The 144,179-nt window shown below is 43.0% G+C and overlaps 1 protein-coding gene across 4 annotated transcripts; it reads left to right on the forward strand.

Annotated features, from left to right (window-relative positions):
* Positions 1 to 20,768: 20,768 nt before the first annotated feature.
* Positions 20,769 to 120,132, forward strand: WASF3 (WASP family member 3). 4 transcript variants are annotated; one of them, XM_064172206.1, is made up of 12 exons: positions 20,769 to 20,858; positions 24,887 to 24,928; positions 48,153 to 48,245; positions 48,986 to 49,058; positions 85,379 to 85,521; positions 91,902 to 92,036; positions 94,536 to 94,689; positions 96,755 to 96,872; positions 108,259 to 108,434; positions 111,223 to 111,486; positions 114,586 to 114,956; positions 115,581 to 120,132. In XM_064172206.1, the coding sequence occupies exons 5-12, from the start codon at positions 85,389 to 85,391 to the stop codon at positions 115,736 to 115,738; spliced, it is 1,509 nt and encodes a 502-aa protein (XP_064028276.1). In that variant the 5' UTR covers positions 20,769 to 20,858; positions 24,887 to 24,928; positions 48,153 to 48,245; positions 48,986 to 49,058; positions 85,379 to 85,388; the 3' UTR covers positions 115,739 to 120,132. The 4 variants fall into 4 exon arrangements, with proteins under 4 accessions (XP_064028276.1, XP_064028300.1, XP_064028282.1 ...); XM_064172230.1 differs by lacking the exon at positions 108,259 to 108,434 and adding an exon at positions 110,212 to 110,378; XM_064172212.1 differs by lacking the exons at positions 20,769 to 20,858; positions 24,887 to 24,928 and adding an exon at positions 47,982 to 48,053.
* Positions 120,133 to 144,179: the final 24,047 nt, after the last annotated feature.

Raw genomic sequence — 144,179 nt, forward strand, 5'->3', positions numbered from 1 at the left:
GTAATAAAATTTTAAATATTCCTCCTGTAATCTCTTGCTCGAGGGCCTAATGCCACTAAACACAGAAGGCTTTGTAAAGCGCTGTGTGTAATGAAGGATGAGCTACAAGAACGCAACTGAAGGGACAATGCCATTACCACAAACTGCAAACTCCTTCAGAGTGATGTTTGGCAGTGAATTACAGGCTGTCTGCAACTTCCCTTCTGCAGCTGTGAGACGTTTGCTGTCAGAACATGCAACCTGAAATTAGAGGGCAGAGAGAAAGTTGGGGGATGCAGGGAAAATGCATGCACATCATAAGGGCATCCACATATGCTCTGCGCAGGGGACTGCTCTCGTGTCCCCAGCAAATGTCCTCTCTTAATTCAATTTCCTCTTTCATTCACTTCTTCAAAGTGCTAATCTGTCAATGATTTTTTAAAATTTTACATATTCATAATTACCTTTTTTTTTTTTGTTTTAACTTTTCAAAGGCAACCTAAAAATCTCTATACACAGCAGCTAGGTTAGGCATCCTCTTCTCCAGGGGGTACTGTGTCTCTCAAAGTGTTATTCTTCACCGATAGCCTCTTCAGTTTGTCTGTAGGCTGCTTTATCTTTTTTCCTTATTGAACTTTCAAAGGCCTTGAATTCCCACAGGAGCTCCTGATATTGAGTGAGACTTGCAGGTAGCAGCTTTGGAAATTCAGTGGATTATCTCGATGATTCTGGAAGGAAATGCTGGCGTTTCCCTTCCTAAATTCATCCATTTCAGCAGAGATCTGGAATGTCTAAGCAAGTGTTTGAAGTGTTGAATTAACTGGAGAAAAGGCAACTCCAAGTAGAGGGTAGCAGAGGGAGGAGTATCCTGAGGAGTGTAGGGTAGTCTCAGACAGACTGTACTTCCATCTAGATTCTCAAATCCCTTTGAAACTCCAGGTCATTGGCCTCATTTTGTGGCGATGCTGCACCTGCTTTAAATTGCTCTCCTCTGGCAAAATGACCATAAAACCAGCAGAATTAAGAGCAGAGTCTGCCTCTGTGGGCAAGAAACCAGTATAACAAACCCTAAACACGCAACAGCAGGTGGTGCTTTCTTCTGCTCTGCAATGTCGGCTGAAGACTGTCTTGAGAGAGTGCTCCAGCCTCTGCCACAGCGCAGAAACAAAGGTGCTGGGGATGACCTCATGGGTTTGGGGAACTTGTTCTGTTATACACAGAAACACAGTGAGATGCATGTTAAAACACATAGTTCAAGAATGCTGGGAGTTGGGGGGAAATCATCTGCATGCAGTGTAGAGCATTGTGAAAGAGTAATGTTTCTTACAGGAATTAGAAATCCTGTATACCAGGGCAGTTATGTAGGGCCTCAGTGAAGCTGCTGCTCCAGCTGAGTGGGTAGTGGATGCTCTGCAATAGCTGAGCATCTCTTTCCCACTCTTACTCACATTGCTGTGTGAGAACAGTGAGACAAGTAGTGCCTTCAGGTGTCTGGTGTGTATAGCTGTTAGCAGAGAAGGACATCAGAATTTGCTTCAGTTCCAAAAGCACCAGGGGCTTAATGAACCTGTTAAGCTCAAAATCTTGGTACAGGTAAAAAAAGAAACACACCTCATATGTAGAGCTATGAACACAGAACCATAGGATCATAGAATGGTTTGGGTTGGAAGGGACCTCAAGGATCACCCAGTTCCAACCCCCTGCCATAGGCAGGGACACCTCCCACTAGAACAGGTTGGTCAAGGCCTCATCCAACCTGGCCCTGAACACCTCCAGGGAGGGAGCATCCACAGCCTCCCTGGGCAACCTGTTCCAGTGTCTCACCACCCTCACTGTAAAGAGCCCTTTCCTAACATCTAGTTTGAATCTCCCCTCTGCCACTTTAAACCCATTACCCCTTGTCCTGTCATTACAAGAGCTTGTAAATAGTCCCTATCCAGCCTTTCTGTAGGCCCCCTTCAGATACTCCAAGGTTCCCTTGAAGCCTTCTCTTCTCCAGGCTGAAGAGCCTCAACTCTTGTGGCCTGTCCTCACAGCAGAGGTGCTCCAGCCCTCTGATCATCTTCATGGCCCTCCTCTGGACCTGCTCCAACAGTTCCATGTCCTTCTTCTGTTGGGAACTCCAGAACTCCACACTGTACTCCAGGTGGGGTCTGATAAGAGCAGAGTAAAGGAGAAGAATTCCCTCCTTTGCCCTGCTGGTCACACTTCTCTTGATGCAGCCCAGGACACAGTTGCTGTCTGGGCTGCATGTGCACACTGCTGGCTCATGTTATGCTTTTCATCAACCCAGACCCCCAGGTCCTTCTCCTCAGGGCTGCACTCCAGCCATTTGCCACCCAGCCTGTATCTGTGCTTGGGATTGCTGTTAGTATAACTGAAATCTAAGCCATCTAATTAAAGAATTCTTATTAATCCAGATTTAATCATCATAGAAAAAGAAAGGAAAAAAAAAAACCCCAAAGAATACTACTACAGAAAAACTTTCAACAGTAAAACCACAGATACAGTTGTTACATCCAGCCCCAGTGTCTCCTCCTTTTGCCCATGTTTTGCAACCCCTCCCACTGCCCTTCTGGGTGCTTCAGGCTGGGGCATGGTGAGGACACCAGCACCGCATAGTCTCTCACCAGTTTGATGGTTTCTTCCTCCTCCCTGCAGGATCCAGCTGGGATCATTACTGTAAGTTTGCTAATGTGGTTCACACCTTAACCTGACACTCTGCATTGCAACTAAATTTACATTTATGGTACTTAGATTCTTGTGCTTTTGGTCCATCTGTATCCCTGAAACATGCCTTGTCCCAGGTCTTAATTTCTTATTTGACCATTGGTGAGTCTACATCTCTGGGTTCTGCCTTGTCACCCTCTGCTCTTCTTCTCATCAATCCACACCCTGTACACTATGTCCTGAGCCCCAACATTCAAGGTTTCTGCTAAAACACCAAACCTTCCTTCCCCACACCATCTAGTTGTTTCAGGTATGCAGGTTTCATTCCATGTAGAGGAGCTACTTGTCACTACCATCAGTGTAAACATCATGATTATAGAATGCAAAGATATGCAAAAGGAGAACAAACCAAGCATAGTCACCTGGACATAAAAAAACCCACAGATACAGCTAACCAGGCTTAAAATAAAGCTCTAAGAAAATTGAGACAAGTTCAAATGAAAAAAGCTTTATGGACCTCAGTCCTGAGACCTTGCAAGCTCAGCACTGCACATAATGGCCAGTTGCAAGCAGTGGCAACTCTGTAGTTCACAGGGCTACAGCCCTGTCCCTGAAATGTTTAGTCCTCTCTTGAAAGCTTAGTGCTTGTGTCTTGTTCTTGATCCTGAAGAACCTGGGGAACTGGTCTAAGGCACTGTGGCCAGTATCAGGTACAGTGTGGCCAGTAGGATAAGGGAGGTTATTCTTCCCCTGTACTCAGCACTGTTCAGGCCACACCTTGAGTACTGTGTCCAGTTCTGGGCTCCTCAATTCAAGAGTGATGTTGAGGTCCTGGAACATGTCCAGAGAAGGGCAATAAAGCTGGTGAGGGGCCTGGAACACAAACCCTATGAGGAGAGGCTGAGGGAGCTGGGGTTGTTTAGCCTGGAGAAGAGGAGGCTCAGGGGGGACCTCACTGCTGTCTACAACTACCTGAGGGGAGGTTGTAGCCAGGTGGGGTTGGTCTGTTCTCCCAGGCAACCAGCAACAGAACAAGGGGACACAGTCTCAAGTTGTGCCAGGGAAGGTCTAGGCTGGATGTTAGGAGGAAGTTCTTCCCAGAGAGAGTGATTGGCATTGGAATGGGCTGCCCAGGGAGGTGGTGGAGTCACCGTCCCTGGAGGTGTTCAACAAAAGCCTGGATGAGGCACTTAGTGCCATGGTCTAGTTGACTGGCTAGGGCTGGGGGACAGGTTGGACTGGATGATCCTGGAGGTCTCTTCTAACCTGGTTGCTTCTATGACTCTATGATTCTATGGTTCTATGTTAGGAATATATAGATTTGGATTAATAAAATCCAAAGTGGAAAAAATAAGAAGTGGAATAATTAAGTGCTGAAGGATACTGTAGAAAAGACAGAGGAGGTAAAGGCGAAAAAGGGCAGATTTTTAATTAACAGAAGAAGCAGTTATGGAATACACATCAGATAAGTTTGGTATCTTCTCATCCATTGATTTGCATTTCTGAAGCAGCTAGCTCAAAAATTTCTCAATGCTTGGATGTAGGAGTGAGGACAGCAAAACTGGAGATCTCAAAGTGGAAATAAAGGTGTCTCAGAGGTCTAGACGCCAGAAGAACAGCTAATAAAGAAGTAAAAGTATCTAAGACAGGCTTAGAGAGCTCAGGTCAGAATAGCTTTTCTACAACATGCACAGAAATGGCAGCAAAGGAGGTTTGAAAACTTCTGATCCAAATATAGCATTTAAAAATTCATGGGATCTTCAGCACTGTCTGAGGACAGACTTTATGCAGGTGAAAAAAATCCTTCAGGGAAACTCCAGGAATTGGTATTAGAGCTTAGAGAATGATCTTTTATTCAAGTTACTTGTGGAAACCTGTCTCAGGACAACCCAACACTCAGAGGGGCTGGCTGAAACACTAATATTTCCTCTTCTTAGCTGATCATGTAATTCTTGGTGACAGAACAGGCACAAGAGTTGTGCTGGCAAAGCAGAAGTGATGAAAAGCTGTGGGATCGCTCCAGGTTCCAGGAGCTGGCAGTCAGCTGTCTAGTGCCTGAGAACTGGACTTTAACACTTCATGCTGGGAACGCTGGAACATGTTTTGGCAAAGATGGGTAGATGCACCTTGTGCTTCTGCTTACAATGACCTGTGACACAGCTGGGTTGTATTGGCAGGGTGGGAAGGGAAGATCTATTTTGCCTTTTCTGGAGGATGTTGGCAGTGAGAGGGGACTTGGGTAGTAGGGAGGGAGGCACTCAGCTGAAGACAAAAATAAGTATTGAAAAGGAAGGCAATTATGAAGATGAACTGGTAGGACCAATCTGGGTCTGTGTTGTGCTGTCTTGGAAAACTTTCAATGTATTTAAAGCAACTGGCATGAATCTTTCTGCTAGCTATGGAAATGTCTTTTGAGAATCATCTCCCATTTGTACTTCTACAATTCATGCTTTAAATAGGAATATTGTACCCACTGAAATTGCTGGCTTGCTTCACAGCCTGAGAGAATGGAGTTCAGATCAGGCAGTATTAATAGGCTCCTTAGCATTATTCCTGCCCTGTCTGTGTGTCAAACCTGCCTTGAAGAGAAGCATCTTGAGGCAAAAAAGCAAGTTAGTTTGTAAGGCTGTTCCCATCCCTTGCCTTGCCACTGACCAGGTATTCAACGAATCTGAGCTGTCATAGTGGCTCTGATCATGTTAGCTGCTCAGAAGGAGCTGCCCATGGCCAGTAAGTGAATTTTACAGTGATACAGTACAGTTAGATGACTATTGTTCTTGACTGGGAGGAAGCCAACAGGCATGACCATGAGATGTGAGGCATTCTCACTGGGAAAACACTGGTATATATGGTACACTTTACACGGGTTTCAGATCCTCTGAGGTGGGTGGAAGTTCAGTATGTAAATGAGAGCTCCTCTGAATAAAGATAAGTTTCAGCACACAGTTTAGTACTTCTGAACATGGAATTCTAGTCATGGAAGGTTTAATCGTCTCCTTTTCTGTATGCTTAGCACCACTTTGAATTTGGAAAGTTGTATTCAGGGGTCACCACTAAAGCTATCTACATCTTGGAGCTGAGGAACGGAGTCATGTTCCAGCACCCTCTAGGCTAGGACCGCAGCATGAGCACAGGGCTTCCCCATGCTACAGCAGTCTCAGAGTGTTGAGACAACTCCTGAAACAGCTGAAAATACACCAAAGTGGGCCTGAGGCTGCTCTGCTCAACTTCAGTGATCTTTTCAGGTGTTTGGAGTCCTACTCAACAGAGAAAGAGCAGGACAGTATGTTAGACCTCTGGCTCAGTTACAGGAGGTGCTGGTGTTTCTCCATTCACCACAGCAGGATTCTAATCAGACGCACTGAGTTGCCTGCAACTGTGGTATGAACATCCTTCCTGTGCTCCCAGATGTGCTCTTGTGCCAAGCCCATCTTCAACAATCCAGACCTCTATACTCCATTAGCAGTTCTTTTAGCTCTTCAGTCTTGTCTTTCGAACATGATGTATATTTTATACTGCCAACAGAAGTGTGTAATTCAGTGTATATGTTTTGGGAGAGGGGAGTCTATGAGAATGCCAAGCAAATCAGTAAAGGCTTAACACATCATTATTCATTGTTGCAAAGCCATGAGGCATTTAGGCATGCCCTTTAGTAGGGAGGGGAAAAAACCACAACAAAAAAACAGAAGGAAATTGTTATATATGTGTAGTAAAATTTGGTTTGAGAGGAAGAGTTTGCATCTGAATTTCATGAGGTCTATTAAAATGTTGGTCTCCTTTAGACTAATAGGATTATGCCATTCCCAAACTGATTGTTTCCAAGCAACAATGCAGATCCTAGTATGTGTTTGCTTATCTCTTTAGTTTGCTGCTAAACCAGAGAAGCTTCCAAAGATAGCTGCAAAGCTGATGATATCAGGTGTTACACATAATTTCAAGGCATTGTTTTGAAAAGATGGTCCATTTTTCTTCCCTTTGGAATCTGATTTGAAGAATGCATTGAGGCTTATGTAAGGCAAGTGGCACATGATTTTTATTCTTTGCTTTTAATAAAGGAAATGACCTACACTGCCACCTACATGGCAGGCTCCAATATGCCATTTTCCTTTGGACACTTGAGTGTGGTGAGGGGGAATTGCTCTCTCAAAGAGGCAAACCCTAAGTGGTGGCTATGAATAGCAGCGAGGCTTTTCAAACAACCTCAGGCTTGGGTGTCTAAAGGGCCAAATTTTCCCTGCTTTACTGATTGAAAGCTTCCTTCGTGTATTATACAGGATTGCACAGCTATAGGGCCCTGTATACTAAATAATATAGTCAGTTACAACTGACATTGCTATTTTGCATTCAGAACTGTCCAAATTGTGGGGAGATTTGGAAAGGTGCATTAAGAGGAGATTAGAGTATTTTCTCTCTTTCCTGGCTGCTTTTGGATTTGATGACATCACAGGATAAATATGATTTAGGAGTTAATATTTACTATTTCAGCATTCCAAATGGCTGCCTAAAGAGCACTGTTGCTGAATGTCATTAATGTATTTTCGGTAGAGTAAGAAAATTGTGCTTTTATACATAATTTAATATGAAGAAAGGCTTCCATAGAGTTCTCTGATGGCTACATAAAAAATATAGTGCAGCTCTGTGTACATCTGTATTTCCACAGAAGGCAATTGATCACCTCAGAAGAGAAATACATCAGGTAGTTAGTGCTGTAAAACAGCAAAACACAAAGGACTGGAAGTGAAAAATACTATTATTGGTAGAAATTTTAGAAGGAATTTATTGTGACAGAATGTAATTACCCAACTGGATGGAGTGCTGTGATTTATATTTGCGTCCATGTAAACCGCTTTGAAATGATTAATAACCAGCTCAATCCTTTATACTCATAACAACACTTCTGGCACAATAACACTGTAAAGATCTGTCACTCCAGCTATTGTGTCATTGGATATATAAGATCCCCTGCATTAGGCAGGTGTGGAGTCTTGGGGCTGGTGAGCAGGCAGATGAAGCTCCCTTACTATTTACATTTCAGTGTAACCAGAGATCTAATAAGGGCTCAGAGCCCTGGTAGGCTAGACGCTGATCAGTACTTGAAAGACAGCTTTCCATTTCAGAGTTCACAATTTAATTATGTGATGGGAATCAATAGAGAGATAGAGCAGAGAGCGAGGGCTGCAACGTAGGAGTTGTTGCACTTCATATAATAAACACCAGCCAGAGTCTATCATCTGTCTGCATCTCTTACAAGACCACTAGTTGACGGACAATTAAATTATTTTGTGTACGAGCTGAAGACAGATAATTTCTTCTCATTTGTATTTTGACAGCAGCCAAAGATCTACCACAATTGTACTGCTCACAGTTTTACTGCCCAATGAGTTGCGGTCAAGGTAAGTAAAACATAGGATGCCCCTGAAAATATCATGTAGGATGTGATGGCATCCACTTTAGTTTGTCTCCCTGGCTTTTTGAAGGAAGGAGGGCAGTGAGGAAAATGCAGTGAGGCTTGAACCTTTTCTGTTCCCTGGTTGGCTTAATGAGGGTTCACAATGACTAAAGAAAAAAATGAAGTGGGAGAAATGATGCACACAAGTGAGGACAGGGTGGAGAAGAGGAAAGCAGAGACTGATGTAAGAAGAGGGAAGCTGAGATGAAGACTTTTGAGGAGTTTGCCCATGAGCAGAGACAGAGGGTGTTCCAATGCAAATTATCAGTGTAATGGCACACAGTGTCTAACAGTCTTTGGACACTCTTTCTTGTACTTGTTTAAGCCACCCTGACTGCCTTGGCCCTGAGGCTGCTACTTCCTATCCTGAACAACAGGTCTTGACCGTTGTGAGGAAGAAGACACGGTTTCCAACAGGCCACTGAAATAATGACCATTTGTCAGATAAAGAAACAATATGGTAGAAGAATCAGGGGAAATGCTGTAAACTTTAATTATTGTTAGAAATAAAACCAGCAGGGTCAAACACAACTTTCCTGGCACTGGAAAGAGAAATCAGTGCTATTGAAAGAGGCACCTGGATTTACACCAGTGTCAGTAAAAACTGACTCATGTTCGCCTCCTAGGGAAGATCATAGTTTTTAGTAACTAGGTGGTTGGAATGATCCAGAACTGTTTGCATTTTGTACGTGACTTGGGCCAATGTTTCCTTTCGTGTCTGGGCACACATTGCTCTATTTCTCCTCCTTATTTTCTGTTCTTGGCTTGTGCTGAGGTCTCCTCCTTCGTCTCCCACTGCAAAACTGTCAAGCTTCAAGAAACGCAGCATTAAAGAAAACAACAGGAAAGAAAAAAACAGGAGCAAGAAAACTCAGCACGATTCACATTGCCCTTTCCAAAGGGCATGACAAGCTACGGAACACGAAGCGGAGTCATACCTACAAACCGCGTGTGCAGGGTCGCCGCGCCTGCTGTCTGCCCCGGGCGGGCAGCTGCGGGCCGGGGGTGGCCGGCGGAAGGGCAGGGAGTGGCAGCCGCCCGGGGGTCGCCGTGCGGAGCCGCTTCTCCGTCTCCCGCGCCCGCGGTGGCGGCGGGGCGAGGCGTGCCCTGTCCATGGTGCTGAGCAGCGGTGGCTCCGCGCCGCGCCGGGCCCGATCCCCAGCAGCGGCAGCGCCGCTCTGCGGGTGACCTAGGCTGGGTACTGCCGCGTGCAACAGATGTTGGCCAGGCGGGATTGTCCTCTTTTAGCCCCCCTAAGAAGGCAGGGAGATTAATTAAAGCCAGAGTCTTCCCCTAGGTGAACGGCTCTCCACGTGTTCAGAGGGCTCTCCCACTCTTCCTCGCCGTGTCACCATCAGTCGCTTGCACAGGGCAGAGGATTAAGTCAACACTGGAAAGGGCTTCTGAATTGATTTGTTTATCTGTTTACTTTCCATTTTTAGGGTAACTGCAGAAATAATGAGAAACAGCAGGGAACAGGAAACTGATTGAGATTGATTGTTCCATGTATTTGGCTGGTGATGACCTTTGGGGAAAGTGTGCATTTAATTTTTACTGATGTTGTAAAGGCACAGACAAAGTCCTGACCTTTCTGATCCGGGGTGACCACTATGAGCATCCCATGGAGAATTAATTACAACTGCCTGGAGCGGCTCCAAGAAGCATTTATTCGAGTGCTATAAATGTGGTAAAAACGATCAGTATGCCTGGGAGAAGCCATTCCATGTGCCTGCTGTGATATCTAGGAGAAGCACAGACTTGTCGGCTTGCTGTTTTGTTTTGCTGTTCATTAACGAGACTGAAATAGGAGAGACAGCATTAGAACTGCAGGGCAAGCATTTCCCATCATTCTGCTCTCCACACAGATACTTTTGTATTAGATTAAGGCACAACAGATAGAACTAGATGGAACAAAAAAATCAAATGTCTCCCCAAAAGACAGGGCATGGTGGAATTCTCTGACTGTACAAAGAACAGTGCAACAGATTCTCCTAGCTGCCTCCTAGAAATGTAAAGTGGAAGTGAGCAGAAAGCTCCACACGAGAACTCTGTACAAGGAAATACTTAAAATTCAAGGTATACTTTGATGCCATTGTACTTCAGCATCCAGCACGATGCTGGAGGTATTGGTCACATGGGACTTGGCAGTGCTTTCCTTCAGAGATCAATCTAAAAATGGACAGTCTCTTATTTGTACAAAGTATAGGCAGAAGTATTTCATGTAAGATATGATAATTTTGTCAGATACTCTGCCAAAAGGAGTGAAACTGAATAAGGAAGTTTAAATAAAAGCTGTAAAACCATCTAAATTTGCTTTGGAGAAGCATTTAATTGGGAATGATGATGAAAAAGCCAGAAATGTGGATTAACCTGAAATGGAAAGGGCAGCCAAGTTACAGCAGATGGCTTTTTCTTGTTCTTGTAGTGCCTTATAATGAGGAAAATATGCTATGTAATGACAGTTGTTTCTAAATTGACTTTTTTTGGTTGTTGTTGGGGGGAGGGAGGGAGGTGGGAGGTTTCCCATGAGGCGCTGGTTGGAAAAGGACAATCAAAAGACATAGCTGCAGACAGCCTGTATTGAACTGTTTTTGTTCCGGAGTTCCGGAGCTCAGTTTGATGTGTGGTAGGAAAGACAACCATCTCCCACTCCAGCTAAAATCAAACAAGCAAATAGCCTCTATTTCTCCCCTCTGCCTTGCCTCCCTGAGCATCTACCCTGTGTAAGGGCTTATCTCCCATACAGCCTCAGTCTTTTCTGTGGCTTAAAGATTTCTTTATTCTGACAGATTTCTGTTCTGTCTTGCTGTGGTTGCTTGTGTTTCCTTCCTGTGTCAGCTAAGAATTCCTCCTCTAATGCTGTTATCCAAACCACAGATTCTGTTCACATTCACTTAAGATTTCCCCCTCATGCAAACGTTTTTTTTTTTCCCTTCTATTCAAAATGGGGCTGAGGGAAGGGAAGAGAGTGAAGGAAAACAGAAGACAAAGCTCATTCTGTGTGACATGTGCTTGATTTCCCAGCAAGGCTTAATTACCATTGGGAGTTTACATTCCTGTTCCTTTTGACATTCCAAGCACTCGGAGTGCAGTGCTATGCCTCTTGCCTATTCCAGTTTGCATGCACACGGATAAGATTTACTTGAGCACTGGGGCACTTGTATATGAATTGTATATGAGAATGGAAACTGCAGGCATCTTCCCTGAAGACTAGAGGCATCTATGAAGCTTTCAGGCAGACTTAAGACTCTTAGAATGTGCAGTTGGGACTTGTAAACCTTCACATAGCTTAGCCAAAAGATCCTATGGTAAGACAAAGGCAAGGGAGCTTTGCAGTCAGCAGGATTGAACTCATGACTGATATCTGAAGAGACTCATGCTTCATGCTTTGTGGGTACACAAGTGTAATTGGAGACAACAGGAGGCTTAGGATACATAATGTGCAAGAGGGGAACCTAACACGGTGACTGCTCTTCAACTCTGTGTGATGAAATGTGCATTGTGTTTTGAGGAAGAGGATGATTTCTGTTGCTTTTGAACATGAAACACAGCTTCAGCCAAAAAGAATGAAAGCTTGTGTATTTATATACTGAAGCTACACAGTGAAAGGCAATTAAAGAATATGCTTCACAAAAGAAAGCCAATAAATGTAGCACTTCCTGACTTTACTATGTAGAAAGATTGTTGTTTTCAAGATTAAAAGTGTGTCTGTTTATGAAAATGAGAGTTTTCTAGTTTCAATCTCTACATTTTCAACAATCAGCTGGATCTCAGGTTTAGCAAAATTCAGTAACATTCCAGACTACTTGATAAGTCTGTCCTACTAGAAGAAGCAGAAATAAGTTGTGGAAATCACTCTGATAATTAAAGAGTTTAGCTTTATATTTATCTGCTGAAAAATCCCCCAGTGACATATTAATTATGCATAAATCTTTGCCTTGTAAAAAGGTTGGTAGATTTTCAAATAACCATCTCATCACTAGTTTTAGAAGGCTGGCCCTTCAAACTGGCAACATTCCAGTTATGTTAATGCTTTGATGAAGACCAAACTTTTGATCTAATTATTTGTCAAAATTAATTTCTAGCAGCCTTTTTGATCAAGCCAGATTCTGAAGCAGGAGATAACTTTGCTTCTAATCTTATTCTTCTTTCAGTTCTGCCCTATTCAAGGCACCTTCTTTCACCAGAGGGCTGCTCAAAACAGGAAACCTTTGGAGGGCTATGTTGGAAAAATACATGTAGAACAATACAGCAGTTTGAGGGGGTAGGGTGGGTATTAAAGCTGCCTGAAGACTACCAAAGTCTCTTTCTCTCATATCAGGCATCACTACCCAGTCTTTACAGTGATAATGTCATAATCCTGAGAAAGTCCAGAGAAGCCTCCGTGGTATCATCTAACTCATTGCACAGGTCCAGCTGAATATTTTCAGTGAATGCAATATTGCCAGATATGTTATTGAGGGATATGGAAGAAGAATAGGGAAGTGACAGTCTGGAGCAGGAAGGAAGTCTTCCAATCTCTGAATCACAGAAACACAGAATATGTCTGGTTGGAAGAGACCTTCAAGATGATCCAGTCCAACCTTCGACCCAGTACTAAGCCATGTCTGTAAGCAGCAAGTCTGCTTAAACACCCCCAGGGACGATGACTCCACCACTGCCCTGGGCAGACCATTCCAATGTCTGATAACTCTTTCAGTGAAGAAATATTTCCTAGTACACAGCTTGAACCTCATGTGGTGCAGCTCGAAATCATTTCCTCTAGTCCTGTCTCTTGTCATCAAGGAGAAGAGGCTGGTCCCCTCCTCGCTCCAACGTCTCTTCAGGTAAAAAGTCTCTCTGGGGGGAGAGACTCTTCAGATCTCTTCCCCCAGCCTCCTCTTCTCTAGACTAAACAATCCAAACTCCCTTAGATGCTCCTCATAGGCCATGTGCTCCAGGTCCTTTATGAGCCTTGTTGCCCCTGCCTGGACATGGTCCATGCTCCAGCACCTCAAAATTCTTCCGATAGTGAGCAGCCCAGAACCAAACACAATACTTGAGGTGTGGTGTCAGCAATGCTGAGTACAGGTGGATGATCACCCACTGCTCCTGCTGGCCATAGTGTTTCTAATACAAGTCAAGATGCCACTGGCTTTCTTCACCACCTGAGCATGCTGCTGACTCGTTCAGTTGACCAGTAGCCCCAGGTCCCTTTCCAGGTTGCAGCTTTCCAACCACACATCCCCAAGTCTGTATACTACCATGGGGTTGTTGTCACCCAGATGGAGGACCTGGCACTTGGCCTTGTTAAACTTCATCAAATTAGCCTTAGCCCATCACCCTAACCTGTCCAGATCCCACTCTAAAGCTTCCCCCACCCTCTGGCAGATCAACACAGCCACCCAACTTGGTGTCATCTGCAAACTTACTGCAAACTTATTGAAAACTGATATTGACCCTCAGTCATGTGAGCAAATACTCAAATAGAAATTACTTAGTGATGCTCAAAATCTACAGACCTCATGTAAGTGAAAATCCAGCTTTTGTCTTCATGCTGTCCAAATGCCTGCCTTTTGCTGACAATTCAGAAATATCATTTTGCATTGCTTGTGCAAATGTAAGTTTTCTGGTACAAGAGGCAAGCAATCAACTTTGATACAAACATGAATTTTAAGGAAATGTTCAACTTTAACTCCCTTGACAATTTTGGTACAAATAAAAGCGTTTTACGTTGCTATGTGACGTGTCTGAATGACATTCTTTTCAGAATCTGGAGAAGATTGTTTGGAAATCAGTACTCAGAGAATAGTTAACAAAGGTTCACTATTGGCTGAGACTCTGCAGGGATGTATCCTGAGTTTGATAACGCTTTGTATTTACTTCAGTAATGATGAAGTAGGAAGTATGTTTAGCACACCTGCAGATGTCACAAAATCAACAGCTGTCAAAAAACTCAGGATGAACTGCAAAAAGGAGAATGCAAGTTCTGCATTTACTCTGGAAAAAATGAGTGCAAAATCACAGAATGGGAAGCAGCTGACTACACGCAAGTTTTGCTGAAAGAGATGTTGAGGTTACAGTGACTCACCAGTGGGATAGGTATCAACAATGTCATACTATTGCAGTAAAAGCAAACATTTGGCTTTGCTATCCAGAGCTGCCCATCTAGTTCTGTGCAACAAACTTCAGCAAATGTGGAGGTAATCCAAAAGAAAGAAACAATAATGACCAGGGAATTAGATAGCATGTCCTATGAGGCAACAATGAAAGAGCCTCTGGTTTCATTGATTGAGTGACTGACTGGAGGGACGTGAGAATATTTCAAATAATCAACCACTGTCATCTCTTCTCCACGTGAACTGTGATGAGAATGTCAAATGAATGTACTAAAATTACACCATGGAAAAGTTACGTTAGACATTAGTAAAAACTTTAGGACAATAAACACTAGGCAAGAATGTAGGAGAAATGATGAATTCTCTGTTTTAGATTAAATATCTTAAAATAATCAAACATATGTCAGTCCAGAACCATATCTCTCTCATATATCTGGCTTTGGCACAGGAGGGTGGATTAAGAGACCTCTTGATGTCATTTTAGCCTTGTTTTCTGTGTCCCTGTCACTACTTTCCCTATCTAACTTCAGTGTGAACTCTTCTATTTGTAGTTAGTTTATATATATTTTTGAAAGGCAGTCTCAAGAAAAATCTGTTTCACCTCATCCAAACTACATGAGATCCACACATTTAATTTTATTCTGGTGCTCTTCTACTTTTACCTCAATACCTTAATCATTTACATCTCATCTTCTTCCACTCTGGGACACCAGCTGCCAAATCCACTGGGTAAGCCTAGCTTGTCTGTGTCTGGCAGCTAGGGTTAGGAGAGGGGTGTTTCAACTGGGAAATATGTTCATTGGCAAGGTGCTGTAAGGAATGGAGACAGTCTTGCTGGCCTTGTAACAGGATGTAATAGTGGACTTGTCATAGGACTCCTAAAAGAAGGCCTCATATATTGGGTTGGGGAAAACTCAGAAGTATTTTGTGCTCCTTGTTGTGCAACCTTATGGTCTTGAACAAGGTTGGGTTTTGCTCTGAAGTTTTGCACATCCAGGTGTCATTCCAAGTATCTTTAGATTTAAGGCAAATCACAGATCTTCAAATATAAGCCAAAGCCATGTGACAGTCAAATAATATATCTTCATGTTCTGGTTGTATCTGACTGTCCCAAAGGCAAGGATATTAGTGGAATACAACACTGATGCACTCATTCTTTTGTGTGCTTCTATGGATGAGAAGAGAGGTTTCTAAAGGCACATAGAATCGTAGAATCATAGAATGTCAGGGGCTGGAAGGGACCTTGAAAGATGATCTGGTCCAGACCCCCTGCCAGAGAAGAATTACCTACAGCAGATCACACTGGAATGCATCCAGACGGTTCTTGAATATCTCCAGAGAGGGAGACTCCAGTGTCCCTGAGCAGCTGGTTCCAGTGCTCTGTCACATTTACAGGGAAAAAAAAACTTCCTCAGGTTCACATGGAACCTCCTATGCCTCAGCTTCCACCCATCGCCCCTTGTCCTGTCACTGGGCATCACCGAGAAGAGGTTGGCTCCATCCTCTTGGCACTCACCCTTTACATATTTATAATCATTAGTGAGGTCACACCTTAGTCATCTCCTCTCCAAACTAAAAAGCCCCAGCTAGTTACAGGCCTCCTACAGCTAGACTCTGACCCATTGACCACAACTGTCTGACTTCTTTCCTTTAACTAGTTCCCAATCCACCTCACTGCTTGATCACCCAGACCACATAGGGGAGCTAAATGATAAACTCTTGCTGAGAGTCAGTGGGAAGTGGATGATTGCACTCAGTGTGGTTAAACTTTACTTATGATATTACAAGAGGGGCACACAAATCAGACAGATGGAGCAAGGCTACCAATAACTGTTGGACATCAGGCAGAGAGCAATCACACAAGAATCTTTCAATATCCATGCCTGTTTATGGGTCCAGTAGAGTGAGAAAGTAGCTAGGGACTTCCCAGATTTCAGCAGCAAAAATGCTCTTCTGACACTGAGCATTATGTTAGTATTCCTTGCCCTTTTATTTTTATCCAGGAAAGACTATTTTTACCCAGTAAGAGGGTACATCCCCACCCCCCCACATATTCTACCTCCATTATTATTGGTGGTCATAACAAAATGAGGCACAGAAATTTAGGAAGGACTACTGGGTCTGTAAATAGCATAGAGCTTGAGTGAATCCATCCAGGAGAAATAAAAATTATCTCATCCTTACCTGATGGAAAGGTTTTGGTATAGCATGCTTTGAACTATTTCACACAGCCCTGTTTGCAAAAGCTCAGCTATCCTTGTGAGCTAACCTTCTCTTCATTTGGACTGGATACTCACCCTGTGGTTCTTGATTCTAACCTTCATCCCATTAGTCCTGGCTGTGCTTTGCGTTGTACAGCTGTTAAATCAGCAGTCTATTACTAACTCCAGCTTTCTGCATGTATTTTTTAATCTCTCAAGGAACTTAGAATCATGTCTTTCACCTGTTTCTTTTTATAAAGGGAACTAACAGTGCTGAGAAATCATTAAGAGATCACCAGTCCCTGCTTCTTGTGATATGCCACTACACTGCCTTACCAAAACATCAGAGCCAACATAGAAAAGTGGGTGCTTTGCATAGCAAATAGGTTTTATGACTTACAGTTAGTTGGAAGAATTACAACTATTGTTTGGTTGATGCAAGTAGCTGTCTTGAAAACTTAAGCTTCCTTTTGTTCTTGTTTCACTTTTCTCATGATTGACTACACAATGATTCTTTGAAATAGTATTGAATATTTCTTCTGAGGATCTACTTGCATCTTGTTGTCATGCAGTTTGCTAGTCTTTCAGTATGCCAGTGGTCCGGGGATATTAAAAGGAAAATGAAGCACAAAAAAAGGGAAATGGTTAATAGACTCAAGAAAATCACAGAATCACAGAACCTTAGAGGTTGGAAGGGACCTCCAGAGATCATTGTGTCCAACCTCCCTGCCAAGGCAGGATCCTCTAGGGTAGTCCACACATGAATGCATCCAGGTGAGTTTTGAATGTACCCAGAGAAGGAGACTCCACAACCTCTCTGGGCAGCCTGTTCCAGTGCTCTGTTACCCACACTGTAAAGAAGTTTCTCCTCATGTTGAGCTGAAACCTTCTGTGTTCCAGTGGGTAGCATTGCTCCTCATAGAATCATAGAATGAACCAGGTTGGAAGAGACCTCGAAGATCATCCATTCCAACCTATCCCCCAGCCCAGACCAGCAAAAAGAGATTGGCCCCATCCACTTGACACTCACTCCTCAGTTATTTGTATACATTGATCAGATCTCCTTTCAGTCTTCTCTTCTCCAGACTAAACATCCCCAGATCTCTCAATCTCTCTTTGTAGAGGAGATACTCAAGTCCTCCAGTCATCCTCATGACTCTCTGCTGGACTCTTTCCAGCATGTCCCTGTCTCTCCTGAACTGGGGAGCCCAGAACTGGACACAGTATTCCAGGTGTGGTCTCACTGGGGCAGAGTAGAGGGAGGGAAGAATCTCCCTAGAGCTATAAATAAAAATAAATATTAATACTACGGAAATATCAATATTATGGAAAGTGTGAACATGATAAAAAATACATACACAGCCTTATGAAGGTTAAATACTTTTTCACTAATGGAAAATAAACTCCATTAACAAATGTAGTAATTCATAAAGCATCTTATGTTGCTCATTGCCTGTATCTTCTAGGTGTCCTGAATCAATTACCTCAGTCAGACATGGATCCCCTTTCACTGGGGTGCGGCTGTGGCTGGAGGGAATACAATTTACTTTAAAAGCTGATTCAGCAAGAAGCTCTTCAGGGGACTATCAGTGTCCCATTAATAACCAGAGATGCAGTAATGATTATCAGTGGCATTGTAAATCATTTGCACAACACTATTTATTTCAGCATTATTCAGCAATTTTCTGTATCCTGAAAGACAGAAAGATTTCCATATCATCAATTATATTCTTCAGCAAGAAGCAACAAGAAGTATATCAGACCCTTAAAATATTGCTGCTTCTTATGCTGTACCTTGTTTCTGTGAAATTAACTATTAAAAATAAACAAAACTCCAAAAGGAGGTCTTTATGATTTAAGTCAGTGATACTACAAGCAGGTATTAAGAAAATGTCATGCTCACTTCCAGTAACTCATCCCATAACCCTTCCTTTTGACTACCTCTGCAGCCTGATTCTGCCTCTGCCTTTGAGTTAAATTAATAGGAGAAAGATCAATCTTGGACATCCCTTGTTGTGTCAGTCCAAACCTGTATCTGCTTTCTTCAGAGGACTTTTCCTGAAGCACATTTTCACTTAATGATAATAACAGTTTGAACAAAAGCTGATTTCAATTATTCCTTAAAGATAATTTAACTGTCTTTTGTTTTATCTCCTAATGAAAACTCAGTACAGAGTTAAACACAAATTGTTTGGAGATTTACCTTATTTGCACATTCTAATGGAAGGACAAATCAGCAGTAATAAAGCTCTGCTGAGTTCCTTTTTTACAAGATGTAGATACTTTCAAAAGCAGCATGAAAAATGTCATGAAGAGGAGGAAAATGAAAGCTTAGAAGGAACTTAGAAAATAACTACAACAAAATAAATGTTCCTTAATACCTTGCATCACACAGGCTGCTTGTACTGAGGGAGCAGAAAAAAAGCTACTGGTAGTGATATGTCTGTTGGAAATGAGTATTTATCAAACCTGAAGATCCCATTTTCAGCATGAAAAAAAAAATCACTGAAGGAGCGTGAATGCATCTGTGTTTTAACAATGCCAGGTCATTTCCCCTCTGTTTTGTTTTACAGTCTCTGAAAGGCTTCCTCTTTCTTGCTGCATACATGCGTTAGGGAAAATACCTTTTGAATAGAGAAGGATTTTTTTCTCAGAACCTAGAGACTATTTTCCTCTTGCAATCGTTGCCTCGGTGCTCTCTTATGCTGAGCAAAAGGACTACTGCTTCCTTCTTTTAGGGTGATGTGACTTGATGCCTTCTTTTCTGTTTGCTTTGCTAGCTATCCTAAGACTGTCACCACCTGCACTGGAAAGCTGGCTTGCTGCATTTTGCCACGTAACCCTGAGTGATTACAGCAGTGGTTCTCACCTGCTGCTTCTTACCATGACCAATGCCAGTATCTTAAATACAAGCATTTTTTTCTCCAATTAATGGCAATACTGAACATTCTTATTTATTTTTCTTTCTGCAAAAAGGAGGCACTTTTGAGGCCATGTCTCTGCTATAAGGGCAAGTGTGGATAACTGCAGCCAGTGCTACACTCGGGATTGAGTGGAGTAAACTTTGAGTTGCCAACGATGATTGACTCGAGATTGCATTCGATAACCTCTACTTTCAGCTGTGACTATTTATTGAAGTGTCCTGGGCCATTAAAGTTCGTTTGGTGATTGTTCTACTCCCCCTGCCCCCCTCCAAATCTCATTCACATGATAAAGTCCGACTTATCTTTTCCTACGGCTTTGCAGGGAGCAACAAAAGCGCCTGTTATAGGGATAAGCGCAAAGGGTGGAATCTCAAGCAAAGCAGGAAAGGGCACATTGTTCGGGCTGGGTCAGCAGCTGCAGCCCGCACAATGCACACTGCCCAGCACGGCAAAGGCCCCAGCGCCTGCCGGCCCCCCGCCACTGCCGCAGGATCGAGCCCCAGCCACACCGTGGCATTAGAGCCTGTGTCTGTGTAAATAGGAAACTCTCCGGGGCCCAGATGACCAGAAGCTGGATTCGGTAGGAATTGGATCGCAAGAGTAGGCAAACGGCAGAGGTGGTGGCGGATGCTTGTGGCAGTCAGGAACGAGAGCAGAGGCAGCGTGGAGGCCTCTTTGCAGGCTGAAGAGGGGGATGAGGGTGGGTAGGTGACAGCGCAGGCTCCACGAGCACCGCGGGTGAGCCACAAGACATCCCTTGTTGGTGTGAGGGACTGGGCAGGAGTGTCCTGAAGCAGGGGTGCTGAATGGGAAAGGGGCGGTAGGAGACATGTGACAGAGCCATAGCAGCCTGCGGGCTGCCCCTCCATGTGAGGGGAAAGCGCGGACCCAAGCGAACAGGAAACCTTACTCGGCAACCGGCACCTGAGGTCACGCTGCCGAGCTGCCGATTGGGAAGCAAGAGACCGGCCCCGCGTAGGGGCAGCGTGCGGAGCTATGCGGGAAGGGTCCAGTGTGACTCCGGGAGATGAGGCTATTGCTTCTGAGGGGCACACATTATGCTGGAGAGGTACAACCTCGGAGCAGCTGGACTGCAGGAGCTCCAGGGCAGTCTTCAAACCCCGGGTAGCTCAGCAGTCGCACCGAGAAGTGGGAGAGCAGCCTGGGCTGGCGGGGGAGGGGTAAGAACGGACAACCGCGCCGGTCAGCGACACAAAACTCCCCAGCCCCCACACTCGGCCTCTTGCGAACCCCAAGTAGGGGCCGCTGATTGACAGCTCCCCCGTCCTTCTGGCACTTTCATTGGATGCTTTTTACGCCCATCACCAATGTGTGCCGCGAAGCCTTCGCTCCTATTGGTGGTCTTTTCCCCGCCTCTCTTGACACGGCCAAAAGGGAGGTGAGGGGGCGTGGCGTGCGGCCGAAGGGGCGGGGTGGCGGTGGGGGGCGCGGAGGCTTAGCCCGCGAAGGCGGTCGGTGGCGGCTGGAGCGGTCGAGCGGCTGCGGCAGCGCGGGATGGGATGGACCGCGGCGCCAGGTGGGTGCGGGGCCAGGGCTGGGGCCGTGTCTCCCGCCTCCTTTGGCTGCAGCGGAGGGATGGAGGACGGGCGGCGGTGCTCAGGGGTCCGCTTTCCCCCATCCCCCGCCGAGAGGGGCGCTGAGGGGGAGCGGCCGCTTTTTAACGATGTCTCGCCGCCTGCGGGGATAATCCCGCTGTTGCTCTGAGCGAGCCCCTCAACGCCGCCGCTGCTCTTTCCGCACAGCCGAGGTAAGGGCAGTGATGGGTCTCTCGCTGTCCTCCGGCTGAGCTGCCCGTCCTGGGGCCCTCTTGCTTCAGCCGGGGCGAGGAGGGCGGGGGGAAAGCTTTGTCTATAGCCCTCCTGCTGGTCTCGGCCCCTCGCCAGTCCCCAGTCCTACGTTCCCCTTCCTCTTTAAGGTCTCGGGTCGCGGTTGCGGCACGCTCCATGAGGGGTCGGGGCAGTGGTCCTCGGATTTGAGGTTCTCGGGACTGGGCGTCGTGTTCCCGGTAGCCCGGTCGGAGCGGGGAAAACGTGGGGACTGAGCTGCAGGGAACACGGCGCCCAGCCCCGGGAACCCCTTTGCCCACGCACCGGCACCGCAGCGTGACACCGGCAAGTCGCTTCTGATGTGTGGTGATCTTTAAGTACTTAAAAATAATCGTCTTTGGCTTTGACGGGTGCTGGGAGTCTTTGACAGCTCGGGAACTTTTAAACCCCTTTTATGTCTAGACTTTTTTTTTCCTCCTAGATTAATTGTTCCCCCCCCACACTTATTTCTTAAGCGAATTTTGTCGCTGAGAAGCTGAAAGTGAGGACAGCGTGCGAAGACCGGTTTGTTTCAAGTGCTGAATATCTAATTCTAGCTGATAAGCGGTTAAATGCTTTATTTATTCTTTCTCCTTTCGTGTCTGATACAGTTCAGCAGTCGCTGCAGATAGCTAGCAGGAGGAACAGCTGATAGTTTTCGGCTGAACAACAGTCTGTGAAGTGGGGCCAGTACTTGGGTGATGGATTATGGGATGCAGTTGTGAGATTCTTTGATAGAAAATACTTCAAAGCACAGATGATTTAGTTTGTGTATTGTTTGTACAAGAATAGGAAAAAGCTGTCTAGCTGTGCTTCTTTATGCCTCTTTTGTAAACCACAGGGAATGTGGGGAAAGTACTCCTGTTAGAAAAAAATGGGGCCAAATTCTGGAAGCAGCCATGAACTTCAGCTGGGAATAAGGAGAAGGTTGTTTTGCCCTGTGTATCATGTAAGACTGGCCTTTTTTTTTTTCTGAATGAAAATTTTATGTAGAAAGGCGAAGTGTATGAAGTTTATAAAGGACACGCTTGTTTTAACTTTTGCCTGTTACAGCATTTTCTGTAGTAGCTAGTAGTGTGTGTGCTTGAGGAAGTGAACAAAGTAACGGAGTGAGGTTGCAGTTCTTACTCTGCAGGATGCTCTCCCACATTCCAGTGATCAGATACTGAATTGTGTGGCATCTAATACGTGGAGGATGACATGATACAGAATAGTTATGTAGATCAGTACCCAAGCTGGAAACCCATTAAAGTTGTAAGTTACAATACTTGCAAATGCAAAGATTAAACCCTGTGTTTGACCTGTGAAACTGAGTTTTGTTAGGTGCAATGTTCAGTCGCAGCTTACTTTTTGCCTTTAAGTTCTCAACAGACGAAAATATGCTAAGATGGAAGAAGAGTTACATGCCTACACCAAGATAAAGGCACTTAAGGAATTCTTGCTCAGTAAGAATGTGAGTTTCACTAAGTCCTGTTAGAAGAATGTTTTATCTGTAGCTCTTCATTTAAGACCTGGACCAGACCAGACTGTGTTGGCCTTGAGTGACATGGAAGCTTGATTTTATTTCCAGCTGAATCTGGAGGCTGAGTTGTGCAAAGCAAACTTTTCTTATTGCTTACTGGAGGATTAGTTTTCTGTTTGTATTGCTGCTGGTGGTGTGAATCTAGTTATTAGGCAGTGAACATAGAGGTTTTGTTGTACATGAAATAATACACAATCAAGCCAGTTCCCTTTCTTCTCCTTTTCCATGACTATTTTCTTCAAATGAAGAAATAGAAAACATTTTTTGATCAGATACTAAAACAATAGTTTTGATTATTGTATGGTCCTTGCTAATCCTTGCTGTGTGTAGAAGTAATGAAAGATGACTTTGTCAGAAATGGAGTTGCTTGTGCTTTAGAAAGGGACTTTCATAACAGGAATAAGTTATTGAGGCTTCATGTTTGATTTATATGGTACAACACATGTAACATTTCATAGTCAGCAGCATAAAACTGCTTTGCTTTTCAGTATATGCCTTGTCTCTACAACATGCCTCAAAGGATTATGATTTTAGGAGTAGCAGTATAAACATACAGACCAGCTGCTCTTTGATATTACCACTTTAGCTCAGGTTTATTTACTTTATTCTTTACTGGGAAGGTATATGTTGTATATTTCTCTGAAAAAAGTCAACACTCTCTACAGGCAATACTCCTGTATGGAGGAAAGAGGAAGAAAAAACTTCATGTGACAGATGGTAGAAACAATGTTTTCAGGTTTCTTATATACAGTGATTAGCAGGACAGGATATCTGAAAGCCAGGTATTCTGGTGAAGAATTCCAGAAGACCTAATGGTAGCTGAATGTTTAAGTCACTACGTCAGCGTTACCTGCACAGCTTTTGTCCCTTTAGAAGGCTTCCCTTTTTGATTAAGCTTCCAACGTTTACAGTTAAATTTCTGATATAATTTATAATAATTGGAGAGGGAAGGAACCTTGAGAACTGCAGGGAGGACTTCTGATACTAAAAGATACATATGTGCAGTTAAGTCTTTCTTCTTTTAAGTCATCCCATAGCACCATTTTCCAGAGCTCCACTGACTTCTTTCAGTGAGGAATGGACAAGAAATGTTGTGGTTAGTTGCAGTCTGCTCTTTCAGGCCTGTCTTTAAGCTGATGCTTTCTTGACAAGGTTTTGTAACTGAGCTGGTTGTATGTATAATACATAATTTGTTGGGCTTTTTAATTCAGTGACTGTGTAATGATTTCTTCCTGATTTGTATAAGGCTCCAGTTAAATTTTTCAGACTTCTTGTGGTAGTGGCTGTGGCTTCTTTTTATTTTTCCCTTGTGTAAGGATGCTGAGCTACAAGGTGTGCATCAGATGAATTGCATCGCTAGCCTAAGTCACTAGCTAGGCTGTGTGTGTCCAGTGGGTTATGATACTAAGATTTACAGATTAGCTCAGTAGCAGAAAGATACTTATTTACTATGAGGACAGGGAGAAGTTTCTGTTATCAGGATAATTTCTTAGTTCTCAAGTATTAAAGCCATTGAGTATATGAAGATCATTAATGAGATCAGATTACAGACACATCTTTTGGTGTTGTATACAACTGTACACTGCCTTCAGAAGCTTCTTTGTGCAGGGAATGCTGGGACTCACAGACTGTAACTGCTTATTCTCTTAGAAGAACAGATAGAGAAGTAGAAGTCCATATGGAAGACTTGCATACATAATACCTTTAATGGAAGAAATTCAGTTACTCACCTAAGAATTAAATTGAGGCATCTTGAGCCTTAGTTCTGTAGCAGAACTGCTATAGTACTTACATTATCTCCTGAGAACCTGATTTGCTTTTGGAGGTAATAATGCAAATAACCTGAAGTTTCACCAGATTTACTTGTTTAATGTGAAACTATGGGTGTGTGCCTTCACACTTGCTATTATTTGGATTTGACTGTTCAGAAGCCAGCCTGCTGTAAAAGCTGTTCAAGTGTTGCACTGGGGTGTTCTTCAACTGCAAAAGCGCAGTTGTTTTTCACCCCTCTTCTGGAAACGTGGATAGCTGAAATATTTTTAGCAGCTGATAGATGTCACTTTTTTTTTTTTTTAACTCTGTTGAAAGAGGAAACTGAACATAAAAAGAAGTTAAGAATTTGGTGTGTAAAACAGCTAAGATCAAAGTGGAAGTCTTTGTGCTTGTTTAGGCTGTAAACCAGGAGCTTACTGTGTTTAACTTCTCTATTTTTGCCAGGTGAGATAGCTGGAGAAATTTCATTGAAGGCCTGTTAATATGGTAAGCATTTGTTGGGTTTGCTTCTTGTTTTTCTGTGTTTCTTTTAAAACCCAAATCCAAATTTATTTACGTTGGAGGCTTATAGGTGCTTGGAATGTCAATGCATTGTAAATTAGTTTTTCTTTTCACATACTGAACTACTCTGACATTAAACCAACAGTATTTTTTGGGTCTGGAATTGATCACTGCACGTGTTTGGGTTAATTTTTTTGGGAGGACCTCTCAGATTAGTGGAGTACAAGTAACATATCTCTTTTCTAGACATTTGGTAGTCAAGACGATGGGAACAATGTGTGTTTCTATTAAGTGTAAAACATCTTCATTCCAATTCTATTTAATAATTTATATTTGAGTGTTCTTTGTACTCGTGCAACTCAAAGGTATTGTGATGGTTTGGGTGTTACCCGCCCCCCCCCCCCCCCCCCCCCCCCCCCTTTGGAAATCACCCAGACTAGACTCAACCGGCTCTGGAAATTGAATGAAGCTATTTATTTACAGCTTAGCTGATATTTACAAGCAGATACTTACAGTATATACAGAAATATACAAGGTAAAAAGGTAATACAGAAACACAGCTCCCCTCCCAGAAACCTGAGTCCCCAGGAGGGGCCTCCATCTGCCCTTCTGCCTTCCCCCTACCCCTCTCAACCTTACCCCATTCCCAAGGAAGAATGGAGGTTCAGCCAGGGGGTTAGGAAGCAAAGTGAATTCATCAGAGAGGCTAGAGAGAGAGATGCAGCTCGGAGCTCCCCAGCAGGAGTAATGCCTTGCCTATGTTTTGATTCTTGTTCTTGTACATCTCAGCAAGCATATGAGGGAAGTAGACATCACCATTGTTTTCCTTTCACAGCCTGAAATCTAGTCCTTCTCACCAAAACACTCGAGCTTCAAACTAGCACAGGTATGCTTCAACACTGAGTTAATTAGATTTTGTATTTTAAAAATACATAAGTATATAAAAATATGTAACTACTGCATATAAAATATTTTAGAAGAAAAAGTTGAGCATTATTCTGGTTGAAATTGCTTGATATTTGTCTTTGTTTTAAACACAGTCATCAATCTAAACAAAAAACCAATACAAAATAATGGGGAAATATTTTGCTGTGTACTGTCAGAGCGGTTATACTTAATGTGTAGTTTTTCTTCTGAGCATTGATAACTGCAGACCTTGCAGGAGTGTTTTGGTAGGAAGTACTGGAAATAACTGACACAGGCTATTGAATGCTGAGAGAGAGAATTGACTAAGCATTAGTGAACATAATAACTAAAATAAGTGTCTTGGACATGGTTGGCATACAGATATTTTGGAATTAATTGTGTGCTCAGTAAATACTTAGCTTTTCATGGTAGTCTTCAGAATATGGAGCAATCTTTAAAATGCTGGTAAGTGATGTAGATAAAGTATGTATAGAGATCAGTGGTGAACTGAATCTGTTCAGAGTTCATATTTTACAGTCATCATTATTGATATAAATAGAAGTAGTCTATGCTAAGGCAGTTGTAATTTCCATTAAGCTGTCAAACCCAGAATTTTTGGTTAACTTATGCGTATTTTTCTCCAGGACAAGAAAAAAAAAAGATATTTTTCAAATGCTGTACCTGGAATTACATGCATGTTTTCTCTCTAGTTCTGTAAATCAACCCCCTATTTCACTGTTTCTTTGGCACAAGTTTTTGTTGCACATCTCTGTTGTTGAAATTTGCTCATTGTAGAGCCATGTGAATTTTTTTGTGTGTGTGTTAAAAAACTGTTAAGCATTGTATATTTACAGATCAGTATGTGTAGACAAATTCACCCTGAAAACTATTTTTTCATTATTAATTTTGAATAGCAGGCATTTTTGAGCTTTATTGGCTACATTTCTGTCTATGCTGGTGTAAAAGCATAGTTATGTTTGTTAGGCTGTTGTAATTATGCATTGATGTGGGTTTAGGGTGGTTTTTTGTTCCCTGGATATACACTTGCATTAGACTTTATATATATACTGTGGTGATTCTTAACTCTGTCAGCTTTGTGTTTGCTGGTAGAATTTCAGAAGTGGAAAAGAAAGCTCCTTCAGGTAGTTCACAGAATTAACCAGGTTGGAAAAGACCTTCAAGATCATCAAGTCCAACCTATCAGCCAACACCTAATTAATTGGACCATGGCACCAAGTGCCTCATCCAGACTCCTTTTAAACAACTCCAGGGAAGTTGACTCCACTACCTCACCAAGCTTAAATTATAAATAGTGAATGTGCTGTTTAATACATGATCTAAATCAAATTGATAGATAAGCAGTCTTCAACTTTGTAGGAAGTGCTGCTAGCAATTACAATTTTCTTGAGACATTTGAAGTTTTATGCAGAACTCTGTTATTTAGTATTTTTCATTAGGTAGAGAATGCTGAAATACTTTGCTGTCATTCAGCCTTTCCTAATTTTCTTGAGGTATTGTTGAAAATGGCTTCTGTAGTCTTTGTAAGGTAGTGGTGTCCTGTTTTCAGGTGCCTGGCTTGTCTATGAACACAAGTAACTATGTATATTTAAGCTGTTTGCTGACCACTTGACAATCAGAATATTCTTCGTGCTGGAGTTGTGCTAGCAGGGTGCAGTAGGTACTGCATCTTGTTGAGCTGAAGTGCTCTGTTTGAATGGATATGCTCAAAGGCTGCCATAGATATTTTCTTGTTGGGCTACCAGAGTGGAAGCCCTAGCCCTTTATGGATGTGTCTCTTGATACTGACCACTATACTGTCTTACTGTTAATATATTGTGAATTCCTCATTCAACAAACACCTCTGTCTCCTTGTTGGGAATTGTGATAATGTTATATTAGAATGCTTTGAGGTACTATTTCTGGTCCTATTTGTCTATGTTGTTCTTCGTGTCACCTTTTAGGTTGCTGGGTAATTAAGTTGATCTTAGCATTAGTGTTCTGAATTTGTGTGCTTTCTTTGTGACTTACGAAGTCTGTTCAATGTTCTTAATGTATTGGTAGATTATGAAGGCAGAGGTCATTGATGGAGTGAAATATAACAACAGTTTTGAGCTCCATGGTGTAAGAAGGATACCAAAATATAGGAGTGTGTGTAAAGGAGGGCAGCAAAGATGGTGAAAGGACTAGAGGACATGAATTACAAGAGTGGCTGAGGACACTACATTTGGAGAAGAGGGTACTGAAGGGTGACCTCACTGCTGTCTACAACTTCCTTGTGGCAGGCAGCAGAAATGGAGGTGCTGATCGCTTCTCTCTGGTGTATGGTGATGGGCCATGAGGGATTGGCTTAACCTGCATCAGAGGAAGTTTAGGCTGCGTATTGTGCGTAAGTTCTTCACTGAGAGTTCTGACAAAGCACTGGAATAAGCTGGTTGGAGTTGAAGAAGCATTTGGACAGTGCTCTTGATGATATGATTTAACCTTTAGATTGCTGTGTGTAGAGTCAGGAGTTTGACTTGACAACCTTCATGAGGCCCTTTCCAGCTTGGGATATTCTGTGATAGCATGAAAGGTATAGTACAATAGTATTTTAGAGGCCTTAGAAGCCTTGAGTTTCACCAACTGGTTAGAAGACTGTGTGTGCAAAGATACTTCCTTTTATTGATACATTCATAGAAACTAGAAGTATACAAAGCACCTCATCAGTGAAGACTGGAAAACATATTTAAGCTCCTTGATGCCAAGAAAAAAATGTTCATCTGCTGTAGACTTGATTTTTGCCCTAACAGTGCAACAAGCAGCTGTAGGGTCAAGAAGCCTGTTTTATTTTGAGAGCTCAAACATCTTTTAAAGCAGTTCTTCAAGAAGTTCTTCTGCTTCATTAAGTGTGAATGCAGAAATGAATTTGAACTTCTGAATTGGAGGGGCAGCTCTAGTGGAAATGTGACTTTCTAGTTCTCTCTTCTACAGCAGCTAGTGCTTGTTGATGAGTTTTCTATAGAGTGCTGAAATTGTCTGCAAAGCCCGTCAGCACATGTTTATTGTAGAGTTATTTCCTGGGAAAGGATTTTTTCTCCCTAAAGCTTTGCTGCTGCTTTGAATGCTCAAACAGCTGCAGACACAGAGGAAATAATACATCATTTTAGATGGAGCCTGTGTTTTTTGCTTTATGCTGAATTTGGGTACACTCTTCTACACTTTATTGGTTTTTTTTCCAGAGAATATTGAAATTCCTTCTTGACTGCTGGTTCAGGAGGGGCTGAAGTGGGACTGCAGTTAACTCTGAAGTCATATTTAAAGAAGATGTCTTGATATAGTTATACAAGTGGTTTGGTTACTGTTTCAGGCCTGTGTAGGAGAGGGTATTTGCCGGGGTTTGCTAAACAAGCAGATGTGCAAGCCATGTGCTTTCCATCCACCCTTCTTTTTGCAGAAAGAATCAGGAACTAGCATTTCATCATCTTTTCTTTTGGGTTTTTTTTTTTTTTTTTTCTCCTGAGATAGAGGGGATCCTATCTCCTTCAGCTCATCTTGCTCAGTTTTGAAGCTGCCCACTTTTCATATCCTACAGATTTCATACATCCTCACTGTAGGAATTACCTTACATTTATAGCAAGTAAAGAGTGGTAGAACTTGTGCCTGGGGAGTGTGTAATACCTGTATGTTGAAGTGATGAGGTACAAATGCCTTCAAGAGGAGTGTCTGAGAATGCACTCAGGTATAGTCTTCCAGCCTATTTCCAGTGAAATGTAGCTATTTGCCTGTCACCAAACACTGTTCATACTCCTGTAGACTATCTTGAAAATTCAAATATCTCTTGATTTGGGTGTATGATTCTACCTAAACACATAGATTAGGTTAGGAGCAATACCTAGTTATAGCTCAGTCTGGTAATGCTGTAAAGACAGACCTTCATATCTAGCTGCTGAATTTGTGCTGGATTTGCACAGCTAATGACAGGAAAAGCTTCCATGTTGACAGACTAATAAGTGGTTGGGTTTTTAACCCTAAGGGTTTTTATTAGCCTAAAATAGCTGCGTCTGAAATACTAAGTGTAAGATCACTGAGATTCTGAGCTTATTCTTCTACAGTGTACTGTAGAAGGTACCTGCTGTGCAATAGTGTTGTTCTAATTGCCATACTAACAATTCTGAGGGCCCAAGGCTTGCATGGATCTGCAGCTTGCTCACATGTTAGAGATTATATTCTTGGCTGGAGTGTTGTCTGACTATCTGGCTTGATGTTGGAGCAGGTTTAGCAGCCTTCAGGGATTTCTGTGTCTTGCAGGGTGATGGCAAGATTCTGTTCAATGCGATTTATAATGTTATATGCTGATAGACACTGCAAAGCAGCAAGTAAAACTCCATGACTGGGAAAATTTTCAGAACTTCTTTTGTCTTATATACTCCCAAACTGACAAAATATTTTACTTTACTTAATTGGTCCAGGTACCATTTCTGTGAGTTATTAATTAAGGATGAAGTAAAATACTGTAGCAGATCGAACCCTTTGGAAATGCAAAGAAATGTCTTATGCAGTACCTGATCCAATTTGCACATTTCTATTACCTGTTTTGTCTCTTGATCTGAAACTGTTGAGGCAGCAGTGAAATAAGCACGTTTAGTGGGAGGTAATATTTATACTTCTTGTGACAATAGCAGCTGAAACCTGTGATGCGTCTCCTCTCCCTGTCTTATGCTTAAGTATGTGTTAATGTTCTTTGCGTGCTACTTCCTCATTTGAATTTTCTGTTCTGCTTCCTCCTGCTGCAAACTTTCTTCTTCTATGGATTACTTCTGAAGCTGACTTTTTACTTCCCTTTTTAAGTCTTTTATATTGTAGCATTCCCCATAAGAAAGAAATGCTTTTTGGTGAATTTCTGCTTCATGTAATTTCTGGGAAAACCCACAGATGCCTTTTTTTAGAGAGTGAAATGCTTGGAGATGTAAAAAAACTAAACCTCACCAAGCCAACCACAACAAAACCCTTCATCACTGCCACATCTCCAAAGAAAGCTAACCAGGGGGAAGTAAATGGATGATGGGACACATAAACACTTGCCAAGTGTAAGCTCTTCTTCCTTCAACTGAGTGAACTGCCTACTATCAGATTTCTTCAAGCCACAGAATGTTGTTTTTGGCAGGAACATCAGAAGGAGTATTCTGTCTTTTAAACAGTTGTTGTTTGGAAAACAGGCATATGGCTGGCATCATCATGGATTTCTGAAAGAGGAAAAAAATGATTTTTATTTTCAAAACATGTAGCAAAACTGTATTTTCATAAGAATTGAATGTTAAATGCTTTTGGAAGCTTAAATTTAATAGTGGGTCCTTACAATTGTTGTCAAGCTTAAAAGAACCAATGCAACTAGCCCTGAAGCTGTTAACTGCTAATCATAGTTTGACAAGGATTTTTCCTCAGCCAGGTTGCTGGCCTGCAGAGAAGCACACAGGCAACCTGGTATAGTTGTGGTTGGTTTGGTTAGTTTTGGCCTGGGTTTTTTTGTTTGTTTGTTAAAGTTTTTTCCAAGGTAAACTTAAACGCTGAGATTCAGACACAAATAAAGCTTTGTTTTATATTATGGTAACTGTCATGTTAACTGCAAGGATCGTGGCTATGAATCTGTAGTTTGAGTATACTCACTCTTGGTAGAATTACAGCTGTCAATGAAAATGAAGGATTAGAAAATAGCTTCAGGTAGGTTTTGTGAATTGAAGGGATGACAATCTAAACAGTGAACAGCTTTCATTTGTTGGTCAGAGGTAACTTTCTGTATACTTCGTTGCAGAACAATGAATACAACATAGAACAGTTGCAGTTAACTGAAGAAGTTTGTCTAGGCTCTTTCAGTTCCAGAGATTGTCAGAGAATGGAGAAAAACCATCTACTTTAACACAGAGTGGGAAATGTTGGAGACATTTAAATGTAAGGGTAGGAAATATGGATGTGGAATCTACAGGAATAAGCACAGTCATTTAATTGAGGGTTATTGAAAGTTATTACATTCTCTTAAGATGTCCAACCTGATATTTTAGAGCTAAAATATATGGAGGAAAACTTGAAACAAAGTCTTGTCAGAAACAGAAAGCTTGAAGGACAAGTGTTTTGTTAAAAGTGTATTTTTGAGTTTTCTAGGTCCACTTTGAACAAAATATTATAATAACTGTAACTGTAGGAAAGAGAAGACTGTAAAAAATAATGACTTGTTTAATTGTGGGTTAATTTACATGATATTAGTAATGCTCTATAAAATATGTCTTCCATGCTCTCTTGCTCATTTCTGTAGATATAGAATGAAGTGTTGATCTTTCTGGTTCAAAGCATGCAGGTCTTGCTGATTTAAATCACATTGTTGAGTCTTAAGAGTAAAATTGGCCAAAGTGGGAAGTTTGACTATTACATTTTTCTTTAGACTTGAAGCGACTTTTGATGATTCTGAATAGAAAGGTATATGACATAAGGAATGACTGGCCCATCAGGATACAGTAGCTACAGGTACTCTGTCCTCCTCTTCCCTGTCAAAGAGTGTTAGTTGTGATCTACTTTGTGTAAGCAGTTTTATCCAGGAACAGATGATATTTGAAAGGCTTAGGAGAAAGTGAGGTTGTTGTCCTTATCAATAAGTAATCTAAAATGATAGAATGATAGAATCAGTCAGGGTTGGAAGGGACCACAAGGATCATCTAGTTCCAACCCTCCTGCCATAGCCAGAGACACCCTACCCTAGATCAGGCTGGCCACAGCCCCATCCAGCCTGACCTTAAACACCTCCTGAGACAGGGCCTCAACCACCTCCCTGGGCAACCCATTCCAGGCTCTCACCACTCTCATGGTGAACAACTTCCTCCTCACATCCAGCCCGAATCTACCAATCTCCAGCTTTGCTCCATTCCCCCTAGTCTTGTCACTCCCTGATGTGCTGTAAAGTCCTTCCCCAGCTTTTTTGCAGGCTACCTTCAGGTACTGAAAGGCCACAGTAAGGTCTAAGTTACACAAGGAAGTTTAGAAAATCTTTGGAACTTTCACTTTGTCAGCACAGATGAAGAAGGATATGAAAGCCACACACTGTATTTTGGCAAAAGTTATTAACTTAATGATGAACAATGGCAGTAAATACAATATTCTCCAAAACAAATTGCTCTAGCACCATCTCAACTGCTGTGAGTGGCCACTGCAAAGGCCTGGGGAGCAGAGCACAAACAGAGCAGGTAAACCATGGGATTTCTGTGAGTAAGAAACAAGGACACACAATGCTGCTTGTAGTACTAATAAACTCTGAAAAAGAAAAGCTAGGTAGGTTCTTGATGGTCAATAAGAGTCTTTATAAGTCATTCAGCTGATTTAATAGTAGTTTTCACCTACTCTATCGTTTGTTCCATAGCACAGATACACTGCTTCAGAGCTGGTTGTGCTTGGGGATGAAAATATTTACTGTTGATAGCATAATACCACTTCCAACCATTAAATTTGTGTTCTCCTGTTATGCAGAAAGATAGCAAAGAATGTAAGTTGCAGAGGAATGTGAAATCTTAGAAACATGCCTCGTGTGTGTTCTCATTCTTTTGTTTTAGTTCTGGCTAAGCCCTGTTATTTTGCAACTTAATTATTCTGGAGTGCATCAGGTGCAAGATTAAATGGTAAGCTTTTTTCTCATAAGTCTGCTTACTAGTTAATACAAACCTAGAACATAGTAGAGAAGTATTTATCAGCTGTATTTTAACTGTACAAGAACTAGGAAAGTTTGTCTTAGTTTAGGCCTAGTTATTGTATCTGAGTTTACTGGGCTTTAAAGCACTGCCATAAGTCCCCTAGAGGGAAAAGATTGGCTTGTGCTAGAGAGGAGAGGTTTTATATCTGTGGGAGTAAGTATTGTGTGAGTTCCCCTTGCTGGTGCAGTATCACTTTGTATAATAGTCTGGGTTTAATTTTCTCAAGAACAAAGTCCTAACTCTCGAGGCAAGTTCATTTTTATTCAAAGAGGAAGAAGCTGGTAGGGGAAGCAATAGTTCTGCTGATAGTTGAAGTCTCACTGGCCTGTTGTCCAAAATTTTATGTGATGATGTGATACTTTTTGTTACTACCTGTATGATAATTTCTTTTTGGGAACAACAATTAGGGGACTGGAACACCTCTCTTAGGAGGAGAGACTGAAAGTCCTGAGGCTCTTCAGTCTTAGAGAAGACTGAGAGGGGACCTTGTAAGTGCATAGAAATATCTGAAGGGTGGAGGGCATGAGGATGGGGCTGGGCTCTTCCCGGTGGTGGCCAATGATAGGTCAAGAGTCAACAGGTACAAACTATAACAGGTATTTAACTTGAACTTAAGGAAAAACTTCTGTGCTTTCAGGTTGCTGTAGCACTGGAACAGGCTGCCTAGAGAGTTTATTTCTCTGGACACTTTCCAAGTCAACTTGGACACATTCCTGTGCAACCTGATCTAGGTGTATCTGTGTTAGTGTGTGTGCCTGTGGGTAGACTAGATGATCTCCAAAGGTCCCTTCCAGGTTCCAGCATTCTGTGATTGCTAGTTGCTCATTATTTAAAAGCAGAAATTGTGACTGACCTGCAAGGAGGCTGATGGAAGAGAGGGTTTGAGATTAAAATTCCACTTGATTCAGTTATTGTTACTGTGAGTTTGTTTTGGGGAAATGCCCCTCTCCCTGTGACTGCTTATTTGGTCCTGATGGTTGGATTTTCTGTTTGTTTGTTTTCACTTGTTGTGGTAGTCCTGATAGGCCCAAAATAGGCTTAGACATGTCCTGCCTTGCCTAGGCATGTTTTCCTGCTCCACTAGAGAGGCAAGCATGGGAAACGGACAAAAAATCTGGAGCCACTGAGTCTGGCCTGCCCAGGGTCCTGTGGTGTAATGTAGACACACTTAGCTTGTGCCTGCCTAGTGCAAGGCCTGTGCTTTTCCCAAATTAGGGAAAAGTGAGCCTCTGGCTTTGCCTAATATGGTAAGGTTTGGCTAACTGCTATTCTGATTGGCTATTCTTGTGTCCAAAGGGCAACTAATCTCAGCCCACATTGATAAAAGGAGATATGCAGGTGAACAACCTGCTTCTTCTTCCCTGCTTTGCATCCCTGCTCTTTGCCTGCTCTCTCTACTGTGCCCAGCCCTGCTGCTCTTGCGCACTGCCTTATTGCTTGCCTGCTAAACTCCACTGCCACCAGCTACCAGGAGCAGACGCTGGATGTCTGCATGCAATCGGCCTGTGTGGTCAGCATGACATCGTGCTGAGACTGCATGACATCTGCCTTCTAGGCAGGACCTTCAGGTGCAGAATTCCTGGGCATATATACAAATTGTCCAGAAGAAGCCAAGAGACGAGGGCAGAGATTGTCTGCATCTTTTTCCCCATAAGCCAGGAGGATTATCCATAGAGTGTTTCCATGACTGTGTAAGAACCAAAACATTATTAAAATGAGTGGTTGGGGGTGGCAGGAGTTCTGAGCATCAAAAGTAATAACCAATACTAATTTCAGAAAATATCATCTCACATCAACTAATTTCCCCTCCCCAACATCACTTTAACGTGGGATTGTCTTAGTAATAGCTTAAACTTCAAAGTTGCACAATTAACTTCTAAAGTGGTAGTTTCAGTGCAGAACATTTAGTTATTTACATAGTAACCTCGTGGGCTATTCCTAAATGAATAAAAAACCTTTCTCAAGGGTAAGTGAATTAGTTGGGGCAATTAATGAGGCAAGAATTATAAAATTTGTAGTTATTTTTATTTCTGAAAGCCTCACTCACAAACTATATACAAACTAGTTAAATTTGGGTTCTCATTCATTCAGGAAAATATTCACAAGGATGCTTATAGGCAATTTAGAATCAGAATCAACCAGGTTGGAAGAGACCTCCAAGATCATCCAGTCCAACCTATCACCCAGCCCTATCCAGTTAACTAGACCATGGCACTAAGTGCTTCATCCAGTAATTTAGGAGAATCAAAAAATTGAAGAGGATGAGTCACAAAATAGCTCTGTCCCACTTATAGGCAGCCTGAAGCCCTAGAGAAAGTCTGTTCTACTCACGGCAGTGGAGTAGAATTCAGATAGTCCCTGGCTCCTTTGCAGCAGTGTTGGAACTGCTCAGCATGTTCTTACGAATGTTGGCAGTTTGTGGCAGCATTGGGAAGTCAGGATGTGGTGGGAACTGCATGCTTTCTCTTCACCCTTCTCCAAGATGCTCCGCAAGGTCTGCATCAAGGTACCCCTAGGCAATATCCCTTCTGGTAACCCTGAAGCAGTTAAGTTTCTAGGTAGTTTAAGCCAAAAAGATGGTCTGAAGCAGGAGGCAGAGCACATTGTCTGAGCAGAGCAGTGAGGCAGGACGGACCAGAGCAGCACACTGCTTGCAATTTAGCTCCATTTATATTATTTACCCGAGTGTAATGGCTCCTTTGGCCACAGAGATTCACCAGTCAGAATGGCATTTGCAAAACTGACCATGTTAGGTGAAAACAGGGCTTGCTTACCCTGATTTGGGCAAGATACAAGTGCATGAACACCTGTGGGTAACTGTTTATTTTACTGAAGTAATCTGAAGAACAGGATTCATTGATTTTATGAGAATATTTATTTGGAAAAGTCAAATCCTATTTTTTGGGTTGGTGTCAGCTGTCTGGTGTTGAGCCTATAAAGCAGTAGGTAACCTGTATGGGTTCTGTGATTATGGAAATGAGGTCATGTTTTTACTTACCCATGTTAAACAGCAAGAAGTAGAAGTAGTTTTAAGTTTCCCTTTAATGAAAACAAGTCTTAATTAGAATCATTAAAGATCTCATGGCACTAGCAGGCATGGTGACTTTAAGCCACTTCAAACTGTTTTTTTTTTTTTTTTTTTAAAGTGGGCTTTATTTCACATATTTCTGGATTTCTGAGATTTGCTAAGCTCCTCTGCACTGAACAAGTTTGGAGGTCACAGTTCCATGCAAAACTGCTTTCGTTTAACTGGCTTGTAAGGAAAGATGTTAATAACTAAGACTCAAAAGAAATAAACCTGCTTGTCTCATCCAGCCCTTTTAAAAACAGGAGAAAGGAGGGGGGGGAAAAGACCTTGAGACACTGGGATAAATTTGTACAGTGTAGTTAATACTAGAGCATGCTAATCTTTTTCAATAATAGCTCTCCAGATGTAGGTTAAAATGGAGTAACAAAGGAATATGGAAGCTTTACCTTTTGTTTTTCTCTCTCCTCCCCTTCCTTATTTCTTTACATAATAATGTCCTTAATTGAACCTCATAGATCTACTGTAAGGAGTCACAAACCATTTAAATCCATTGAGTTTTAATTTTATAAATGGTGTCTCTTTAATTTAATTAATCTGTGTGATACCTACCTCTGCCTGAAAGCTGTGTAAATGCTTTTTGAGACTTCAAATTGGGGAAAACCAGCACTTCTTTTTTTTTTTTTTAACAAACATCTTCCAGTCTATGTCCTACCTAACCTTTATAAAGGTTTGGTTTCTATAGAGTAATATGTATCTATAGATACACCTGTAAACATGATACACTATTTACACTTTGTAAATAGTGAGACCTGAAGTGCAATACATATGTATATATCTACCTGCTTACATAAGTATGTACATATGGGAGAGAACTCTTTATAAGAATAGAATGAGCGTGTCCAGAGAAGGGCGACGAGGCTGGTGAGAGGCCTTGAGCACAGCCCTACGAGGAGAGGCTGAGGGAGCTGGGATTGTTTAGCCTGGAGAGGAGGAGGCTCAGGGGTGACCTTATTGCTGTCTACAACTACCTGAAGGGTGGTTGTGGCCAGGAGGAGGTTGCTCTCTCCTCTCAGGTGGCCAGCGCCAGAACAAGAGGACATAGCCTCGGGCTGCGTTAGGGGAAATTTAGGCTTGAGGTGAGGAGAAAGTTCTTCACTGAGAGAGTCATTGGACACTGGAATGGGCTGCCCGGGGAGGTGGTGGAGTCGCCATCCCTGGGGCACTTTAAGGCAAGGTTGGACGTGGCACTTGGTGCCATGGTCTAGCCTTGAGCTCTGTGGTAAAGGGTTGGACTTGATGATCTATGAGATCTCTTCCAACCTTGATGATACTGTGACTATTTCAGGTGGAAGACTCCTGCAAGAGCATAACTAGTCCAACTGCCTGACAACTTCAGGACAGTTGGACTAGTTAAAGAATGATGTTAAGCATGTCCAGATATCTCTTATGCTTGGAGTATCAACCACCTTTCTAGGAAAACTCTTTCAATATTTGACCACATTGGTAAAGAAAAACTTTATAATGTCCTGTTTAAATGTTCCCTGGTGCCACTGGATTCCATGGAGAAGAAATTAGCACCTCCCTCCCCACTTCCCTTCCTCTGGAAGCTGTGGACAGCAATGAGGTCATTGCTCAGTCTTTCTTTTTTTTTTCCTCCCCAAACTAGTAAAGCCCGAAGTCCTCAGCCACTCCTTCAAAGACATTCCTTCCAGTCCTTTCACCACCTATGTTGCCCTTCTCTAGATGCATTTAAGGACATTTGTATCCTCCTTAAATTGTAGGACCCAGAACTGTACTCAGGTTGAGGCCGCACCAGTGATGAACACCTCTTTTGACAAAATGGTTATGTTATCTCTGATGCATCCCAGGATGTGGTTTGCCCTCTTGGATGCCAGGGCACACTGACTCATTGAGCCTGCTGTCAACCAACACTCCCAGATCCCTTTCTATAGGGCTGCTCTTCAGCCACTCCTCTCCCAGTTTATACTTGTGCCTGGCATTGCCCCATCCTAAGTGCAGAATCCAGCATTTGGAGTTGTGTTTTATACTATTAGTCATAGATCAGAGCACTGAGTTATTTAGATCCCTCTTCAAGGCTTCCTGTCCCTCAAGAGTCAAAAGCACCCTCCAATTTATCTTCATCAAACTTGCTAGTGGTGCAGTTCATCTCCTGCATCCAGGTCATTGATAAATATATTGAACAGAACTGGCCTGAACTAAGCCCTGAGGAACACCACTGGTGACCAGATGGTGCCAGCCAGATGCTGGCACATTTGCTACAACCTTTTAAGCTCTGCCTTTCAGACAGTTCTTCCCCCAGCACCCCGTGAACCTCCTTACCCCATAGCTGGATAACTTGTCCAGAAGGATGCCATAAGGGACAGTATCAAAAGCCTTACTGAGATCCAATAAAACAATGTCTCTTGCCTTCCCTTCACCCATCAGGCAAGAGGCTTCACTATAGAAAGATGTCAAATTAGATTAAATTTGAGCTATCTTCTGTGAACCTGCATTCGCTCACTGTGCTTGATGGCTGCATTATTCTTTAAATGCCCAGTGTAACTTTCTCCATGGTTTTTCCAGGAACTGAGGTTTGACTAACAGATCTGTAGTTCCCAGGGACTTCCCTCTTACACTTCTTGTGAATTGGAGTAACAGTGGCCTGCCCCCACTCACCAGGGACTTCCCCAGAATCTGCAGAATTTTTGGTAGATTGTCAAAGTGGATATGCCTTTACATCCACTAAACTCTGTCAGAACTTGGGACTCAATCTCATCAGGACCTTTGGCCTGTGAACTTGAACATTTCTATGACCACAAATGGAAAGTCATTGTTCCCACACTTGTGGCCCTCCCACTTTTGATGGGGCAGCCTAAGGTCTGTCAGTGTTATTAAAGACTGAGGTAAAAAATCCTCATTGAGTGTCTCTATCTCTGTTAGTCAGATGACCATCTTCAAGCATTGGTCTAATTTTTTGGTTAGACCTTCTCTTTCTATTTAGATACTTTGAAAAGCCTTTTAATGGATCATAGAGCCCTTTACAAAGGAAACAACCTTCATATCTCAAATGGATTTCTAAGCAAAGGGATGTGGCCTGTGATGAGAACATGATCTCAAAGAAAGTGAGATTCTTCCACGAGCCCGGGTCTGTACCACAAAGCATCATTCTGTCTGCTGGAGTGAAGAATGTGCCTCCTATTCTCCAGACATTGCATGTGAATGCTTTTCTGGTTTTCCACTTCTTTTTCATTTTCAGACCGTAGGGAAATTAGCCATAGAATGATGAGAGTGGTTACTTTTCAGCTAAATCCAGATGTTGAAAGTGTTGCCTCTGGATGGCATGTACTAGGAGCAACATCTGCTTTCTTGATCCAGCCTGTGGCTATCTGCATAATTCTTATTGCACAAAACTGAAGCTGCCTGTCAGCTATGGGAGTGCTAAGATACTACCAAGTGATTTTTGCTGCTGCTTCCTTCCCTGTTGCACTTCTTTATAAACGTGATACTTTTTCTTCTGAAAAATTACATCAGTTCTGTTGCCTTTTTTTTCTTTAAGCATTCTGAAGCCTACTCAATTTCATTTATATGTGTTAGTAGTTTGGTGTCTTGTTGTAGTGGTGTATATGTACATGTGTTGTTTTTTACTAACATTGCTCAATGGTGTTCCATGTTCTATGTTGATTTGTGCTTCCCATAGGCTGCTACTTCTCCCTCTTATGAAACAGTGAGGGAGAAGCTGTATGATCCTCTGCTACTTCTGGAAAAAGTTTGAGCTTAGAAAAAAAGTCTTAAGCTTTATTCAGGACAGAGTTCTGTTCACTATTTGCTTTCAGTGTTCACTGCTGAGATATGTGAGGGTTGGTCAATGCTAGCATGCTTCTTAGTTACTAAAATAGTCTGACAAACCAGTGCTGTTGCTATCTGACTCATAGTTGTGACTGTCTGTCTTTTGTAGATGGCAAAATATCTGAAGATCAAGCTTTAACCCTAGATTCATAGAAACATAGACTGGTTTGAGTTTGAAAGGGCCTGAAAGATCATCTGCTTCCAACTCACCTGCCATGGGCAGTAACACCTCCCACAAGACCAGGTTGCCCAAGGCCTCATCCAGTCTGGCCTCAAACACCTCCAGGGAGGAGGCATCCATGACCTCTCTGAGCAACCTGTTCCACTGTCTTACCACTCTTAATGTAAAGAAAATTTTCCTAATATCTGGTCTAAATCTACCCTCCTCAAGCTTCAATCCATTCCCTCTCATCCTATCACTATGAGTCCTTGTAAAAGTCCCTTCCTGGCTTTATTTTAGGCCATCTTCAGGTAGGCTGGAAGGCTGACCTAAGGTCTCTCCAGAGACTACTTTCCTCCAGGCTGAACAGTCCCAGCGTTTGTTCCCATAAGGAGGTTCTCCTCCCCTCATCTTTCTGGCTATCTTCTGGACCTGCTTCAACAGTTCTGTGTCCCACTTATGCTGGGAGCACTAGAACTGGGTGCAGTACTCCAAGTGCAGAGTAGAGGAGAAGAACCATCTCCTTCATCTTGCTGGTCACACTTCTTTTGATGCATTCCAGGATACATTTGGCTTTGTGGGCTGCAAGCATGCATTGCTGACTTGTGTTGAGTTTTTGGTCAGCTGACACCTCTGACTCTTTCTTTGTGAGACTGCATTTGAGATGGATTATATTTGTGCTTGCAATTGCCCCAACCTAGGTATAGGCCTTTGCCTTGTTGATCTTCACCAAGTTTGCTTGGGCCTGCCTCTCAAGCCTGTTCAAGTCCATCCAGTCTCAGTACTGACCCTTGAAGGATGTCACTTGTCACTGCTCTCCTTTTGGACACTGAGCCAGTGACCACAACTCTGTGTGCAGCCATCCAGACAATTCCTTATCCAACAAGTGGACCATGCCTCAAGTCCGTGCTTTTCCAAGTTGGTGACCAGGGTGTTGGGCAGGGCAGTATCAAATGCTTTACATGAGTCTGCTCTTCCCTGTAACTGCGTTATAGAAAGCCACAGAGTTTGTCAGGCATGATTTGCACTTGATTACCACCAATTGCCTCCTCTTCATTTTCCATATGCCTTAGCAAAGCCTTCAGTAAGATCTGCTCCATGATCTTGCCAGGCACAGACGTGAGACTGACTGGCCTCACATACTTAGCCAAGTAGAGAATAATTGTACCCCACTCCAGTGAGTGAAAAAGAGCAAGGCAGTTACCAGCTATTCTACAACCAGTTGGATATTTTTCCTTTCTTATCTGCCTGTGCTTTTAAAAAAAACCTCCCAAGGTCCTGAAATTTTCTAGAGGGAAGTGGACACACTGGGTACTCTGACCAAGTCAGACCATCAGGTCGGTTCTCAGGAAGATATGGAACAGGAAACTGTCTCTTGAAAGCTTGTCTAAAGGGAGATTGCTCTCTGTAATCCCAAGGACAGCATGTGTCCTATGTCTACATTTCTGGATGTCTGTGGAGGCTGAAGGGTTTGGGCTAGACAAGAGCAATTGAATAAAAATTAAAGATCACTTGGAAAACATGAGCTGCTGTGTCTTCCTTTATAATTCCATCTGCTAGATGCCTAAGTATAAGACTGACATCTGGATCAGTTCTGGTTTAAAGACAAAATTCCTCATTGTCTTGCTCAATCTCTTGAAAGCTGTTTAGGATGAGCCACTCTGAGGCCCTTAAGTGAATGATTGTGTGGCTCTTGTACAGAAAAGATTCCACTCCCTCTGTAGAAATACTTAAAAGCAGGTGGGACCTAACTGCTAATCGATGTGTGGTTCTGCGCTGTGAAGACTCTAGAAAGTGAGTGTTTCCTGGTGTCTGCTGTAGAGTCACAATTGTTTCCAAGGTTCCAGTTTCTTGCTTTTAAGATTCACAGAATCATAGAAAACATGCAGTTGGAAGAGACCTCAAAGGTCATCCAGTGCAACCCTGGAACCAGCCCTGAGAGATCAGCACTAAACCATTTACCCGAGCGATAGGTCCGCACACTGCTTAAATACCTCCAGGGATGGTGACTCTACCAGTGCCTGGGTAGACCATCCCCATGTTTGATAATCCTCTCTGAAGAAATATCTCCTAATATCCAGCCTCCACCTCCCCTGGTGCAGCTTGTGACTATTTCCTCTAGTCCCGTCTCTTGTTGTCAGGAAGCTTCCCCCCCCCACCTTGCTCCAACCTGCCTTTAGGTAGCTGTAGATAGTGATGAGGTCTCCCATCAGCCTTCTCTTCTCTAGACTGATCAACCCCAGCTCGCTCAGATGCTCCTTGTAGGCCATGTTCTCCAGGCCCTTCATGAGCCTTGTTGCACCTGTCTGGACACACTCCAGCACCTCAATATTTTTCCTATAGTGAAGAGCCCAGAACTGAACACAGTGCTTGAGGTGAGGGCTCACTACTGCCGAGTACAGGAGAATGGTCATCTCCCTGCTACTGCTGGCCACAGTGTTCTAATACAAGCTGGGATGCCATTGCCTTTCTTGGCCACCTGAGCACAGTGCTGACTTGTATTTAATCAACTGTCAACCAATACCACCAGATTCTCCTGAGTTGCAGGTTTCCAGCCACACATCCCCACATCTGTAGCTTCCTCTGGGATTGTTGTGACCCAGGTGCAGGACTGGCACCTGGCCTTGTTGAACTTCATACAATTAGCCTTGGCCCACAAGTCTAACCTGTCTAGATCCCACTGTAAAGCTTCCCTACCCTCTAGGAAATCAACACAGCCACTCAGCTTGGTGCCATCTGCAAATGTACTGATTTACTGAAGGTGCACCCCATCTCCTCATCCAGATCACTGATAAAGATATTAAAGAGGACAGGCCCCAGTACTAAATCCTGAGGGACACCACTAGTAATTAGGCACCAGTCAGGCTTAACTCCCATTCAGTAGCACTCTTTGGGCCCAGCTATCCAGCTAGTCTTTATTCAGTGCAGAGTGCACTTGTCCAGGCCTTATGCCATGAGTTTCTGAATGACAGTGCTGTGGCAGACAGTGTCAAAGGCTTTACTGAAGTCCAGGTAGACAATGTCCTTAGAACTTCCCTCATCTGCTAGGTTGGGTGCACGTAGGAAGCTAACAAGGCAAATCACTACTGAAGGTTTAAACCATTTCTGTTTTTTCCTTTGTTGTGCACTGATAAAACAATTCCTTTGCAATCAAACCTCAGTAGTAAGCTTTGGATTTCCATATATAAAATCATGTTTTAAAACCTGTCCCCTTCTACCCCTGAAAGCATACTTTAAAATCCTTTTTTCCCCCCTCTATTTTGATGATGACCTACCATTTGGATACTTCTAATCCTCAATCTGTATAAAAGTTATGTCTTGCAATAAATGCTGTATGTTTATTTTTCCTGTGGATTTCTGAAGTAATCCTCTGGGTGCAATATAGCTGGTTCCTCAAATTGCATATATACCAACCTCCTGATTTCTAGGAGTCCTGTCTAGAAAGTTTTAAAACATCACTTTAAGGAAAATTCAGCTGGATGCATATTTCTATCTAGAAGTCAGTGTTGCACATTCTGCGTCTCAAATCTTACCCTGTTCAGACTCTTCGGTACTTGCTGTAATTTAGCCAGTGAATGAGTCAGATGGGGCACTTGGCAGAGGCATCAGTGGTGGAGCTGGTAACACATAAGAATCTTTTTGTGATGTCTTTCACTGGGATTTCTTTCCTCTTGAGGAGTGGAATAATCCATTCAAAAGTGAGTTACAGTATCACAGTATCATCAAGGTTGGAAGAGACCTCATAGATCATCAAGTCCAACCCTTTACCACAGAGCTCAAGGCTAGACCATGGCACCAAGTGCCACGTCCAATCCTGCCTGACACAGCTCCAGGGACAGCGACTCCACCACCTCCCCGGGCAGCCCATTCCAGTGTCCAATGACTCTCTCAGTGAAGAACTTTCTCCTCACCTCGAGCCTAAATTTCCCCTGGCGTAGCCTGAGGCTGTGTCCTCTTGTTCTGGTGCTGGCCACCTGAGAGAAGAGAGCAACCTCCCCCTGGCCACAACCACCCCTCAGGTAGTTGTAGACAGCAATAAGGTCTCCCCTGAGCCTCCTCTTCTCCAGGCTAAACAATCCCAGCTCCCTCAGCCTCTCCTCGTAGGGCTGTGCTCAAGGCCTCTCACCAGCCTCGTCGCCCTTCTCTGGACATGCTCAAGCATCTCAATGTCCCTCCTAAACTGGGGGAGCCAGAACTGAACACAGTACTCAAGGTATGGTCTAAGCAGTGCAGAGTACAGGGGCAGAATGACCTCCCTGCTCCTGCTGACCACACCATTCCTGATGCAGGCCAGGATGCCATTGGCTCTCTTGGCCACCTGGGCAAACTGCTGGCTCATGTTCAGAGTTGGTATATTCTTAATGGCATGTCATGGAGACAGGGAATTAATGTGGCTGAGTCAGGAATTATAAGAATAGAATGATTTTATTTTCCCAAAAACCTCTCCCCCAGACTGTATACAAAACTAGTTTAGGTTCATTTACAAATTCTAATTTAATCAGGAGTTCCTCAGAGGATGTTATGGAAAAAAATTAGAGATTTAGAAAGTCAGAAAATGGAGAAGGCTAAGCTATAAAAACAGCTTTACCCCAGCATCAATCAGGCTGAGCAGAGAACTAAGGGACTAGCAGGCTTTACTCACAAAGGTGAGATAACTATTCCATGGTGATCCCTTGCTGGATTTCTCTGCGGCTTCAAGCAATATCCAATAGTCTGGATCCATGCAATAGAAGCCTGAGGCAAGTGGCAAAGCTGCCAAACTCAGAAATGTCTTGAGACACAGCTGCCACAAGACAGGGATTCGTGGAAGTGATGCTGCCTCAGCAGTGGCAGGGGAAAGCCAAACTGGTTAGGTCCCCCAGTCCAGAAGACAGTCAGGAAGTTGGCTGCTGATGTTGTCTGAGAGTAGCCAGTTCCAGGTGCCACTGGCAGCACTCTCAAAAGGACCCCAGAACTTGCAAGTTTGTACAGAATGGTGCAAAAATGGGGAGAACCATCTAAAGGCAGAGATGGTGTAAAACCGAGAGCTGTGTAAAAGGTAGGAGCTGTCCAAAAGCAGAGGCATTCCAAAACAGAAACTCTGTCATGGCAGGAACCTTTCCTGTCAGGCACTCTTTCAAGGTGAGAACCACCTCGTGCCTTCTCTCTTGATCTGTTTATGCTTTTCTAGACAAAATGTCCATTTGCCATTTTCTACTGGGCACAAAATCCCGGCTAACCACCAGCCTGACTCCAGTGCGGGCTCCCACATAGGTCAGCAGGCGTGTGGAAAGATGCCTTTTGCTGTTACCCCTTCAAACCTGCAGGGCAGGGCGAGGGAAAGCAGTTTTCACACTGCCTTCTCCTCCCCACTCAAACTCCCTGGGGGCGGGGAGAAGAAAGGAATTAGAAGTACTCTGGAACATGACGGTAGAAAGATAGTGTTGGACTGCTAGTGGTCCTTTCTGTATCTACAGATGCATGCAACATAAAATATTTGTCATCAGGACTGTGTGTCTCACATGTAGAAGAACATGTAGTGAGAGAGTTCAGCATTTCTTCCCAGGCCTATCCAGGATCAATCTTAATATTTTACTTAAAGAAAAAACACAAACAACTAAAAATCAGAAAAAAATGTGATTAAAAGATATAAAACTGCTTGATGTTGGCCTGTGCATTTGCAGCTTTATCTAACCATGTAAGGACTTACACTAACTCTTGGAATATGTCTGCGTAGTTGATCTCATTTCACTGTGAAAACTGCAAGAGAGTCTCATCCTCACTCTTCATGTGATAATTCTTGGCTTCCTTCCCATCTGTGTGTGGGTCATACAAACTGCTGACCTGAGTGGAGAGTTCTTTCATCATGGCATGAACTCAGTGATCTCATTTATGTACTGCAGGACTGTAGTTGTTGTGTTGATATAACTGATGGAAGCGGTGAACTGCAGTGCATGGATGAGAACAATTGGCTAAAGTGGGGAAGTGAAAGCCTCATAAAGTGTCTTTGCTGCTGGGGCTAAGGTAATGTGTAAATATATCCTCAACCAGTCTGAAAGTACCACAGGGTTTTGGTTTTATCTGAAGTTCCAATCCCCGTGTATGAGGCTAATGCTCTATGACATCTCTTCTGTCACATTTTTCAATCTACTTCTGCTGGCTTTTGAAGCACATTTACACATTTATGCACATTTATGCTTGAATAAATCACTGTTGATTGAAATCGCTTAAGTTAATAGGATATTGTCTGACATAATTTTAGTCAAGATTGTGAAGCTGTGTTTGGAAGGCACCTTTTTCCTCAATTAATATGCTTATCCTGGTCATAAGATAAGAAGATGCCTGAATGTGAATGAACTTCATGTACCTGAGCACTTTATAATGTGTGACTTCAGAACACTTTTTTCTGTAAGCACATAAACACTCTAAGTGAGGACCAAGGCCATGACCAACTCATAGATCTTAGTAAGAAGCTATCTAGGGGGCAATATTATGTTTGGAATAGTTGGCCACTGTGCTAGTACTTGAAGGAATTGTTGTGAGGGCACCATGATGTTAAAGCTCTAATATTTTGAGGAAGGTTGAAGGAAAATTAAGGTGATGACAGTGAAAAAGACACGTTGTCTAGGACACTGGTGTCTTACCTTTGAGACAAATAACACAAACCAAGCAATGACTTGATCTTATAGGTGCTTTGACTTTGTTATATATGCCCTTGAAATTTTTGTTGTCTGAAATGTCTAATCCAGTTTCATCAAGGAATGCATAGTAGCAGCCTTTAAAAATATGGCTATAATACTAGTCTCTTACGATCAAATTGATTAGGGACCATCTTTGTGCAGTACCTGCAGAAAGAGCAGCTTTCTCTTAACCACAAAACTCTATTTAGTCAAACACTAGATTTTTGTAAAATGTCCTCCTGCAAGTCAGACTATTCTCTTGGTGCCAGGGTCTGTAATATTTTCATGGAAATAATACTAAACTTTTGCAAGAGCTTCTCATTGCTGCCCGGGGAGGTGGTGGAGGCACCATCCCTGGAGGTGTTCAAGAAAAGACTGGCTGAGGCACTCAGTGCCATGGTCTAGTTGACTGGCTAGGGCTGGGTGCTAGGTTGGACTGGATGATCTTGGAGGTCTCTTCCAACCTGGTTGATTCTATGATTCTTTGATTGCTTTTTTTTTTTTTTTGTGTGTGTGTGTCTGCTTTTGGTTTTAGTGGGTTCTTGTTTAGTAATATAAGATTTACTGTGAAGCATCTCAAAGAGATTCATACCTGGTGTTTTATCATGCTTTACTGTAGGCCATCCCCACAGTCTTTTAAGTGGGTGTCACCTCTGCAGATATTTCCAGTTAAAAATGTGTGGTGATTATGAAGTAACATCAGCTGTTTTCTTACCTTGAAAGAAATTGAAGCTAAACCATGAAGTGACGTTTAGCTCAAAACAGTTAAAATTATGTCTAGATTCTACCTATGTGTGCTTCAGTAAGATTCTTTTAACCAATCTCTGAACCTGATTTTGAATGAGTATCTTTAATTATTCCATTTTTGAAAAGCTGAGTTGAAATTTGTATTTGTTTGCAGGTAAAGCCACTTAAGGATGCCAGCAAGTTACAGAACAGCGTTCTTTTCAAAAGTGTAAACAGAAAGGATGTTTTCTACTCCCTCTTTTGAATGGTAAGTGGCTCAAAGGAGCTTTTACTTCAATGTGTCTGGCCACTTACTTTACAGTTGTGTGAATCTATTACAAATAGTTCTGAAAACTCTGCTGCAAAGTTCTTAAACTGAAGACCAACAATGAAGTTTGGAAATGGTCTAGAAGGTTTTGAGTTAACATTGGGATGGAGGTTTATGTTTTTTATAACATTGAGGATATGCTGTTCTAGGCCCTGAAACAAACTGCTAGCCCAGGACACTGCTACCATTTAAGCACAAATCCTATTGTGTAGAAAACAGAAATAAATGTGTTTTATTCATGGATGTTCATGGTATATTTGATTTAGAAATGTGCTTCTGTTAATTACTTTTACCCTGCATAATCTGTGCTCTGCTGATGCATTGTCTTAGGATTTAAACTAAATCTGCTGAGGTTAAATGTTTGACTGTTTACCTCAAAGTGCAACGGATAATAAAAGATTTGTATTTATTGATATTAAACTAGCTTTGTGGGCAAAAAAATCTCACTGTCCCCCAGTCTGTCTCAGCTGTAACACGCACGCCGCAGACTTGCAGTTGAGAAATATCTGTTGTGTTAGTGGAAGAGTATGAGTACAGCTCTGGTGTGCTTGGTTCACTGTGTCGCATAAATGTGGGCCACGCTGAGTGTTGCTGCAGAGGGACCATTGCCAAAGTGCAGACAATTTTGTTGAATAATGAGCTTTACTTAGATGCTTATTTTTTATTTCTGTTTAATTTAGGGGGCTGTGACTTGTCAGCTTTTGCATTGGGAAAGAAGAAACCATTTGAGCAGGAGAGGAAGCTGAAGAGCAGGTTTGTTGTTCTTCCTTCCAAGGGGATCAGGTTAGAAGAAGCATTTGCTATTTGCAGGAGACACTGCTTTCTTCCTGCACTGCATGCCACAGTGTTGCCTTTGCCAGAAACCGCAGCCAGCCTTTGTTCAAGGTCTCAGAAGAAAGCAAAGTATGCAGCAGTGCTTTAGGGCACTCTCGACTTTGCGTGCATCCTAGAGCTGACTGGCTAGGACCCTGGCTATGATCCTTTGGCACATTTGGTCTCTTCAGATGAAATTCACATATGCTTACATTAATTTTGCTCTCTGATAATATGTTTGATGATATTCAAGATGCTTATCAGCACATTTGTTCTGAAAAAGATTGTACCTTAAGTTAGAAAAGACTCAAAGGAGTTGTGGAAAAAAATATTTGACACTGGAAATGTATGTATATATAACAAACTTTCTTTTGAGGGATGGAGAATTAATTTGTGGTACACAGAGAAAGGTAAAAGTTGTGGCAACAGTCTCTGAATGAGAAGGATGAAAGAAAACCCATTCTTTTCACTTTCTGCCCCTTCTAGAATTCACATTAAATGGTTAGGTAACCTGAGGGCTCTACACTTAAATTGTTTGTGAAAATATGATCACTTTCTATAAATATCAAAGGCAAAGCATGTCAGGGTAAGTAATCTGCAAAAACTTAGGTAAACAAAAGAGATGTATCAAACACTAGAAAAATGCTCCACTAGTAGGTTACTAGATTAACATTGTTTGTTCATCTTAATGTATGTATTTACAGATGTTCTGTTGTCACATAGGCATGCACACACATGAACATGTGCAAAAGTCTCTCAAGCAGCTGATTCATATTTAAAGTCACTTATTATCTGACTTCAGGACCCCTCATCTCTCACTATCTGCGCCCAGATTTATGGTCTCTCCAGCAGCTTGTTTTACAGACCTCCTGCTTTTGAGATTTAAAAAAATCACAGCTGTCATATTTCAACTTCCATTGCTTCTTTTTTATGTTATAAGCTTAACAATTATTACAGCACTCTTCTGTTACGGTTGCATTTTGTGTTGTGTGGAAACATTATTGCTTGCTTTTATTCATGTAGAGATTACCTAGGTTTAGGAATGTTTGACCTAGGTTGTGAAAAACTTCAATAATTATTTTGATGTACTTGCTGTCATTACTCAGTGCAGTATTATCAAGTAATTTCTGCTTGTTTGTGCAGGCTAAGCACAATTTCCATGTAGAGTTTAATTGAAATGTGTCTAGTATTCAACAGTCTGGAGTTTAATGTAGCTGAAGGATATTTAAAGACAGAATGCTGACCATGAAAATGATAAACCTTTGATTTTAAAACAATATAATTTTAGTAAACATAGTGCATTCTGATTTTTGGCTGAATACTGATTATCCATGTATAGCAAACATTGTAATAGGACATACAGTTTGGAAACTCTACCCAGTGATATTTAAAGTAAGCATTGATTCCTATAGAAATGCTGTATTTTAACATTTCTGCTTCACAGTTTAACTTACAAGTCATAATTAAAAATTAACTGGCTTAATTTCCCATTTTGCATGCATTGTAAAGCATTTTCACTTGAATTAATTTGTTTTGTCACTTGGATTATAGTTGTCTTTTCTTGCTTCTCTGTATTTCCTAGTGTGTTTTGCTAATACAAACACTCCTCTAAAATAATCAGGATACTCAAAATTGATGCTTATGAAAGCTGCTGATTCCTTGACATGCTATCCTGTGTTAGGTAGCATGCCTGTGTTTTCTGTACTTCCACCATGATCCTGAAACACTACAATGCAGAAATGTCTTCCACACAGTTGGAGAACATGTAATCAGAAAGGAAATGCCAGGTGCAGGACTTGAGAAAGGACCCTGATCCTAAGCAGCCTTAGATGTCAATTCAGTGCTTTAACTCCTTTAGAATTACTTGTATGTGACAACAATATTACAGATCTGTAGTTAGTTTGGCATATAAAAATACTTGAGTTATATGTTTTGAGGAAAGATGTTATCAGCCAAGATTTTTGGTTGCTGTGTGAATGAGGTTTTTCAAGTCTTTAGAAATACTTCTAGTGTTGAAGACACTTAGATATTTTTAGTCAGAGTCAAACCAAATTGATTTGCAAAGATGTTTTTGCCCTTACTACTTGTGACTCTTCAGCTGCATAACTTGTATCCTTTGTAGCTGGCATATTATAAAATTGTTTAGCAACTTCAATTCTTGATTTAAAACTGTTAAGATTTTTTTTTCCCCCCAAATTTACTTCATAAGGTTCCAGGTTGCATTTTGCTTTTCAGAATAGGAGAGAGTGAGTGCAAAATGGAGGTTGGGTTGCAAAGAGCAGTAGTCTTCTGGACAACAGTGGAAGGTTTTTGGACTGCTCAGTCAGGCAAAAGCTGGTCAGTAACTAGGTGGCAGTGGATGAGGAGAGAAGTTAAACAGTGTTTCCCAAACTATCTGGTACAAAAAAGATCTATGAGAGAGGAGGTAGTATCCCAGAATCTTTGAATTACAAAGATTCTATTGAGCTGAAACTTGTTTTGGTGTCTACTGACTTAAAATGTGACAGAGAAGTCAAATTACATATTCTGATCTTGAAAGGTGATTGTATTTCTGTGATGGTTTGGGTGTTTCCCCTCCCCCCTCCCCCCCCTTTAGAAATCACCCAGACTAGACTCAGCTGGCTCTGGAAATAGGAATGAAGCTATTTTTTTACAGCTAGCACAATATACAAACAGATATTTACAGTATATACAGTTATAGACAGAAATAGACAAGGTAAAAGGTAATACAGAAACACAACCCCCCACCCAGAAACTGGAGTCCCCAGGAGGGGCTCTCAACCACCCTTTCACCTTCCACCTACCCCTCTCAACCTCACCCCAGTCCCAAGGAAGAATGGAGGTTTGCCCAGAGGGTTAGGAAGCAAAGTGAGTTAGCCCAAAATGGAGGGTGAGGTTAGAGAGATGCAGCTCAGCCAGCAAGAGTGGTGCTGAGTGTCTCATCTATGTTTTGACTTATGTTTTTATACATCTCAGTGAGCCTATGAGGGAAGTAGACATCACCATTATTTTGATTCCAAGGCTATGATCTTGTCCTACTCACCAAAACACTCTAGCCTGCTTCAGACTAGCACAATTTCCCATGAGCTTTTCCTGTTTTGTGTCTAGTTTTGATATTAGAAGAGGCTGAATATGTGAGCTTAACTCTTGCCTATCTCGAGTTAAACTACTGAGGATGCACTTAATTACAATTTGGACTTCAGTTCATGGAGTTGAGAAATTCACTGGTTTTAAGTTGCAGGCTGACAAAATGAATTTGTTAATCACAGTATCACCAAGGTTGGAAGAGACCTCACAGATCATCAAGTCCAACCCTTTACCACAGAGCTCAAGGCCAGACCATGGCACCAAGTGCCACGTCCAATCCTGCCTTGAACAGCCCCAGGGACGGCGACTCCACCACCTCCCCGGGCAGCCCATTCCAGTGTCCAATGACTCTCTCAGTGAAGAACTTTCTCCTCACCTCAAGCCTAAATTTCCCCTGATGCAGCCTGAGGCTGTGTCCCCTCTTGTTCTGGCGCTGGCCACCTGAGAGAAGAGAGCAACCTCCTCCTGGCCACAACCACCCCTCAGGTAGTTGTAGACAGCAATAAGGTCACCCCTGAGCCTCCTCTTCTCCAGGCTAAACAATCCCAGCTCCCTCAGCCTCTCCTCGTAGAGCTGTGCTCAAGGCCTCTCACCAGCCTCGTCGCCCTTCTCTGGACACGCTCAAGCATCTCAATGTCCCTCCTAAACTGGGGGGCCCAGAACTGAACACAGTACTCAAGGTGTGGTCTAAGCAGTGCAGAGTACAGGGGCAGAATGACCTCCCTGCTCCTGCTGACCACACCATTCCTGATGCAGGCCAGGATGCCACTGGCTCTCTTGGCCAGCTGGGCACACAGCTGGCTCATGTTCAGGTGGGTATCAATCAGCATAATACATAAGGAGGAATAATTTGATAAAGTTGACGTCTGGACTGTGAGAGCCTTAGTATGTCCATCGTGTTTTCAAGATAGTGATATAAATGCATGCAGAAACATTCTACATTATCAGTTTGAGACCAGGAAAGTCAGTGCTGCTTCAGCACTGCAAATAAATGCAGTCATTTGCCTCTTTGAAATGTTTCTGTGCTTGGCGTTGTAGTAACTTCCCTTCTGAATTATGCAGCTAGTGTGTGAGGATCTGCTTGAGGCTGAGGTTTAAATCTTGGTTGCCTGTGAAATGATTAACTAAATCAGTTTCTAAATTTAATGATGTATTTAAATTACTTCTTGAGCTGTGTAGATTAGTCTCTAGTGGCTTGATTTTTTTTTTCCATGTGTGTGACTCGTAGTCTCTGTAGATTCCATTGACTTTTTAAAGTGTAGCTAAGAGCTACATAAGTATTAATGCATTTGCTACATAATTTGGTGTGGCTTATAAAAGGTCCATGTAATTACAGGTAACTTTAAATCAAAGTATCACTGAGGCTGGATAAAACCTCCAAGATCATGACAGTGTTGAGAATGAGAGTCAGTGCATTTGCAACTACCAGTCACAGTGTATCAGCCTACAAATACTCTGTTGCATGAGTTTTGCTCACTTCAATGTGATTCTTTCAGCCTCAGGCAGGGAACATCTTGGAGCCTCCTGAGGTGGCAGTCGCAGTCCTTTTTTCCTTAGCAGCCAGGTGGTTACAGCCACAGTAGAGAAATCTATTCCTCTTGGAATTGTGAGATCTCATCAGTTCAATGGCTTTTAAGTGACTTAAGATTTTGTAGAACATTTTATCACCAGGATAACAGCAACATCAGTGCTAGCATGGAGGCAAGTTTATAGTAAGTTCACTCCACAATTTTGCATCTTTCTTTGTTTCTGTTATTTACAGAGGAGCAAACATTCTGGATGTGAATGTTCTAGGATAATTTTTTTTTTCCTCCATTATTTTCACCTCAGCTTTTTTAGGGTCCACATCTACTTACTGGTGTTAAAAATGAACATGCATATTGACAGGTTGGACTGGATGATCTTGGAGGTCTCTTCCAACCTGATTGATTCTATGATGATTCTGTGAACATCAGTGGGACAGAAAGACACTAGAAGAAGCACAGAATGTGGAAGGGACTCAAAGAGCTCATTGAGTCCAACCCCTCTGGTTTACTTAATTAGAAGGTGTTAGGTTGGACTCGATGATCTCAGAGGTCTTTTCCAACCTGCTTAATCCTGTGATCGATCAGTAATTTGCATATTTTGGTTCAATCTGCAAACTATTTCAAAGAAAACAGTCTTCAGAGCTAAGTCATTGTAGAATGGTGTGGGGAATTTTTTTTTTTCAGAAGTAGATGTCAAAATTAATTTCAAACTACTTTAAGTTCACAAGAGACTGCAATGATAACCAGGATCTAGATGGTTGCCCTTTCCTCTTTAACTTAAGACATAAAGTTAAAGCATGTCCTATCAGTACTTGTTGCAGTCATACTTACTGTTTTAATTAAAATATTAACTTGTAAAGTCTTCTCTTTTTTATGTGAAGTTTGCCTATTTACAGGATTAAATAGACTGCCCTTAAATTCAATTTGTCTGAGTGAAGCTATGTAGTTTCTATGTATAGCTGCCTCAGTTGTGCATTACTGCAGTGTAGAAATAGGTGTTAATGACTCCTTATACTTTTAAAAATCCCAACAAAACACTAAGAATCTTTGTGGAGAGCTGCCTGATCTGTAGCCTGACAGCATGTAGTTAGCTAGGCACATTTTCCCCATAGCTTAAGGAGAAGCTGCATTTAGAATCATAGAATGATTTAGATTGGAAGGGACCGCAAAGATCATCTGGTTCCAACTCCCTGACATAGGCAGGGACACCTCCCACTAGAACAGGTTGCTCAATGCCTCATCCAGACTAGTCTTGCAGACCTCCAGGGAGGGAGCAGCCACAACCTTCCTGGGCAACCCGCTCCAGTGTCTCACCACCCTCACTGGAAAGAGCCCTGTCCTAACATCTAGCTTAAATTTCCTCTCTTCTCCTTTAAACCCATTTCTCCTCATCATGTCATTACAAGACCTTGTAAATAGTCCTTCCCCAGCCTGCTTGTAGGCCCTCTTCAGATACTGGATATTTAGTCCTTAGGGTTTGTGGAAAGAACCTGTCTGAGGAGCTTTCATATTCACATAAAACACAGTACTTGAAGAAGATTTTTTTCTCAGTGAAGGGTGTGGATTTAGGGATGTCAATGAGGAGTAGATAGGAAAGAGGGAGGAGCAACTACCCATTTCTATTCTTTTAGTTAATGGACTCCTTTTGAGAGTCTTTAGAATCTGACTAGTGAACAGTCCTAATATAAACAAAATAAAAGTTAAGAGCAAGATTTTTTTTTGCCAAGCAGACCTTGTAGACAAACACTGGAACATAAAACTGTGGGAGGGGAAGGGTACTTGGAAACATCAGTTTATGCTTCTCCCCTTAGTTACCAATGCTTCCAAATCTTCTCAAACCAGCTGGCAACTTCTGAAGTAGTAGTGAGACATGACATTGCTGAATGTGAGGTGTGCAAAGCAGAGTGCCATCCAGTAAACCCTCTGTAGTAGAGGAGAGCAGCTGTAGGATGCGTGAAGGACAATGAGCCTTCCTTGCTGCGTTGGCAGCTGAAATAGAGATGCAGAAGTCAGTGGTGCTTGAAGTACAGCAGAAAAGGAAGTCCTGTCAGGAGGGCTCCTTAAAGAAGGAAATGTTTGGACTGTTGCTCTAACATGAGCAGGGCATCATTATTATGAAAAAAACCTCTGTATCAAACTGAGCAGCTTCTTCAAGTATTTGGCTGCTGAATTTTATAGATGTTTCTCTCTGAAATTACAAAATATCAGAGATAAATTCAACATGCAATCAATCTATTGATGTACTATATAATTATATTTATGGTTAAAATAATGGGAAAAAAGTAAATGCTCCATTCTCTATGAATTCTAAGAATTAAAATGTTTTAGATACAGAAGTAAAGAAGAGGTTCCTCTCTTTTTAATAATTGTTTGTTTTTACCAATTTGTCCTTGATTCTATCTTATTGTCTTAGGAATGTGAAAAAAGGACTGCCACAATTTACTAAAAGCTCAAGGTGGTTGCTTTTCTTGAGACGTGATGGTACTTTTCATCATAGAATCAACCAGGTTGGAAGAGGCCTCCAAGATCATCCAGTCTGTGATGGTTTGGGGGTTACCCCGCCTCCCCCCACTTTTGAATTTGCCCCAGCTAACTCAGACGGACCCTGGGAATATAGATGAAGCAATTTATTTACAGCTAGCAGAATTTACAAGCAGCTATTTACAATATATACAGTTATATACAATTATATACAGAAATATACAAAGGATAAACACTATAAAAGCACAACTCCCCTCCCAGAAACCTAAGTCCCCAGGAGGGGCTCTCAAACCACCCCAACACCTCCCCCCGGCCCTCTCAACCTTACCCCAGTTCTCAGGAAGAAGAGAGGTGCAGCCAAGAGGTTAGGGAGCAGGGTTAGTAGGAGCAGGGTTAATGAGATGTGACCGGGTCCAAGGCAAAAGCAAGAGTGAGAAACAAAATGGAGAAAAAGTCTTTCTTCTTCCCAGAGTTCTCAGCGTAACTGTGAGAGAAGTAGACACAATTGTTTTTCATTTCACTGCCTGTTATCTAGTTCTGTTACCAAAACATTCCAGCTTGCTTCAAACTAGCACAATCCACCCCTTGTCTACTTCGCTCAGAGTATCGCTGAGAATTATCCAAACTAATCTAAACCAATATTTACATCTAAAGCAATATATACAAGTTCAGTTCACACTTCAATCAGATGTAGGTGATTCAAAAGCTCAGAACAGGGACTCCCAGATGATGTTGGGTTCGTGCTCACATACTGTAGATTTTTCTCAGTGTTGGGCGCCGATGTTACCTAGAACAGAAAACTCCTAACAGCTTAATTTAAACTCTCTCAGCTAAGGTTAGATTTCTCTGTGGAATACACTGGATTTCACCATTCTCCTGCATTACCCAGTATGTATGACCAGGACCCTCAGCAGAAACCACCCCTCGGACAGGTTTCCCTTCACCCGAAGGAGAAAATACCCAAACAGTTTTCCCTAACAGATTCTTCTCACGTACAACAGGAACTTTATCACCGTCTACTGTTTGGACCAAATCTGATTGTGCAGGTCCTGCTCTGTTTACTGAACCTCTACTATTTACCAACCAGGTAGCTTCTGCTAAATGTTTGTCCCAGTTTTTCAGAGTTCCACCCCCCATGGCTTTGAGGGTGGTTTTCAGCAAACCATTGTAGCGCTCAATCTTCCCTGAAGCTGGTGCATAGTAGGGTATGTGATAGATCCATTCAATACCATGCTCTTTGGCCCAGTTTTTCACAAGATTGTTCTTGAAATGAGTACCATTGTCTGACTCAATTCTCTCTGGAGTTCCATGTCTCCACAAGATCTGTCTCTCCAAACCAACAATAGTGTTACGTGCAGTAGCATGTGGAACTGGATAGGTTTCCAACCATCCAGTACTGGCTTCTACCATCGTTAGCACATACTGCTTGCCAGAACGAGATCGAGGTAAAGTGATGTAGTCAATCTGCCAGGCTTCACCATACTTGTACTTTGACCATCTATCACCATACCATAAGGGCTTGATTCGCTTAGCCTGCTTAATAGCAGCACAAATGTCACAGTCATAGATGACTTGGGTGATAGCGTCCATGGACAAGTCAGTTGACCTATCACGAGCCCATCGGTATGTTCCATCTCTGCCTTGATGTCCAGACGAGTCATGGGCCCACCGAGCTAAGAACAACTCACCTCGGTGTTTCCAATCAAGGTCAATGTCAAGTTCAGAGTTGGTATCAACTTGAGCAATCTTAGCAGCTTGATCTGCCTTCTGATTATGTTGATGTTCCTCAGTGGCTCTGCTCTTAGGCATGTGTGCATCTACGTGCCGCACCTTCACTGGAGTTTTCTCCAGCCGTGCATCAATGTCCTGCCATAGATCAGCACACCAAATAGGCTTTCCTTTCCTCTGCCAACCATGCTTCTTCCAGTCCTTTAGCCAACCCCATAGAGCATTGGCTACCATCCACGAGTCGGTGTAGAGGTAAAGGATAGGCCAATTCTCACGTTCAGCCACATCAAGAGCAAGTTGAACAGCTTTTACCTCAGCGAACTGACTGGATTCTCCTTCTCCATCTTTCGTTTCGGTAACTCTCCTGGTAGGACTCCAAACCGCTGACTTCCATATTCGCTTGTTCCCAACAAGACGACAGGAACCGTCTGTGAACAAAGCATAGTTCTTTTCCTGATCAGAGAGATCACCATAGGGAGGAGCTTCCTCAGCACGAGTTATTTTCTCCTCTGGAGGTTTGGAACAGTCTGTGCCTTCCGGCCAGTTGGTGATCACCTCTACCAGACCAGGTCGGTCAAGATTACCCATTCGTGCTCGTTGGGTTATCAAAGCCATCCATTTAGACCAGGTTGCATCTGTGGCATGATGTGGTGATGAACCTTTGCCTTTGAACATCCAGTTAAGAACTGGCAGTCTAGGAGCTAAAAGCAATTGTGACTCAGTTCCAATCACTTCAGAAGCTGCTTTCACTCCCTCATAGGCTGCTAGAATCTCTTTCTCAGTTGCAGTGTAATTTGTCTCTGAACCTCTGTAACAACGTCCCCAGAAACCAAGAGGACGACCACGTGTCTCATTTGGAGCTCTCTGCCAGAGACTCCAAGTTGGACCATTGTCACTGGCAGCCGTGTACAGAATGTTTTTAATGTCCGGACCAGATCTCACAGGTCCTAAGCCCACTGCATGGACTACTTCTCGTTTGATTTGATCAAAGGCTGCTTGTTGTTCAGGTCCCCACTCGAAATTGTTTCTCTTACGAGTCACATCATGCAGAGGTTTGACAATCTGACTGAAACCAGGAATGTGTAGTCTCCAAAATCCCACCACACCAAGAAAAGAAAGTGTGTCCTTCTTACTGGTGGGAACAGCCATGGTAGAGACTTTGTTGATCACATCCTGAGGAATGTAACGGCGACCATCCTGCCACCGCACTCCCAGAAACTGAATTTCTTTGGCAGGTCCTTTGACCTTGTCTCTCTTAATGGCAAAACCTGCTTGCAACAGAATGTCAATGATTTTGTTACCTTTCTTGAAGACTTCCTCAGCAGTTTGGCCCCACACAATGATGTCGTCGATGTACTGGATGTGCTCTGGAGCTTTACCTTTCTCCAGTGCATTATGGATGACTGAGTGACAGATGGTTGAGCTGTGTTTCCACCCCTGAGGCAAACGATTGAACTGGTACTGGATTCCTCTCCAGGTGAATGCAAACTGAGGCCTGCACTCCTTTGCTATGGGAATAGAGAAGAAAGCATTAGCAATGTCTATGGTTGCATACCATTTAGCCTCCTTCGATTCCAGCTCGTACTGGAGTTCCAGCATGTCTGGCACAGCTGCACTCATGGGTGGCGTCACCTCGTTGAGGGCACGAAAGTCAACTGTCAGTCTCCAGTCGCCCGTAGGTTTGCGCACAGGCCAGATGGGACTGTTGAAAGGTGAATGAGCTTTCTCGATGACAGCCTGACTCTCCAATTGACGAATCAGCTGATGAATGGGCAACAAAGAGTCACGGTTAGTTCTGTACTGCCTATGATGAACAGTTTGAGTTGCAATTGGCACTTCCAGGTCCTCTATGTCATGATGTCCCACAACTGCAGATTCATCAGAAAGTTCAGGTCTAATGGACAATTTCAATTTATCATCCTCAATCTCTACAGATGCTATTCCAAAAGCCCATTTGTGACCCTTAGGATCTTTGAAACAACCTTGTCTCAAAAAGTCAATTCCCAAAATGCAAGGCGCATCAGGACCAGTTACAATAGTATGTTTCTTCCACTCTTTACCAGTTAAACTGATCTCAGCCTGTACCTTAGTTAACTCTTGAGATCCACCAGTGATTCCAAAGATAGAAATGGACTCTGTCCCCTTACAATTAGATGGCAATAAAGTACACTGAGCACCTGTGTCAACTAAAGCCCTGTATTTCCGAACTCTTGAACTGCCAGGCCACCTAATGAATACATTCCAATAGATTCGGTTTTCTCCACTATCCCTTTCCTCCTCCTGGCTGGAGGCAGGGCACCCCTAATGCTGAACATGGCATGTAGGGTGTACACAATGATTGTTGTTGTTGCGAGAGGAATTGCAACTGTTGGAACAATTGCAATTGCTCTCAGGAGCTGAAGAAGTGACAGCTACTTTTCGGGCATTACTGCCTCTGTTTCTGCCACTCTGCAGATCCCTGACTCTCTTTGAAAGAGCTGAAGTAGGTTTACCATCCCATTTGTTCATGTTCTCACCGTATGTGTCACGCAGAAGTATCCACAGTGACGCACGTGATTGCTGCTGTCTGGGTGGAATTTGTTTCCTCCTGGGCTGGAATTGCCTTGCAGGAGGTGGGCGTCTGTTCCTGACTGCAGAAACATGCACCCATTCAGATGATGCAGGAATGGTATCCTTTACCAGATTGGTAATGTTTTTGAGATCCTCCTTCAGTTCTTTCATGGTATCTTTAATCTCTGTGGTCATAGTTTGTATGGCAGAGACTAGGCCAGAATGTGACAAGCTGTCCTCAATCTGCCTGAGCTGATCAGTGAATTCACCAACAGTGAAAGATCTTCCATTATCACTCCTTGCTAGGAACTTACTGGCCAAGATGTTAGCATAGGATGAAGGAGCAAGCTTAATCAGCTTCTTCATGAGACCTGTTCCCAAAGGAATATCGTCAGGCTCATGAGTGCCATGATCTCCATAAAGCACTTCCTTCACAGCAAACTCCTTCAGAAGCTTAATTCCCTGCTCAATGGTGTTCCACTTCTTGGCAGCCCATGGCAAATCATCTCGGGAAGGATATCTCATAGCCACAGCCAACAGAAGGCGCGTCCACAAGCTAACCCTACCAAGAGGACTTGCTAGGTGTTTGTCCACTCCACTCTCCTTAGTGAGTGGTCCCAGCTGCTTGGCAGACTTGTCTCCTACCTGCAGAGCATTAGCACCAATGCCACGGCATCTCACTAGCCAGCTTAGGATTGGCTCACCTGATTCTCTTGTATATTCCTTCCTAACTTCCCTGACCTCTCTGAGTGGATCCTTGGAGCCTTGGATGTCATCTTCCTCCTCCTCTTCCTGTTGTTCTGGTGGTGCCTGGCCTAACACAATCTTCCTCATAGCATTCCTAAACTCATGGGAACCATCCTCTCTCTTGGCAGCTAACCTCACAGCACTCCTCTCACTTGAGTATTGTTGTCTCAGCACATCTACAAGGTCTCGCAGACTAACTGCCTCCTCTTCCTCCTCTTGCTGCTGATCACCAGAGGTCCCATCTCTTACATCCTCCTGCGAACCACTCTTTGTCTTAGCTTTTGCCTTAGCAGGTGCCAGAAGGGCCTGAGCAGCAACAGACTTGGATGTGTCTGCTGGAGGATTTGAATCTTTAGGAGTCTGACTTGGAGGGTTTGAATTATTGGAGGTCTGACTTGGAGCATTTGTATCCTTAGGGGTCTGACCTGGAGCTTGTGAGTTCAAATCTGCCTTGCTTTTAACAGGAGGATTTTTATTCTGGTCTGCTGGCTGGGGGTTTGAATTGGCTGAGCTGGTGTCATTATGATTTGGACTGACTGGGCTAGCGTTACCAGCATTAGCAGTAGCATTAGTGGGATTATTTGCCTGTCCTCCTGGGATGCCTGCCAACCCTGACTTGTTTTCATTTTTACTAGGAACATTCTGATTTTGGGTACCTGCCTGTCCTCCTGAGGCTCCTGCTAAACTCTGCGGCTTGTTTTGGTTATCCTTATCATTGTTTACGTTAGTGGCAGGAACACTGGCCGTGTTCCCAGCACTTGGAGAAGGAGGGGCAGAGGCTGGCAAGGGGGAAGCCGACAACTGTGTTCCCTTGTTTTGCTGTGAAAGAGACTGCTTCTGAGACACAGAATTTTTCCTAGCTCTTACAGAAACTGGTTTTGAATTTTTCACCAATAATGCCAAAATTAATATGAATATTAAAATCATAAGAGCCAGATTACTGCAGACCAAACCCGTCACAATCTCTTTTCTGTAAAAATCCTTGCATGGACTTGGCATTTCAGTTTGGGGCTGGATGACCCTCATGAGAGCAGTAGATAAAGCAGCATTTTGACTGATCGTCACATTATTGACAAAAACTCTTGTAATATCACTAGTAATATTCTCAGTGACACTAAAACCAGCATAACCAAGAATGAAATCACCCCAGCTCCAGAACATGTTTGAAAGCTTAACTTTAGCCTTCTTAAAAACTACATGAAGCAAGAAATAACCAATTTGATCTTTGATCCAGTTGTACACAAAAAACCAGAAAACAGGCCACACAGCAATCCCCACCAAGTACAATAGCTGCTTGATTAGCTTCATCTTAATTCCCAGAGCTAATTTCCACTCACTGAAATATCTAGCCCCACGTTGGGAAAGCCAATTAAAAATGTGATGGTTTGGGGGTTACCCCGCCTCCCCCCACTTTTGAATTTGCCCCAGCTAACTCAGACGGACCCTGGGAATATAGATGAAGCAATTTATTTACAGCTAGCAGAATTTACAAGCAGCTATTTACAATATATACAGTTATATACAATTATATACAGAAATATACAAAGGATAAACACTATAAAAGCACAACTCCCCTCCCAGAAACCTAAGTCCCCAGGAGGGGCTCTCAAACCACCCCAACACCTCCCCCCGGCCCTCTCAACCTTACCCCAGTTCTCAGGAAGAAGAGAGGTGCAGCCAAGAGGTTAGGGAGCAGGGTTAGTAGGAGCAGGGTTAATGAGATGTGACCGGGTCCAAGGCAAAAGCAAGAGTGAGAAACAAAATGGAGAAAAAGTCTTTCTTCTTCCCAGAGTTCTCAGCGTAACTGTGAGAGAAGTAGACACAATTGTTTTTCATTTCACTGCCTGTTATCTAGTTCTGTTACCAAAACATTCCAGCTTGCTTCAAACTAGCACACAGTCCAACCTAGCACCCAGCCCTATCCAGTCATCTAGCCCATGACACTAAATGCCTCATCCAGGCTTGTCTTGAACACCTCCAGGGACGGTGACTCCACCACCTCCCTGGGCAGCCCATTCCAATGCCAATCACTCTCTCTGTCAAGAACTTCCTCCTAACATCCAGCCTATACCTCCACTGGCACAACTTGAGACTGTGTCCCCTTGTTCTGTTGCTGGTTGTCTGGGAGAAGAGACCAACCTCCACCTGGCAACAACCTCCCTTCAGGTAGTTGTAGACAGCAATGAGGTCCCTCCTGAGCCTCCTCCTCTGCAGGCAAAACACCCCCAGCTCCCTCAGCCACATTCCAGCACCTCAACATCTTTCTTGCATTGAGGAGCCCATTATAATGATGACTTGTTCTTGAGAAGCTGATACCAATTTTTTGCTGAGTTTCAATTCATCCTCTTCTTTCAGAGTACTATTTGTTTTAAAATTGTCATTTAGTATTTAATGCTTTTAAAATTGATTTGATTTTTATATCTGTATGGGGATGTGCTGGTCTGTTTCCCCCCCACCCTGCCCCTGTTTCTCCCCCAAACCACAGAAATCAATGTATACCAAATTAGCTTTTACCAAAACCCATATTTTTATGAAGAAGCTGGAAATGGTGCAGGCATGAGCTACTTCTGTGGCTAACAAGGTAAACAGGCTTTGTCATGCATGCATGAAATGTCATGTGCTACAGTCCTTGGAATGTGATGGGAGGACTAAATGTGTAACAAATATGTATTTCTTACACATTTCTTAAAAGAAAATACATATTTTCTTCTATTCCATAGGATTTTTGTTGACTTCCTCAGCGTTTAGTGGGAGGGACTGCTGTGTGATTTTGGGAAACTGGCAGCAGAGGGTTATAGAAAGTTGCAACAGGTCTGAGCTCTTTAGTGTCATAGGTTTGTATTCCTAACAGTAAAATGGACAAGAGCTAGAGGGCATAACTTAGGAGTAGCATCTGAGGATACTCAGTTTTTTCAGCTTGGAAAAGAGGATTTTGAGGGGTGACCTTATTATCGTCAACAAATTCCTCATGATAGGTAGTGGAAAGGAAGGTCCTGATTTCTGGTGTTCAGTGATGAAGCACGAGGGACTGACTTAAAGCTGCATCAGTGTAGGTTTGGATTGGATATTAGGACTGGATATGATCTCTTTACTGAGAGCATGGTCAAGCACTGAAACAAGCTTCCCAGGGAAGTGGCTCCAAGCTAGGGGCTTCAAGAAGCATTTGGACAGCACACTTAGGTATCTTGGTCTAAATTTTAGGTTGCCCTGTGTAGAGTCAGGAGTTGGACTTGATGATCCTCATGGGTCCCTTCCACCTGAATATATTTTATGGTTCTATGACTATATTTGAATCCTCTTTCTATTACAAGATTGATGCAATTTCTTGTAGAAAGAAGTTACTAATCTCCCAGGTCCATTTACTCATTTGTACTTGTCTTGCTATTCATCTACACAACTAAACACTGTGACAGGTCTTTTGAATGCCTCTGTCCTGTTTTGGTATGAAATGGAAGATTAGTTTGAGTTGCTGTTTGGTTTGGGTTTGGTTTTTTGCTTTGTGCAGATTGGGTACTCTCATTGTCACTTGAGTGGTCTCAGCTATAAGGGCAGTAATACCATAAACAGCTTTGACTTTCCTCGGGATTAAGTTTCTGCTCACTTCCAATCTGATTCTAGCCCTGGGAGCAGTTCAGCCGGGAGCAGTTCAGCCAGGAGCAGTTCAGCCAGGAGCAGCAGCTATAATAGCAGAAATGTTGAAATGGAATGGGGAAAGGAATCCATTTAATTAATCATGAAGCGGTTGGCTTACAGCTGTCTTTAAAAGCACAGCTCATAAGTGGAGTGGATCCTAAAGGTGCTGGAATGTGTCCAGAGAAGGGCAACAAAGCTGGTGAGAGGCCTGGAGCATAAACCCTATGAGGAGAGGCTGAGGGAGCTGGGGTTGTTTAGCCTGGAGAAGAGGAGGCTCAGGGGTGATCTTATTACTGTCTACAACTACCTGAAGGGAGGCTGTAGCCAGGTGAGGGTTGGTCTCTTCTCCCAGGCAACCAGCAACAGAACAAGGGGACACAGTCTCAAGTTGCGCCGGAGTAGGTCTAGGCTGGATGTTAGGAGGAAGTTCTTGCCAGAGAGAGTGATTGGCATTGGAATGGGCTGCCCGGGGGGTGGTGGAGGCACTGTCCCTGGAGGTGTTCAAGAAAAGCCTGGATGAGGCACTTAGTGCCATGGTCTAGTTGATTGGATAGGGCTGGGTGCTAGGTTGGACTGGCTGATCTTGGAGGTCTCTTCCAACCTGGTTGATTCTATGATTCTAAGGCAGTAACTGGGTTTTCCTTCTGAGAAGGAAGCATAACTCATCTTGTAGTTGATTTGTTGCTAAGTATTGGTGTGATCTAGGTCCAATTTCTGATCCTTCTATGGGCCTTGTGTGCTGGCCAGCATCATCAAGTAGCTTCGTGCTGCTCAACTGCTGAGAGGCTGATCCATGCCATTCTCAAGTTTGGAGGGTAAATATAATGTCTAAGTGTACAGATACTGTAGTAGCACAGGTGTTATGTAACCCTGCTGTAACAGACTTTCTGATGCTACTTTGCAGTTTCAACCTTGCTAGGTTGGAAAAAACCCAAACCTTCATTGGGTTTTAGTTGGCTGAATTGCAAGGAATTTGGTACGTGGTTGAATGAGGAAGATGAGACCTTTCCCCAAGCGTTGGATGCCTGAGTGCATTCTACAGAAAGAAGGTAGATGAAGCTCTGACTGTTGGTGTAGAGTGTCTTTATTTCCTCCATCCATGAAGCCTTTATTTGTAAATATTGGAGGGAGCTGTAATTTAAAAAAAAAAGTAACAGATTTTAAGCCTTAAGATGAATTTACTTTTTTTTAGCCACCTTGTCCTCATAAAAGGGTAACAAAATAAACCCATTCTCTTTCAGTCTTTATGTAGTGAATTAAAGCATGCTAAGACAACAGGCATTTTGGAGTGCCTTGTGCTGTCAGTTCGTTTTGGATTCAGGACTATATTTAGTATCTCATTTGTGAAGTATAGAAACTCTTTCCAATGAGTCTAAAACCACAAGGTGCTCTCTAGGATTGTACCTGATGGTGTTCAGCATCTAATATGCCATGAGACTGGGTGAGAGGTAGTTTGGAACAAATATCCCTGCTTCCCTACCAAAAACCCTTCAGAGATGAACACAGTATCATTGTCACTGGCTATTTTGCTCTGCAGGTCTCTCTGCTTCCTAATGCAGTCTTTAACCTTAATTACTGGTTTCATAACTTTAGTTTCTTGTTTCCTAATTACTTTTGAAGTCTCTGAACATCCACAGAGGTCCACAAGTGGAAAACCTCTGACATAGTGCTACTCTTTCTTGTGGACTCCCAAGTATTTTTTAAGTTCTGCTTTTCTTACAGTGTGTAAAACTATAACACCATTTCCCCCCTATCTGACCTACACTCGACATTGACTAGAAGAGAATTATAGAGAAAGCTGTAAATCAGTATGCTCCTTCCAAATTTTCAGTGTTGTGTTCCAAAATGTCACACTCCTAAGCTGTGTTTACATTTTCAAGGCATAAGACATATGTCATGAAGAAAGACAGACTTGTATTTACAGAAAGTTCCACAAAGAATATTTATATGAACTGTTTTGAAATGCTGGAAGGAAGCAGACTTAAAAAACAGTAAGTATGATCATTGCTAGCCTCTGCATCCCCAGTAATTGTAGCTAGGATTTGATTATTTCAGCATAAGTTTCTTAAGCTTCTGTTTAGTGATGTGATTATATGTGCAAGAATGTCTTCTTCACCCCCCACCCCCCTCTTCCACTTAAAGCTGGTTTCTGGAGCACTTCAACTCTTCCAGCTCCATGGAGATGTGTTGATACAATGCCAGATTTCACGGGACACAACTTTGCAGTGTTCAGGTCTTGAAAAGGGACTCTTAGAGAAGGCTAACTGCTGTATTCAGTCTGAGACTCACTATGGTTTTATAGTAGATTATTTGTCTCATAATGGGAGTTACTGTATGGGTAACAAGGAAATCTCTTTAATGCTGCAAATAAGGTTTTGTAAGCCAACATTACTGTATCAAAACATGGTACTTTCACTAATGCCCGATGTTGATTTTAGGCTGTATTTAATAACCCTGCCCTTCCTCAAATAAACAAACCACAAAAAACTCCCAAACGCTTCACCCCAAAAAAACCCCAAACAACCTCCCCCCGCCAAAAAACCCACAAAAAAACCCCTCCAAACCAAAACAAAAAAGCAATAGAGACAAGGTTTACACACTGAATTATGAGGAGATTATTAATGGTGGGAAGAACTTTGATTTGTAATATTACTAAAGGGGAGGATCTGTCACAAAAGAGCTGGAAACACAAAGGCAAACTGTTTTGAGTCTGGGGAGATGTAGCTGCTTTCAGTCTTGATGTGCTTCATATATTAATAAGATATTAGATACAGCCAGTGCAGTCAGATTTTTATCTTTATTACAGTTTTATTTCTTTTGGTGTTCTGTTCCCAGTGAATGGTATAAATAGGTTTGTCCATATAACTTAATTGAAGAAAAAAAAATCAGTATTAATAAGGCCAGGAAAAGGAGTGTAATCCATCTTGGATGTTTGTTGGACACTCTGGTATTTCCTTGTGATTCAGGAGCTCCTATTCCTCTGATAACTGGATGTCTGCTGTGCCATGTGTAACTATTAGTACTTTGTGAACTGGAAAATTATGAATTGCTAATTTCTTGTGCATCAGACATGAGTCGTTTCTGTGATTAACTTGATGTTAGCCCATGTGGAAGAGAGAGAAGATTACCTAGTAGAGAGAAATTGGACCATTAGTGCTCAAGTTACCATCCACAGGCAGATAACGGGTAGGAAAGGTATAAAAAGCATCTTCACCCTTGGAAAACCTCTAATCAGAGCTCAGTGCTCCTTGGGCACTGGAGCGAAATAACCACAAGACAAGAAGCTGCAGAATATTTGGCTGCATTAATGCTGAGCCTTAAAAGCTTGTACTTTGTTTATTTATTTCTTTGGGGGATTTTTTTTTTTTGTGTGTGTGGAGGGCAGTGAGTCATTTTTTTTAATGTTTTGGTGTTTTTTGCTGCTTTCTTGTCTGTTGCACTCTATCACTCAAAGTATCTATCTTGTTTTATGCAGCAGTCCTTGATTGCCTGGCACTTTGAGGTAGCACTGTAGTACAGTAGCCACCAGAAGATGGACTTCATGGGAACAGATGGCATACTTGGCTCAGGATGAAGATAGTTGGGAATCTTTATGTTAATTCACTTAGAGTCAGCTGTTGGGTCCAAACACAAAATATTTTGTTCAGTTTTTCTTTCAAATGCATCCAAAATAAATCTGTTTTTTTTCCTCCCACATAGACCAGCTGCCATTTCTAGGTTGCAATGTTGATAGTGTCATAATCGTGAGGATTAGGAAAATCTTAAGTTTCATGCTGAAATTTCACAGCATGGATGGGAAGCCCCACCTTAGGAAATGTTAGGGATTTTGATTTTATTTGTTTTAATTGAAATCTTCGTGGGCTGTATTCACATTTGTTTAAACATGCCAGGAAATTTCTCCTGCTCTCTCCAAGCGCTTTGGTGGTTCAGGTGAGCATTGAAGTTGCTCAACTGTGAGTTATTTTAAGGATTGTGATAAGCTGTGATAGCCTGATTTAAAACATCATTGCAGTTGTTTCCTGTTGGGAATGTCTGCCTCATTTAGTGGTAACTAGGAGTGGAGGCAGCACCTTAGGAGTCAAGACAAGCATGGATTAATGTGGGATTGTAATGGTACAGAATGTTTTTCTTTTGCTGCTTGTCCTATGTAATTGCTCTCTTCCACCATCACATTGTATTTGTAATAACTGTGTCTATATATGTGAGTGTGTGTATCATTTTTTGGGAGATTTTTAGTATGGAAAAGAACTATAACCAAATATAACACCTCCCTATGACATTTTGGATCTTGAATTAACTGAGCTATAAGAAAACTTAACACTTACCTGTGCCATTTTAGGTCAATTGCTGTGGGGAAAGGAGTTGAAGAACAATTGTAATCCTTTTTTTTTTTTTCCCTGAAAAATGCTATGCTAAAAGGATTTTAATGGTAAACACAAAGTAAGGGAAATAAGGAGCACTGTATTGCATAAAATGGATAATATTTGACATGAAGTAGACCCTTCGTTCCTTTTGTCATTTCCCCTCCAATTGAGGGTTAATTTGAGTTTTCAGAAACAAATTACTGAATTTGCTTCTAGTTTAGCTTGAGGTCATTTGAGGATCTGAGCAGCATGTTCTCAGTGCAGGCAGGCTCCTGAGGCCTTACTGGATGGGTGGCCCTTGTCACATGGGCTGTGACCCAGACAGTTATTTCGAGCACTTTAAACCCACTAAGGCTCTGTTAAATGGGATCAATGTAAGTCAGCAAGACCTAGCAGCAACTTAACATTTTCTTTAAACAACCAAGACATTTGCTTCTGATAATGCTTGTTTGTGAAGGAGAAGGCTGGGACCAATGTGCTCTGAATGGTCTCCAGGAGCTATTTATAGTTATGCATTGTGCACCTAAATGTTAAGAAGAGGTTTCTTTATGTTTGCAGACTTTGGTACTGGGACAACTTGTAACAGAGTATTAAAATTGTCTGAAGTAGCATTGCATTCTTGTATGGTAATGATGCTGCATTACAGAATTATTCTCTTTCTGTTATGCAGGTAGAAATTTCCATAGGTCAAACTAAGGTATTAGAAAGATTTATATTAGATATCAAAAGCCAGTTTAAAGCACACACTGTTTTAAGTTACATAAGGCCATCATTCATGAGACCATATCACAGAATGTTATGGGCTGGAAAGGACCTTATAAAAGATCATCCAGTGCAACGCCCTCGCCAGAGCAGGACTACCTTTTTTTAAACAGTCCCATTTTCTTTTTTTTCCCCCTCTCTTTTTAATGTTTTTTCTCCCACTTAACCTTCATCTCCCTCCTTTCCATTCCTGCCCAACTCCAGTTTTCCCCCATCTTCCTCCTTTTATTTACATCTCTTTCTTTCCTCCCCATCTTCCTTCTTTCCTCTTCATCTCCTTCCTTTTTCCCCCACCTTCCTGTTTTCATCTCCATCCTTTTCCTCTGCATCCTCTTCCTCTCCATCTCCCTACTTTCAGCACCACTTTCCACCCTACCTGCCCCCTTCCCACCTCCCATCTCATTTCCCCCTTTTATCCCCCAAACTCAGAGCACCTGGGTTCTGTTGGAGTCTCCTCCCACCCCAGGTGTGACCACTTTGCCCTCCCTAACCACTCCCCTTTATAATCTGCTCAGGAAAGGCAGCAGCCCTAAGCTGTGCCCAATTGGGCAGAGGGATCCTCCTCCCATCCTCACTGGTGAGTCCCTGTGGTGCACACTGGGTGAATGGTGAAGGGGATCTAAAGGCCGGGGGGCCTGGTGGCCCCCTGGTTAGGTAGGATACATAACTGATGGTCACTGTCACATCACCCATGGGTGCTGCTTGGGCCACCTTACTTATGGGAGTTCTTCTCTGTTTAGCTGCTTCCTTCTGCTCACTCATGAGCTGAAGCACTCTGTGGGACTGGAAGCTCACAAGGAGAGTAGTGTTGTGTTGTCATAGAATTGCTTTGGAGGAAAAAGCTTTCCATGATCATCAAGCCCAACCTTCAACCCAACACTACCATGGCCATTAAACCATGTCCTAAAATGCTATGGACACATATTGCTTGAACCTCCCTGGGCAGCCTGTTCCAATGTCTGATCACTCTTGCAGCAGTGAAATTGTTTCTCATGTCCAACCTAAATCTTCTCTGGCACAATTCCAAACCAATTTTTTTCTCATTGTATCATCTGAATCTAGGGAGAAGAGACCAACCCCCACTTCACTGCAATCTCTTTTCATGGAGTTGTAGAGAGCAATGAAGTCTCCCCTCAGTCTCCTGTTCTCCAGATTAAACACCCCCAGTTCCCTCAGCTACTCCTCATCAGCCCTGTTCTCCAGACCCTTCACTATCTCCATTGCCTGAACCCAATTCAGCCCCTCAAAATCCTTTTTCGCATGAGAGCCCCAAAACTGCTTGTACTTAAAACAGTCTCTTAGTAGTTTTTATAGTAAGTTGGGAAATGAAAAGGAACTCTCTGCCTATTTTAATTATTGCATAAAGGAGGAGTTTGTGTTTCTAGTGATGCATTTTTGGACTGTACTCTAAAGTGATCCTGGAATAGTCAGGTGGTGATCAAGAAACTTCCTTTAAGTGAGTGATGTCCTGGTGTAGTTGATTGTCAGTTTAGTAGTACTTATTAAATAGCAGTTCTTTTGTCTTTGTCACTGTGTACTTTTATTGCCCAGTCTTATTACTATGATAGAAAAATGAAGAGTCACTAAATAAGTGGGAATCACTTGTGCTAGAAATACACAGCAGAGGGACCTGGACAGGCTGGATGCGTGGGCAGAGGCCAATGGGATGAGATTTAACAAGGCCAAGTGCAGGGTTCTGCACTTTGGCTAAAACAACCCCAAGCAGCGCTATAGGCTGGGGGCAGAGTGGCTGGAGAGCAGCCAGGCGGAAAGGGACCTGGGGGCACTGGTAGATAGTAGCTGAAGATGAGGCAGCAGTGTGCCCAGGTGGCCAAGAGAGCCATTGGCATCCTGGCCTGCATCAGGAACAGTGTGGCCAGTAGGACAAGGGAGGTTATTCTCCCCCTGTACTCAGCACTGGTCAGGCCCCACCTTGAGTGCTGTGTCCAGTTCTGGGCCCCTCAATTCAAGAGAGATGTTGAGGTGCTGGAACATGTCCAGAGAAGGGCAACAAAGCTGGTGAGGGGCCTGGAGCACAAATCCTATGAGGAGAGGCTGAGGGAGCTGGGCCTGTTTAGCTTGGAGAAGAGGAGGCTCAGGGGGGACCTCATTGCTGTCTACAACTACCTGAAGGGACATTGTAGCCAGGTGGGGGGTGGCCTCTTCTTCCAGACAACCAGCAATAGAACAAGGGGACACAGTCTCAAGTTGTGCCGGGGTAGGTATAGGCTGGATGTTAGGAGGAAGTTCTTGCCAGAGAGAGTGATTGGCATTGGAATGGGCTGCCCAGGGAGGTGGTGGAGGCACCGTCCCTGGAGGTGTTCAAGAAAAGACTGGATGAGGCACTTAGTGCCATGGTCTAGTTGACTGGATAGGGCTGGGTGCTAGGTTGGCCTGGATGATCTTGGAGGTCTCTTCCAATGTGGTTGGTGCTATGATTCTAAGATGCTTGAACCATAGTTTACTTTAAGATAGATTAATCTTGACTATTCCATAGGAACACTTCTGGTTGTTGAAAGAGTGGCTTGTAGACATTTTGTTGATGTCTGGTTTGATATCTGAGGTTTGGCCATGTGAAATGCAAGCTGTCTATCTGTGTAACCAACTCTGTGCTCAGATCTGGTGAGATCCAAGCCTGATGACATCTGGAAGCATTTTGACCTGCTAGGGGAAGGCTTTTCCTGACCTAATTAGCTTGCCATTGCAACTAGCTCTGTTGCTTTGATTTTTCTCCTTCTGACCTTGTCCAGTTTATGTTTTTTGCTGAATGCTACTGTTAAGTTTTAAATGCTTAAACAACATTAGATTTTACTGGATGGCAGTTTTCCAGTCAATGTTTCTGTAGTTTTAAACTTTTGTACATGTGAATAGTTGGCCTTTCAAAGTAGGAAGAGATGAATAATTCAGCAGCTGTATGGCTAGCACATGTCAAGATGGTACAAAAGGAGGGGATGATCAATGTAAGTCTGTTTTCCTGTGCTGTAGGATAAAGCACTGCTTCCTCCTCTTTCTTAGTTCTTTGCTGTGTTCCTCCTTGTTCTGACTGACTACTTCTTTTCAGGAGATGGTATTTTAAAGGGTAAATGTTATTTAAGAGGTGGGCTGTGTACTGTAGTAAGATATTTATTAATATCTTTCCTTCAACTTTGCTTGTAAACAAAAATGCCACCACTATTTCTGCGTATGCACAAGGAAAATATTTTTGAGTTGTCATGCAAAACTATTCCAGTAGAATTTAAACAAGCTCAATAGCATGCTTTTTTTCCCAGTGAAGACAAGCAAATAAAACTAAAAGGAAACAAATGGTGATTAGGTTCTGTTTGCTTGACAATAATAAATTCTTGGAGTGTAATACAGATTTAAAGACAGGCCACATAAAAGAAAAATGTCATTTCAGTGCAGCATAAGTGCTTCCTTATTTGCCTATTTTTAGGGAAGGAAAAGCTAAACAAATGCTATTACTTGATTTGAAAAGACATTTCTCTTATGTATACACACTACACATTATATTCGGTGTTAATCTAGTAGCGTTAGGTTGAAAGAATGAAACTGATGGTGACAGTGAGGTTTTTGTTGGTTTTTAATGTATAGACAGTGGAACAGATGTTCAGAACAGTATGGAATATTCTTTCTTCCCTATCCCACCATCCCTTTCACACTGAGCCATCTGGAGGGGACTACAAGCAGGATGAGCAGCCATCACAATAAGAACAAGATTAGCAAGTCGGCATTTTTGTCAGTTTAAACTGGTCACTGTTCAGTCAGCGGAAACCAACAATGTGAGTAGTTGTGATTGAGTTCGTGGTTATGTTGTCCATGTGGATATGGAAAGAAGACAAGAGAGAAAATGTGATTTATCTTGAACAATTAATTTAATGGTTGTCAGGCTGTGCTTGGACCCACATGGGCACAAATCAACTTATTTTCTCATTCAGCAGGCTACATTTTGTGACCAGCCACCTTTACCCTTAAGCGCAGTATCAGGTAATATGGTTTGGGTAAAAGCTTCTACATGCATTTTTTCAGAGACTTTCAGTCCATACTCTTTTGGTACTTTTTTCTTTTACCCTGTTTTTTTTTGTTTGTTTGTTTTTGGTTTTTTTTTACAGCACCAATACAGCACATATTGGTGCCTTCCTGCTTAATCAGTTCTATGTCTTTAGTACCCTTTTCCCTTATTTCTCCTGAGAGAAAGCATGATTAGTGTTTGGCTTAATGAACAAAATTGGTTAGAGAAAGGTGGGCTGACGATCTAGAAACAAGAGGCTTTAGTCATGTGTGAAGGTGTCCTGGATCATCTGTATTCTGAAACAGGATGAGTAGAAAAGGATGGGTGGATCTAATGCTGGCAGAGTGATTGAATTCCATACAGCAAGCTAGTCTATTGTGTAGTCTGTGAACCTATATTAAAGGCAAGCAAATCTGTTCTAAAATAGATATTTTGGTAACATTAATTTACTGGCAAAGGTTTTTTTTTTTTGCATATTGAGCAGTGTGACAAAATGCCATGAATGTGAATTGCAACATCTGTCAATTTGGGTGATGACAACTTAACACAGGAAAAATAATATATTCTGTATTCCTTAGACATGTGTTAGTTCCCAAAAGGAACTATAGTTGTGTACCCAGGAATGGGGATAAAAGGATAAAACAATGAAGCGACGTCAGCTGCGCTACTGATTGTACACTTAATTCACTAGCAGAAGGCAGGATTGGGTGTGGCACTTGGTGCCATGGTCTAGCCTTGAGCTCTGTAGTAAAGGGTTGGACTTGATGATCTATGAGGTCTCTTCCAACCTTGGTGATACTGTCATCTTTATTTCTTCCTTTAATAATGGTGAAGCCATTTAATTGGATGGTGTGTATATGCCTAACCCTTTGTTTTGGAGCAGACAATGAAACCTTATTATGGCTCTGTACTTCACAATTGTAAGATTTCTAATCTATTTGTTTGCAGAAAATAAATGTACTGCAATTGTAGTTTTGGAATATTTGATTTCTACTGGGAAGAAAAATATTAAGCCAATAGCTTTAAAGCAGTTCCTCAGCCTTGTTCATTGAGGCACGCTTACTAGGCAGTGAACTGTAGACAGTAGTCCTTACGTGGAAATTGATGGGGCCTTTGACACTATTACAGCATGGCAGGTGCCCAATATCTTCTTGAGCCACAGTCAACAGGTAATGAAAAGATGAAGCTGTAGGCTTTTGGGTTTTGCCTTTGTTCCTACAGAAAAAATTAGTGAATATGTTGTGGGGCACTCCAAATCCCTTCTTTCCTTCCTGTTCCATCTCCACTGTATGAGTCTCAAGTTGTGTCGGGGTAGGTATAGGCTGGATGTTAGGAGGAAGTTCTTGACACAGAGAGTGATTTGCCATTGGAATGGGCTGCCCAGGGAGGTGGTGGAGGCACTGTCCCTTGAGGTCTTCAAGAAAAGACTGGATGAGGCAGTCGGTGCCATGGTCTAGTTGACTGGCTAGGGTTGGGTGCTAGTTTGGCCTGGATGATCTTGGAAGTCTCTTCCAACCTGGTTGATTCTATGATAGGTTGGACTGGATGATCTTGGAGGTCTCTTCCAACCTGGTTGATTCTGTGATTCTAAGTGAAACCATTCCCCTCCCTACCCACTCCTCCTCTCCCTGCCCCTTGTGGGCTTGAAGGGGGAACAGCAAAAGATGTCCTTTTCCACACTTGTACTGGCTCATGGGAAAGCCTGTGCTGGAATCAGCTGGTGATTGGCTGGATTCTTTGCACCCAGTATATATGGCAAGTGGACACATTGTCTAGGAAAAGATCATAAATAGTGAGGAAGCAAGCACAGAGTTCCTGCTTTTGGACAGTTCCTGCTTTTGGACCGTTGCCGTTTTTGCACTGCTCCTGCTTTGCACTGTTCTGTGTGATCCTGCTCCTGCACAGTTTGTGCTGCTTGCCCACAAGCCTGCAAGTTTGGCAAGTCCTTAGGTCCATTTGAGAGAGAGCTGCCAGCAGTGCCTGGACCTGGTTTCTCTGGACCACAGTGCAGCCTGACTTTCTGCTCACTACCCTGAGCTGGGCAGCATGCCAGCGGTTTGGCTTTTTCCCTGTGCTGCTAAGGCAGTGCTGCTCCACAATCTTTTGCCTCATGGAAACAGTGGCTGACACACTGACTTTGGTGGGTTATATTCACCTTGGACTTAATGCCATATGGATCCATGATTTGATATAGCTGCCATAGAGAACTTCAACAGGGAACATTGCTGAATTCCCATCTCACCTCTGTGAGTAAAATCTGCTTTTCCTAGGTTCTCTGCTCAGCCTGATTTGTAACTGGGGTAAAGCTGTCTTGTAGCTTAGCCTTTTCCATTTCCTGGCTTTCCTAAATTACTCAAGTTGCCCATAAGCATCTGTGTGAAGATTTCCTGACTGAATTAGAACCTGTAAATAAGCCTGAACTAGTTCTGTATTTAGTTTGGGGGTGGGGTTATCAGGAAAAATAAATAATTCTAGTTTTATAATTCCTGCCTTGGCCAATTAATCCCCAACCAAATCAGAATATCAGGCAGATTCCTGTCTTGTCTTCACAGTCATTGGTAGCATTTTAAAACCATTTCTGTATTGCAGCCTACATTTCCATGGAAATAAGATTGCAGATTAAATCATTCTCAGGAGGGCTTTTTTTCCCCCTGCATTAGTGAATGCCATCTTGTGCATGGATGCTTAGTGTGAAATTATGAAAAACAAATTTAAGGTAATTGTTCAGTCCTATGCCATTTATTTTTATCTCTCTCTTTAATTTTTTACTGAAAGGACATTTCTTAATGTCTTCACCTTTTGATGGTTCTGTGAACTTTTTGTGCTGCGGGGCCTTGCTGTTAGCTACTGACTCAATTTTCATTTGACTTTTAAAAGGGTTTTTGGAAGATGTGGAGGAAGCATAGATCCATAAAATAAATTTAGGTTGTAAGTAAACAAAACCAAACATCGTCATCTCCCCTGTTGTCCTTTCTCTTGTCATTGCTTAATGTCTTGATTTCCTTCATAATATCACTGGACCATAAAATCTGCCCTGAAGAGCTCAGCAGACAAACAGAAAAGCCAAAAAAGGAAAAGAAAGTAACGGTCCAAGTTGGTGAAGCTTCAGAAATAGCTCATTGCAACAGACATTAAAGGTCTCTATTAAAGAAGTGAAATTGCTTCAGGGATTTCTGTGCTTATTTGATCATCACTAATACTTAGTATGATGTGGGAGGAAGATCAGAAGTAGTAGTCTAATGCAAAGAGGAAAAAAGTCTGTTTTCATTCCAGCCTTGTCTGTCATGCTTTTCATGTAGATCTGGCAATTGGGAAGAAGATCTGTGGAAATGGTGTTGGTAGAAATTGCTTTAATATTAAACTTTAGCTATTCTTTTGAGATGGACATTTTCTTTACTTGTACTGTTGTTGAAAGATGTAGCTTGCTGTGGCTAAGAAAAGAATTGCTCTTGAATTTTAGATTTTGTAGACTTTGTGCATGCTTCTAACAAAAGGTCTGTCCTTGCTTCAGGAAACTCAGTATCAATGTGACACAAAGTCAAAGAAGTTCCATTAAAAGTCAAGGGAAACAGGAAAAAAAGATGTATTATCTAAGGTGACAGTGTCCCTTAGATTAGGATAGATCTAATGGATATGAAGTACTTGGGGTAATTGTGATCCTTAGTAAAACTTTGTTTTGATATTGTTTGCATAGTAACATGGCCAAGAGGGGATTTGCTACTTGATAGAACTAGATACAACTAGAAGATGATATAAAAAAATTAGTCTTGTTTTGATGCTTTTTGATAAATATCAAATAATTCTGAGACATGGGTGCAGTGTTATGATGGCTTCATATTCTATGTTGTTTTGCAGTATACAAAATCATAGAATCAACCAGGTAGGAAGAGACCTCCAAGATCATCCAGTCCAACCTATCCCCCAGCCCTATCCAGTCAACTAGACCATGGCACTAAGTGCCTCATCCAGGCTTCTCTTGAACACCTCCAAGGACAGTGACTCCACCTCCCTGGGCAGCCCATTCCAATGCCAATCACTCTCTCTGGCAAGAACTTCCTCCTAACATCCAGCCTGTGCCTCCCTTGGCACAACTTGAGACTGTGTCCCCTTCTGTTGCTGGTTGTCTGGAAGAAGAGACCAACCCCCACCTGGCTACAACCTCCCTTCAGGTAGTTGTAGACAGCAATGAGGTCCCCCCTGAGTCTCCTCTTCTCCAGGCTGCACACCCCCAGCTCCCTCAGCTTCTTTTTGTAGGGTTTGTGTTCCAGGCCCCTCCCCAGCTTTGATTCAAATGCTGGTTAGAGTAAAGCCAGTTTCAAAAAGTGTGAACTTTAAAAGTTCAGATGAATGACATTAGATGAATCATGAACTTAAACCAGTGACTTCCAAATTATGTTCTAGTTCCAGTTTATTTGCTTTTAACTTGTCATTACTGGCAAAAGTAAACCACATTCACAGATAAGTTGGAAAGGTTCACAAGATTCAGGTTCCCAGTCAAGGAAAATCAGGGGATGTGTGTTAAAGGCATATATATTCTTTCCTTTCCTTGAGGTGTAAGAGGTAAGCAGTGTCTGCTATCCATGTAGCCCTTATTTTGTGCCTTGTAGAGAAGGATGAGTGGCCTCTGGAGGACAGGGAGATCTGTGATAATAGTGACTTCGTGGGGAAAAAATGGGGATGGAGAACATTTCCAAAGCTAATGTTTTCAGGTCTTTCATCTTGCTTTCTCTTTTCTTCCCTATTAAGTAAGAATGTGGGATGATAGCAGACTATCTAGAATGACAAACTTGAATGGGAAAATGAGTGACATTACCAGATGAGTTTGCCATTCAGAGGAGTTCAATGTTGAATGTTCAGTATTGAATTTAGTGTTAGGACATGAGGTATGGGGAAATTTAACTATCTGCAAACATGAGCCGGCAGTGTGCCCAGGTGGCCAAGAGAGCCAGTGACATACTGGCCCGCATCAGGAATGGTGTGGGCTCCCCATTTTAGGAGGGACATTGAGATGCTTGAGCGTGTCCAGAGAAGGGCAACGAGGCTGGTGAGAGGCCTTGAGCACAGCCCTACGAGGAGAGGCTGAGGGAGCTGGGATTGTTTAGCCTGGAGAAGAGGAGGCTCAGGGGTGACCTTATTGCTGTCTACAACTACCTGAGGGGTGGTTGTGGCCAGGAGGAGGTTGCTCTCTTCTCTCAGGTGGCCAGCACCAGAGCAAGAGGACACAGCCTTAGGCTGTGCCTGGGGAGATTTAGGCTTGAGGTGAGGAGAAAGTTCTTCACTGAGAGAGTCATTGGACACTGGAATAGGCTGCCTGGGGAGGTGGTGGAGTCGCCGTCCCTGGAGCTGTTCAAGGCAGGATTGGACGTGGCACTTGGTGCCATGGTCTAGCCTTGAGCTCTGTGGTAAAGGGTTGGACTTGATGATCTGTGAGGTCTCTTCCAACCTTGGTGATACTGTGAAATGTTGAAATGCCCGAGGCATAGATAAGAGACTATGTGTTTAGGAGGTAGTGTAACTTGTTTGTCGGGATAGAAGTGGGGAAACCACAATCTTTCCCTGGTTTTGCTGAGTTCTTGAGGGACACAGACATCAAGCTCATATATATAGTCATACAAATGTACATGTTACATGCTGACAGGCTGCCTATTCAAACTATTGTTTTTCTTCTCCACAGGAGTATTCTAGTAATTTCTTTTAATATAGTTCTGTGAGATTCATCAATGAAAAGCTCTAATGCTCCTCAGAAGTGATGTATTCAGGGAAAAAAAATAGGATGAATGTATGAAAAGCTCTTTTTCTTTGTGAAACTGTTCAGATTTGTTATATTTTGCTAGAGAATATAGGAAGAAATCTCTTAAGAGTTTAAAAAAGGGATTGAACAGTATCTTTAGTGAAAATGTAATAAGGAAACACAGACAAGTAGAGAGCATATATAATGAATTTGCATTCATTTCATCATGTTAGTGAATATATAAAGAACTTGTACATAACCACGTTTTGAGCATTAGTGTAAATTGCAGTGCCTCTTGGGGGATGCAAAAGGCAGGTTCAGGGAACAGCTGCTTCTTTCAGTTTTTGCCAGTTGCCCAAATGCTTGAATCATAGAATCAACCAGGTTGGAAGAGACCTCCAAGAACATCCAGTCCAACCTATTGCCCAGTCCTAGCCAATCAACTAGGCCATAGCACTAAGTGCCTCATCCAGGCTTTTTTTGAGCACCTCCAGGTGACTCCACCACCTTTCTGAGCAGCCCATTCCAATGGCAAATCACTCTCTCTGGCAAGAACTTTCTCCAGCCTATACCTCCCCTGGCACAACTTGAGACTGTGTCCCCTTGTTCTGTTGCTGGTTGCCTGGGAGAAGAGACCAACCCCCACCTGGCTACAGCCTCCTGTACAGTAACCTGTTGTTTGTTTGGAAAGATTGTATGTTGTTTGTCATCTTTCATGTATGTAACTGTATCTGCTTTAAACTTTTTTTAAATCTGACTTGCCAGGACAATGTCAAACTTCTTACATGCAGTTGAACAGCTGTTGTACAGAGGAAGGTGATTTGAGCTGACTTAGAGCACTACTCCCACAACTGTAGGGGGAGAATGGAAAGAAAAGCAAAAATGCTTTGACTAGTTCTCTGTACCCTGCTTGCTACTACAGCAATAGCTACTGGGATAGATGCCTTCTAATAGCAAACCAAAAGGCAATTGTGCAAGTTGTTAGGGGACCAGGTGGGGGAAAGAGGGAAGAAAAAAGGAGGTGACTATACTGAAGAATCAGCATGTCTAATGTGAATTTTTAATGCTCTGATCTAAGCTTATTCAAGCTTCTTGATGTCCTGTTCTTTCAGAATGTGCATGGAAATTGCATTAGGGCAGTTCTGCAGCTGCTGATGCCTACAGGGTTTGGAAAGCAGTGTCTGTTTGTGCTCCTATCAGAACTGAACCCATGCAGATGTTGTGTCCAACGCATGTCCAATGAGGCATGCATGAATTTAGTGAGATGTTAAGCAACACCTCACTGTCAAGTTTCCTTCCACCCCCTTCTACTGTTGTTCCTAGTTTTCTGGTCTGATGCTAATGTCTCAGATTTCTAATACATATGTGCAGTGTAGCATCTTTCTGGATCCTTCATTGCCTGTGGCAGGTAGAGCTGGTGGTTTAAAGCCAGTTGTGTTGAGCACAGGTGCCTCTGTACATGGAATAGAGCTGGAGCTATTTATCCTAGCTATAAGTCTCTGGCTGTATTGCTTGCTTAGCTGTGGTTAAAATGGATCAGAAGATGATTAAGTATGATTAGTCCCAGTCTTCTAAACTGATAAGAGTTCTTGAAAATAATAATACTGTGCCATATGTTTTCCACTTATTTGGAGGTGGAAGGAAAGAGAAATTACTTCTGTGTTTTAAAACTGAGTGTGGTTTTCTAAATGCTAGTATGTTTAATACACTGACAGAAAATCACAATGAATATGTTATCTAGTAATAAACCAGGGCTGGAGTGTGACTTGAAACAGGTGGAAGATGAATGTGTATGTAACATACAAGTGCTTCATCAGGCTCAACCAGGCTGAGGGTAACTCAGAAGCTTATTTTGTGTTTATTTCTTGTTTAATGTCCTGTTATGTGTACTTAGAAGAGATATACAGTCTTCTCATTAAGTTTCTTAAAGAGTAAATTAATCTGAGTTATGTTTGGTGAAGAGTGCTAGTTACTTGGTGACAAGGTCACATAGCAGTAAAAGATTTTTTTACTTACTAATGGTTTAGTTGTTTATCTGTTCAGCTGCAACAAGTTTGATTTGGGTAGTTGAAGGTTTTTAATTAGACAGAATTTATAATTGCAATTGCAGGTGCTTTTTTTTGTTTGGGTTTTTTCCCTTTCTGATCAGGAGCAGTCTATGCATTGCTTAATCTGTTGCATATATTTACTAATCAGTGTTCAGTTTACATTCTGGAATTAAACTTCACACTGAAATGAGGTGGATACATAATAATTTAAATCATTAATTCAAACATGGAAGTTGTTTCCTCCCCTGCTCCATCACTGCTGTGTATTTTAGACTGCTTTTTAAAGAAACAGGATGTCTTCAGTTGGTCTCTCTCCCCTGCTGGCTCTTGAATGCATTGGAGCATTTCATAAAGAATTGATGAGAGAATGAAAGCCACAAACTGCAGTTGTATATTTTCCTCAAATTAGTTTTTGTGGGCGAGGGAAAACATGATGAGGAGAGGGAATTTTATTAGTGCTCCCAATGAAAGGTTTATGATGATACTCAGTGTGGTAGATGTTTCAAGAGGTAGCAGGCAATGAGCTGGGCAGTGTGCAGCCAGCTTCCAACTGGCTCCAGTGCCTTGTGTGAGGCAGTGGCAAAAATGTCAGGTAAATGGCAAAGGAGAAAAAGGAGGCCAGCTCTGGCAATGCTAGACAGAACACCATGGGAAAACAGGCTTTGTTTTGCTGGCCTTCTGATAATTTACTTCTTACTAATTATGTTTATGAACGTTTTATTGCACAATGAAGCAATTCCTCCTAATGACTTCTGGTTCATAGTTGCATGCACTGGCCTGCTTGCAGCGTGGTGTTGCCAGTTGTTGCTTTTCAGTAATTGTGAATTTCTGGTTTTCATCTGGTTTTGGTCACCTTCAGAAAACTGCACAGGATACTAAGTAACATTTGCAAATGCATCTGTAGATGAATATGAAAACATAGAACAGAAACAAGAAGCTTTTTGGTCTAATGTAATACACTTATGATGTATTGCTCAAAATTTAACAAACTCAGCCTGAAATTCTGATGTATTGAAATAAAATGTCTCATTAAGAAAGACATCAAATATAATTCAGGGCTACTGCTTAGGTGTCATGGGCCTGTTTCTTCTTAGTCTGTTCTGAAATGAGGGAGCTGGGATTGTTTAGCCTGGAGAAGAGGAGGCTCAGGGGAGACCTTATTGCTGTCTACAACTACCTGAGGGGTGGTTGTAGCCAGGAGGAGGTTGCTCTCTTCTCTCAGGTGGCCAGCACCAGAACGAGAGGACACAGCCTCAGGCTGCACCAGGGGAAATTTAGACTTGAGGTGAGGAGAAAGTTCTTCACTGAGAGAGTCATTGGACACTGGAATGGGCTGCCCGGGGAGGTGGTGGAGTCGCCGTCCCTGGGGCTGTTCAAGGCAGGATTGGACGTGGCACTTGGTGCCATGGTTTAGCCTTGAGCTCTGTGGTAAAGGGTTGGACTTGATGATCTATGAGGTCTCTTCCAACCTTGGTGATACTGTGATACTGTGTGATACTGTGAAATAATTGTAGAGCTAAGCGCTTTGCTTTTTGCTAATTAAGTTGTTAATGTTTTACAAACATTCCTGAGAAGAAAAGATTTTAAACCTTGGGGAGGAGAAGAAGGGGAAAGCCATTAAAATTACTATGCAACATTTAAAGAGCAAAAAAGGTTGTTGGTGTTTTTTTTTTTTTTTTCTCATTTACTAATGTGATTTTAATTAGAGAAATTCAAAGGTTACTTTAATTGCTTTAGTGCAACAAAGAAGAAAATTTGAGCTAAGTCTTTCCCAAATGCACTTATGTCCTGTGACTTCTCATTCCAGAAAATTTCAGTGCCATGTGGTCTTTCAACAGAGTGTTATTCATATTTAGTGCATAAACATGAATTGTTAGTGTTATAGAAAGATAATCAAATTGACTCTTAATTAGTGCAATTTTAAAGAAAATTGATTAAGAACTGTTTGGTTTAGCTGCCTTTTATTTTTTTTTCCCATTTAGGGAGGGAGTTGCATCCTACTTGGCAGCTTTGAAACCAAGGGTGCTCCTCTGCAGGATAGTATTTTCTATGCTGCTGTGTCTTTTTTGTGACTTAGAGTTGTCTTTTCATACTTATTTTCCGTGTCCTAGTTTGCTTCATTAAAAAAAGACAAATCAACAAACAAACAGTTCTGACAACCTTTTTTTTCCCCCCTGGATCAATGTCTTCCCACATCAGGCACGTTCCCAAAACCTCTTCAATATGTGTTCTTACTTCACCCAGGTTGTCATTCAGCACCACCTGTGGAAAAGCAATTTTTTCCCTCAAATAGCAGCTGCTTCTTTATTATCACTCAGCCTATTTCTGTGAGGCTCTTGCCCTTATCTGTCAGATGAGTTTATGATTTTGACTGAGAGCTGTCAGAGCAAGGACAGACCAGTGCCTGATGTAGTTGGAGGGCTGTGGTGCATGAACAGTGCATCAGCAGCCCCCTTGCCAAGGCAGCAAGCCAGCTTGTTCCAGGCAGCAATTTTTTTTCTGCCACTTGTGTGAGGACTGCCAGTTTTGTATAAATGCAAATCTGCACTGCTGAAGTCCGCTGATTGTGCTCTGTAGTACAAGTTTGTACATGCAGTAAATCTTACACCAAATCCAAGGCAAAAAGTGTTGTGTGACCTACATGGGCTATATCCTCTGAGCTTGTCTGAAGTGCTTGTATCATTAAACAGAAGTTATTATTTTTGTCTTTGCTGTCGTGCTAGTTCGAGCCTAGCTGGGATATGTTGGTGAGAAGAATTAGATGATAGGCTGTGAGAAGGAAACAAAGGTGATGTCTGCTGCACTCATAGGCTTGCTGAGATAGATAAGAACAAGAACACAAACACAGATAACAGAATCTCTCTCTCTGGCTTTTGGACTGTGCTTTTTCTCTCTAACCTGCCATCTGTGTGACTAATCCTTCTGCTTCCTAACCCCCCCCGGCTGACCCTCCAAACTCACCTTGAACATAAGGCAAAGTCTGAGATAAGGTAGAGGGGTGGGAAGAAGGTGGAAGGGTGGTTGAGAACTCCTGGAGACTCTGGTTTCTGGGACGGCTGTTGTGTTTCTGTATTACTTTTTAACTTGTCTATTTCTGTTTAGAGCTGTATAGATTGTAACTATCTGCTTGTAAGTTGTGCTAAGCTGTAAATACAAAGCTTCATTCAATTTCCAGCGTCTGAGTCTAGTCTGGGTGATTTTCTTAGGTGTGTGGGGGGGCAGGTAACACCCAAACCACCACAGCTGTTTTATACATCTGGATTTCTTTTCTGGGTTTTTGGGTTTTTGTTGTTGTTGGGTTTTTTTCCAAAAAAAACTATTGTACTATTATCACTTTTTCTATCAATTGGGTGCTAGGTTGGACTGGATGATCTTGGAGGTCTCTTCCAACCTGGTTGATGCTATGATTCTATGCTATGTTCTGGTTTGAGTGCACAACTCCAGTACCTTAGTACGGGCTGTACCCTCTCTGAAGCAAGTGTTGAAAAGAGGAAATGAGGTATATTTTGTAGGAAAAAAGAATGTCTTGCACAGATTCATAGCTCTTACTCTTGTTTTAGTAACCACAATGAATATTTTTTCTACGATTTCCAGGTTGTGAGCCATGCCTTTGGTGAAAAGGAATATTGAACCGCGGCATCTCTGCCGAGGAGCTCTGCCGGAGGGAATTACCAGTGAACTGGAATGTGTAACAAATAGTACCCTTGCTGCTATCATACGCCAGCTAAGCAGCTTGAGTAAGTATCTGTAACTTCCTTGCAACTGTTTGATTCCTGATGAAAAACTGAATAAATGAAAAAAACTTGAAGATGACTTGCTTTGAAGAGCCAAATTATAATACAGGGTATTGCCCCTTAGGTATAATAATAACATGATGCTACTTTGTACAGGCTGCCTGGGGTGGGTTGTGGAGTCTCCCTCTCTGACAGTATTCAAAACTCACCTGGATGAGTTCTTACGTGATCCTGCTCTGCAGGGGGGTTGGACTGAAGGATCTCTCGATGTCCCTTCCAGCCCCTGTTATTCTGTGATTCATTGTTTTTATGCCGTTCTCTGTTTTGAAGTTCATACAAGAGTCTCTCAAAGATTTACAAGGTTAGAAAAAAACCAAAACCGTAATAAAAAACATCCAAAGGGAAAAAAACCCACCAGAGGTCAACAAAACAAGAAACAAACAAAGCCCCAAAGAGTACCCCACAAAACAAACAACCAACAGTGGAACCCACAAAACAAACCCCAAACATCCCCCCCCTTCCCAACCCTAAACCAAATTTAAAACTGAAATCTCCACACACCCCAAAAGCAACCAACCAAAACCTGATGACATAAAACCCCAGGTTTTTTTCTAAGATGAGATAATTTGGTGCAAGAACCAAGACTTGCACTTGACTTATTCTTGGCTTTCAGTTGTACAAGATGGAACCACCAAACTCTTCTGCCTCAAGGCATCAAATGCCACATTTGACCAAAACTTCAGTTTGTCTTTTTGTGATAATATTTCTTAAGCATTTTTTTTAATATATATATGTATGTGAACAATTAGTATTAATGAAATTAAGCAGAAACTACTCTTCAGGCAAGCTAGTGTCAGCTGCATGCAGATTAGCCCACGCAGTACACCTGCCAGTTGACATCACAAATAGCAGTTTTAGAAGAGTGCCTGGATTGCTTGCAAGAAGAATAATACTTCTTAATGAATGAGAGAAGAGATGTCTTCATAGAGTGTTTAACAATCAGCAGCTGTGGTTTGTGCTGATAACTCTGGTCCTAGAAAAGAAATTATAATTTCATCAGTTTCTTCACTTTATAAGTAGGGAATCATTTAAAGTAAGAAAGTCTGTCTGAAGTTTGAGTTCCACTAAGGCCAGTGTTCAGGTTAATAGGAGATACCTTCTGCTTAGGGAAACAAGGAACTTGGTGTGTTCCTCATGCTAGTAGTCAGTGATATGGGCATTTTATGAGGTGGGGCTCTATATGAATCATAGAATCATAGGATCAACCAGGTTGGAAGAGACCTCCAAGATCATCCAGTCCAACCTATCACCCAGCCCTATCCAGTCAGCTAGACCATGGCACTAAGTGCCTCATCCAGTCTTTTCTTGAAGACCTCCAGGGACGGTGCCTCCACCACCTCCCTGGGCAGCCCATTCCAATGCCAGGAGCATTTCTAAACCTATCATATGCAGAATTGCTTAAATGGGGGAATTACTCTTTTTTTTTTTTTTTTTTTTTTCCTTCCCAGTGACCTGTAGCAGAATGTCCCACAACAGAAACTTATTTGTTTCTTCCTTTTGATGCCTTCTGGTTCTTGAGTTAAGGAAAATTGTGAAAAAATATTTAATGTCCTGTATTTCTGTAATGGTCTGTGATTTTATTTGTCCTAATGATATCTTTTCCGGGCTGGAGTGTTCTGATCTCTTCGTACTGTACTTTGATAGGAAGTGTTTTGCATTTCTTATTATTGTTACTTTTGCTTTGGATACGTCAGACTATGTTGGGATGTTTTTTAATGTGGACTGATTGAGAAATTCAGCTCATAACTGAAACAGACTTTTTCTGTTTTATCATTAGTTCCCTAGGAATTCATAGAATTTTAATTGCTGCTAAACATTGAGTTGATATTTTGAGTGAAAATTCCAAGCAATTCTTTGTTGTTTTTTTCTTGCACATTACCTGCCAATTTAATGTCTTAATGTTATTTATGGTTAATTTCTGCTTGTATTGTCATTGAGTTTCATTTACAACTTCATCAGGCATTTGCTGAGTGTCGACATCCTAAAGTTTTAGAGACTTGAAAAGAATGCCTAATTTCCCTAATTGCTTTCAAGGATATCTGCTAAGACCTAATTTTGGTGTTGTGCAATGATTGCCAATGCATGGATAATACTCTCTTCACTGGTCTGACTTGCTGGAAATGCCTAGCTTTCACTTCTCCAGATCTGCTCTGGGGTCTAATCTGCCTGTTACATTGTGTGTTCAGAGAGACTCTTGCCATCGTTGCTGTGGAACTGCCTGCTGTACCCTGCAGTTTTCCCTTAATGGATTTCTTGGGTCATCAGAAGTCTGTAGACAGCCCTGAAATACTTCATTAGTGTCAAGTTAGTGATGTATGCAAATAAATGATGTGCCCTTTGTTTTAATAGATGAATACATGGTATTTAATGAGTGAAGCCTACCACCAGGCTCCTCCATAGTCTAGAGGCTGTCATGTTTTCAGAGGCTTTTTTTCTGCAGACAGTGTGTGTTTTGAATGTGTTTCAAGCCAACTGGGAGACAGAAAATGATTGTAGAAAAACTCTGTCCTGGAGCTGATGTAGTGTGTCCTGCTGACAGCATCAGATCTTGTTGGTGTTTCCACAGCTTGAAGGATGGAGAAAGCAAGTACAAGTCTGTCTTGCAGTCATGCTGGTTTTGAGCATTGCACTGTGCATTCATGGATTTTAAAAACTGGCAGATCTGTTGCGTACAAATTTGACTTGCTTCCTGCTTTCAGGAGACATGATCAAGTTCCTGTCCAAGGGGAATGTGCTCTCAGTGGAGCTTCTTTTTCTATTATGTCTTCAGATTTCAATTTGTTTGCAGCCAGCTGGCTTGGAGCTCAGGCAGAGCAAGCAACTTTGCATAAGAAACTGCTCACTTGATCTATAAAGCAAAAACCTGATTTTGGGGGATTCAGCTCCACATGGGAGGAAAGAATCTACTGGGATGGGGCAGGATTGAGAGTATTTATGCTCCTACCATGATGCTTTACCTGAACAACTCATGCATGGTGAAATGATTTTTGAAGAAAGCTTCCGCAAATACTCCCTTTTGATGGTGGAGTTTGGTCTGGTGGCTGCAGGACTCCAGCCAGTGGGTTAAAAAACCAACCTGCTCTTTGCAACAGGATCTGTTGTACCATAGTTTTCTTTCTGAGTTTTGCATATGTGTATGTATGGGGAAGAAAAAATAAATTACATCAGGTTGTTGTTAAAGACTAAATATATCACAGAGCATTTCTCTTTGATAATACATGTTTACAGTGTGAAAAATTCTAACCTTTTAAGTACTGTAAATCCTTCTATTAACTTTAACATGTTCTTCCATGTGCTTGGCCTATGGAACAAGGAATGCAAAGGGAAGATGTACTTTTTGGACTCAAATATGTGAAAGGAAACAAGCCAAAACATTTAAACACTATTTGGTTTCTGGTCTTCAGTCAAGCCAGCACCATTGTTGGATTCCTCTTCTGTGACAGAGCTGAGCACTCTGAATGCTGACTAAAGACACCTTTGGGGCAGCATTATTTGATTTGTCAATGCACACTTTTTAATGCAGTGCGTGGAAATAAACTGTAATTAACTCAGGTGCTGTCTGGTCTCTGCTAGAGATGTTCCAAACTGATCTGGCAAGGTGATATTTAAATACTGTAGGGTTTGGGTAGAGATAGTTCAATTTGTAACATACTGGTCTCCAGAAATCTCTCAATGCTTGGAGCAATCAGATTTGATTGTGAGCAATCAAATACACAGCTCTGTCAAGAGGGCATGTGGAAGAGGAAAGATGCATTTCTGTTAATTGGCAATAAAACCTACTGCCTACCATGATTTGGTAGACTAAATTTCCCCTCACCTGTTTCTGTGGTTGGAGGGAGCCTTGGAAGGAAAGATTGCATAGTTCTTCAATGTTGTTTTGGTTGGTTGGAGTTTTTTAATGACTATTTAGTTTGCCCATATGTTTGGAACTACCTCATGGATGTAAGTAACTGTCTTACAGTACCAAAATCATCTCTTAAGTTGAAAAATACATGCTAGTAACTTCAGGATTTTTCTACTTGTTTCTGTCTTGTTAAAAGGTGGTAGCAAAGAAAACATCAGAGAAATATGACTTTAATTATAAAACAATGTATCATGTTAATCAGAGTAATATGTTAAAATAGTGTTTTACCATGTCACTGTCTTACTGACAGGAGATCAACCTGTCTTTCACTTGTTTAGAGTAGCAAGTGCTTTAAAATAATAAAACCCTCAGAATTCCATATTAAAAGAAGTATGTTCCCACAAATCAACTTTATTACTTCTTTGGCTCCTGAAAGATAACTGGCAAGCACCTATCTGCTTGATTTCATTAGAGGTGATGTGTTTAATTCTAGAATGCAGCAATCCTCCCTCAGCAGGCTGATTTCAATATATTATCATAAACTAGCATCCATTAAAATTTATTGATGTTTTGAGCTCTGAATGCCAGTGGCTGGAGAATGTAGTAGCTGCTTTATTTAGCTGAAGAGTTAAGAAGTGTATTTAGTGCATAGCTTGGAAGAAAGCCTCTTCCTTTGCAGCAACTCAATCAAATGGAGATTATAATTGTATCTCAACTATCTGCTGAGAAGCACATAAAATCATAGAATTATCAGGGCTGAAAGGAACCTCAAGGATCATCTACTTCCAACCCCCCTACCATGGGCAGGGACACCTCACACTTTATCAGATTGCTCAGAGCCACATCCAGGCTTCTACCACCTCCCTCGGCAACCCATTCCAGGGTCTCATCACTCTCATGGTGAAGAACTTCTTCCTAACATCCCGTCTGAATCTCCCCACTTCTAGTTTCACTCCATTTCCCTCTAGTGCTATCACTACCTGACATCCTATGAAGTCCCTCACCAGCTTTCCTGGAGGCCCATTTCAGATACTGGAAGGCCACAATAAGGTCACCTTGGAGCCTTCTATCCAAACTGAACAGCCCCGACTCTCTCAGCCTGTCTCCATAGGAGAGGACATCCAGCCCTCTGATCATCCTCATGTTCCTTCTCTGGACACATTCCAGTGTGTCCATGTCTTTCTTGTAATAGGGACTCCAGAACGGGATACAGTACTCCAGGTGGGTTCTCACCAGAGTGGAGTAGAGGAGGAGAATCACCTCCCTTGCCCTGCTGGCCATGCTTCTCTAGATGCAGCCCAGGATCTGGTTGGCTCTCTGGGCTGCAGGTGCACACTGCTGGCTCATGTTGAGCTTCTCGTCCACCAGAGAACACTCAAAGTGTGAAGGTGAATCTGAGAACACTGGCACAGATTGCTTAGAGAAGTTGTGGAACCTCCATCTTTGGAAGTATTCAAAGTGTAACTGGACACAGTCCCAGGCAACATGCTCTGTCTGATCATGCTTTGCGTAGGGAGCTGGAGTTGATGATTTTCATCCTCAACTATTCTCTGCCTGTATGGCTTCTGTCTTAAAGGGGGAGGAAATTAGGAGCAGGCAGGCAGCACCCCTTGCCTGCTCACTTTTTACTGAGTTTGGGTACACCAAAATGCATGGCAAACAATTTGGGTAGAAGCTGAAATTTGTAGGGAGATTTCTGGGGTGGAAGTGTTAATTTTGGAGATTCTGATCCCAACCTGTCAACCAGTCCAGATTGGGGCAGAAGAGGAATCAAGCTGGATAAGGATGCCCAATACTTTTGAAGTTAGAAGGTCTAGAAAAGGAATCTGTGTGCCAAGAGGATGTAGCATTTGTGTCCACTGTAGCACTTCTAGGGTAGGTCCTGAGACAGCGACCCAAAGTGGACTATCCATTGTCATAGCAACTGAGAAAATGCAGCATCTTAAAAGAGAGGCTGAAAAGGATGTGCTGTACCAAGTCCATACTGGCCATGGGTGGATGTGATCAGTGCTGCTTTCATTGTCTCTCAAAAGATTCCAGTGACAGCTACATGCATCCAGTGAGCGTTTGTAGAAGTGGGCTGCCTTGCACGAGGATCCTGGGGTTTATTTGTTGTACTTTGCCTTCATTGTGATGTTGGCTTGTGCTTGTATTTAAATCTTAACGACTACGAATCACAACAGCTTGGATTTCAAAGTTTACTTCAGAAGCTTTTGTGGGAGGCAGTAACTTTCACAGGCCTTTGTTTTCATCACTGGGGCAGGTTTTAATGTTCAGTTACGTGCCAGTTTGCGGTAGTTCACCTAGGTAAGAACAGACTTCAGGCAGCATTTAGTTTGCATTCTGAGATTTTGTTGAATGGCAAACTGTTGTTACAATCCTACAGCTACTGTGTTTTATTGTAACTTCATGATATTGAAGCCATTTGTCTTTTTTAAGCCTTCAGCAGAGGGATTTCCCTGTCTGTTTTCTTACACAGGCAAACATGCCGAAGACATATTTGGTGAATTGTTTAATGAGGCCAACAGCTTCTACATCAGAGCAAATTCCCTTCAAGACAGAATTGATCGCCTTGCTGTCAAAGTTACCCAGCTGGATTCAACAGTAGAAGAGGGTAGGTAATTGCATGAAAGCATTGAGCCAGAAATGATGTTGACAAGACCACAGCATTTAATTACACAACTATCTCTGTCTTTTCAAAGTAATCTTGAACTGATATTTCATCTTGTTCTCTCAGTGAGGCAAGCTGGGAAAAATCATGTTAGCAGACAGAGACAAAATATTCTGGAGTTGTATAACTGTCTTCATTTTTGAGTTAGTGTTACTTCAAGAAGCCTCTATAGTAATGGAGCCATGAAGATGCCTTTTTCACAGGGAAAACTTTGAGTTTGGGAGTGTAATGAATCAGAAGTGAGTAAATCTGGAATTTAGTGGAAATAAGTCACAGTACTGGAATAAACTTGAAGCAGTAGATCTATTTATTTCTCTGCCTCAGGGAAGGGTGGTCATAAACTATATTAGTAGTGTCTGTCCTGCAGCCATTTAAATTCTTTCATTGCTCTGCACCAACTGGATGAATTCCCCCTTGGAGTTCAGGTCACTAGAAACAGTATTTCCTTTAAAATAGGCTTTGTCATTCACTTCATAAGTGCACACTAAAACCAATAGATTGAAGTAACATACTGCTTGAAAGTAAGTAAAACCTGTTTGTCTAGCTCTAAAAGCTGTAACATGCATGTTTGCTTCCATGTTCAGTTATGTCTGAGCCACCCACTGCACATACTCCCTGCTTAGATGATTCCTGACTTCTGGGAAGATGCAAAAGATTGTCACATCAGGACAGTGGTGTAACATTTACTCAGTAGTTAATTGTACTTGTGTTATATTTAATAGTACTATGTATATAGTTTATGGAATATGTTTATTATGTGTAGCTTATATATTATTCTTCATACCACTGTTAATGACAGTATTAAATATTATGTTGATATTTAATAGTGCAATATTTGTCCTTCCATTTTTAGCTTTTCTCTCTGAAAATTATTACATGTGATTTTTTGGGTCTAGTTTTGGAACACATTAACTGGTAGAGTTATCACAGTTGATACTAGCACCCTTCTTTTGCTGTCTTAGTAGTCAGGAGCAAACAAGTTATTAGAAGCTCACTTCAGCTTAGTTTTTTGAGGTGTGTTGTGGTGGTAATGTCAGCAAACTAGACTACATTCATACACTGCTCCATGCTGAGGTAGATGATGTCAGTCTTCATGACTTTCAAGTAGAACATTTTTGGAGAGACAGTCCTCTGCAGAGGCTGGTTTTGAATAGAATCATAAAATCAACCAGGTTGGAAGAGACATCCAAGATCATCCAGTCCAACCTAGCACCCAGACCTATCCAGTCAACTAGACCATGGAACTGAGTGCCTCATCCAGGCTTCTCTTGAACACCTTCAGAGATGGCAACTCCACCGCCTCCCTGGGCAGGGAGGTCATTCTGCCCCTGTACTCTGCACTCGTTAGACCACACCTTGAGTACTGTGTTCAGTTCTGGGCCCCCCAGTTTAGGAGGGACATTGAGATGCTTGAGCATGTGCAGAGAAGGGCGATGAGGCTGGTGAGAGGCCTTGAGCACAGCCCTACGAGGAGAGGCTGAGGGAGCTGGGATTGTTTAGCCTGGAGAAGAGGAGGCTCAGGGGTGACCTTATTGCTGTCTACAACTACCTGAAGGGAGGTTGTGGCCAGGAGGAGGTTGCTCTCTTCTCTCAGGTGGCCAGCACCAGAACAAGAGGACACAGCCTCAAGCTGCGCCAGGGGAAATTTAGGCTGGAGGTGAGGAGAAAGTTCTTCACTGAGAGAGTCATTGGACACTGGAATGGGCTGCCCGGGGAGGTGGTGGAGTCACCGTCCCTGGAGCTGTGTCAGGCAGGATTGGACGTGGCACTTTGTGCCATGGTCTAGCCTTGAGCTCTGTGGTAAAGGGTTGGACTTGTTGATCTGTGAGGTCTCTTCCAACCTTGGTGATACTGTGACAAAATAGAAGTATGTTACTGGGCTGTATAATGGCAGTAAGTATTTCTCTCTATAGAGAATTAAGCAAAAGTTAATATCTAGGGAAATATTTTGGATGTGAAAAGAGTAAAAGATGTGGAACATTCTCACAAGGAGGTTTTGGAGGCTGTAGTTTAATTACACTTAGAATGGGATTGAGTGCGTATGTAATTCTAACACATGTTGTGTCAGAGAAATAGCAGACCTTGTGTTTTGGGCTCAAAGCAGTCTTTCTGCTGTTAGAAGTCTAGCTTAAGTGCCATAGAAAGAGATCATTGGACATCTGCATATGATGGGATTCCTGCATCATCTTCCAAGACATAATTCATGGTCCCATTATTTTAAGTGAGATTCTGTGCCAAGTGGGATTTACCTGATTTACTACAGTGATTCTTATGAGCCTTTGTGCTTAAAATACCATGGTTGCCTGATGAAGAAAAAGCTTCCTGTTCTCCTGATGTATTTTGCTGAAAATATTTTAAACATCTAGTGTAAAATTGAGTTTGTTTATTATCCACTTATGTTAACTTCAGAACTGTTGCAAATGTATTTTTTGTTTCTGGCAGTATCATTACAAGATATCAACATGAAAAAAGCATTCAAGAGCTCCACAATTCAAGATCAGCAGGTAGTTTCAAAGAACAGCATTCCTAACCCAGTGGCTGATATTTATAATCAGAGTGACAAACCACCACCTCTGAATATTCTTTCACCTTATAGGTATGGAAACATTGTTTACGTTCTTGTACTTTCCTCTTTGTCTCTTCTACATAGAGAATAATTACATCAGAATGGAAAACCTGCATTGGTTACTGAGATTTGTTTTTTTCAGGGGCTTCTCTGTTCATGGAAACAAAAATTGCTGTTGCCATACTTAAAGTTGTAATCTGTACCTGATAAAAGTTGTCATACTTCAGCCAAAGTCATTATAATTTAGCATTAGAGTTATTTAGCAGCAGAAGATCAGAGAAGTAAGGGCCACTGAATATATAAGAAAAGAAAATTACTATACTAAACTTCTTTCCTTGTTTAAGCTGGATTTGTTGGGTTTGCCTTCCCTCTGTTCTCACTCTTCTCCGCAATACATGCAGGTGTGCACACACAAACTTTGTCTTTTCTTTTCTGGGTTACATGCTGGTGAATAAAAGAGCAACAAGCAGGCTTTAGTTTCCTGTTTTCATGTGCTTTTTGCTTTAGGTTTATTATTGTTCATAAAAATAATATAATACATCTGTCTAGAGGGTTGTGGGCAACACATTTTTTACTGTGTCCTTCAACTCTTGAGAGGTACTAGATCGTGGAGCATCTGTGTAAAGCAGGAGCTCAATCTGCAGTAAATTATTTGAAATAGTTTTAGGAATGACTTAGAAGAGCATTTGCAGCATATTTCATTTTTAAGACCTTCTACTTGGAAAGTAAAATTGTTGGATTCATAGCTGAAGGACATAGTTGATTTTTTTTCTGCTGCTACAAACAGTGGTGGCATTTTATTTATAGGTTCCAGTCAGTAGGAGTTGCTATTGATCAGTTCTTCCACACAGTTATGTTCTAATCCAGATCTGGATGACGATGTCAGTGACCTTTATTGTTATTCCAGTTTTGTTAAGGATACTTTAGTGATATTTACTTAATTATCTTTCTTTGTATGTCTTTTGCATCAGCCAAATTTAAATTATTTGTATTTGCCTTAGACAAAGCTTAAATGAACTTCAAATTGTAGTCCAACCAAAGCTGGAGATGTGGAAGAGTGGCCTGACTATCCACTTCAGTAGGTTAGATGCTCTGAGTGAAGAGACCTAGTGCACAGAAAGTCAGGTCAGGGGTTTGTGGCTGTATGACCAGACAGCATACCACATTTACTCAGTACCCTGGTTTTAAGGTTTCTGCGTGCTGGATCTCAATCACTTTTGATCTTGTTGATAGAAATTGGCACTCAGCTGTCATTAAAATTTGCCTGGGAAGAAATTAAGGACCCATAGCCAAAAGGGATTCTGAGGGACATCAGCAAGTGAGACTGAGGTCGCTGTTAATTCCATTTGACCATGTGAGGTACTCTACCACGTTGGCTCCCTGTACATCCATTGATTTCCAGGAGTTTATGATAGTAGAAGGTCCTATTTTCAGGCCATGGAGTCAAACTAAGGTCTGATAGCATTTTTGGGGGGATTCTTAGTTTGAGTATCTGTGGATCCTGCTGACAATTTGAGCTGGCAAGCTCAGATCAGCTCTGTCTTAAATCCTCCTAGAACAGTCTGATAGGATTCAAGATCTTTCCTAGCCCTTCCCCTAGTTGGAAGAGTCCCACTGAGAGTAGTGACTGTCTTGTGCTTCCTGTCATAAGGGCAAAGGTACTAAAACCTGCTTTGTGCTTAAATTCAGATCTTAAATCCCATCTGGATTGAGCCAAATACTCCTTTTCCAATTCTTTTGAGATGCTTGAGCTCCGTTCTTATGCCCCACTGTCCTGTGTACATCCTGTCTTGGCTCTGACCTTGCAGTTGCAATGAATTTCACTCTGGTGAGCTGGCTGATGCAGAATCTGAGCCAACTCCTGCTAAACTCTGATGAGGAAGTAGCCTGAGAGTGTGTCTCTCAAACCCCTTTGGATTCTATTCCTTTCCCCTGAGTTTCTTGGCAAAAATCAATCCATTTGTAACTACCAAAGGTGTCATTTGATGCACTTGGCATTATGTAAAGCAATAAAGCATTGTATCAAAAGTGAGTTTTGTTAGTTTGCAAAATACTGGTTCATATTTTCTTGGCTTTTCTTCTACTGTATTTCCAGGGATGATAAGAAAGATGGATTGAAGTTTTATACTGATCCTTCCTATTTCTTTGATCTTTGGAAAGAAAAAATGTTACAAGATACTGAAGACAAACGAAAAGAGAAGAGAAGGCAAAAGGTAAAAGCAGAAACATAATAGCAAATGTATGCATTACAGTTTTATGTATGGTTGCTCAGGCATCAAAGTTGCAAGGTCAAAGAATATTCCTTCCTATAGGTCTATGTAGAATCAGTTGGTTTATTTTTTATAGCTCATACTGTGTCAAGAAGTTAGCAAATTGAATTTTAGGAGGACTGTTAGTTATCTTCTAAGACACTTACTTCAATCCTTTGCCAGTATCTGCTTATTAGTATTCAGCAAAATGTCCCTGTTGTGCTTTGGAGAAAGACGCTGTGATTTAGGAGGGGGGTTGGGAAAAAGGGAGGTTGCATTATGGCTTCCTTTATTTTCATGAGTTCTTTATCCAGCAACATCAGCTCCTATAGCAAAATGTGAGCTTATCCATAAGTAAAGGCTTTGTTGGATTATTTTTTTACACCTGTTACAAGTTAGTAAGATTATAATACACAGCAACATTACTCTGTAGTTCAGCAGCAAGAGAAGATTAATTGTAGAAGTGATTTTCTTTGTTTCCTCTAAAACCAATTAAAAAAAAACACCCAAAAAGACAAAGAAACAGCTTTTTCATATAAAAGTGCCTTCAGTCCTAGGGTTGTTCTTCCTGCGTACTCAACACTGGTCAGGCCACACCTTGAGTACTGTGTCCAGTTCTGGGTTCCTCAATTCAAGAGAGATGTTGAGATACTGGAACGTGTCCAGAGAAGGGCAGCAAGGCTGGTGAGGGGCCTGGAACATAAACCCTATGAGGAGAGGCTGAGGGAGTTGGGGTTGTTTAGCCTGGAGAAGAGGAGGCTCAGGGGGGACCTCATTGCTGTCTACAACTACCTGAAAGGAGGTTGTAGCCATGTGGGGGTTGGTCTCTTCTCCCAGGCAACCAGCAACAGAACAAGGGGACACAGTCTCAGGTTGTGCCAGGGGAAGTATAGGCTGGATGTTAGGAGGAAGTTCTTCCCAGAGAGAGTGATTGGCATTGGAATGGGCTGCCCAGGGAGGTGGTGGAGTCACCATCCCTGGAGGTGTTCAAGAAAAGCCTGGATGAGGCACTTAGTGCCATGGTGTAGTTGACTGGCTAGGGCTGGGTGCTAGGTTGGCCTGGATGATCTTGGAGGTCTCTTCCAACCTGGTTGATTCTACAATTCTATGATTCTCTATCTTCAGCAGTTGGATCCAAGATGTATATTCTGATGCAATCAAAGGTTTCTTAACAGATTTTAAACTTAGATGAAGAAATCATCTGCCACTTTCACAGCTTCTTTGTTGCGATTTCTTTTTATCAGATCTGAGGGTTTTAAGATATTTTGGAACTAATTATGAAAAAAAACCCTAAAAATAAGTTTGGAGCAGTGACTGCCTATCTTATCTGGCAGAAGGTGCCCTTTTAGATGGGTACAGTGAGAGAGAAGAGATTTAAAATAACAGGAATACAAACTGTACAAACAGACTGCTCAGAAGAAATAGAAAAGGAAGCTACTCATATTTCAGTACATATACACATATGTATATCTTTGATATTAGCATACCTATACATAGAATCATTAATGTTGGAAAAGACCTTTAAGATCATTGAGTCCAACAGTAACCCAGCTACCACGACCACTAAACTATATCCTCAAGTGCCTCATCTACACACTTCTTGAATACATCCAGGGATGGCGACACCACCACCTCTCTGGGCAGACTATTCCAACACTTGACCACTCTTTTGTTAAAGTTTTTTTTCCTAATATCCAATCTAAACCTCACCTGGCACAACTTAACCCTTTTTCCTCTTGTTCTGTTACTAGTTACTTGGAAGAAAAGACCACCACTGGCCTCACTACTACGTTGTTTCAAGTGGTTGTAGGGTGGAGTGAGATACATGTGTATGTATAAGCAGGTAGCATAACACATTAGCATATAGATACATGTAACATATGAGAGTACCATAATGCCTAATAGGTGAATACACATGCTAAAGTGTACTTGTGTATATACATCTTGTGTATGATGTGTGTGTATATTTATCCCAATATGCAGTGTACCTGCAAAGAAATCCAATTGTAGGCCATGACTGGGAAGCTCTCTGATCATGAAGATCAGCTGGAGTATCTCTCCTCTGAAGAGAGGCAGAGAGAGTTGGGACTGCTCAGCCTGGAGAAGAGAAGATTCTGGGGACAACTTCAAATACCAGAAGTCTCCCCTCAAATACCAGAAGGCTGCTATATATCTATCACGATCCAAGTTGATAGTGTAAACACACCACAGGACATTATACAATATTCACCCCTATAAATGAGTAAAGATTTTACCTGTCCTCTGGTGCCCGTTGATAATGCTGGAAGTCTACTGAGATCATGTTTATTGTCTGAAGAGAGACTTTTTACAAAGGCATGTAGTGATTTGATGGAGGGTAATGCCTTCAAATTGGAAGAAGCTAGATTGAGATTAGACATTAAGAAGAAATTCTTCACCACAGGGGTGGTGAGACACTGGAACAGCTGTGAAGGCTACAACCCTGGAAGTGTTCAAAGCTGAGCTTGGATGTGACCTTGAGCAACCTGGTCTAGGGGGGATGTCCCTGCCTATGGCAGGGAGTTGGAACTCAATGATGTTTAAGGTCCCTTCCAACCCAAACCATTTTATTGCATTTATTAAGCCTACTAGTCCGTTTTTATAACATTCTATTGATTCCTTTGTTCCTGTTGCTAAACAAAGCTTTATGATTACCACACTTTTAAACAAAGCTGAAAGACTTGGTTTAACTACATTTTTTGATGAATTAATAGTTTTCATAGAATCATAGAATGCCTTATGTTGGAAGGGACCTTAGAGATGGTCTGCTGCAACCTCCCTGCCATGGGCAGGGATGCCTCTCTACTGGAATTGGCTGCTCAAGACCTTATCCAACCTGGCCTTGAACACCTCCATGGAGAAGACATCCACAACCTTCCTGGGCAGCCCATTCCAGAGTCTCACCATCCTCATACTTGAAGAACTACTTCCTAAGATCCAATCTAAATCTACTCTTCCTCAGCTTAAAACCATTCCCCCTTTTCCTATTGCTTAGACACCCTTATAAAAAGTCCCTCTTCATCCTTCTTGCAGGATTCCTTCAGCTACTGGAAGGTAGGTATAAGGTCCCCCCTGAGTCATCTCTTCTCCAGGCTGAACAACCCCATCTCCCTCAGCCAATCCACATAGCCAGAGATATTCTAGCTGGCCAATGTGATGCCCATCCACAAGAAGGGCTGAAAGGAGGAACCAGAAAACTACAGACCTGTCAGCCTGACCTCAGTGCCAGGCAAGGTCATGGAACAGGTCATCTTGAGTGCCATCACAAATCACCTACAGGATGGCCAAGGGATCAGGCCCAGCCAGCACAGGTTTAGGAAGGGCAGGTCCTGTCTCACCAACCCGATCTCCTTTTATGATCAGGTTACCTGCCTGGTGAATGTGGGGCAGGCTGTGGATGGACTTCAGCAATGCCTTTGACACAGTCTGCCACATGGAGCTCCTGGCAAAGCTGGCAGCTCATGGCTTGGACAGAATCACTCTGTGCTGGGTCAAGAACTGTCTGGAAGGCCAGGCCCAGAGAGTGGTGGTGAATGGTGCCACATCCAGTTGGCAGCTGGCACTAGTGGTGTGCCCCAAGGATCAGTGCTGGGCCCAGTCCTGTTCAATATCTTTATTGATGATCTGGACGAGAGGATTGAGTCGAGCATCAGTAAGTTTGCAGATGACACCAAGCTAGGAGCAGGTGTTGATCTGTTGGAAGGTAGGAGAGCCCTGCGGAGGGAACTAGACAGGCTGGATGGGTGGGCAGAGGCCAATGGGATGAGATTTAACAACAACCCCAAGCAATGCTGCAGGCTGGGCACAAAGTGGCTGGAGAGCAGCCAGGTAGAAAGGGACCTGGGGGTACTGATAGATAGTAAGCTGAAGATGAGCCAGCAGTGTGCCCAGGTGGCCAAGAGAGCCAATGGCATCCTGGCCTGCATCAGGAACAGTGTGGCCAGTAGGACAAGGGAGGTTATTCTTTTCCTGTACTCAACACTAGTCAGGCCACACCTTGAGTGCTGTGTCCAGTTCTGGGCTCCTCAATTCAAGAGAGATGTTGAGATACTGGAACGTGTCCAGAGAAGGGCAACAAAGCTGGTAGGGGCCTGGAACACAAACCCTATGAGGAGAGGCTGAGGGAGCTGGGGTTGTTTAGCCTAGAGAAGAGGAGGCCCAGGGGGACCCTTGTTGCTGTCTACAACTACCTGAAGGGACATTGTAGCCAGGTGGGGATTGGTCTCTTTTCCCAGACAACCAGCAATAGAACAAGGGGACACAGTCTCAAGTTGTGTCAGTGGAGGTCTAGGCTGGATGTTAGGAGGAAATTCTTTGCAAGAGAGAGTGATTGGCATTGGAATGGGCTGCCCAGGGAGGTGGAGTCACCATCCCTGGCGGTGGTCAAGAAAAGCCTGGATGAGGCACTTAGTGCCATGGTCTAGTTGACTGGCTAGGGCTGGGTGCTAGGTTGGCCTGGATGATCTTGCAGGTCTCTTCCAACCTGGTTGATTCTATGATTCCATTCACGTGGTTATTTGTATTGATAGTATATGAATGTATATGCAGGGTTGTAACCCAACTCAGTGTGATAAAGCACAGAGATTTATTATAGGACTGGGGATAATTAAAGCAGCTCTCATTCTCTGGTTAAGTTTGTTGGTTTTAAAAATGTCATTAGTTATTTATTTATGAAAAATATACAGGGGTAATTGTACCCTTTGGGTTTTTTCCTCCCACCTTTTCCTCTTCAGGCTTAGTAGAGAAAGGGATAAATAGAAATTACCAACTGCCTTTTTGGTTTCTTTTCATTCTGATTTAACATTCAAAAGGAAAAAAAACCCAAATCTTTAAAAACCAGAAAACAATATTGCTTGATAATTTTTTATAGGTTTAGGGAGATTTTTATAAAACCACTTCCTATATAAACTTACTTTTATATTTTAGGCAACACAGCTCAGGTATTTCCATCCATAGGGTGTTTTTTGGTAGGTTTTGTCTTATTGCAGTCTACAAACGAGATGTGAAATAAGTTGAATTCCAATCATGTAGAATTGTAGGCATATATAAAAATGTACCTCTTGATTAATTCTACCTCAAGTGTTACTTGATCTGATTAAACAGGTAACCTGATCAACTCTGAGGAAAGCAGCATAGATTTGAGTCTGCATGGACAGCTTTCATTTTGACAGGAAAATAATCTGACTTTTGATTTTCCAGAAGCTGGTGTGACAAATGAGCTTTGTTTCATCTAAAACCTTTAGAGAGCTGGAGGTTAGGTGAGATGCCTCACAGGCACTGTTCATTACACAGGCTGCTTGGTTTTCTTTTGTTCTTGCACTTGTGATAGCTGTCACCAGGAATTAGTGCAGAGCATCTGTGAAGAATTTTGTGTCTGAGGTTGTATTGTAAATCTAAGTGAGAATTCTCTATGAAATCTGTGCTCTACAAAAGCAAAACCCACCAAAGTTGTTGAGAAACTGTACAGCTGAAATAGAATCACAGAATTAACTAAGTTGGAAAAGACCTTCAAGGTCATCGAGTCCAACCTGTTACCTAACACCTTCTAATTAACTAAACCATGGCACCAAATGCCTCATCCAGCCTCCTTTTAAACACCGCCAGGGATAGTGACTCCATCACCTCCCCGGGCAGCCCAGTCCAATGGGCAATCACTTTCTGTGAAGAACTTCTTCCTAACATCCAGCCTAAACCTGCCCAGGTGCAGTTTGAGACTGTGTCCTCTTGTTCTGTGTCTGGGTACTTGGGAGAAGAGACCAATCCCCACCTGGCTACAACCTCCTTTCAGGTAGTTGTAGAGAGCAATAAGGTCTCCCCTGAGCCTCCTCTTCTCTAGGCTGAACAACCCCAGCACCCTCAGCCTCTCCTCATAGAGCTTGTGCTCTGCAAGGGTAGAAATAGATGTGTCTTACTTAGCAAATGTTAAACTAGACATCCAAGTGCAGTCCTGCTAAGCTAGCTAAATATAGCTGGGGTTTAGCCTCTATTTTTCATGTAGTTAGTGAAGCCTGAGTACTTTTTGCACCAGGGAATCAGTTTTCAGATGTTATTTTGCTAATTGGTCTTAAATGCTTGAGCTGTTACAGCAGAAGGTTTGCGAGGAGTTTCATGTTCATGCCTTCAAACACCTCATTTATTGTCCCTGTGTTCAGTTAACTGAAGAGATTTAATACAGGATTTCTCTGAGTTGGCTTTCAAGTGCACTTTTGCTATGAAGAAAACCTGTTTTAATGATTTAAGTTTAAAAACTGTGCTAAAGCCTCTGTTGTGGTTTGGTGGTGTTGGTTTGTGATGGTTTCAGTGTTACCTGCCCCCCTCCCCCCACTTTGGAAAATCACCCAGACTAGACTCAGTGGCTCTGGAACATTGGAATGAAGCTTTATATTTACAGCTTAGCACAACATACAAGCAGATATTTACAGTATCTACAGTTATATACAGAAATATGCAAGGTAAAAGGTAATACAGAAACACAACTCCCTCCCAGAAACCTGAGTCCCCAGGAGGGGCTCTCAACCACCCTTCCACCTTTCTCTCACCTCTCTCCTTTACCCAAGATCTTGCTTTATGTTTAAGGTAGTTTTGAGGGTTGGCCAGGGGGGTTAGGAAGCAGATGGATTAGTGACACAGATGGCAGGTTAGGTCAGAGGGAGAAGTGCAGCCCACAAAGCCCAGAGAGTGACTCTGTTATCTATATTTATGTTCTTGTTATACATCTCAGCAAGCCTATGAGTGAAGTAGACATCACCATTGTTTCCTTTTCACAGCCTGCAATCTAGTTGTTCTCACCAAAACATTCTAGCTAGGTTCAGACTAGCACGTGGTTGGTTTGGGGGTTGGTTGGTTTGTTTGTTGCTGGAGGAAGTGGCAGGGTTAGCTTTTTTGGTTGGGGTTCTTTTGGGGCATAGGGAGTTTCTGCCAAACTCCCAGTAGAACAGTGTCTGAGAGTTCAATGAAGTTAATATTGACTTGCACATCATAGAATCATAGAATCATCCAGATTGGAAGAGACCTTCAAGATCATCCAGTCCAACCTAGCACCCAGCCCTATCCAGTCAACCAGACCATGGCACTAAGTGCCTCATCCAGGCTTTTCTTCAACACCTCCAGGGACAGTGCCTCCACCACCTCCCTGGGCAGCCCATTCCAATGCCAATCACTCTCTCTGCGAAGAACTTCCTCCTAACATCCAGCCTATACTTCCCCTGGCACAACTTGAGACTGTGTCCCCTTGTTCTGTTGCTGGTTGCCAGCAATAATCTCAACTGAGTGACTGTAGTAGACCAAAGGAAAGTTATTGCTTGACTTAATTGTTCTCATTTTTTTTCTGATGAATGCATATTTAAATAGCTGGGAATCTTTATATTTTGGAGGGTTTCTGTTTTAAGAAACCATTCTCCATTTCTTATGGTTGACAGGATCTGAAGTCAGGGAAATACTCTAAGCTCATGCTGCCAGGTTTTGTTTTTTTAAATATTGCAAGTATTTACTGAAGCTACTTTCTGTTACTAGCTCTTACTCTTTATTAAGATGCTTGAAATATGATTTTCTAACTCTTGATGCAAATACCAGAATTAACTCTGTTTGAGGGCTGAATTGTGTCTGTGTCATTTCTTGCCAACAGCTGTATCACATACATGTTTTCTGACTTTAACCTACAGCATCCACTTGTCTGCCACAGCTTCTATTATGCTCATTTACAGGATATAACTTTCCTTAATATTGCTGGAGTAACCTAAGAAATGTTTCTAACTAGTTATTTTGAAAGATTTCAGCTCCCCTACACCTCTCATCATTGTCCTTGGTGCTAAAACTAGGGCTGCCACCATTGTTTGTCAAGGTAACGAAGGTATTACTGGAACAACATAAAACTGCTCTGTTCGAGGTATATGCAGTTAGAGGTATATATAGTCTTGTCAGCTGCTAGTAATTGGCCTGCCCTGCTGTTTTTGAAGCTATAAAATGTTTTAGAGATGTATTTATATAATATTTAATTAAAGAAAAAAGAATCAGTGTCAGTAGGGTTTAGTATTGCTTGAGCAAAAAGGAGTTCCAATATATTTATTCATTATCACACTCAGAAGTGCTGGTCTGGAACAACCTATACAACTGAAAGCTGATCCAATAAAGGCAAACTTAAGTTTTACATGGGCTTTTTTATGCTGTTTAATTCTGCATGCATGACTTTTTCATTAAAAAGTCCATAGTGATCTCCTTAAAGCCAGATTTTAAATAGGTGATTACATGTAGCAGCCATGGAAGTACTCCTGACTGTACAGGAATTGTATCAAAACGATTGGCTTCTGAGCAGCATCACACACTGGTTGAAAGGTATTTACTTCATCTAGAAACTGGAAGAAATGCATAGCTGTGGCCTTTAGAGGATGGAGCTACAATTCTGTGAGGAAAACAGAAGTGTATTGTTAGTTAATCAAAAGGCTTACTTGTGCTTTCCTCTCAAATTTCATGTGATTTAGTAAGAAAATTGTAACAAATGGACCAAGATGAAAGTGACAAATTAAGACAAATTAGATTTTGCAACAATCAAATGAAAAGGACAAAAGTAAAGCTTTAGAAAACAGATACTTAACCAGGACCATAAGCAGAACTTTATGCACTTAAAATACTGCATGACTGAATTTCTCTTCCTTCTGCTCCATTTCCATTCTGAAAATGATGTGAAGAAGTGCTACTAAAGGAGAAAGTGAAATCTTTGTATAACCTGGATAAAAGAAGAGTGTGGTTCTAAAACTTTTCTTATAGGAAGCAATTAAAACCTGAGGTGATGTTTTTTTTTAATTTAACATAAATCAGATCAAAAATCTCACTGCAAAGGCCAAGAGTGCTGTTGGAACATTTGGGTGCTGAACTTCAAAAACATTTTTTCTGTCATTCTTAATGTTAGCAGATGTGGCTCAGCAGGTCCCTGACATGGATATGTATGAACAAGTGAAAGATCAACAGAAGGGCAAGAAAGCCATTTGATAGGTCTGGTTTATTTTGTTAGTTTTATAATGCCAAATATTTCAAATATGCACACTCAGTGTTGCTTGGCAGCTGGAGTAAAATATATATGTTCATCTGTCGTGTTCCTTTTTGGTGAGGCTGGCTTTCTAGCTATTTACCTTCACTTTGAAGGTAGGGAATCAGCAATAAAATGTTTGTATATCAGCATTTTACAGACCTCTTCTCTAAATACAAATGATTATGACTGCATTCTCAGAATATCAATATAATTATTTCATGAGGAACTATTTTTCCAGCAGCCCAAAGTATAATACTGGTTTATTAGGGGATAAAACATATTTAACCCATTTATGGATTAGTATGCTAAGATGTGGGCTCTAGGGGGAGTCAGAAAAGGTCCTACACCTGGGCTGGGGCAATCCCAAGCACTGATACAGGCTAAGCAGTGACTGGCTTGAAAGCAGCCCTGGGGAGAGGGACTTGGTGCTGGTGGACGAGAAGCTCAACGTAAGCCACCAGTGTGCGCTTGCAGCCCAGAAAGCCAACTGCATCCTGGGCTGCATCAAGAGAAATGTGGCCAGCAGGGAGGTGATTCTCCTCCCGTACTCCACTCTGGTGAGTCCCCACCTGGAGTGCTGTGTCCAGTGCTGGTATGTGTCCAGAGAAGGAGGAAGAAGATGATCAGAGGGCTGGAGCTCCTCTCCTGTGGAGACAGATTGAGAGAATTGGGGCTGTTCAGTTTGGAGAGGAGATGGTTCCAATTTGACTTCATTGTGGCCTTTCAGTATCTGAAGGGGGCCTCCAGGAAAGCTGGTGAGGGACTTCTTAGGATATCAGGTAGTGATGGGACTCTGAGAAATGGAGCAAAATTAGAAGTGGGGAGATTAAGTTTGGATGTTAGGAAGAAGTTCTTCACTGTGAGTGTGATGAGACTCTGGAACACGTTGCCTAGAGAGTTGGTGGAAGCCCCATACCTGGAGGCCTTTAAGGCCAGGCTGGATGTGGCACTGAGCAACCTGATCTAGTGTGAGGTGTCCCTGCTCATGGAAGGGGGATTGGAACTACATGATCCTTGAGGTCCTGCCTAACCCTGACTGATTCTATGACTCTGTAAATGTTGAGAAAAGGAGTAGCGCAAATAACTTTCTTGGTTTGGATCGAGCATGTTTGGGTTTTTCATAGAATCAACCAGGTTGGAAGAGACCTCCAAGATCCTCCAGTCCAAACTATGACCCAGCTCTATCCAGTCATCTAGACCATGGCACTAAGTGCCTCATCCAGGCTTTTCTTGAACACCTTCAGGGATGGTAACTCCACCACCTCCCTGGGCAGCCCATTCCAATGCCAATCACTCTCTCTGGCAAGAACTTCCTCCTAACATCCAGCCTAGACCTCCACTGGCACAACTTGAGACTGTGCCCCCTTGTTCTATTGCTGGTTGCCTGGGAGAAGAGACCAACCCCCACCTGGCTACAACCTCCCTTCAGGTAGTTGTAGACTACTTCAATTTTTTTCCTACTGAAGCAGCATTATAGTATTTATATTCATTCCAAGTAGTCAAAAGTAGGTGAGAGAGGTCAAAGAGGTGTGAAGGCACTGAGCCCCACTGTTTGGAAATCTTACTGATAGGCCCAATCACTGTCAGTGTTTACCTAAAATTGTATAGAAAGATTAAAAAACCTAAACAGACTGACTTGTCATGAAGCTGCCAAGCTCTAATATATTAGTGGTCTGAATATTACTGACACATTTGTTCAGAGAGGATTAGTGTCACTCATTTTCATATAAGATAATGGAAAACAGTGATGAGAGAAAACTAGGAAGAATTTCAGTACTTAGTTCTGAGAAGGGAGAGGCAGTTCAAACAAACACAAAATACTTTCACATAAACTATGAAATAGGAAAGCTTTTCAATTTTTACTGTTTCACCAAGGCCTCAAGTGATTGTGAGCTTAGCAGGTAACCAAAATAACCCCCAGCAAATTTAACATAGTCTCAGAAGGCAGATTTGCAGGAGCAGGAAATTCCAGGTGGTACAGGTCAGTCTAAATAAAGGATATGTGCTGTCAGAAGAATTTAAACTTTCTGGTTTTTAAAGCCAGGTGCATTTCTGATGAGAAAAACAGCAGCTTGGTATCACTCTCACAGAAGAAGGGCAAAGCACCCATCTTACAACTAAGGGGGTTTATAACATAAGGAGATATTTTAATTCTCAGTGCAGAGAAACTGTGTGAAGACTTGGCTTCATCTGTAAATCTGGTCTTATTTTCATGCACTCTAACTGCATTTTAACCAGCTTTTTTCCCCTTTCCTTTTTTTTTTTTCCCTGTCTTTGCATGCTTTATGTCTTTTGTTTGAACATTAGGAGCAAAAGCGTATAGATGGCACCACCCGTGAGGTGAAAAAGGTTAGAAAAGCCAGGAACAGACGCCAGGAGTGGAATATGATGGCATATGACAAAGAGCTTAGACCTGACAACAGGTTGTCTCAAAGTGTGTACCATGGAGCGTCTTCCGAGGGATCACTGTCCCCAGATACTAGGTCTGTTCACAGCAAAGCTGTTTGTGATACCACAGTTGTATGTTCAAAAGTACTGAGTAGAATTAGGTGTTTTTGCAGCTTGGGAATAGTTAGAATAGACAAAACGTATGATGCATGTCTTAAAGTTATCCTCAAAGTTACTTGAAGCACAAATAACAGGCTCTGTAATCTGTTTTGGTTTGGTCTTTCTCTTCCTCAGCTTCAGACAGGCATTTTGTCGTCGTAACGTTATGCACTGGAGTGAAATGTTTGCTGCATGCTTTATATTTGATTGCCAGTAACTGTAGTTACAAAAGCATTTAAGTCTGCCTCTAGTGGGTGCTGTCAGTACCTCTTCCTTTGTGTCTAGTTTGTCATGTTAGGAGACCGATAGCTTAAATGTTTTCCTGTGATCTGCTCAGTTGAGCGTACTTTTGTCTCTAACAAAATGCTTGAGTGGGAGAATAGTTCAGCTTTATGGATGTTCTATTTGTCTAAAAGCAAGCTATGAAACCAGATGCAACATTATCGCTTGACACAGCAGAACTCTCTGCTCAGGGACACGCAGAACTCTCTGCTTAGGGACGGGCAGCAGAATTTATCTTCATTGGCTGAGATTCCCTTTGAACTCAGGGAGAGTTCCTTCTCCTGGTGTGCACACAAGCCTGATATATTTTTTGTTCACTAAGCTGTTCTCACTATAGTAATTTCCAACTTGATTTCTTCAGTTGGGGTTGATTGCTAGCACTAATGTTAGGAACAGAATCTACTGAGGAAAGTATGTGACAAATTAATGTTTTAATTGTTGAGCGGCTAGGCTGAGGAAGCAGCAACCACTGCAGGTGTGTAGATTGATCCTTTTACTCTGTTGTCTAATGGAGTTTAATTAAAATAATTGAAAAAAAATAAGAAAAATCTGGTCAGAACTTTGTCTATTTCATGTTTTGGTATTTGTGAAGAGTAATAATCTTGCAACTGAAACAAAGCATTAAAAGAAAATTGCTACTTCTGCTTCAATAATACTTTCAGACCCCTTTTCTCTAAAGGTTTTTTATTACCAATTCTTTTTTTTGTTCACATTTTCTAATTAAAAAGGTTGTCTCCTATTTGTCAGCCTGTAATGTTTGACTGAAGTTGTCCTTACCATAGGTTCATGTGGTAAAACGACTCTGATGTTCAGCTAGGAAGTGCAAGATGTGGATTTTTTTCATCATGAGTTTTGCTTCCAATCTTTTTTCTTGCTTTAACACCTTCCCCTTCTCCCCCCCCAAGATTCTCGAGTTTAAACAGCGATATTGAAGTGATTAGTTTTTACCTCCCAGCAGCTTCACCATGTATTTGACTGTTTGCAGATACTCATGTTTGCAGTCTGTAGGATTTCACTTTGGGTTTTGTAGGGTGCATCATGTTGGACATAGATCTTGTGGCATGACATGGCTTGAAGAGTTAATTCTGTGAGTGGTAATGAGGTGGAAAGAAGACTTTCTCGTTTTTGTCTTGGGATAGTCTTAGCTGTAGGAACTAAGCTATAAAATACCCCATACATGTAAAAAAAAATTACTGGTTTCAGAAATGTATTTGTGCTGACAGCTACCACATGAGCAGTGTTTTATAAACAAGGTCCCAAAGAAGACTTTTTTTGGCTACATTGTGATTCTTGTGTAATGCTAAAGTAGAAAAACCCCAAAGCCTTGTGTTTCTTCTTTGCTGATTTGAAGACTTCTGCGTTAAATTTTACCATCCAAGTGTCCAGGCTGTGGCATTTTACTATGTATTTGTTATACCTATTGTACTTTAGAGAGAGAAACACAAGCTGAATCCAAACAGAAGCCAGCAAATTAATGTGAGAAAAGTCAGAACAAGAAAAGAAGAGTGGGAGAGGAGGAAAATGGGCATTGAGTTCATGAGTGACGCAAAGAAAATGGAACAGGCAGGAAGCATTAAAGAGGACAAAATGCCCAAAGGGTTTGTTGTTTTGTTTTACTCAAAGCCCTGGCTTTTTGTTGCTTACCTTGCTTCCAGACTTACAGATAAGTGCATCAGTTTACTGTGTTCACTAAAAGCCAGGCTGCACGATTGCTCATTACTAAAACAACCACTTGCAGTAATGGGATGAAAAGATCCTTCTGCTCCCTCTCTTGGGCCTGTTTGACAGAGCGTCCTAGACTTTGTATCTTTATGAACTCTCTGCTCAACTAATATTTATGTTTCCCAGTTTCTCTAAGCCTTTCCAGCAAAATTAATTGTGCAAACAATCAAAGGCATTTCCTAACTTTTGACATGGGCTTTCTCTGCTTTGGTAAAATGCATTCTGCATAATTGCGAGTGCTTGCAGTATTGCTTTCCTTTTTCTGCTGCCATTGCTACCTTAAGGTGAGCCTGATAAGTATTATCATTTCCAGCTGTCAAAGTTACTGGCAGAAACAATAAGCCTCTTTATGACTACTAAAATATTCTAAAATCTGGTGAAAGGTCTTTTTTTTTTTTTTTTTGTAGGACATTCTGCATGCAGCTAATATACTTAAATATGAAAAGTGTTCAATTTCAGTCCTTTTATGCTGACTTTCAGACTAATTTATTTTCAAGATGTATTAAGCTGAACCATGATCTTTTTGCTTGTTTGTTTTGTTGTGTTTTGTTCTCGATTGTTCTGTGGACTTGCAAGGGAATGGTGCTTGGTAATCAGAGAGTCCTGTCGCAAGAATAATTCTGACTGTGTTTCCTTTAGTTTGTCTTTTTGGCTTTTTTAGGTCCTAGCCTGTTACACTCACATAATCTGTTGTTCTGCATCCATTTACTTTAATTGTAGGTCTCATGCATCTGATGTTACAGATTATTCTTATCCTGCTACTCCGAATCATTCCCTCCATCAGCAGATAGCAATGCCTTCGTATGGAACAGGAGACGGTCCACAGTACATGGCAGCATCCCAAAGCCATGAGCATGAATACAGGCCACCTTCCACCACTGTACGTCATGCTACTCTAAACAGACCTCAGCAGCCACCTCCGCCTCCGCCCCAGCCTGCAGATGGCCAACATGGCTCAGTACCTGTGGTACCGGCAGAATATGGGTAAAACTCCTGGCGTCTTCTAGCGAATTCTTGACAAAACTAGAGGGATGCTGTGATGGTTTGGGTGTTCCCTGCCCACCACACTTTACAAGTCACCCAGGCTAGACTCAACCAGCTCTGGGAATATAAATGAAGCTATTTATTTACAGCTAGCACAATGTACAAGCAGATATTTACAGTACACACAGTTATAGACAGAAATATACAAGGTAAAAGTAATACAGAAACACAACTCCCCTCCCAGAAACCTGAGTCCCCAGGAGGGGCTCCCAACCACTCCTGCACCTTCTCCCTGCCCCTCTCAACCTTACCCCAGTCCTAAAAAAAGAACTGATGTTCAGCCAAGAGGTTAAGAAGCAAAGGTGAGTGGAAGGTGAGGTTAGGGAGATGCAGCTCAGTCAGAAGCCCAGCCAGAAAGACAAAAATGGCAAGAGTGTTATGTAATGTTTTCCATTTCTTCTTCAGCAAGACTCTGAGAGGAATAGACATCACCATTGTTTTCCTTTCACAGCCTATGATCTAGTTCTTCTCACCAAAACATTCTAGCTTGCTTCAGACTAGCACAGATGCACATTTGTTGTAACCATCATGACATATGATGCATACACACGAAAAGACCCAAATAGATTACCTGTCTGTCTGGGGAAGTCAGGGGAAAAAAAAAAAGGTATCATTTCTGTCTGTGAACTGAATTTAGGTGAAAGCAGAAATAATGAACTGTATATTGAATGTGGTGAAATCAATATGCTTGGAAAATATTGAGTTCCTAATGTAGTGTTAAGGAGGAGATAATTTTCCTCTGAAGTGGAAAATGGTTACAGCATAATTTGTGTAATATCTTAAACTTCAGGAAATGTGCAAAAGAAATACTGCTGAATGTGATTAATGTGGCAGTCTGGATTGCATCCCTGAAATGGCTCTTTAAAGGAGCTTATGATAGAATTGGATGGGATGTCCTCAGACACAGAATCAAGACTCCTGCTGCTACAGAAAGCTCTGTAATTCAGGATATGAATTTATCAAACTCCTACTTAGATATTTTGACTAAACGCATTCCAGGGGAAGACTTGCTGCAGAATACTGGCTCTTGAATAGCAAGAAAATGTCTGTTTTCTGAGCACTCTGTGCCTGCTTCTTCTCAATACATCCTGGGAAAGCATTTGTGTGATTCATGGTTTTTCATGATGTGGGTGGCTCAGTTAGGCTATGATTGACTGCTCTAACCTGACTGCTCCTCTGTTATTTCCAGCTTATAATGGAAAGGCTTGTGCTTACTCCTCAGGTACATGACCACTGTCACTGTATCACAATTGTCATACATTCACAGAATCAGAGAACATGCTAAGTTGGAAATGACCTCTAGAAGTCATCTAGTCCAACCTCTTGCAGTAAATGGAGACATCCTCAACTAGATCAGGTTGTTCAGAGCCCCATCAAGCCTAGCCCAGAGATGGAGCCTCTGCCTCCACCTCCCTGGGCAACCTGTTCCTGAGTTCCACTGCCCTCATAGTAAAGATCTTCTTCCTAATGTCCAATTTAAATCTATCTTCTCTAGTTTTAAACCAGTTGCCCCTTCTCCTGTTGATACAGGCCTTTACAAGCAGTCCCTCCCCAGCTCTCTTGTAGGCCCCCTTCAGGTACTGGAAGGATACTATTAGGTCTTCACAGAGCTTTCTCTTCTCCAGGCTGAAGGGGCCCAATTTTCTCAGCCTGTCTTTGTAGGAGAAGTGATCTCATGACCATATCCATCAGGTCCATGTCCTTCTTGTGTTGAGGGCCCCAGAGATGAATGCAGTATTCCAAGTGAGGTCTCACCACATCACAGTGAGTGGCAGAATCACCTCTCTTGATCCGCTTCTTTTGGTGCAGTCCAGGTTATGATTTTCCTTCTGGGCTGCAGGTGCACATTGCTGGCTCGTGTCCATCCACCATAGACAGTGCTGACATTCAGTGATACATTGACATAGAATCAACCAGGTTGGAAGAGATCTCCAAGATCATCCAGGCCAATCACCCAGTCCTATCCAATAAACTAGACCATGGCGCCAAGTGCCCCATCCAGTCTTTTCTTGAGCACCTCCAGGGATGGCAACTCCACCACCTCCCTGGGCAGCCCATTCCAATGGCAGATCACTCCCTCTGTGAAAACCTTCCTCCTAATATCCAGCCTATACCTCCCCCGACATGACTTGAGACTGTGTCTCCTTGTTCTGTTGCTGAATGTCACATACATCACTGAATGTCATCAGTAACTTCCCTTCAATCTTATCTCCTATATCCAGTACATTACTTGTTCCATAACTCTTAATTCCAATTCTTTTCTGCTTAAAAATTCATTTAATGACATTTTAGCAAAGAGAGCAGCTTTTCTCTGTTCCTTCTCTTGAATGAATAATTGGAATGAATCAATTTAATTACATAATATTTAAATCAATGCATGTGACTAAAGTTGAGGGATGCTAGGGATGTGGTTGAGATCCCATTCCTGGAGACCTTCAAGATCACACTCGGTGTGGCTCTGGGCAACTTGATCTAATTGGAGGTGTCCCTGCTCACTGCAGGGGAGTTGACAAGATGACTGTCAAAGGTCTCTTCAAACCCAGTGCAATCTATGAATCTGTAAAGAACCACATGAGATGTATGATGGACCTTTCTGTAAATCCTGCCATTCATATTTCCCATTGTGCTTCATGCCTCTACCTTTTTTTGTTTATCAATACCTGTTCTAACACTTGGTCTTCCATGGAAGTGATAGGCTTAGTCTACAGCTTTGGTCCCTTCTCTGTAGGTGTTGTGCTTCATATTCTCACAAAGCAGAGGTATAGCAACAAGCATAGCTCTATACTTAACTAGGCAGAACCTCTTAAGTTGAAAATCTCATGTTGGAGTGCTGGAAGAGCTTTTAACTTTGTCATAGGCTTTAAATCTCAACATATATTTGCCATCTCCTATGTTTATAATCACTTGCATGTTTAGCTCAACTGTTCAGATTCCTTTGAATTTGGTTTTAGCTGAGGTTGGATGAGAGCAGTTTAAGGGGAGGTGATTCTCTAAGTCCTGACTTCAATACATTAAATGTTTTTGTTTTGTTTTATATAGGATGCTTCCAGCTCAGATGGTGGATTATTACAATCCTGCAGGTCCTCCCCCTCCTCCTCCTCCCCCTATGATTCCTTCAGCACAAACTGCATTTGTTAGTCCCCTTCAGCTTCCTGTGCCATCTTCCCATTCTGGACTGGTGACTGGCTCTACGTATGCAGCTACACATCCTCCTCCTTCTAGTGGGCTTGTTGTCACTGCTCCTCCTCCTCCTGGCCCACCTCCTCCCCCTCCAGGCCCTCCTGCTGCAGGTTCATCCCTCTCTTCCTCCCCAATGCATGCTCCTCCAGCTACAGAGGCAAAACGTCATGAAGCTGCACAGCAGCCAATAAGTGATGCACGAAGTGATCTCCTTGCTGCCATTCGAATGGGTAAGTGGACACTGACTTTTGGGTACTGTTGGTTGGTTGATTGGTTTTCAATGAAAGCAGTGTTGTCTTCCAGTGATCTAAGTTCATGGCTTCTGTTCTCAGCTTGGCAGGATATCATTGTTTAACATTTGTCAGCCCTGGCTTGGGTCCTAAATCTAAAGATGTACAACTTTGTCCAACATAGCCTAGTGTTTGATGGACACAATCAAATGTTTGTCATGTAAAGTAGCCAGTTGGATTTTTGCTTCTGGTTAGAGTTATCCTACACCAGGCTTCAGATCTCTGTTTTTTTTACCAATGAGTAGTGGCTGTTCCTGACTTTGCTTACAATAGGCAGCTGTAGGTCAGTGGTATTTGCAAATACAATGATGAAAAATTCCATCTTCAGGTGAAAAGGACCTGTACTGTCGTGATTGTTTAGTTTTAACATATAGTTGGCAGTTTTAGAAGTCTGCAAGCCTTCTGTCTCTGAGGATGGATTCCAATCTAGTCTAAGTCAGTGATTTCTTTGTTTCCTTCTTCTTCCTAAATATATTGCTAGAATACAAGAAGCTCACCAATAGCAATATGAAATTTAAAATCTCTTATGCAGAAAGCTTTGTCTGAGAATAATTGTCTCTACAGGAATTCAGCTGAAAAAGGTGCAGGAGCAACGTGAGCAAGAAGCCAAGCGAGAACCTGTTGGAAATGATGTGGCAACCATCCTTTCGAGGCGCATCGCGGTGGAATACAGCGACTCCGATGATGACTCAGAGTTTGATGAGAACGACTGGTCGGACTGAACCCGGTCCAGGCTCAGTGACAAGCCAATACTTGGCCACAGCAATTACTTTCTTAGCAAGATGTAAAGCAGGGCATTGACACGCACTAAGGCTAGTGATCGAAGTGCTAAAATTGAATTGGTGTTCTTCAGGATGCCGTAGCTTAGCAACTCTGCTAACAATGATGTGATGATGCTTATGCAGCACAGAAACTTGTCTTACTGTCAGTATTTACTGCATAATACTTAAGTGCCACTAAATGTAGCAAATCATGTGCTGCGTGCAAAATATGCTGCAGTTGTTGCACTGTTACAGGACCAGCATTTTATTTGACTTTCCTGATCTGGAAGGGATTTTGTTTTTTTTTTACTTTACATCTTATTCTTTTCATTAATTAAGCAACTTAGGTACTTGTGAATTGGTCTGGTTGTTAGTCTTTGAGGACAGTTAACTACATGACTGAAATGTTACTTAAATACGACTTTGTTAGGTTTTTTGATGAGCTACTAATTATGCCCACTCTCTTCTATTTTTAATTACTTCTGGGCTTAGCCTTTTTTGCATACAGAATTGGTTTTGTATAGTCTTTCTTTTTATCTTAAAAATGTAGCAGATGATGAAAGGTAATGTTTTGATTGCTCTTCCACACACTCCAAAACAAACACTTTGTGAGCAAAGCGTCTAAGTTTGCAGCAGTACCAGCTCTGGGTTGTTGGCTGCTTGTTGACTAAAGTATAGGGCAGGGGGGATGTCTCGGGATAGGCAGTGGATGCACATCTATGTTACAAATGGTGGTTAAAATACTTCTACAACACTGACCAATTAGATGCAGAGTCTTGAGGACAGATGTGACTGAAGCCATGCAGTCGTTGCAGTGTAGAGATGTTACTGTGTTATGGCTAAAGATTGGAATGGTCCAGATCTAGTGATCAGATGCATTTCACAAGTATTAAACTTGGTCTTTATGCCTGTAGGTACAAACATCTGTAAATAAGTTTTGTTGATGGTTTGTACATGTGTAGTCATGACAGGTAGTTTTCAGCTTCCTGTAGCACATCTATTCAAAGCTACTCTTACTTTGAATGTATTTTTTTTCCCCTGGTGCATCTCACTGAGGAAAGACTGGCAGTTCAAACAGTTTTAATGGGTGTTTAGTTCCTATGCCATAAACATAGACATTTGTTTGCTCCTTCCCTAGGAGCAGTTGCTGCCATACAGTCTACTTTGGCTCTGTTTTCTTCAAAGGCAATTCCAGTATTAAATTTTTTGTTTGGGAGTGGGTTTTTTTTTTTCCTTCTTATAATTTTTTTCCCCCCTCTGGATGGAGTCAGGCTGCTGCTTTACCTAATGAGGCTTTTAAAATTCTATTTGTAGCAGGGAATGAGTTCTTTTCTTCCAGTTTCAGTCTTTGTAACTGAAGTCTCTATAATTCCAGGTCTAACATTTGGTAAAGTCCCTTTGTTTTGTGAGGCTCTGTCAGTTCTTTAAAAAGGAAAACAAAAAAGTAAATAACTATGTAAAATAAAGAGAGAACTGAAAGATAATTATCTAGCCTGTGTTTACACATTTAACAGTTTTAGTCCTGAGAATGTAACAGTCTAACAAGATGTTTGCATGCGAGCTATTGGCTACTGTATTGCTGTTTAATCCATGTATGATTTTTCCATCCCTGGTGGTCTTCTTTATGGCTGGGTGGAATCCTACTGCCTCCGTGTTGGTGTTTAAAATTTGTCACATAAAGCAAGACCAACCTCTGCATGATGGTGACCAGCTACAGCTCTTGGTAACTGGTGGCAGTTGAAGGTACTCAAATCCTTTTCAGTTGGAAAGGGAGGTAGTAGCCAGGTGGGGATTGGTCTCCTCTCCCAGGCAACCAGCAGTAGAACAAGGGACAAAGTCTCTATGGAGCTGAGCTTGTCTTAGCCTTAAAAGAGCGAGCTGAAGTCTGCTATATTTTGTGTTCTGGAATCTGAGGTCTGTGTGTCCACCGCAGAGGACAGGATGTAGGCCATAGCCTTGATGGTGGTTTTCATCCCTGGATAGAGATGGTTTGTTTGGATGACCATGGGGTTTGCACAGTGGTTTGCAAACTGATTCTTTGGACGGGTAGGCTAAAAGTGCAGCTGGGACTGCAGTGTTACATCGCTGTGTAAGTAGGGAGAACACTCTCGCTACTCTTTTAATACATGCTGAAATGAAATACCTCAGCAGAAGATTCTTTCCAATCTACTGGAATTTGATATGACAGAAGATATATTTTATGAGCACAGAAGTTGGACGTGTCTGAAGTTTTTTAAGTTGTGTTAATTATGAAGAATAAGCATTAAATGAGCAATCAGTCATTGGCCAGTTAAGGTAGTGTAGTTCTTTCAGCTGTAGTAGCCAACCTGTTTTTCTGAACCTGCAATGTTGTCATTTTCCTTTTGGTATTTTATTAAGCAAATGTGAGTTGAATTTAGTGATGTAAACTAACATTATTCTAAGCTGGTTTTACCAGTTTCATCAGACTTTTGAGTTGTGAATAAGTAACAAATATGAATAAAATCTCACTTTTGAGCCTGTCTTTCTTTTCTAAGATTAGTTAGTAAGGTTTTGCTGTTAATTTTTATCTGGTATTTACAAATAGGGGAAAAGAAAATGTAAAGCTTCCAAATGCTGTCTGTGATCCCATTAACCATTGGTTTGCTGGGATGGATGGTGGAGTCTACAGAACCAGACTCCTTTAAGGTACTGCTGCTCCTTCCAACACGCATACTATGTTCGTTTGCAAACCTTGATTCAAGCTCCAAGCTGAAGTTTTTGGCTGGTGTAAAGAGGTATTAATTAATCTAGAGGCAGCTTAACTTTTTCTTCACTGAAATGGATTCAACAGCAGCTTTGCTTCCAGAAAGAACAGGACGATGTATGAGGTGTATTAGGAAGCCTCCCTCCCTGCTTCTTTTAATGAGAGTCTCTGTAGATTAATGACACCGAGGACAATATTGTCAAATGCAAACCTCTCTCTGCCTACTAGAAAAATAGTTTTAATTTACTCTTTTAGTTGTAATGAGGATAAACCCCACTATGGTAACAAGAGTGGATTGGGTTTTTTTTTTTCACTGGGAAGAACTTGCATAAACCATTTCACTGGGATGAACTTACATAAATGTGATGGTTTGGGTGTTACCCACCCCCCCATCACTTTGGAAATCGCCCAGACTAGACTCAGCTGGCTCTGGAAATTGAATGAAGCTTATTATTTACAGCTGGCACAATATACAAGCAGATATTTACAGTACATACATTTATGTACAGAAATATACAAGGTAAAAGGTAATACAGAAACACAACTCGCCTCCCAGAAACCTGAGTCCCCAGGAGGGGCTCCCAACTGCCCTTCCACCTTCTCCCCTTGCCCCTCTCAACCTTACCCCAGTCCCAAGGAAGAATGGAAGTTCGGACAGGGGGTTAGGAAGCAAAGTGGATTAATCAGAGAAACGGCAGAGAGGCTAGAGAGAGAAATACAGCTCCAAGCTCCCCAGCAGAATTGTGCTATCTATATTTGGATTCTTGTTCTTATATCTCTCAGCAAGCCTACAAGTGAGGTAGACATCATTCTGTTTTCCTTTTCACAGCTTGCAATCTAGTTCTTCTCACCAAAACATTCTAGCTGGCTGCAAACTGTGCAATAAACCATTTGTGTAATAGAGTAGCCTAATTGTAAATTAAACAGATTTGTTTATGCATCTTAGATGTAGTTGTTTCCTGGGAAAATAAATTAATCTTTACCCTGTTCAGCTGCCAATTCCAGTCCCTCTGGTGCTTGGTTCTTACTTCACTGAAATTTTCCATCGTTGATTTGAACTTAATTCAGGTAATTTAGAGCAAAGACACCAATTTACATAGAAGCTGAATACAAAAGCTGGCAATTTTTTCCCTGAGACTATCTTAGTAAAGCATTTCAAACTGCTCATTTGTCATTTGGGCTTGGAGATAGGGCTGATGATCACTTGGCAGGCTGCCTCCACCGCTTCTATGGTTGTCTTTTGAATGTTAAAAATATTTGCACTGACATCAGTTGGTATTTAGATAGTTCTGATTTTCTCTGTACTAAGATGGGCTAAATGAAGGAGTATACAAACCTTTGTTGTGAGAGAAGTGCACGCTGTGCAGAACAGGCTCCAAATGGAGCTTGTTTATGGTGCGTGGATGGAGTTGGGAGGAAGGGAAATGACTCCTTGGGAAATTGTTTCTTGTGATGTTTTCTGCAGGTATGTTATCTCTCAGGTGCCAGACCTTGTTTTAATCATGAAGGGGTGTTGCCTTCCACTTGAAACAACACATCTAAGGGTACAGCAAATGTGTAATTTCTAAAAGTGTCTAAAATACCACTCTAAAGTGAACTGATTATAAACCTGATGATAATGAAAACTTCATTACAGTCTTGTGGCTGGAAGCTGAATTTGCACAAATTTGGTCTTGAGCTGAAGTACTATTTCCTAGCAGTGGGGTAAAATAAATACTAGAACAGCTTATCCAAAGATGGCTTTGACAGTGTTGATTTTGACACCCCATATCTTCCACCTTTTCTTCTTTTTCCTTGTTTCCCTCTCTCTCCTCTCCCCCTCTCTCTCTCCTCTCCCCCTCTCTCTCTCCTCTCCCCCTCTCTCTCTCCTCTCCCCCTCTCTCTCTCCTCTCCCCCTCTCTCTCTCCTCTCCCCCTCTCTCTCTCCTCTCCCCCTCTCTCTCTCCTCTCTTTCTCTCTTGGAGACATGACAGTTTTTTTTCTTCTTGAAAAACCAAACAAGCAGAAATCTAACCTCCTGCAATCTGCTTTGGAGAAAGGTTCTTATCTAGTGGCAGCAGCCAGGCAGCATTGTTAGTTCTGAGTCTGGTGTGTTTGTCTCATGAGTGTGTGCAGACATGCACAGACACAGATGTGCACATGCACAGAGGTACAAGGTCTGCCTCAACACCAGGGGGAACTTCTTCGCTGTAAGGGTCACAGAGCACTGGAACAGGCTCCCCAGAGAGGTTGTGGGGTCTCCTTCTCTGGAGACTTTCAAGGCCTGTCTGGATGTGTTTTAGATAGCATTGTCCTGTTCTGGCAGGGGGTTGGACTCGATGATCTCCTCAGGTCCCTTCCAGCCCCTAACATCCTATGATCCTGTGATTTGGAGAATCTTGAGGCTGTTCATGTACTTAAGCATTGTTAGTGTGCTCAGTGTGTTTCAGCCTGGAAAAGACTCTAAGGAGACCTAATAGCAGCCTTACAGTACCTGAAGGCAGCCTCAAGAAGGCTGGAAAGGGACTGTTTACAAAGGTAGCGATAGGACAAGGGGCAAAGGTTTTAAATTGGAGGAGATTTAGGTTGGACGTTAGAAACAAATTCTTTACCATGAGGATAATGGAATGCTGGAACAGGTTGCCTAGGGAGGTAGTTGAGGCCCCATCCTTAGAGACATTCAAAGTCAAGCTTGACAGGACTATGGGCTATGTGACCTAATAGAGGATGTGCACTACAGGAGGGTTGAACTAGATGAGCTTTGGAAGTCCCTTTCAGCTGAAACCATTCTCTAATTCTATATACATGGAATGATCAGAAATTATAATCCCTGCTAGAGTCCCTCAGGCCCTGGTGTCTGCCACAGACTAGCCAGGAGTGACTTTAGCTTGTCACTGAATGCCCTTCCAAGATCACCTGGTCTTTAAAGGAGGGAAGTTGAGGAAGACTGTGGGCATCCAACTGACCATTGTCTTCCATTAAAGAGGTAAAGATAAAGATTGAGAGCACTGAAAATAAGTACAAAATGGAGAAGCAATTTAATATTTTGCTTTCTGTGCTAATAAGTGGAGGCAAAGATGTTTTTTGTATGTGCTGTCAAGTATTTGCAGGTCTCTCTGAGGAAGCCTGTTCTTACCTGTGGGTGCATGCCTTGGTGTGGAAAGCAGCAGTCTCATAAATCTGTGCTGCACTGGTCTTTTTTTGGCTAAGAAAACAAGTAGCCCCTAAGAGATCCTTAGCTAAATATAGTAGTGTCTTTGGAGATTAGTTCTTAGTGCTGCAGATAAGTTCTTATCTGATTAGCCAGAGCAGGGAGTATTTTTGTGCTTTTCTCTTAGTGAGGGGTCATGTGCAGAGTGCTTGGGAGATTAGAGTTGAGGGCAACTGCTTCTGAGATGTCTCAACAGCTTGTCTAAGATGTGTGACCTTTCCAAGTCAGTTGTTTCAGTTGCTCATGTGCTGTCACACCACATGAAAACTATCTGCCCTGCTCAGTGGTCACTCTCAGGGCCAGCGCAGAGTAGGTCCAAAGTAGGAAGAGAGGTTTAGGAGTCTGACAATTGCCCTTGTGCCAGTCAGTTTTGGGCAGCCTGTTCCACCTGGTTTTGACAGCAACTCTGAACAGAAGTCCTACCAGTTATACCAAAGGCAGCACTGAAATTCATCTCTTCTCTGTGCTTGAAAATCAGGCTCTGTCTTGGTGTCTGCCGGTGCTGGTGAATTCCTTAGTCAGTTTTCTGAGTAATCCTGCTGTTAATGTTTTATCTCTCTGGTGAATTGAACTTTACAGTCCCTTATCAGTTATCTTTCTCTGACTTGCTGGTTGGCTTGTGCCCATGGCTTGGCACCTTTCACAAATGGGATGCAGTCACCAGCTGTTGTAGAAATGCCTTTGCTCTCCAAAGTCAATGGCTTGTACTTACTGTCACCTGAAGGCTGTCTCTCTAAAGTCTTCTCTCTTTAGCCTCTTTCTTCAGGTTTCTGTTTGTAGGGGTGTTTGTTTTTTTGTTTGTTTGTTTGTTTGTTTTTTGCACATTACTAGCCAAAAACCTTCCCATTCCCTTCTTCAACTGGACTTAGGGCTTGGTTGGTGAGCTGTGGCTTCTTGTCCTCAAATAGATAAGTAGACATTACAAGGGATGCCACTTCTGGGCATGGGGCCTTTCTCCTCCAATGAGGAGGATAATGCTAGCAGCAGGATCATTTATCATGGTCTCAGCTTAGTGATGAAATGTGAATCTTTCTGAAGTTAGTGCTGACTCCAACCACATGAGGCCTCACCTTAACTTTGGTTGGGGCACCTTTTCAGATTTGTTTGCATTAGTTTTCACTGATTTCAGGTGCTTCTGTAGTGCTTTCAGGTACACCTGTATTGCTTTGGTTTTCTGGTCTGTCTGACTTTCCTTCCAAAGAGTATCACAGTATCACCAAGGTTGGAAGAGACCTCACAGATCATCAAGTCCAACCCTTTACCACAGAGCTCAAGGCTAGACCATGGCACCAAGTGCCACGTCCAATCCTGCCTTGAACAGCCCCAGGGAACTTAGCATACTTCCTAAAAACTTTCTCTCGGGATGCCTTCACACAGCAGGCTAAACCATGACGTTGTAAATGCTACTTCTGTACTTTCTGGGGGGTGTTTCATATTCTCAAAATGACAACCAGAGTAACACTTTTTAGGCTGCCTGTAGAAGCTTCCTCATAGGTTTCTGTGTGATTTCTGTTTATGGCATGTTTTCGCTCTAACAGAGGTTTAGATGGTTTGCTTATGGCAGTTAGTGAACCTTTTGGAGTGTTGTAAAGGGCTCCTGTGTAGATTCATCCAAGTATTTTCATCTGTGACAAGAAAACGTTAAGGTAGGTAATGTGTACAGTGCTACGTTGCAGTGTGGGTGGTGAAACACTGACTAAAACCTGGACCAGTGCAGAGGAGGGCAATGAAGCTGGTGGAGGGCCAGGAAAATAAATCTTTGGCTGAAGGAGCTGGGGCTGTTCAGTTTGAAAAAGTAGGAGGCTGAGGGAAGACCTCATCGCTGTGTCCACAGCTACCTGGAAGGACATTGTGGAGATGCTGGTGCTGGTCTCTTCTCACAGGTTATAGTGATAGAACAAGAGGGAATGGCCTCAAGCTGCAACAGGGTAGGTTTAGACTGGACATTAGGAAAGCCTTTTTTCAGGGCAAGAGTGGTCAGGCATGGGAATGGGCTGCCCAGGGAGGTGCTTGAGTTACCAACCCTGAATGTATTTAAGTCGTTTGGATGTGGTGCTTGAGGATATGGTTTAAGGGTGAACTTCATAGAGTAGGGATACCAGTTGGACTTGGTGATCCTGAGGGTCTTTTTCAACTGGAAAGTTTCTGTGATTCTGTGATCTTCCTTCCTGTAAAATGCAGATCTGGATGTGTGACCTTGAGGGTCTTCAGCTGAGCTAACTGAATCTTGATTAAATCACAATATCACAGTATTATTAGGATTGGAAGAGACCTCACAGATCATCAAGTCCAACCCTTTACCACAGAGCTCAAGGCTAGACCATGGCACCAAGTGCCACGTCCAATCCTGCCTTGAACAGCTCCAGGGACGGCGACTCCACCACCTCCCTGGGCAGCCCATTCCAGTGTCCAATGACTCTCTCAGTGAAGAACTTTCTCCTCACCTCAAGCCTAAATCTCCCCTGGCACAGCCTGAGGCTGTGTCCTCTCGTTCTGGTGCTGGCCACCTGAGAGAAGAGAGCAACCTCCTCCTGGCCACAACCACCCCTCAGGTAGTTGTAGACAGCAATAAGGTCACCCCTGAGCCTCCTCTTCTCCAGGCTAAACAATCCCAGCTCCCTCAGCCTCTCCTCGTAGGGCTGTGCTCAAGGCCTCTCACCAGCCTCGTCGCCCTTCTCTGGACACGCTCAAGCATCTCAATGTCCCTCCTAAACTGGGGGGCCCAGAACTGAACACAGTACTCAAGGTGTGGTCTAAGCAGTGCAGAGTACAGGGGCAGAATGACCTCCCTGCTCCTGCTGACCACACCATTCCTGATGCAGGCCAGGATGCCACTGGCTCTCTTGGCCACCTGGGCACACTGCTGGCTCATGTTCAGGCGGGTATCAATCAGCACCCCCAGATCCCTCTCTGTCTGGCTGCTCTCCAGCCACTCCGACCCCAGCCTGTATCTCTGCATGGGGTTGTTGTAGCCAAAGTGCAGCACCCTGCACTTGGAGCTATTGAACCTCTTCCCATTGGACTCTGCCCATCTGTCCAGGCAGTCAAGGTCCTGCTGCAGAGCCCTTCTGCCCTCCAACCCAGCCACATCTGCCCCCAGCTTAGTGTCATCTGCAAACTTGCTGATGACTGACTCCATGCCCTCATCCAGGTCATCTGTGAAGATGTTAAAGAGGATGGGGCCCAGCACTGATCCCTGAGGGACAATGTCAATGATTCCTGGAACCCTGGAGTTTACTTTAAAATATATGGATCCTGCTGCCTCTCCCAGTAACCAGCTGCTGCCAGAACTGTTGCAAGCCACCATTATGACTTTTCACACATCTCTTAAAGAAGGTAAGCAAGAGACCTGCCTAGTTCCCAAATGATTTCTATCAGACAAATTATTACCTATTAAAAAAAAAAGGCAAAAAAAACCCACCCCAAAACAACAAAACCCCCAAACTCTTTCTCTCTCTTTTTTTCTTAATCTCTATTTTTTTAAGTCATCTGTATTCTCTTCAAAGCCCCTAGTGACTGTCAAATCACCCTTTGCTTTTTAAATTATTGAAGAGCCATCTTCATTCTTTAAGTAGACATGGCCTGCCTAGGAAACTGAATTTAGATCTACCACATGCCTTAAGTAAAGGATGCTCCATTCTTCTCCTGTGGTGTCCCTCCTGACCTATATCCCTTGTATGTTTAAAGCATTTATATGAATTATTTATATGGTATGGTAGATTTGCTGGAAGATATGATAAATCCTCACTTTATGGGGTTTCAGCCCTAGTTAAAATATGTCAAATTGTGAGGCAGCTGCTAACAACTGGAATTGTTTGAGGTAAGAGACTTGGCAGTTGTCTAGCTGTGGCATTGCTTCTTTCTTGTTCTGTTAACAGAGAGAAAGCAGTTAAGTACAGGATTTCTCTTGTAAATGGAGAGAATAACACCACAGATCTGTGGCATTCTTCTCTCTGTTAAACCAGAAGTAGGAAAATAAAGGGGTTTTCAACAGAGATGAGGAAGGAAGAAAGAAGAGAAAGGCCAGGATTTTTCCTGTTCTAAACAACAGAAGGTGATGTTTTGGTGAATAATTGGTGACAATTCTTTGTTTTGTTCTATCTGCCTATTGAAACGTCCTCTGAATGGTGAGGCTGAATTTTCACCTTCTCCCTGAAGATCACCTTCCCTTTTTATTCTCTTCACCTTATCAGCTGCCTTATGTAATGATATTTCTCCTTGATTCACCCATCTGCCTACTTCAGCTTTTGTTTCCTTCACTGATCAGATGAGATGTGAGAGTAGAAGCAGCACTGGCAATGTTGCTGGCCTTGATACTTGGTGAGCATAAATAGGCTTAGGTTGGCATTTAAATAGTGAATAGGTCTTTTTTAAAATTCATGAGTGCAAGAATTATTAAAGGAGTCTACTGAGCTGGGGATGTTTTCAGCTCAGGAAACAGAACATGAATATTCAGGGTGGGAGGATATTTAAGGAATATGTGAGTCTAAGATGCAGCTCTCTTTTTGAGGCTTCCAGGTGTGAGCTTTGCACAATCTCTATAATTACCACTCTGCTGCAGGTATTGCTTCTCTCTCGCTCTTGGGCAGCAACCATTTATTCTTGCCCATCTGTTTGAATGCTAACAGGCATCCCAGTGCTATAAAAATGATGTAGGGAAAAAACATATGTTGGCTTACAAAGCATAAATTAAATGGAATTGAGAGGAAGTGGGGTGACAAGAGAAGGCAGGACAGGAGTGAAGATACCAGAGGCACCATTAATATTTTAGCACAGAAATCAAAGAAAGTTACAGAACCTGAAAGTTGTAGGTTTTGAGATATGTGTTGGCACGGGTGGTCTGCAGACAGAGGGTAGGGAAAGGAGTTTTGGAGCACCCTATGACAGTGTTGTTTAGCCTGAAGAAGAGGAGGCTCAAGGGGGACCTCATTGCTCTCTACAACTACCTGAAGGGAGGTTGTAGTCTGGTGGGGGTTGGTCTCTTCTCCCAGACAGAACAAGGGGACACAGTCTCAAGTTGTGCCAGGGGAGCTATAGGCTGGATGTTAGGAGGAAGTTCTTGCCAGAGAGAGTGATTGGCATTGGAATGGGCTGCCCAGGGAGGTGGTGGAGTCACCGACCCTGGAGGTGTTCAAGAAAAGCCTGGATGAGGCACTCAGTGCCATGGTCTATTTGACTGGCTAGGGCTGGGTGCTAGGTTGGCCTGGATGATCTTGGAGGTCTCTTCCAGCCTGGTTGATTCTGTGATTCTATTCTATGAATGGGGTCTCACTGCCTCAGTTTTTCTGCTGGGTGCCTAAACTAGAGAGATAAAGGCAAGGAGGGTCCCTGGTAGTGTTAGTTTCCTTCCACTGGAATTGCCTTGAGACATACGGGTGACAACTCCTCTACTGGGAACAGGTGAAACTGCAGCCTGAGGGGCTGTGGTGTCAGTTGGTCAGTGTTGTTTAGCCACAGACCTCAAAGGGAGCAGTGGGCGGGGGCTGCTGGTCACCACTGGCTAGGTTTCAAGAGTTCTGCTTCATGCAAGCTAAGTGCCTGTAAGCTAAACCCAGAGAGAGCAGGTCTTGTGCTGAGCTGTGTCTGGGAAGCATTGAACTCCAGCACTGCTCCATGCCAGGGAGTGTTGTAGGTTGGATTTGCACCCCACTGAGTTGGAAACTGAACCCCCAGAGTAAATTTACCACACTCAAATCAGAATTTTGGAAGTTAAAATAAATGATATTTACAAAAGTGGGCTAAATACAACAAGTACAAAAGACAATAAACACAAATAAGTTATACTTACATATATTTACAGTTCAACAACAACACAATGCCCCCTTGGACAATATTCCAGATCTCTTCCCCCCTGGACACAAAGAGGTCCACAAAGGGCTTGCAGTCTCTGCCCCTCACACCCATACCTTATGAAAGCCAAAACAGAAGAGTCAGCCAGGCAAATACAAGGTCAGGAGCAGAGATAGAGAAACCAGAGGCCAAGTGGAAGGTAGCCAGAGAGAGAGACTGCAAGCTTGTACAGCAAAATATGAGAATACTCAGCAGGCTAATGGGATTAGATAAAGTTATTATTTTATGTCCAACCTCTGAAATCTTTTAGACTGGAATTCTCTGGAAACACTTATTTACAATTAAGACACTAGGGTAGGGCACTAGCTCGGAACTGCAACAGAAAGTAAAGCATAGCAAGTGGGAATGAGCATATTTGCTTCATAAGTACTTCTGATCCAAACTAAAATACTGGTACAGACAGTGTCTAAACACTGGTTGTGATCTACATGTTGCTGCCAAGCATCTCTGTTTTCACAGCTGTTTTCCCTTCCCTGCCATATTCAGTCACTGCTGTCTGCTGCTGTTGTCATCCTTCAGCATCATACGTGGCTCAGCCTGGGAGAGAGAGCCACCCCTATGTGATGCACTGAATGTCTGGCAAGGTGTTGGCAGCTGCTGCAGAAGCATTGCTAATGAGGGAAGGTTTTGGAAAGCAGCATGTTGCAGCAGGACTCCCACGCAGCGTGTGTGTGGCAGCCTAAACAGACGCCTTCTCTGGAGCTTATCCTAGCAAACGAGCCAAGCAGGATTAACCAGAGAGTAAAAACCTATTGGCTGGCAGCTGCACTGCAGTATTTGATTGAAATACAAGGCCAGATAATGCAAGAAGCATGAAAATGTTTGAACAGGTTCTTCAGCTCTGCCCAGCTAGATGCCATTTTATTGGAGAGAGGACCACTAGCATTTGGCTTCTACAATGCTGCAGTGGTGGAAGGAGAGTTCAGGAGGACCCTGGCAGTTTTTGCCCAGTTTGAGGTTGCTTAGTATGGGGGAAAACAATAAATTTGAGGTTACTTCAGTTTCTTGCATATTGTTAGCTTCAGGGAAGGGACGTGTGACGAGAGGGCTTCCTTTGGCAGTGATGGATCTGTACTAAGGTTCTGTCATCATCTTGTACCTGACACCTGTGAGAGGAAAACGAGGAGCTGCTGTCAGATTTCTGTCCACCTGCAAACACCAGGTGAGAGGAACTCTCTTTCTGTAGATCAGAGCCTAGACACGAGCAAGAAGGAGGATGTGGACTTTCCAGCCACCCCTGGTTTCACTGATGAGCTCTCAATACTTACTGCATCACCTGAGTCAGAAACCACAACAGATGTCTCACCAGGGACTCCAGTGGTGAAAATGCCTGACGATAATCCAACTTGTCCATGCTGTGCCACTCGGATTGAGAGACTGAGGAGACTAATAGACCATCTAAAAAGAGCACATGGGAAAAGAAAGTTCGTCTTCCAATGCTCCTGTTGCAGAAAGACAAATGAGAAGTATCATAGCACCTCATGCCACCTACCAGACTGCAAAGGAGCCCAAGAACTTACTCAAAGAGAAGAGTTTGTGTGTGAGGAATGCAATAGAACATTTAGAACTAAAATTGGCCTGGGTCAACATAAAAGCCTGGCCCACCCAGCCCTGAGAAATGCTGAGAGAGTAAAAGCCACCTGCCCCAAAGAGAGCTCTAAGCGAGGTGCCCACAAGCAAGTATGGTCCCAAGAAGAACTGCTGCAAAAATTGAAGAAAGAGTTTGAAGGGAGAAAGAACATCAATGAACTGATTGCAGAACGTTTGCCATCTAAAACAGCCAAACAGATCAGCGATAGGAGGAGACAGAGGCAGCAACCTGTGCTGCCAAACAGAGAGAAAACAGCGAGTCAGAAAAGTAAACTAAAGGAGGAGCAGGGGAGGGTGTCTGATATACCATCATTTTTGAGTGGGGATATAAAAGCCCAATATAGAGATACTGTAAGTAAGTGGATAAGAAAAGGGAAATTGTCTACCCTCCAGCATGTGTTTGAACAAATAATTGGAGGGGAGGAAGACTCGTTGAAACGACTCAATGAGGTGGCAGGGAATGAATATTCACACTTCTTTGAGAAAACACCTAAGGGAGATAATTCCAAAAAGAGCCAACAAAATTCTCAGCCTAAAAAGAACCAGAAAAGGCCTCAGAAAGAGTGGGTGAGGAAAAGAGCAGTTAAACGTGGGAAGTTTCTCCGATTCCCACGCCCCTTCCATTGTGGTAGAGGGAAGCTGGCTAATATAATTTTGGATGAGGAGGACTCTTCACAATGTGCCATCCCTCTAGAAGAGGGTAGTAACACCTATAAGTCTAGATGGTAGTCCCAGAATGAGTTTACAGGACTAGGTGCTTTCCAGTCCTTGAGCTGGGCAGACAGACAATTCGGCCTTTTATAAGGTGATTACAAAGAAACTCTAAAGAACATCAAGGAAATGGACAAAAAATCTGTGCCAGGCCCTGACAGGCTAAGCTTGAAAGACATCCTTAAGCTTGACCCGGATTGTGATGAACTCAAGGAGTTACAGAATCTCTGGCTTTTAACTGGTAAAATTCCCAACATCGTCAGGGGATGTCAAACCATCCTGATACCAAAATCACCAGTGCCTGAACACCAAAATGGTATCAGTTATTGGCAACCAGTTACAATCAGTTCCGTCGTTCTGAGACTCTCTTCTAGATTCCTAACTGCTTGCTAGGTTGGCAAAGGCATGTCCCATCAACCTGAGGCAAAGAGGGTTTGTCAGATCCTCTGGGTGTGCTGAGAACCTCAAACTGTTACAGCTATTAATCAAAAAAGCAAAGAAAGAAGATAGACCCCTCGGGGTTGTCTTTGTCAATCTGGCTTAAAGCCTTTGACTCTGTAAGCCATGCCCACATCTTGGCAGGTCTAAACCAAATGGGCCTGGGTGATCCAGGGTAAGTATAGGCTTGATATTAGGAAGAAGTTCTTCACAGAGAGAGTGATTTCCCATTGGAATGGGCTGCCCAGGGAGGTGGTGGAGGCACCGTCCCTGGGGGTCTTCAAGAAAAGCCTGGATGAGGCACTTTAGTGCCATGGTCTAGTTGATTGGATAGGGCTGGGTGCTAGGTTGGACTGGATGATCTTGGAGGTCTCTTCCAACCTGGTTGATTCTATGATGATGATGATGATGATGATATAATTGGCATAATTAAAGGCTTCTACGAGAACATCCACACATGCATTAGAGCCAAAGGAGGAGAGACCAAACCTATAGGGATAAGAACTGGTGTGAAACGGGGTGACCCCATTGGCTAGTTTACAATGAACCTCTAGTTAGAGACAATGATTCATCCCTGATTAAACCAGGCTTAGTATTTGTGAAGGACAAAGCAGCCTATGTAACTGTGCCTTGAGCACAGCCCTACGAGGAGAGGCTGAGGGAGCTGGGATTGTTTAGCCTGGAGAAGAGGAGGCTCAGAGGTGACCTTATTGCTGCCTACAACTACCTGAGGGGTGGTTGTGGCCAGGGGGAGGTTGCTCTCTTCTCTCAGGTGGCCAGCGCCAGAACAAGAGGACACAGCCTCAGGCTGCGCCAGGGGAAATTTAGGCTGGAGGTGAGGAGAAAGTTCTTCACTGAGAGAGTCATTGGACACTGGAATGGGCTGCCCGGGGAGGTGGTGGAGTCACCGTCCCTGGGGCTGTTCAAGGCAGGATTGGACGTGGCACTTGGTGCCATGGTCTAGCCTTGAGCTCTGTGGTAAAGGGTTGGACTTGATGATCTGTGAGGTCTCTTCCAACCTTGGTGATACTGTGACACTGTGATGTGACTGTTAGACATGAAAGCAAGGCAACAACATTGAAAGGAGCAGCTGAGGAGAAGGTCAGGAAATGCAAACATCTCAGGGAGGGAGTGATGGAGCTATCAGATGCCAGCAGTGTGAATTTCGTGAGGTTTCCAATGGGAGCTCGTGGTCAGTGGTTTGAGGGTAGCTACAAACTGTTGGCAGAACTGGGACTCTGGAGGTCTCGCCGGGACAGAGTAGCGAAGCGGTTGTCAGCTCGCACGCTGTTCCCGTCGGTTGGCATTGCTCACACGTTTGCAGGCGAGGGTAGACCAGACAAGGCTGCATCTGGTTGTGACAATAAACATCAGGTCCCCTACCCCTGGTGCAAGACTCCTTTGAAGTCCAAGGGCGGTGCCCAGAGGTCTGGCTGACCTTGTGACAAAGCACCAGGTGATGGAATAGCAGCAGCCTGTTTACAGTTGCAGTCTCGTAAGATTAAGCCATGACGCTGTCACCTACCGATGTCTAACAGCCCAGCGGTAATGCCGACTACCAGCCGGCCGTCCCCGAACGTGCGGACGGGCCACCCTTACCTAACCCGGGAGGTGACGTGCCGCGGTGCGCTCCATAAACAGACAGATGCTGACCTCCAGTGGGCAGATGGGGCAATCGTGAGCTGGGTGACAGCTTAGCTGCGAGAAACCACACCGGAGTTAAGCAGCAGATCCACACACTTCACCATTCTCCAGCCTCTCGATGCCTTCATCTTTTCCATGCAGCCGCAGAGAAAATATTCCTCTGTACCTGGATGAAATTCCAGCGTCTTTAAAATTGCAGATTGTCTTAATAAATCAATTCCTCTTCAACTTCTTTCCCCTTGAGGAGCACATTTTCTGTGGAAGCACAAACAAGCATCCCAAAATAAGAGAAACCCAGTTATTGAGAGATGACCTAATGTGAACTCTGCTCTATTAATTTGATAGCTTCAGGAAGACAAAGACCCTGGGCACTGTCCTCTGCTGATCTTTCAACCATTTGTTCTTCTCACACTAACTGAGTGTTGTTACCCCAGTTAAAGCAGGCATACAGCAGAGTCTTGGTGTAGCTGTGCTGGCTTTTGGAGGCTCAGACTTCCCCAGTCCTTGACAAAGTTGGAACGAGGCAGAGATGTTCTCAAATGTTTTGAGTGCACCAGGCCGTGTGGTGCAGCTGACTCTGGATGCCGTCCAGAGTGACCTAGGCAGGCTGGAGAGGTGAGCCCAAGTCACAGAATCACAGAGTCAATCAGGTTGGAAAAGACCTCCAGGATCATGGAATACAACCTATCACCTAACCCTTCTAATTAACTAAACCATGGCACAAAGTGCCTCATTAAGCCTCCTTTTAAGCATTGCTAGGGACAGTGACTCCACCACCTCCTTGGGCAGCCCATTCCAAAGGCCAATCACTCTTTCCATGAAGAAGTTCTTCCTAACATCCAGCCTAAATCTGCCCTGGTGCAGTTTGAGACTGTGTCCCCTTGTTCTGTCACTGGGTGTCTGGGAGAAGAGGCCAACACCCCACCTGACTACAACCTCCTTTCAGGTAGTTGCAGAGAGCACTCAGGTTTCCCCTGAGCCTTCTCTTCTCCAGGCTGAACAACCCCAGCTCACTCAGCTAGTCCTCATAAGGCTTGTGCTCCAGCCCCCTCACCAGCCTTGTTGCCCTTCTCTGGACACGTTCAAGCATCTCAACATCATTCTTGAGGGGCCCAGAACTGGACACAGTACTCAAGCTGTAGCCTAACCAGTGCTGAGTATAGGGGCAGAATGGCTTCCCTGGTCCTGCTGGCTGAACTAAAGTAAACCTCATGAAGTTCAACAAGACCAAATGCAAGTTCATGCATCTGAGTTGAGGCAATCCCAAGCACAAATCCAGGCTGGGCAGTGACTGGCTTGAGAGCAGCCCTTGGGAGAGGGACTTGGGGTTGCTGGTGGACAAAAAGCTCAATATGAGCTGTCAGTGTGCTCTTGCAGCCCACAAAACCAACCACATCCTGGGTTACATCAAGAGAAGTGTGGCCAGCAGGTTGAGGGAAGTGATTCTCCCCCTCTACTCCACACTGGTGAGACCCCACCTGGAGTACTGTGTCCAGTTCTGGAGCCCCCATTACAAGAGGGATGTGGACATGCTGGAGTGTGTCCAGAGAAGGGCCACAAGGATGATCAGAGGTCTGCAGCACCTCTACTCTGAGGAGAGACTGAGTGAGTTGGGGCTGTTCAGTCTGGAGAGGAGAAGGCTCCAAGGTGACCTTCTTGTGGCCTTCCAGTATCTGAAGGGGGCCTACAGAAAGGCTGAGGAGAGACTTTTTAGGACATCAGGTAGTGACAGGATAGAGGGAATGGAGCCAAACTAGAAGTGGGGAGGTTCAGATTGGAAGTTGGAAGTTGGGAAGAAGTTCTTCACCGTGAATGTGGTGAGACACTGGAACAAGTTGCCTAGGGAGGTGGTGGAAACCCCACCCCTGGAGGTGTTTAAGGTCAGACTGGATGAGGCTCTAGACAGCCTAATCTAGTGTGAGGTGTCTCTGCCCATGGCAGAGGAGTTGGAACTAGATGATCCTTGTGGTTCTGTCTAACCCTGACTGATTCTATGATTAAACATAAAACTGGCATGATACTAAAAGCAGTGAAGAAAAAGATATGACAGCTGAGGAAGTTACTTCACCTCTGCTGAGCTCCTGCCTGTGAATGTCCTTACAAGTCCCCTGAGCTTGCCATAGTTGTGAGGTGATGTGACTTTGCACAAATTCAGAGGAGGCCTCCAGCTAAGGTGGGAGATGGGAGTGAATTACAAAAACTTAACGTTGGATGTTTTAAGGTTTTATTCACAGAAACATAGAAGACTTATGGTGGGAAGGGACCCCTGGACATCATCTGGTCCAAACCCCCTGCTCAGGCAGAGCTCTGTGTAGAGCTGGTTGCCCACATAAGGGCAAGGATAGAGATTCCACAGACTCCTGTGCCACTGCTCAGTCATCCTCAGGGTGAAAGATGTTCAGAAGGAACTTCTCTTGTGTCAAGTTGTGCTTATTGCCTTCACTTGTGTCCTTGAGCCCTGGGGATGCTGAGAAGCTCTGCTCAACAACTGTGTTGCTGTGAGTGCAATGTCTGAGTTGGACCCAGCGAGCCTGCACCTGGCTGCAGTGGATGTGGTGCTCTGCTTTCCAGTGACACAGTGCCCAAAATGGCTGAGTAAACCCAGTCCTAGCGACTGCATTCGCACAGCAGACTTCATCAGTAGGCTTCTGGTGGCCATGGCTGAGCTGAAGGTGAGACTGGAAAACCTCGATTGTTCCTCTCCTGCCTTGCTTAGGAGATGTGCTTCGAGTTTTCTAGTACCCATCAGCAGCCTAATGAGAAATACTCTCATTGATGAGTTTGCAGCTATTTTTTTGGTGGAGGACAGAGTTCTACGTCTGCCTTTGCTAAAAGGACTGGAGGAACAGAGTGAGCTTTTGTCAGACCTAAGTTTTTTTCCCCTATCTTTGTTTGTAAAACACAGGTTAGGATGGGGAGGTAATCTAAGTCTTCTAACCAAGAGGAGAAGCTTTGACTCCAGAACCTGTTTGAGTGGTGGAAACTAATTTTAGAGGGAAGCCTTTCTTCTGCTCTTTCATAGGATCACAAAGTAATGGAGCCAGGAGTAAACCTCAGGTGTTCGGTTCAATGTCCTGCTTGCAGTAGGATCACCTCTGAGGTCAGACCAAGCTGCTGTGGGTGGTCCCTGGTGTCTCTAGTAAGACTTTTTTCCCCACTGTGTGACAAGTACCTTCAAGATGGGGCTAAGCTTTCCCCTCCTGAGTTGCAGTGACTGATGATGTGGGTGTCATGGAAGGTAGCAGAGCCCTTTTGCAAAAGCCTCATTTGTACACAGGGTCATGGTTCACATGGAGGCCTTCCATGGAAAAATCAAAACATTGCTTTCTATCTGCCTGCATGGCGACAGCCGTCGTCTCAGCAGCTGTACACCCGCTGGGAAGATCTCTCTCCCAAAGGGGCAGAAATATAAACATAGGCTATGTTTTGGAATAAGGACCTTGGCTCTCATCACCCGATGAACACCTGTTGGGGGCTGACCCCTGGGTGGTTCTACAGGTTGGTTTTGGTAAGAATTATCCAATTGTACGAATTGATTATAACTTTGTACCAATCTGTAACGTTCACGCAAACCGCCCGAATTGGCTGAAACACACCTCTTTGGGCACTACAAAAATGCTGCACTTGCCTTAATTGAGCAGCCCTTATACCCCTTTGTTACCCCGCCTGCACACGCATCGGCACTCGGCATTCGCACCGCAGCACCGAAGCTACAGCCGGCTCGGGACGGCACGGAACTTGGCAGTGCCCCGGTCCTCGTCAGCCTCGGAAGCCAGCGTCCAGCCTGGCCCAGACCCGCGGAGGCTCGGACAATGCGCCTTAAATTCATAATACTCTAAGACTTCTCTGAACTGCATTTGGACAGTAAGTAACTGATAAAACCTTAATTTGAAAGACTGAATAATCTCTCAAGACTCCAATGAACTCTCTAAAAATCACAGTATCACAGTATCATCAGGGTTGGAAGAGACCTCACAGATCATCAAGTCCAACCCTTTACCACAGATCTCAAGGCCAGACCATGGCACCAAGTGCCACGTCCAATCCTGCCTTGAACAGCTCCAGGGACAGTGACTCCACCACCTCCCCGGGCAGCCCATTCCAGTGTCCAATGACTCTCTCAGTGAAGAACTTTCTCCTCACCTCCAGCCTAAATTTACCCTGGCGTAGCTTGAGGCTGTGTCCTCTTGTTCTGGTGCTGGCCACCTGAGAGAAGAGAGCAACCTCCTCCTGGCCACAACCACCCCTCAGGTAGTTGTAGACAGCAATAAGGTCACCCCTGAGCCTTCTCTTCTTCAGGATAAACAATCCCAGCTCCCCCAGCCTCTCCTCGTAGGGCTGTGCTCAAGGCCTCTCCCCAGCCTCTTCGCCCTTCTCTGGACACGCTCAAGCATCTCAATGTCCCTCCTAAACTGGGGGTCCCAGAACTGAACACAGTACTCAAGGTGTGGTCTAACCAGTGCAGAGTACAGGGGCAGAATGACCTCCCTGCTCCTGCTGACCACACCATTCCTGATGCAGGCCAGGATGCCACTGGCTCTCTTGGCCACCTGGGCACTCTGCTGGCTCATGTTCAGGCGGGTATCAATCAGCACCCCCAGATCCCTCTCTGTCTGGCTGCTCTCCAGCCACACCGACCCCAGCCTGTATTTCTGCATGGGGTTGTTGTAGCCAAAGTGCAGCACCCTGCACTTTGAGCTATTGAACCCCATCCCATTGGACTCTGCCCATCTGTCCAGGTAGTCAAGGTCCCGCTGCAGAGCCCTTCTGCCCTCCAACTCAGTCACATCTGACTCTCTTCATTTTAGCCATTCTGTATTTTAATTCACAACCGCGAACCAAGAGCTCACGTGGGGTAGTTATAAATAAGTCTGGGGGAGGGGATTTCTGGCGTTTTAGTATTCAATCATTTAAATTTTGTATAAATCGGCCTGGCATGTTATCTTCCAAAATTCCCCAAAACTCCATTCCACTACAGTGGGTCCCACTGCTTCCTCCACCATCACTCAGAAGAAAGCGAATGTGACTAAGGCAAGAGGAAATGCCCTCACTGTGGTACAGGGAGAGAGGCTGGCAGCGCTGACCATCTGTGCTCCCCAGGTGTGTTGTCAGGGGAGAAGTTACCTGGAGTGTTGTGTGGAAGACCTCAGCATGTTTATGCTGCTGCTCTGCTTTCTATCTTTCTCTTTTGGAACGTCTCCAGATATTTGAAGGTTTTGAATAGCTGGTAGATGTAAGACATCAACATCTTCCCTTGTCATCCCCTGGTGAAAAGAAAGGGGATGATTCTTCCCCTGGGACAGTGATGGTGAATGATGTTTTTCAGCATTGCTGTGTACACTACTCCTTCTCTGATAAGAAATCGATCAGAAATTTTCCTTAGGATGCTTGATGATGTGTCTGCAGGTGTTAATGTGCAAAGACCTCACTGCATTTCATTAGGTGTGTTGCTGTCTGGAACTTGCCAATACACCAGCCTGCTGGCATGAGAATAGATGGACCCTTGAATGACAACTAATCTATATTGCAAAATATAGAGTCTTTAATTTACATAGAGATGAAGCCTGCTTGCAGGGAGTGGAAATCAATAGTGGCTTTTATGTCATCCTCTCGGTGGAATATTTAATCTGAAACTCCACAATATCTAATCTGCATCAAAAGATTACAAGCCAATAGTACCAATGGCATGAAAAGGACCACCTTTTCCTCTCCTAACAATCTTGGTATATCTGCAGTTTCCAGGTGGAGTTTTTGCTCTTAAAAAAAAAAAAAAAAGGAAAGGGAAGGGAAGGGAAGGGAAGGGAAGGGAAGGGAAGGGAAGGGAAGGGAAGGGAAGGGAAGGGAAGGGAAGGGAAGGGAAGGGAAGGGAAGGGAAGGGAAGGGAAGGGAAGGGAAGGGAAGGGTTGCAGATGTTGTGATTTTATTAGCATTGGAGCTTATGGACAGAAGTTTGCTGTGCCCCAGAGGATTCATAAACACAGAAAGCGAGGTGGTCCCTGCTGTCTAACCTGGATTTGAGGTGAGTGCAGAATTACATTACCTTGGCTCTTTCTCATTTCAGAGCTCACCCATGAGCAGAGATGTGCTGCAGACCAAACTGTACTCAATGCTGTAATGATACCAAGTGTGGAGTGGTATCAGATTAAACCCAGTCCACTTGGCAAAGATCAGGTTGCCAGGGTGTTCCTGCAATGCATGGTATGATTTCCAGTCTGGCTTGCCTCTGGTCTGGGTCTGCCCATAGGGTAACTGCAGCATCTGTCAGCACTGTCTTGTAAAGGCATTGCTGCCACTTGGTTTGGTTGTTCTTTCAGATGCCAGGAGCTATGTAGCAGTCTGCTTCATCTGTTCTTCAGGCTGTTTTTCTACAGTTTGCTTTGATCTTGAATAGATGGGAAAGGTGACATTGAAAGAAAACATTTCCATCAGAGCAATGTCTCTAGAGGCTTGTCACAACATGAAATACAATGAAAACTGATTGAATGCCCATAGTTGGTACATAAAATGTTGATGCTGTGCAGTTCATGGTGATTCAGAATAGCAGAGCACGGTGAACATCATGTGCTGGAGTACTGAAGCTCCCTGGCTGGATCTCTGCAGCTTCTGCAAGTCCAAGTTGCAGTGTTGTGTTCTCCTCCCTGCTTCCCCACCCTCTACACTTTCTCTTCTTCTGTATGATGAGTAGTTATTTAGTCCAAGATTAACTTTATTGAGAGCCTTTACATCACTTTTTTTCTCCTCTGGTTTTAATTGGCTTTGCACAACAAAGTTGGGTCTGGCTGAAATCTGTTACACAAAGATGTGAGAAGAACCAGCAGGAGGAAGAAGACTGAAGCGGGGCAGGAGAATGACAAAACTGAAGGAGACAAAGGAGAGTAGAGGCATGGTATGACTGGTCATCCAGGAAGGTATGGGGAACAGCTAAACAATGGGGCTGCAGCTGGGAATGGAGCATTCTGAGGTGTTTGAAAGAATGGAGCTGGGATAGCTGGTACAGGATAGTACAGGAACCTGGTCCAAACAGTCCAGTAAAGGATAAGCCATAAGTGGGGCAAGCATGGTTTGGAGAAGACAGGCAAAGTGTGTGAGGGAAATGGAAATGAGCAGGGGTGCCTGTACCTCCTAGGCAAATCATTGCTGTGCCTTGAAGTGGGACCACAGAGCCCTCCTACTGTTGGGAAAGGTCTTGGGAACCAAAGGCAGAGCCCATTTCTCTGTGTCTTACTTGAACTGGGTATGAGTTGCTATGTGTTGTCCTCTAGCTCATGTTGTAAAGAACACTGACTCCAACTGGTCTCACCTGTGGGATGGTAGTGCTGGGCATGTGATGAAACTTGAAGGGCTTTTCAGGTGGGCTGTTCCAACAGCTTGAGAAGTTCCCTTTCCCAGAGCACACATAATGGTTTCTAAGCAAATTGCCCCAAACCATAACTTTTCTAGAATTAAGTTTCCTTGGGACATCTTGGAGAATAGAAATTAAAGTGCTGAGACAGCCTGGTTAATAACCTTCTCTAATGTAGATTTTATGTTTACAGCAGATACATGCATAGTCAGGCTCTTTCTTCTGTAAAACTCTGTCTCTATGGCAGCATTTAGACCCCCTACCTACTTTGCATTCTTCATTTCTTAGGCTGTCTTGGGTAAGTCTTTTGATTTCTGTGGTTATGCCCTATCTTGGCAAATAAAACACAGCAGAAAGCTTTAGATACTGCAAATTCCATTAAACACATTGGTGTTTTATAGGAAGGAGAGAAGACTCTGATACTACTTTTAAAAGCAGATGCAGCCCATTTAATTAGTTATTTCAACGAATTCTTTATTTCAAGGCAATTTGCTTCATTTTATCCATAGATAATTCTCCTGAAGTGCCTGGAGTCTGCAAACTGTACAATTATCGGATCTTCCTACCTCCGTAGATCTCTAGCCAAAACAAATTCCAGGGCTGACATTTTAATTTGTGTTTGCATTTCAGCTCTGCCAGATGACTGCAGTTTCTTGAAGTGAGTGAAACAAAACCTTATGTGAACAGGTGGCAAAAAATACAGCAGGCAGGCTTCTTTTTCGTCATCCGGTTCCTAAATTACCTTCCCAGCAATGAATCTCTTTTAGGATCCGATGTGTATTTGCTTTGCTGCACCATCACAGAGTGTTAGGGGTTGGAAGGGACCTCCAGTCCAACCCTGCTGCAGAGCAGGATCACCTGTACCAGGTGCATCCAGGCAGGTCTTGAATATCTCCAGAGAGGGAGACTCCACAACACCCCTGGGCAGCCTGTTCCAGTCCTCTGTCACCCTCACAGTGAAAAGAAATCCTCCTCATGTTTCCACAGAACTTCCTATGCCTCAGCTTCCACTCATTGTCCCTTGTCCTGTCATTGGGCATCACCAAGAAGAGGCTGGCTCCATCCTCCTGACACTCACCCTTTACATATTTATGAACATTGCTGAGGTCACTCCTCAGCCTCCTCTTCTCCAAGCAGCAGAGCCCCAGCTCCCTCAGTCTCTCCTCATAAGAGAGATGTTCCATTCCCTTGATCATCTTTGTGGCTCTGTGCTGAACTCTCTCAAGCAATTCTATGTCCTCCTTGAACTCAGGGGTCCAGAACTGGACACAGTACTCCAGAGGCAGCCTCAACAGGGCAGAATAGGGGAGGAGAAGAACCTCTCTCAACCTACTAACCACAGCCCTTTTAACACACCCCATTTAATTTGCTTCTAGCGAAGGTCTTCATTTTCCGAGGAGAGGCTGCCTTGTGCTGGGCACCAGGTGAACATATGTAGATACCTACCACAAAAGGTGTTTTTAATATATACATAGGAATGTACTGATTCTTCCTGGCCCACTAGGTATTTTTAATAATCCAGGATCAGTTTAAGAGTGGATATGAAGAAAATCTTGCTCGAAATTTCACTTGTGACTACTGAAGGTTTGGAGCTTCAGCCACAGAAGCATGGCTTAAGAACAGATATGGACAAAACTAAAGGCAAGAGTAAGCTGAAATGGTAAGTTTGCAGATGATACTAAGCTTGGTGGCTGTGTCAATGTGCTGGAGAGTAGGGGAGCTTTACAATGGGATCTGGACAGGTTAGACTCACGGGCCAAGGCTAATTGTATGAAGTTCAACAAGGCCAGGTGCCAAGTCCTGCACCTGGGTCACAATGGGAAGCTACAGATGTGGGGATGTGTGGTTGGAAAGCTGCAGCTTGGAGAGGGACCTGGGGGTTCTGGCTGACAGTCAATTAAATATGAGTCAGCAGGGTGCCCAGGCGGTGAAGAAAGCCAATTGCATCCTGCCTTGTATTAGAAACACCATGGCCAGCAGGAGCGGGGAGGTGCTCATCCCCCTGTACTCAGCACTGGTGAGGCCACACCTTGAGTAGAGTGTTCGGTTTTGGGCCCCTCACTACAAGAGGGATATTGAGGTTCTGGACTCTGTTCAGGAAGGGCAGCAAGGCTTGTACAGGGCCTGGAGTACATGAACTGCGAGGAATCTGAGGGAGCTGGAGGCTGAGGGGAGACCTCATCACTCCCTAGGTCTACCTGAAGGGAGGTTGGAGCGAGGAGGGGGCCAGACTGTTCTCCTTGGTGGCAAGTGACAGGACTAGAGGAAATGCTTGCAAGCTGTGCCAAGGGATGTGCAGGCTGGATACTAGAAAATACTTCTGCAGAGAGAGAGCTATCAAACATTGGAATGATCTGTCCATGGCAGTGGTGGAGTCACCACTCCTGAGGGTGTTTGAGCAGTGTGTGGACTTGATGCTTAGGGGCATGTTTTAGTGTTGAACCTTCAGCGCTGGGTCGAAGGTTGGGCTGGATGATCTTTGAGGTCTCTTTCAACCACATATATTCTGTGATGCACCACATTCTGTGCTACTCTAGCAAAGATCTGGATAGCTCTTAGCATTCAGCATCCACTGAGAAGGCTCCTGAAAAAAGTCTGATTTACTTCCTACTTTATGGAAGTGTTTGTGATCATCTGAGCACTGAGCTGTTTCTGTATTATTAACTGATCTGCAAAAGGGACATGGCATTGCAAAGCTGTCTGGTCTCTGAAGGCAGATGATTTGTTATGATATTGGTGATGCAAATATGCAACAAAGCCAAAAACGTGAGTCAGCACAGTTACCGCTGTGGGTAGTAGCACTGGCAAAGCTTGATGACAAAGGAGCATGGAAACCTAACTGCTCTCTTGCTACTGCACCTATCAAAGGAGAGGTGGGCATTCAGCAGGGACCTCCCCAGACTCCCAAGACCTTTTGTTAGACGATTAAAAGGTTTCCTGCTGTAACATCTGCTAGTTCTTTCAGTACTCCAGAACGAACCTCATCATGCCACATGAAGTAATGAATATTCAACTGATACAACTGGTCCCAGTGAAGTCATCATCAATGCACTACAGATGGTAATGCACTGATAACTTCTTGACAGAGGTGGAGGAGGACTCTAAGGGGAGAGGTGCACTGCTGGACCTTGTGCTAATGAGCAAAGGAGGTCTGGTCAGGAATGTGGAGGTTGGAGGCAGCCTTGGATGCAGTGACCATGAGATGGTGGGGTTGAGGATGGTGCAAAGAAGTATCCTACTTACTAGGATTTCAACCCTGGACTTCAGGAGATCCAACTTTGATGTTTTCACAGACCTCCTTGAAAAAATCCCATGGGTTAAGGGCTTTAGAAGATAGGGTGGGTGAAGAGATCTGGTTAATATTCAAGCACCACCTCTTCCAAGCTTAAGGTCAATACATCCCCATAAGTAAGAAATCAAGCAGGGGAATCAAGGCACCTGCAAGGATGAGCAAGGAGCTTCTGGAAAAACTCAAATGGAAGTCCACAGTATGTGCAAAAAGGGACTGGCCACTTGGGAGTAATATAGGGACATTGCCAGAGTATGTAGGGATGCTGCAAAGAAATCTGAGACCCTCTTGGAATTAAACCTGGCAAAGGATGTAAAAATAACAATGTGGGCATCTTCAAGTACATCAGCAGAACAAATGCCAGGCAAACTGTGGGCCCACTGCTGAATGAGGTGGGTGACCTGGTGTTAGAGGCCACAGAGAAGTCAGCAGCTTTGCTTTACTGCCAAGGCTGGCCCTCAGTCCCTGGAGGTAAGACAGGAAGTCTAGAGGAAGGAAGAGTTTCCCTTGGTTGAGGAGGTTCAAGTTAGAGATCAATCAAATAAAATGGATATTCCCAAGTCCATGGGTTCTGATGGGATGCATCTGTGAGTGCTGGCAGAACTCATTGCTGGGCTGTTCTCCATCAACTTTGAAAGGTTCTAGAGAACAGGCAGGTGTCTGAGGCCTGACAGGAAGATGATGTCACTCCAGTCTTCAAAAAGGGCAAGAAGGAAGGCCCAGAAAGCTACAGGCCAGTCAGCCTCACCTCTGTCCCTGGAAAGATGATGTTCTGGGCATCGTCTCAAAGCATGTGGAGGAAATCAGAAGGATTATCAGAAGTAGTTAATACAGATTCACACTATGCTTGACTAATGTGACAGCCTTTGACAAGGGCATGACTGGATGGAAGGAGGGCAGCAGAGAGTGTCTACCTTGACTTCAGCAAGGCTTTTGATATCATCTCCCACAGCTTCTTCATAGGCATGCACTGCTTCTCATGGTCCACAAAGGTGGCCCTCATGCCATGGTTTCAATGACAGGGAGGGACTTTTTTATGTGGGTTTTCCTTTTCCACATCAAAAGTCAAGGAAAAATGTTTTTCTTTTAAGATAAAACTTGGCAGAATTTAGAACCCACATTCTACTAAGGACAAGACTCCACTCATCCTCTCTTTTCTGCAGTCCAAGCAGTGAACCTCATCAGTGGTTGCTGAGAGTTTTATAGTGGGGCAACTTCTGTTATGTTTCAGTGTGGGCTAACAGGGGTTAGTGTTGAATGAACTGGGGAAATGTTTTCTTCCCAGTCTGGTTGAGATAGAAGCTGCCAGATGAGTGGATGTTGGCTGGGCAGAATGGTGGTGGGCCTGCTGTAATCAGTCCAGGCACCTTACATGAGGGCAGTGGAACAGGTTGCCCAGGGAGGTAGTTGAGGTCTCACACCTGGAGATATTAAAAGTGAGGCTTGACAGGGCTATGGGCAACCTGATCTAGTTGAAGGTGCCACTTACTGCAGAGGGCATTGGACTAGATGACCTTTGGAGGTCCCTCCCAACCCAGACCATTCTATGATTCTATTAGTCTATGATTCCCATCAGATATTTTTCAGTGTGAATAGTTCTTTAAAATGCACAAAAGTCAGGAAT

The sequence above is a fragment of the Pogoniulus pusillus genome, chromosome 3 (assembly GCF_015220805.1).
Source record: "Pogoniulus pusillus isolate bPogPus1 chromosome 3, bPogPus1.pri, whole genome shotgun sequence".
Lineage (NCBI taxonomy): Eukaryota > Metazoa > Chordata > Aves > Piciformes > Lybiidae > Pogoniulus > Pogoniulus pusillus.

Excerpts from the sequence above, each read along its gene's own strand:
- WASF3 (XM_064172206.1), top strand. The coding sequence starts at position 85,389 with ATGCCTTTGGTGAAAAGGAATATTGAACCGCGGCATCTCTGCCGAGGA. Across the intron at positions 108,435-111,222 it reads TCACTGTCCCCAGATACTAG|GTCTCATGCATCTGATGTTA; the intron begins GTCTGTTCACAG and ends CTTTAATTGTAG. Across the intron at positions 111,487-114,585 it reads GTGGTACCGGCAGAATATGG|GATGCTTCCAGCTCAGATGG; the intron begins GTAAAACTCCTG and ends TGTTTTATATAG.